At 41.1% G+C, this 142500-nt stretch overlaps 8 protein-coding genes and 1 long non-coding RNA gene across 18 annotated transcripts in view; 6 read left to right on the top strand and 3 right to left on the bottom strand.

The window, feature by feature from the left end:
* The window catches only part of lcp2a (lymphocyte cytosolic protein 2a), a 14299-nt gene extending 6057 nt beyond the window's left edge, over positions 1 to 8242 (bottom strand). The window contains exons 1-14 of the mRNA XM_036989649.2: positions 7968 to 8242; positions 7616 to 7710; positions 7412 to 7474; positions 7214 to 7260; positions 6656 to 6721; positions 6534 to 6559; positions 6384 to 6424; positions 6074 to 6272; positions 5613 to 5710; positions 5462 to 5528; positions 2076 to 2177; positions 1586 to 1611; positions 1295 to 1314; positions 319 to 438 (exon numbers count right to left, since the gene is read on the bottom strand). Coding sequence (XP_036845544.2) covers positions 319 to 438; positions 1295 to 1314; positions 1586 to 1611; positions 2076 to 2177; positions 5462 to 5528; positions 5613 to 5710; positions 6074 to 6272; positions 6384 to 6424; positions 6534 to 6559; positions 6656 to 6721; positions 7214 to 7260; positions 7412 to 7474; positions 7616 to 7693 — 953 coding nt within the window. The 5' untranslated portion in view covers positions 7694 to 7710; positions 7968 to 8242. The remainder of the gene's footprint in view (positions 1 to 318; positions 439 to 1294; positions 1315 to 1585; positions 1612 to 2075; positions 2178 to 5461; positions 5529 to 5612; positions 5711 to 6073; positions 6273 to 6383; positions 6425 to 6533; positions 6560 to 6655; positions 6722 to 7213; positions 7261 to 7411; positions 7475 to 7615; positions 7711 to 7967) is intronic.
* LOC110533396 (putative ammonium transporter 1) lies at positions 7814 to 15279 on the top strand. Of its 2 annotated transcripts, none has more exons than XM_090188912.1 (10): positions 7814 to 8065; positions 12061 to 12150; positions 12865 to 13086; positions 13203 to 13285; positions 13383 to 13508; positions 13617 to 13841; positions 13986 to 14124; positions 14223 to 14302; positions 14403 to 14529; positions 14644 to 15279. In XM_090188912.1, the coding sequence occupies exons 3-10, from the start codon at positions 12969 to 12971 to the stop codon at positions 14703 to 14705; spliced, it is 960 nt and encodes a 319-aa protein (XP_090045038.1). In that variant the 5' UTR covers positions 7814 to 8065; positions 12061 to 12150; positions 12865 to 12968; the 3' UTR covers positions 14706 to 15279. The 2 variants fall into 2 exon arrangements, with proteins under 2 accessions (XP_090045038.1, XP_021473225.3); XM_021617550.3 differs by lacking the exon at positions 7814 to 8065 and adding an exon at positions 10474 to 11011.
* Positions 14890 to 20603, bottom strand: zmat2 (zinc finger, matrin-type 2). Of its 2 annotated transcripts, XM_036989327.2 has the most exons (7): positions 19306 to 20603; positions 18859 to 19178; positions 17134 to 17245; positions 16850 to 16973; positions 16582 to 16655; positions 15908 to 16053; positions 14890 to 15741 (listed from the first exon to the last, which is right to left on the bottom strand). In XM_036989327.2, exons 1-7 carry the CDS (start codon positions 19436 to 19438, stop codon positions 15601 to 15603), a joined length of 1050 nt encoding a protein of 349 aa, XP_036845222.1. In that variant the 5' UTR covers positions 19439 to 20603; the 3' UTR covers positions 14890 to 15600.
* On the top strand, positions 20505 to 23805 carry slbp2 (stem-loop binding protein 2). Of its 2 annotated transcripts, XM_021617558.3 has the most exons (8): positions 20505 to 20618; positions 20901 to 21035; positions 21604 to 21681; positions 21870 to 21953; positions 22159 to 22305; positions 22520 to 22687; positions 22767 to 22923; positions 23007 to 23805. In XM_021617558.3, the coding sequence occupies exons 1-8, from the start codon at positions 20569 to 20571 to the stop codon at positions 23184 to 23186; spliced, it is 999 nt and encodes a 332-aa protein (XP_021473233.1). In that variant the 5' UTR covers positions 20505 to 20568; the 3' UTR covers positions 23187 to 23805. The 2 variants fall into 2 exon arrangements, with proteins under 2 accessions (XP_021473233.1, XP_021473234.1); XM_021617559.3 differs by lacking the exon at positions 21604 to 21681.
* A 1821-nt stretch (positions 23806 to 25626) lies between these two features.
* On the top strand, positions 25627 to 38403 carry fam53c (family with sequence similarity 53 member C). The gene is made up of 5 exons (XM_021617543.3): positions 25627 to 25981; positions 28916 to 29172; positions 29340 to 29394; positions 35271 to 36115; positions 37118 to 38403. The coding sequence occupies exons 2-5, from the start codon at positions 29098 to 29100 to the stop codon at positions 37391 to 37393; spliced, it is 1251 nt and encodes a 416-aa protein (XP_021473218.2). The 5' UTR covers positions 25627 to 25981; positions 28916 to 29097; the 3' UTR covers positions 37394 to 38403.
* A 490-nt stretch (positions 38404 to 38893) lies between these two features.
* On the top strand, positions 38894 to 56591 carry LOC110533392 (C-terminal-binding protein 1). Of its 5 annotated transcripts, none has more exons than XM_021617539.3 (10): positions 38894 to 39165; positions 39929 to 40101; positions 47418 to 47572; positions 51592 to 51736; positions 51981 to 52187; positions 52715 to 52929; positions 53152 to 53282; positions 53415 to 53542; positions 53763 to 53883; positions 54022 to 56591. In XM_021617539.3, exons 2-10 carry the CDS (start codon positions 40044 to 40046, stop codon positions 54209 to 54211), a joined length of 1350 nt encoding a protein of 449 aa, XP_021473214.1. In that variant the 5' UTR covers positions 38894 to 39165; positions 39929 to 40043; the 3' UTR covers positions 54212 to 56591. The 5 variants fall into 5 exon arrangements, with proteins under 5 accessions (XP_021473214.1, XP_021473217.1, XP_090045035.1 ...); XM_090188909.1 differs by having other exon boundaries at positions 39158 to 39254; XM_090188910.1 differs by having other exon boundaries at positions 39158 to 39297.
* Positions 56592 to 60567: 3976 nt separating this feature from the next.
* cngk (cyclic nucleotide-gated potassium channel) lies at positions 60568 to 89168 on the top strand. 3 transcript variants are annotated; one of them, XM_021617527.3, is made up of 42 exons: positions 60568 to 60814; positions 60944 to 61130; positions 69189 to 69468; positions 69699 to 69798; positions 69972 to 70057; positions 70428 to 70512; positions 70799 to 70976; positions 72134 to 72298; positions 72417 to 72563; positions 72823 to 72885; positions 73020 to 73134; positions 73279 to 73415; positions 75126 to 75224; positions 76687 to 76822; positions 76997 to 77110; positions 77244 to 77416; positions 77493 to 77635; positions 77736 to 77845; positions 77926 to 78058; positions 78154 to 78270; positions 78370 to 78469; positions 78755 to 78901; positions 79039 to 79101; positions 79201 to 79322; positions 80523 to 80683; positions 80776 to 80884; positions 82951 to 83606; positions 84026 to 84129; positions 84296 to 84439; positions 84539 to 84700; positions 84812 to 84904; positions 85006 to 85155; positions 85299 to 85432; positions 85530 to 85726; positions 86035 to 86267; positions 86477 to 86548; positions 86765 to 87039; positions 87209 to 87330; positions 87540 to 87766; positions 87916 to 88073; positions 88236 to 88339; positions 88590 to 89168. In XM_021617527.3, exons 2-42 carry the CDS (start codon positions 60969 to 60971, stop codon positions 88886 to 88888), a joined length of 6375 nt encoding a protein of 2124 aa, XP_021473202.3. In that variant the 5' UTR covers positions 60568 to 60814; positions 60944 to 60968; the 3' UTR covers positions 88889 to 89168. The 3 variants fall into 3 exon arrangements, with proteins under 3 accessions (XP_021473202.3, XP_021473201.3, XP_090045034.1); XM_090188908.1 differs by lacking the exons at positions 60568 to 60814; positions 60944 to 61130 and adding exons at positions 64796 to 64974; positions 65177 to 65212 and having other exon boundaries at positions 65368 to 69468; XM_021617526.3 differs by lacking the exon at positions 60568 to 60814 and having other exon boundaries at positions 60828 to 61130.
* A 1471-nt stretch (positions 89169 to 90639) lies between these two features.
* On the bottom strand, positions 90640 to 91941 carry LOC149979931 (uncharacterized). The gene is made up of 2 exons (XR_016484101.1): positions 91877 to 91941; positions 90640 to 91628 (listed from the first exon to the last, which is right to left on the bottom strand). It is a non-coding gene; the product is annotated as an uncharacterized LOC149979931 (long non-coding RNA).
* A 35591-nt stretch (positions 91942 to 127532) lies between these two features.
* LOC110533389 (early growth response protein 1) lies at positions 127533 to 130861 on the top strand. The gene is made up of 2 exons (XM_021617535.3): positions 127533 to 128191; positions 128522 to 130861. Exons 1-2 carry the CDS (start codon positions 127981 to 127983, stop codon positions 129880 to 129882), a joined length of 1572 nt encoding a protein of 523 aa, XP_021473210.2. The 5' UTR covers positions 127533 to 127980; the 3' UTR covers positions 129883 to 130861.
* Positions 130862 to 142500: the final 11639 nt, after the last annotated feature.

Raw genomic sequence — 142500 nt, 5'->3', positions numbered from 1 at the left:
ACATTAATTTTGAGTGTGACTCCAAATCCAGACCTCCATGGGTTGATTAATTTGATTTCCATTGATAATTTTTGTGTGATTTTGTTGTCAGCACATTCAACTATGTAAAGAAAAAAGTATTTAATAAGAATATTTCATTCATTCAGATCTAGGATGAGTTATTTTAGTGTTCCCTTTATTTTTTTGAGCAGTGTACCATGGCTTAACTAACCACTGAATCACAGTGTGTTTATTTAAGGATCAGTTGATGTGTAGTCTATATGTGATGTGTGTCTGGAGCGGTGCCATGTGGAGGATGGAGGGAGGAGCACTGCAGACCTGTTGTTGTTCAGCGGGGCTCTGCCGACCGACGAGCTGCTCCTGCTGACACTACTTGACACAGGGAGGGGAGGTTTGGGCATTCTGGGAGGGTCTGGGCCCCTCTCTTCTGCCTGAGGCCTGGATATAGGAGCAATGTGAAGTCAGAGGTTCCAAAACTGGACAGTGTAGTTACCAATTCAGGAAGTTATAGCTTGGTTAATTTCTTGTAGAAAAGGCACCGTTTTTAGAAACTGAATGTATGTATGTACAACAAATGTGGTGTACAGTGCCTTCAGGAAGTATTCACACCCCTTGACTTTCCCACATTGTTGTTGTCTTACAGTCTGAATTTAAAATGGATTACATTTAGATGTTGTGTCACTGGCCTACACACAATACCCCATTATGTCAAAGAAGAATTGTGTTTTTCCAAAATGTTACAAATTAATAAAAAATGAAAAGCTGAAATGTCTTGAGTCAATAAGTATTCGACCCCTTTGTTATTTCAAGCTTAAATAAGTTCAGGAGTAAAAATGTGCTTAACAAGTCACATAATAAGTTGCATGGACTCACGCTTTGTGCAATAATAGTGTTTAACATGATTTTTGAATAACTACCTAATCTCTGTAAACCACACAAAGAAATGGTCTGTAAGGTACCGCAGTCGAGCAGATCATTTCAAACACAGATTCAATCACAAAAACCAGTGAGGTTCTCCCATGCCTCGCAAAAGCGTTCTGTTTTGGGGCAAATCCACAACAACACATCACCGAGTACCACTCTTCATATTTTCAAGCAAGGTAGTGACAATTAAATCCATTTTAATCCCACTTTGTAACACAACACATTTCTGAAAAAGGTCCACGGGGTGTGAATATACTTATGTGCAGTCATCATTCAAACAGAAAACGAGGTGTCAATGACATTGTGAAATAGAATAGCGAGAAGTCACATGACTGGAAAGCAATACAGAACCAAAATAAGTATTCTGTACCTCCATGAATGTGGAGCAGGCTGTGTGTGAGAGACAAAACAAACATGTCATACACTTCATTGTGAAATCTTCATATTTCAAACTATTGGCAAAGTGTCTGGGATGGTCTTTAAACACTCATATGTCGACATTCTTATAGCTATTAGCTATACAGTTATATAGGCCAACTACAACTTTAGCAAGCACATGCAAAGATCTATAGGCATATGTTTGTTCACTTGACATTAGGATGAGAAGAACGTTGTTTGGACACACAGGACTGATCCAAACATAAGCAAAGTTCATTCTCACCATGTTAGTTGTGTTTAACTTCGTTGCTGTGTGGAATAACAGATCAGGTCAGTACGAGGGCATAAAAAAACATGATATTATTGCTTTATGGTGATGATAAATCCAATAAATGTGATTAAGTATGTAAATTGAACATAAATAGAAAGCATCCTCTCTATACTAACATTGACACATACTTATGGAAGAGGAACTGTTACATGACATGTATCTGTGGGCAGGCAGGTGTAGGAACAGACAACTGCAGTAGTAAACATTTTCTTGCTAGGTTTAGATTGGTGTGAGACACGGGAGGTTGGTGGCACCTTAATTGAGGAGAACGGGCTCGTGGTAATAACGGGAGCGGAATCAGTGGAATGGAATCAAATACATCAAACACATTGTTTCCATGGTTTCCATTGTTTCCAGGTGTTTGATGCCATTCCATTTGCTCCATTCCGGACATTATCATGAGCCGTCCTCCCCTCAGCAGCCTCCTGTGGTGTGAGAGTACCTGGTATTGGAGATTCAGCAAGTCTTGTGCGATCCAGTTTGGTGGGCTTTCTTCTGCGGTCAACTGGTGGAGCGGGGGCAACATTTGAGGAAGTAGCAGGCACTTTAAAAGACAATATGAAAAGACAGGGTACAAATCAATACAAGGGAATAAAAAGTGTTCAAATGCTATATTTAAGCAATACGACACGAGGAGATGTGGTTATGGCCAATATACCACGGCTAAGCGATGTTCTTCTAAATTGTATTTATTTATTTCGAAACATACAATATACTTGCAGTGAAGCCGCTCAACAACTACATCATACCAGTCATCCAACATATTCCCATTCAGAGAGACACACAGAAGCATCCAGGGTCAATGCCCTGCTCAAGGGCATGTTGGCCGATCTACCACCAGGCCAAAAAACGTGAACCCGAACCCTCCAAGATCCCCCCACAGTTCCCCAATAGCTGTCCCTCAACCATTCAAGACCCCTCCTACAGTCCCCCCCCCCAAGAAGAAGAAAAAATAAAATAAAAATACAATTAATTCCAGTCCCCGCCCCCAGGATGCACCCCAGTGCACCAACAACCAAGAGAATGAACCCCCACCCCCAAGAACCCCCCCAATGCACCAACAACCAAGAGAATCAACTAAAGAGAAAAAAGGAAGACAGAAGAAAACAGAAAACGACAATGCTAAAATAAATAAACAAAATAATACATTTAAAACAAAGGACATCAAGGACAACTGAAATCATAACAGCAATACCAACTGTATATGTTTGTGTGCATGTCTGGCACTACTACATGTATGTGTGTATTCTTGTATGTGTTTATTTGAATGAGAGTGTGTGTATATGCATGTGTACAAACACCTGCACGGCATCAGCCCCAGGCTGACCGGCATTAACTGTAAAAACACTGCCACTTAGTGTCATTCAAATTTACTTTTTAATAGGTTTTATTTAGACTTTTTATTTAATTTTTAACTTTTATCTTTGACCATCATTCTATCTTCCACACAGCAACTCCACTCCCACTTGTCTCCAATTCCTCAACTTCCCTCATCCCATGTATCTCTGCTGGCCACCCACTTCGGGTTTCTACGCAACACATATCTTTCAACTATGCTGTGATGTTTAACACATTGCGAGTTGAAGATAAATACTTTTACTAAGAGTATTGACTGGCCCGGTCTCTCCAAATCTCTTAACAGTATTATTTCTAGGGTCAATTTTAGATCAATGCTATGCATTTTCAGACATTCCTGAACATGAGACCAGAAACAGGCTACCTGAGGGCAATACCAAAATAAATGGTCTATTGAGTCTGTATCCTCACAACAAAATCTGCAGAGCTTCAATGATTTTATGCAACAAATATTCAACATTTTGTTGGTGGCAAGAATTCAATATAATAATTTTAGCTGAAGAGAACGAAGTCTTGAATCTTGCGTTGTTTTTATATATCAACTCATACACCCTGTACCATGGAATCGGTACATCAAAAATCTCTTCCCAACTATTTTGCAATCTGTATGGCACAGTTGTCAACATCCTGGTCCTCAAATGAAACTGGTATACTTTCCTATTTATGCTATTTTTATTCCTCCGCCAGTTTTGATTCTTTATATTGGGCAGACAGACCAGTACCATGACTCCTCCTGCTGCCACCTGCCTCCTGCATTTTTTGGGGTAATGCTGTAATCAATTGGTTGTACTCTTGGATTGAGCAGATCTTCCCATACAATTCTGTTAACTCCATGAGGGACATAACTCTACCATTCCCATTTACAACATAATTTAAGAACAAAATACCCCTTTCAAACATCTTTCCCATAAATACAGGTATTTTATCAAACAGCACATTTGAGTTCAGCCATAATATTTGTTGGAATATTTGTTCTATCTTTTCAGGGGGATGAAATTGAAATTGTAGCCAGCTCTGCAATGCTTGTTTGAAAAAGACAGATACTTTGAAAAAAGTATCCTTTTCAATTAATCGAAAATGAGACAGGGCAATCTGCACAAAGGCAAAAAGGCAATTTTTAAACAATGGATGAGCTTTTCTTATTAATCTACTTGAGAACCATTTAGGGGTCAAATAACATTTTTGAATGAGTGAGGCTAGAGAGAGAGAGAGGTTCAGTGGTTTTATATTTAATAATCTCAACCCACCCAATTCATATTCATTATATAGATAGGCACGTTTTATTTTGTCTGGTTTAACGTCCCAGATAAAGCTAAATATTTTTTTCTTGTATGATTTGAAAACTAATCATCAGGAGTAGGCAGCGTCATAAGTAAGTGAGTAAACGGAGATATGACTAAGGAGTTAATCAGGGCAATTTTTCCATAAATAGACAGGTATTTACCTCTCCATGGTTACAGGATCTTGTCTATTTTTACACGTTTTCTATTGAAATTCATTGTGGGGAGCTTACTTATATCTTTTGTGATATGAATACCAAGTATGTCTACTTCTCCATCAGCCCATTTTATAGGTAAACTACAGGATCATTTAAAAATTTTATTTTTTAAAGATCCAATACGTAATATTGTACACTTATCCTAATTAGGTGTTAGTTCAGAGTACAGAAAGAATATCTAGATCTTCAATGAGACATTGCAGGGATCTAGCTTGTGGTCCTAATGTAAAACTTGAGTCGTCGGCATACATGGACATTTTTGTTTTTAAGCCTTGTATTTCTAATCCTGTTGTTATTGGATCTGATTTTAATAGCTAGCATTTCGATGGCCATAACGAATAGATACGGTGACAGCGGACACCCTTGTTTAACTCCTCTTGACAATTCAAAACTCTCTGAGAAGTAGCCGTTATTTACTATTTTACACCTGGGGTTGGTATTCATTATTTTTACCCAAGAGAGTTACCAAAATTGAAAAAATCCAGACATTTATAAATAAAATCCAGTCTTACTTTATCAAATGCCCAAGAGCGGCAGGGTAGCCTAGTGGTTAGAGCATTTGACTAGTAACCGGAAGGTTGCAAGTTCAAATCCCCCGAGCTGACAAGGTACAAATCTGTTGTTCTGCCCCTGAACAGGCAGTTAACCCACTGTTCCTAGGCCGTCATTGAAAATAAGAATTTGTTCTTAACTGACTTGCCTAGTAAAATAAAGGTTAAAAAAAATACAGATGTTCTTTATGCACGACACAATGCAGAGTGCCTGGTTGGGGTGCCTGTAGCCGTGTTATACCACAAACCCCCAAGATGTCTTATTGCTATTATTACCAACGTAATTAGAGCAGTAATTAGAGCAGTAAAACAAATTTTTGTCATACCCGTGGTATGCGGGCTGTCAGCCAATCAGCATTCAGGGCTCGAACCCCACAGTTTATAATTATAGTTAGATAGTAACATTCCAGATTGCACACTTACACTTGCCAGTTATTCTGCCAGGGTGCTGGGGAGATTGCTCTCTTCTGGGTGGGGGAGGTTGCAGTAGCTGCAGATACAAGGAATGTAATGTTGAATGACTGTGTGGAAGGAGGGAGGGAGAGAGTGGAGGAGTCAGAGGGAAGATACTCACACTAGGGTGACTGGCAGAGGGGATTGGAGGACCAGCCCCAGGGCGTTGAGTTGTTGGAGGAGGATGGCTTCTAGCTGTACTGCGGTGCGGTGTACTATCTAAACACAGAGACAGATACAGACAGAAACACATACAGAGAGACAGACAGACAGACAGACAGACAGACAGACAGACAGACAGACAGACATACATACATACATACATACATACATACAGACAGACAGACAGACAGACAGACAGACAGACAGACAGACAGACAGACAGACAGACAGACAGACAGACAGACAGACAGACACAGACAGAGACAGACAGACAGACAGACAGACAGACAGACAGACACAAAATTGTATCAATGTGGAACAAAACAAATTAAAATGTTGTTAAAATTGAAAATCACAACATATATTCTTTGTGAGAGGAGTTGAGCACGGCAAGGCAATGTTGTATTGATGTCTCCGTACCAATGTATTCTCCGTCAGCCATGGGCTTGGCAGCACGGAGCTGATGGGGAATTTCTTCAGGCGCCTCAGACGGAGGTGACTCATAGCCGTTGTCACTGTCCTCAAGTCCAACATCCTCTGTTGGTGACTCGTAATCTCCCCCACTGCCATCATCTTCCTCAGCATCTGGATTCTCATAGTCTTCGTCACTCCCCTCATCCTGGGAGAGACAGACAACCAAGTTGAATTCTGATGGAGTGATAAATCATCTAGGGAGGAACACTTTAATGGAATAAAACAGGAAGGAATGGTATGCCAAATACAGACTTACAAATTCATCCGGTCCCCAGGGCTGATCTTCTTGTGGCATAGCTGTAGTAGGTAGCAGTACAATGGTAAAATTGGCAATTTATCATGGTCCAATTGCTTCTCTGTTGATCATAATAACTTGATCTAAAGTAAGGTCTGAAATAATCCATACCTGGTTCATATTTTGGTGCTGCAGTTCTAGAGAAAATACAGAGGAGAGCAAAATTGTGCTTGGATATTGCTTTGAATTGAATGACTACAGTTGAATAGCTAAGAATGGCAGTAAGTGCACACCTTTTAGTAAAGAATCTCCTTTTTTCTTCTTTCCTGTTGATTTCACTGCAGATTTTGGAGATGAGTCTGCAGAAAGAGCATGCAACATTGTGGCAGTAAATACGGCTACCATATTTTGGGGCAAACAATGCTTCCATCTTTTGTCACACAGTCGTGTAGCGACACAGTCAAGAACTGCCTTGCAAGTTGTGTTCTAAGCATGTGTCAGATCTTCAGTATTGTGAGCAGTGATTGGTGAGTTCTATTTGAGTCTGCCACTGTGACAGGATGTGGTATCTGAAGTATATTTAAGTTTCAATTTCAGTCTTTGTCTCCACATCTTCTTCTCTAAAATACGGCACACTGGTACACTCCTCCCTCTCTGTCTATCTCTCATGGTCTCTCTGCTTACTCAGTTTCCTGCCCTAAAAACACTAATGTAGCTCCATTTTCTTGCTGTTGAATAGTTTCCTTTCCCTGTGCAATTAGCATACTTCCCAACGTATTCATAGTTTAATGTAATTGTTGTAATGTTCAGTTTTCTTAAAATAATGAAAGAGAAAGTAATTCATCACTCACGGCGCATGGATTTTGGGGAATTTCTGATGGTCATTTTCAGTCATGTTCTACAAAATGATAGATTAAGTATTTCCATCAAGTGATACATTTACATGACAGTCAAAAGCATTGTTTGAATATGAAATTCATGATCAAAGTTGAATAATTATACAAGGAACACACGGGAAAAGGGACACACATCTGCTTCATATCACTTACCAAGAACCTTTGTCCATTTATGCTACATTTCATAATGACTTTATCGCAGCCACTTAAATTCAACTGTAAATGCATAAAACACATGAATTAATATGGATCCTGGGAAACAGCATTGAATATGATGTTGTAAGACAGAGAACTGAAATGTTACAGGTTGTGAACTGTCAACAAAAGGTTCAATAATTTATTCTGAAAATGACTTACCTTCTTCATGTAGTCTGCCAATTGGTGTGGATTCCAGTCCATTACCACTGACTTGGATGGCACTCGGTCAAAACTCATTGTTCCCTTCTCTTCTTCTGAATATAAATGAAATACAAAATCCTTTGAAAGACAATTGACTGCAACACCTCCTCTGTTACGGTGCAGTCATATCCACAGCCATGTTCGACTTCGAGGCCTGTCAGAAAATGGCTCCTTGTATCTTGCTGCTACGCCCTTGGCAATGCTCTGTCTGGCCCTTTGTCGAGGAAGTTTGCAGTCTGACCAGTATTCAGAGAAATAAAATAGGAAGATATTACTCTTTCACCACACAGAAAAGCATTACAACACTCACCACAAGTGCAATCTGAGGACTCCAGAAAGAAAGAAAAAACGTCACTATTTTGTCTCCTTCCTCTTCTGTGAAATCATGTTGGGTGTGTCAATTGTCTGGTAAGTGATGAAAGCTATTCACCAAGAGTTATGTATGATCTGAAGTCCAGACAAGAGCAACACAAACATTTAAATGTCAATATCTTAAACGGTAGGCTAGTCAGTTATCTGAGAGCTCTGAGAAAAGAAAGAAAGAAAGAAAGCAAACTTCCTCATGAGTTTCCTGTTGACGATGACAGTGGGGGCAATAGCAAAGAGAAGTTATAGCCCCTTCTAAGAACAACTGCAGTTAACATAGAAGCATAACACTATACACAATAAACCTAATAACACACACACACACACGCATACACACACACACACACACACACACACAAATCACATAAATTGTTGTTGTTACTATTTCATTTATTTATTATTACATAAGTGTCACAAACAAATGTCATAAGTTTAGAATGGGAACAGTACACAGAAACATTTAAAATGTCAGTTATTCTAAAATAATGATTTATGCGTGACATATTCAGAATGAATCTTATTTGCTTTAATTTGAACCATAAAATTAACACACATTTAATGTTATCTGACAAAGGTTTGGACAACAACAGCAACTTATTTAACTTTAATGACTTGAGACTTCAGCAAGGTCACTAACTTGTAAAAAAAAAAAGAATCCAAGACTAAGGTCAGAACTATATGTTTTGTATTTTTTCTATTCAAACAGTTTGCGATAGTTTGACTATGATTGGTGTTAAAACAATTCTAATTAAATTATTAAATTAAATCAAACTCTACCTAAACCACAATGTATTTTAAAATGCATTGGTTTGTTATGAAAAATAATGCTATTAAACATTTGCATTTAAAGTATAACTTTTTAATGTATATAAACAAAGTCCATATAAATAACCATTCAAACTAATACAATCTGAACAACATAATAATAGAATATTGCACCATATCAAAGACAAATCAATAACGATGTGCAAAAATGCACACTTAAAACATTAAACTGGTCCCTCATTTCTCTCTCTTCTTTATTGTCATGTTATAGTCAGCAGCACACAGCAATGCTGACCAGATTTTGCTTTAAGAGACATTTGCATTCAGAAATGCAAGCTGCCTCAATTTCGAGGGGCTGATGCGGTTTCTTCTCCCAGTAATTATTTATCCAGTTTTTCCGAGAAGACCCTCTCAGAGGGAACGGATGTGGCCACTATGCAGTCTCTCTGTCATGACTATAGTAAGCCGTGGGTAGACAGAGGCCTTGTTCCTCCACCAGCTCAGAGGATCTGCAGATAGGATCGGACCTCCATTATGGCATCTGCTGAGGGATTCCTTCGTGCTGCATCCCCAGTTGCTCTCTCTTCAAACAGCATCCAAACAGCAGATGTTTGTGGCACTACTGCTGGTGCTTCTGCTCCATCTGCTCCCTCTTCTTCCTGTTGCCCTGGTGCCTGAGCGAGCTGACTGCTGGGGCTGTCCCTCCCTGCTGATGAGGTTATTATTCTTTGAAGAGCCTCACCAATCACTCTGGCATCACTGAAGGATAACTTCTTAAACCTGGGGTCAAGTGCAGCGGTTTCTGATAGCACGTGATTATATTCCATTCTGTGGAACTTCCTGTCCATTGATGAACATAGGGTGTCCATCAACTCTGTCACATGTCCTGTGGTTACATTTGCTTCTCTCTGGTGTGACTGTGAGTGAGTTGGCTCGGCCCTCCCTCACAGCATCTTTGGTTCATTGATTGACACTGCGTGTCTGATTGACAGGAACAACAGGTGAGGCTGTTAGTCTGAGCAGGCAGTCAACAGTCAGAACGAATGTGTGTGCTCTTGAGCATTTAGGACTATATTATTTTATTTATTTTTTCGTTCTTTGAATTAGTTAATTCTATTCATTTAAATATTTTGATTATTTATATCTTAATTTTTAAAATATATTTTATAAATAGATTCGGCTCTTCCGATATTCGAATATCCCAACGTTCACCTCGTTCGTGAACGACCCATCACACAGGCATTTCGCGCTCTCTCCGGCATAGGTTTTTGACATGAAATATATAATATGTTACTATTGCAATGATAACAAGACAACTGAAATTATTGTAAAAAATGGTATTCTGGTTGCCAAATACTTCATAGACAAACAAAAATTCCAAAATTCTATACCAAAATTACATTTTTTTTTTTTGCACATCTTATTCAAACATTAACCCTAGTGAATAAGAACAAGAATAACATCTTCCTAAATCATTATAATACGATTTTTGTCAGAGTGAATACAATTGCACTAAAATGGTTTCTTTTTTGTATTATTTTATTTATATTATTTTTGTATGTTTGATTATTTTCTTGTTAATAACTGTGTTTGTTTTGTTAGACATGTTTGATGTAGCAATGTAAGTTGATTTTTGTATTATGAATAATAAATAAATAACTAAAATAGATGTATTATTATTAGCTAATCACACAGGTCAGGATCTGTGACGTAATAGAAGCACCCGAATTCGAGTTCGGGAAAGAAAATGCAATTTATACTTTGCTAGCTAAGTACTTATCTTCAACCTAGCCTGGATATATGTATGTATCGTGTCTGCCTCCATCACGATCAGTCACTTGCGAGCCTGATACCGTGAACCACACATAGCTAATGTGCTTTATACGTGTAACATTAGCTAGGCTACTTGTTTGTTTTGCCATTGCATAGTTAGCTAACGGCTGCGCTAACGAACCAGATTGCAAGCTAGTAGTTAGTCTATTTATGCTACCAGCTGGCTAACGGCTGCGCTAACGAACCAGATTGCAAGCTAGTAGCTAGTCTATTTATGCTACCAGCTGGCTAACGGCTAACGGCTGCGCTAACGAACCAGATTGCAAGCTAGTAGCTAGCTATTTATGCTACCAGCTGGCTAGCTGTACAGTTTTTTGTTTGACATGGCTTTCCCTGATTCGATAGCTGTCCACGATGCGTTCATTCTCCTCGCCAGCTTCTTTGCATTGTGTGAGTATTGTTCATGAATCTGTCTGTCTGACAGGCAGGCTAGGTAATGTAGCTAGCTAGCTAGAGTAGTAAAGTAAGATCTTACTGCTATCTCGTCTCAGTTCCGTGGTTACCATGGGGAAGCTTTAGTAGAGAGCTCTGTAAATGTAGATATTTTTTTGTTATTTTAAGTATTTAAAAAAAATATATATATATTTCTTGTTGTTGTGGGGGTTGATGACCTGTTGAGGGTTGGCCTAAAACATATGTTGGTGACTCATGGAGTTGCAGGACTGAATGTTGTTTACCTTGTCTTGGCTAACTATAGCTAGCTGGCTGATTTAATTTGAATAATGCATTCCAACACCTGATCAACATAGCACCGGATTTTTTTTTTATCACACCTTCCCCTGTTTCTGGAAGGACGTGGACTGTGCGAGTGGATGACAGAGGCTCGCCTCATAGGATAACTGCCGAGGTGTGGTGGTCTCTAAAGCTCTTATAGCTGCCGAAGGATGACCCAGGTGGGGGTTACACTTTCGTGGTGGATGTCCCAGCCTATACAGAGCCATAGCTGTGAACTTCAAAGACAGAAGAGCCTGGTGAAAAGCTCCTGGCCTGTCTGATTGATGTTTCTCCCTCCCTGGCTGTAACATTAACGCCACCTCAGTAAATAATGGACCTGATCGGACAGCTCAGTTTCTTCTCTTTTCTGTCCATAAAAAACAAATCTATTGGTGAAAGAGGCAGGGCAGGCCAGGAGCAAGGAAGGAGGGTGTGGTCAAGGAAGGCATCTCCCGAGGCTAAATGCCCTAAAGGTTTTTATTATCAGAACAGGCGTAAGACACCACTCAAACTACTCCCTTTATTGAACGGGATCATCATCGATCTGTGGAAGACCATCTCCAATGAACTGCCAGCTGCCTGAATTGTTTTGTTTTTATTTTTTTTAAAGCGACTTGGAGAATCTGTATGAAAAAGCGCTAACTATATAAAATAGATATATTATTATTTGATGATAAAAAAAATATATATGTATTCTAACTTTACTTTCAACTTTGATTGCACAGGCCTCAAGTTTGGGTTTGCGTTTGTGGAGGCAGGCAAAACAGATCCAAAGAACGTCTCCAATGTCATCTTTAAAAATGTAGCAGACACATGTAAGTTGACATTTTTTGGTAGTTTTTTTGCCTAGTTTGAAGATAATCTAGGAGATTATAAAAATAGAAATGTCATGAGATGCAAACACATATGCCAAATTGTTAGAATTGATAAAATTTAACTTGTTCACCCAATGCTGTTTGATGGAAGTGTAATTATTTTACCGGTTTGCTGATATTGAGCTGCACAACTGTAGTTGTAAAAACATTTTTAGGCAACTGCTCTTTTGCGATATCAAAATTATAACTTTGAAGGAGAGCATTGTGTGAGTGTTTAATCTGTGAAGAATCAGGAATCACATCTTAAAATATATATTTTTAAATGTGACTAGAATGAGAGGAGGCTGTATTCTCAGGATACTTACTGTAGCTGTCACATGCTTACAGGCCTCCACCAACACCAACCCATAAACACGTTGCAAGCTTTATGCTTGCATGTTAGTGCAAGAAGTGGCAATAGCATGCATGCTGTTTGTTTCGATAGCACAGTTTCCACTTCCTGGTGACTGATGTGGCAGAGTAGGAGTTTGAACTATAGGCCTACAGGTCAAAGAAGGAAATGAGTAGGTGACTGTTTAGTTCATGAAGATCTTTAATCTGCTGGAAAAAAGTATTCATGTTTTTATGCAATGCAACCGACTTAACAAACAGCCTAATGGGTAAACCTTAGTTCACTACTTATTTTAACCCATTCCATCCCTTGTTTGTTTTCAGTTGTCACCTTGCTGGCTTTCTTTCTCCATGGCTATGCATTTGCCTTTGGGGAGCACAACGCTGTTATCGGAACCCAATTCTTCCTCACACTGAACAAGACAAACATGGTAAACTTCTTCTTCAACTATGTTCGCTGTGCTGTAGCCACTACTCTGGCACTAGGGGCTGCCAACGAGAGGACAGAACCAATCGGCTACCTCATATCCGCATACGTTTTCTCAGGTATTCTCACTCACTGATTCTAAAACCACAATTTTTGGGCCACTTTTCCTTCACTCAATACTTTTAAGGTGAGGTTTGTTATATTGCTTGTGTTCAGAGTCTCTCTGTTTCCTCAGGAATAATCTACCCTCTGGCTTGTCACTGGGTCTGGGACCAGCAAGGCATCTTCAGTCCAACCTCCACCTCCTACCCATCACAGGTGTGAACCAGTCACATCACATCACATAATCAAATTCAGGATTTAACTATGTATTACAAGCAGAGAGATTCTCGTATTGACCCACATTTCCGTTCAGGACTATGCAGGCAGCGGTGTGATCTTCTTGCTGGGTGGTGCAGCGGCAGCTGTCTCACTGCGGGTTATAGGATCACGGGCTGGACGCTGGAGTCCCCATTTCAAACGGACAGAGCACAGCCAGCCTGTAAGTCATGGATACAAGTGCAAAGGCCATCTTGAAGACTACAAAAGTAGATGCATTCTTCTGCATCCACCAACTCCTTGTCTCCTTTGTGTGTATGACTGTTCTTAGATGGTGGTGCTGGGAGGATGCCTTCAAATGCTGGGCTTCTTGGGCCTGGTGATAGGCACTCACCCCCGTGTGTTGGATGCTGATGAGGGCCTGTTACTGGGGCTAGGCACTGTAAACTTGCTGCATGCTGCTACAAGCGGAGGACTCTACGGACTAATGATCCAACGCATCGATAAGAACTACTATGATCTCGACAGCATGCTCTCTGGGGCCATTGCTGGCATGGTAATACAGTTCGGGGCTTGGGAGATGTAGGTCCATTATGACTGCACATCATCTATGGGGCTTGTGCTGACCTGTGCATAATCAATAACTAAGCATTTGTTTTTACGCTGAGCTCAGAGTCCGGTCTTTCTGTGGTGTTTACAGGTGGCAGTGTGTGCAGGAGTAGACACCTACATGCCTGGTGTGGCAGTCATGTGTGGGGCCACTGGATCTCTCCTCTTTATTGGCTTTCGCCGCTTCCTCTGTGCTGTGAGGGTGGATGACCCCCTTAACATCATCTCCGGTTAGAATCATATTTCTGGTTGAAATACAAAAAAATTATAATTGCCTCCCATCCCCAAAACCCACATGAATCATAATGCGTCTCACTTTCTCTGTCAGGGTACTTAATTCCAGGGGCCTGGGGCTTGATGCTTGCAGGTTTATTCTCTGATCATGGGGCTCTTGGAGGACATATCCAGGTGAGGAATGAAACAGACCACCCTGGAGTGACCTCTGCTGCATAATTGCTGTAGCGCACAACATTTATGGAGTTGGTTCTCCTTTTGTTATTATTTCCAGGTGTTGGGGAACAATTGCATTGTGGCACTGGTGTTATTCTTCTGGGCAGTGGCTATTATGTACCCTCTTCTCTCCATACTCATGTGTTTTGGAGTGCTGCGAGTCCCCCGCTTTATGGAGAAACAAGGTGAGATAATACCGTTGCTCTGCAGTCATTTCAGCACTGGAAGCTAAGAGAAATGGTACATTTGGTATGCATAATGATGCATTCTCCCTGGTGTTATTTTTATTTTTTTTACAGGAATAGACAAAATCAGACACACGCTAAGACACCCTCACGGCACCAGGAAGTCACTGAACTAACCCCAGACAGAAACATCAATCCAGAGGCAATGAAGTTAAACCTGGGGATAATTTTTGAATGTTTTTTTCTAAACAATTTCTTAATGCATAACTAAAACATTTGTTAGCAAGCATATTTGTTCCAGAGTAATCCTCTTTTGTTTGCACCATAGTTTCATATTGAGAAGGATGGCAGTACAAAATATTTACAAAGTCAAACAATTTATTGTATGAATTACAGATGTCTTGAGTAAGGCAAACACTACTACACACAATTGCCCCATGTTTCTAGGTGGAATTTATTAGGGAAGCATTTAGTTGTGAGGTTGTTATTTGGGGGCCGAACAGTTGAAAAGTCAAATAAAATAAAATGCACTGTCCAATAACTGACATCTTTGATAGCAGATAAACATCCACTATATTTGCGTGAAAAAACAGGTAGTGCAACTAGTGGAATGTAGGCAAATGAACACACAAAAGAATCTTCAAGGTCAATGGGAACCTGTTGTAAGTTATTATTATTTTTTAAACATCTGTGGACATTTACCCTAAATTCAGATATAAAATTCCCAATAAATTACTAATTGTATTACTATGACATGTTATCCCATTCTATCAACCACAAACCTAGCAGTTTCAGGGACTCCTCAGACTGTATGTACAGCATGCGGTTAGTTTTTTTGGGAGGCTGGTTTGGGAATAGAATAGGGGGTTTTGGGGATGAGTCATAGAATACCGACCTGGTGGCAGAACAGTTTGCTCTATAGCCAACCCTTTTGTTGTGCTCATGACAACAAGTAGCTGGCTTTAGCACATCTGGGAACAGGCTGATAGAATACTACAGACAGCAAAGTTTACTTTGATCAGCTGAAAGGGAAAGGTTGTAGAGTGTAAAGAAATGCATAAAGTCTTTAGGTCATTTGCCTTTCTTTGATGAACCAAACCCCGAGAATCCCATCACAGCAGCCATTTCATCATCCTCCTCGAAAAGATCCTCCTCTGCTTTGCGCTTCTTTTCCTTCTGCTTCTCCTTCTTGTAAGCCTTTGCTTTCTCCTCCTTCGAAAAGTGACAGGGATACATGCTTTCACGATTTGTTTTAACATGGCTTAATGGTCATTATACTCACGTTAGACATAACAGCAATGGTATTTATTTCCTGACCTGAACTAATAACACACATTACATCCATTTGGGCTGACAGTATTCTAGCCCCATCACCTACCTCTTCTCGAAGCTCTTTCATGCGCTCTTCAAAATCATACTCAGTCTGCTTCTCCTCAATCTTCTTCTTGTTAACTTCAAATCGTTTCTTCACCTGGTCCAATGAGGATCGCTCTACGCGCATGGACATTCCCAGATTCCTCTGGTCTGTGAGGAGAAAGTAGATGAGAAAACAGATGACCAATTTAGCCATCTACGTTGCCATCTACATTTTTTTTGGTATTTTACACCCTTTTCCGATCTTGTCTCGCCACTGCAACTCCCCAACGGGCTCGGGAGGCAAAGGTCGAGTCATGCATCCTCTGAAACACGACCCGCCAAACTGCGCTTCTTAACACTGTCCGCTTCACCTGGAAGCCAGCCGCACCAATGTGTCAGAGGTTACCTGTTACCTGACAACCGAGGTCAGCTTGTAAGGTGCCCGGCCCGACACACGCGATGAGCCAAGTAAAGCACCACCCCAGCCAAACCATCCCCTAACCCAGACGACGCTGGGCTAATTGTGCACTGCCCTATGGGACTCCAGATCATGGCCGGTTGTGATACAGCCCGGGATCGAACCTGGGTTTGTAGTGACACCGCTAGCACTCCAATGCAGTGCCTTAGACCGCTGCGCCACTCGGGGAGGCCATACGTTGCACTTGTAATGTAGATGACAATGTTGTGCATACTCACGTTTCTTGCCATTGATGTGGTCCAAGAAGTTGATGGAATCCTTCACAACACAATCACACACATTGCAGTAGTACCTGAACATTAGATAGAAGAGGTTAGCACTCAATGCCTTTATCAGACACCTGTATCACTTGTCAAAAAGACAATGACATCAATTAGGGCTAATCTGTAACTATAAATAATATAATGCATACAGCTCTTAGATAAGGGAGTGACAATAACAGTGTCAACTTCATTTCAGAAGAATCTTTGGATGCCAGCCTCTTACCCGCCCATCTCAGCCTGTGGTGTGGTCTTGGTGATAACAATGGTTTTACCCAGCTTGGACTCGAGGTCCACCTTGTAGTCCCTGTGTCGCAGGAGTTCCCGCTTAACTGGGGGCGCTGGCTTGCCTGAGAGAAGGGGGCATGATAATTATGTATACGTTCATGGTGTGTTCACTCTCTATCCATTACTCACAGGAATTAATGTATTCATGGGAATCAATTTCAATTTGAAGCTTTCACTTAGTTAACTCCCATGTGTTAGTTACAGTGGCGAAAGGATAATTACCATCTTTTTTGTCTCTCTCTTCATCGAGACGTTTTTGAGCCAGTTGTTCATACTCATCTTTGTCCCACTTTCGTCGAAAATCATTCTTGCTGCTATTACCTCCACCACTGGACTTCAGGAACAAAACAAAAACAAACAAAAAAAGGGGGGGGGGGGGGGTAGTTTAAGAAATGCATGATGACGGTACATTTCAACACAGAACAATTTCTTCAAGCACAATTACTTATATTTTTTACTTTCTACCTATAGTTCCCAAACCTCCTGGGGACCAACAACCGTACCTTCTATTTGATCTATTCCGGAGCTAGCAAATCTGATTCAAATTGTAAACTAATTATCAAGCCCTTGACTAAGTGTATCAGGTGAAGTAGTTCAGGCCTACAACAAAATTGTGAAACATCTGGGGGGGGTCCAGTGGAGAGTTTTGAGAACCGGTGAGTTAGACAAACAAATAGCTATTGGTAACAGCCACAAGCTTTACTAGTTAGTTAGCACGGCTAGCGTACGTCCATAATGGCTGGTAATTTTACAAAGTTAGAATTTATTTCAAACGTTCTACTCTCACACGAATTATGACATATAAAAGTCGTGTTGATTTCACCCTAAAACCGTAAGGATTAATTAGCCTCACGATACATACCCCACTGCCGGACGCCATTTTGTTTGTAACAACGTTATGGAATACGTTACTGTCGCAATATTTGGGGGATGTGAAGTATATTGTCGTGTTTATGTCGAGCGCCTTGTTTTAAGTAGGAAAAATAAATAGCCTATTCATATCAAGTCATTGATTCATCATATAATGGGATTTCTAAACAAAAGCTGACACCTTTCTTAGATTTTTTTATGAAATGGAAAAATCGAATGCATTGCATTATAGTAAATCATTATTATTATTATCTACTGTACATCAAATAATTAGCCCCATCAAATAATTAGCTAGCTATTAAATGAAGTACTTTAAGCGTACTGGGAAGTCGGACCAAAGGGTTGTCACTAGTTACCCCACCACAGCCACAAAGTAAAAATAGGCTATATCGTCAAATTTAATTAATTTAGTTGTGAGGTTGTCATTTGGGGGCCCAATTTAAGTTTAGGGTTAGGCATAACGTCTTAATTTAAGTTTATCGTTAGGCATAAAGTTAGCAGATTTTAAAATGGGGGTAACATGGGATGAGAGACCCCCCAATTCCTAATAGCTGAAACAATAAAAGCAAAGCTTGGAGAAACATTTTTGGCCATGCTTAGGGTAGCAAACTATAAAGGAAAATAAATTACTACAGTTTAAATGTTAACATTTATTTTTTAGGAAAGGGACAGCTAATATAAGTTTATGCCATAGGGTTTCACAGAAGTGTCCCTATTAAAAAAAATAATAATAATAATCCAATTTTACCTATTTTGCACATAAATTATCTTTCTTCTTTAACCTTTATACTCCATTGTGAACAGTTAAACTAAACTCATTATCATTTGAATAAGGAAAGATTGTATATCCCAGCAGTCTTTAAAATGAATTCAAGAGCAAAAAGGTTTTCAATAGTTTGTAATATTTATATTTTTCATTTGGAATATAACTGATTAAATGTTGATTAAACACACACACATTAAGCATTTTATAACAATAACTTAACACAATGGCATTTACCCTAGATTTTTTTATTGACACAGAGGTCACAAATGAATCCCATCCCAGTTCAATTTGAGCATAGCTCTTGAGCCCACCTTTGACACTGCTGGCACCGTATCCAGTCCCCACCGGTAACAGAGAAGAGCTCGTTTAGGGTGTTTGTTGTGGTTTTGGAACCTGGAAGAACCTTTTTCAGTGGCACCACAGCTTTCTTCTGTGTCACTGGTTTCCTTTTGCTTTCTTAGTTCTCTCAAAAGTTGTTTTGCCTTGTCCTCCAGGAACCTCTTGTGGGGTGAGGCTGTCAGGACTGTAGCTGACTCAGCCTTTATTTTTCTAGGACTCGCCTCCTGTATTCTTGGCCTGGGGGACAACTCCAATATGACATCTGCCACTGTTTGTTGTTGTAGAACTGGTACTGTTAACAAAAACAAACAAACAACAACAAGAATTCATGAGTATTGGTTCAATAAACATGTATTTCTAATCACTCTATATGCTACTTTATGTTTCCTAAAATGAGTGCAAACATGTATTTTTCTTACCAACATTCAGAACAAGTTCACTGGAGACCTGTGAGTGTTGAGTAGGCTGTGGGGTGGAGGTTGCGGCGGATGTTGATGTTGTGGCAGAGGTTGCTTGTGGGATACGGATGGATAATCCTGTGTGCCGCTTCATAAAACTGTAAAACCAGTCTATCTATGCATGTTAGTCTAACCTGGCCCCTATTCTAACTCTGACCCCTAACCCTAAATAAATGGGTGAGATGCCCCACTGGAGGAGGGGCATCTTGTCCCCAACACACTAACCTAACATATTACTACTTCACTAAAAAACAATCAACATTTTTCTCTCTAAACAAGTGGGAGATTTATCTTAAGGCTTCCTTACAAGTACATTTCAAAAATAATAATGGATCTAACTTCCTTGGATTATATTTATAACTTTTTCTAAATTGCAATTGAAATTATAAACTTTCCTCAAAATCGTTTTGATGGAATTATGGAACTGAATACATTTGTAGTTGATCAAGGAAGGCTGAGGAACTGTTGATTTTTATTAATTATTGATTTATTTATTTTTTACATCATGTGTTTTTTGTGAGAATTTACAGGGGGTTGGGGGGCATCTTACCCTAGGGGGCATCTCATCCCAAATAACTCTATATTTGGACTTGTATGACATGGCAGCCTTCAATGCAGGTGTCTGCTGACTGATCTATAAAGAACCTTGCATTCTAAATAACTAGCCCTACTCATTATTATTTGTAAATCAGTCAGTCAGTCACAATTTACCAACGATACATTACAGATTTGTTCCTCTCGAACAAGGACAAATTGTAGAAATAAGGGTTTTAGCCATAATTATGGTCTTGTTCCCCTGCTCAGATGTTGCATGCGTCAAAACATTCGACTCTGTCATCGACTGACAGATTTCTATAACATATGGTGCTTTCATGACGCACCAAAGTTATAGCAAACCCCTAAAATAGCAGAACACAGGGAGCAGGGAACAAAATGTTACTCAGTCAATATTCAGTAGTTTTAAACTACACATGATAGAATGACAAAAACATACAGACCTCGGCTCCATAAATGCACCTCGAAACGGGTGTTGGTGTTTTGGGGAAACATGTCGTTCAGAACAAACCGTTATGCAACGTATCAAACGTTCAATCGAACTAAACGCACCCAAGATAGGGCAGGTGCCACACCCCTGCAGCCCCGCCCTGATGGCACCTGGCGTTAATTTAAAACCTTTCCTTGCCGCAATGGGGAATTTACTGCGTGGCTGCAGCCAAATATATCATGTCAACAAGCGTCGAATCCGCATTTCAAGGTCCATTTATGGAGTCGAGGTCTGTATTTTTTTGTTTGTCATTCTATGACGTGTAGTTTACATCGTCTCTACATGATTAGGTTATGTTTCTTATGTGTATGGCCGAAAATCCCATCACCATAAAGTGGCCGAACACCGCTAGATTATTTTTTATATTTTTTTATCTGATACTAATTACAACAAGGTCACGTAATTGATTCTGAAATTGTTTAGTCTACCCTCAAAGTTAAGTGGTATAATTGAACAAAAACGATTCACTTATATTGAATAATATTTTTCTCCCTGTGTACTGTTATTTTAGGGGTTGGTCAATGCCTCTTTTGTCTGGCGTTCCAGCGCTGCCCCCTGGCTTCAGGTCCAGACCACCTTCTTATCCAAGCAGCCCTGAACCTTGGCTTCTCCCAGGATGTAGCTCTGTGTATGACAGTCTGGTCAGGTACATTTATTTTATTGATTGAGCACGACAACAGTCAACCTAAACTTACCCAGAGAAACTGGTTTGGGCCCAAATGTCTGGTTTACTTTTAGAGAATATTTGACATGCAGAAAATGAAAGGCAGCGCACTAACCCCAACTAACTTCTATGCCTTTCCCTAATATTTAACACTTACCTGAACCTCACTAAAACTATCTTTAATCTAACCCTTGTTCCCAACCATAATTATGCCTAATATGAAATGTTTGTTCAGCTGTGCAAAAGTCCACCTATTCACTAGTTACTTATATTTGGGTAGCCTAAGGTTAGAGTGTTGGGCCAGTAACCAAAAGGTTGCTGGATCGAATCCCTGAGCTGACAAGGTAAAAAGGTTGTTCTGCCCCTGAGTAAGTCAGTTAACCCACTGTTCCCCTGGTGCTGAAGACGTGGATGTTGATTATGGCTGCCCATGCACTTCTGTTTCTGAGGGGTTGGGTTAAAATCTGAAGACACATTTCAGTTGAATACATTCAGTTGTACAACTGACTAGGTATCCCCCCCCCTTCCTTTATTTTCCTGTCCCTTTCAGTAATACAGCCCCAGCCATGCCTCCCTCCCCCATTAATGGAGAAAGAGGACCTGCCCCTGCTATGCAAAAGCTACGCAGGTATTATTCATTACTCTGGCATTCCAGCACCTGCCTTGGACTTCTGCTCTAATAACGGTTGTATTTGTTAGTGCACACTAGAGAATTTTCGCAAAGGAAAACATTTAGCTCAGTTCTTTCTTTCCTGATTTTTTTTTTTACTTTGATTACTCTAACCTGAACTTTTGTCTGATTGCTTTTCCTATCAGGTCCTCCATCCTTGAGCGATGTATCCTTAGGATGTCTACTGCAAGTGTTGCTGTTGGAACGGAAGACATGGATGGCGTCAGGAGGTAGGAATCCACTCATTTCTTTTGTCAGCCTATTGGAGCACAGTTAAGGACTCTTATATGAAGGGCCTCCGTTCCTCAATCAGTTGACTTGAACCCTTTACCAATTTGCTCTTTTGAAATGTATAACATTCTCTATTTAGATGGGGAATTCCCATGCACTATTTCAAGCAATGTTAGTAGAAATCCTGAAGGCTTGTTTTTCTAGGTCCCAGGCAGGGATGCGTTTGGCCCCACGAAACCTGGATCCAGCTCACATGGAAGGCAATGAATCTGTTCTGAAACGACGGCAGAAACAGGTTCAGTACGGCAAGAACACCGCTGGCTACCAGAATTACCTGGAGCAAGTTCCCAAGTATGACAACTGATTATTCTGTTTATTTTTTTGCTATCAGAACAAGCACAGTAACTAGGTTCTAAAGGGTAACTAATGTCCTGTGAAAAACCCTAAACACTTTTACAGAACTATTTATTGGATGAGACCTTAACTCAAAAGTTGGCTATAAATGTAAGTCCATGAGTAGGTGGAATATTTATTCATTTTTTTTCTCCCCTCTTTCTGATACAAGGCGTTTGAGAATCCCTGGGCTGCACCCATCCACTCCAAACAAATATAGAAAGTACAGCCGCCGATCTTGGGACATGCAGGTTCGCCTTTGGCGGAGAGCTCTGCATGCGTGGGACCCTCTGTCTGAAGCGCATGGAGAAGTGGAGGAACAAGACCCTCTTGACCAACTGTAGGCATTGGGTGTTTTTACATTTGTAATAGTATTTGCTTATCTTAAGTTGAACTGATCAATTCTTGATTATATGCAGGCAGGGGTTGCTTGAGCAGATGAATTGCGAGCTATATGAAGACTATAGTGGTAAAGAGAGGACCAGAGGGATGCTGTCAAACTCCAAAGCCCCCTTCTCCTCTAAGCCTCCAGTAATGTCATTCAACAGTCCCTGGATGTTTCCCCATGGATCTCAGGTGTGTCAGTTTTACTCTCTTCTTAGTAGGTGTTGTCTTGTATTTGGAGATAACTGTACAGACTGTGACTTGCCTCTCTTTAGGTGGATGTGTCGGGTCCTCAGGTGCCATCCTCCCAGCCAGGCTTGGGGTATGCCTTTAGCAGTCATCTAACGGCTGATGAGAATGTGGTGGGATGGCTAAGATTTCTCCTGGAAACTGACCACTCCCGCGATCAACAGGCGCCCCTGCAGGGCGACCGGCTACTGTGGAAGCCGTACTGATCATTGCTGTCAGTCACAGCGGTAGATCTTTTGGGTATATCCTAATAGACTTGCAGGGTTGCACTGGGTGTTGTGCTGACTATGAAAGGGATGATTGCTGTAAAATATTTACCACTTTTGGGTTCACTTTTTACACTTTGGTTATGGTTCTGTAGCGCACATTTTCAAACTGCTTCACTAATCATGTACCTACATTGATGTCTATTTTGGACCACTGTAATGCACTTTTTTTGCACCATTTACCTTTGTCACAATTACATTTAAGTTATGTTAGGTTTTCACTGCCCCATCCTCTAAAACAGGATTCTATTCTGACCTGCCTAAATTCTGTTTTCTCTCTAAAGAGTAAAAATGTATTAGCTTTATGTTGCGTTTTGCACACCAGCCACATCACCATGTTCACCAGTCTGTGACCCAACTGACTGTCAGGCTCTATACGGTCTCATGCACCATCCTCTCCTGCCTACCTAGCTGTTTTTCTAAAAACAATGTCGATGGGGAAAATGCTATCACTTTGTTTAGTAGTTTTTTTTTTATTCATTTTTTTTCTTAATTGTCTTTTTGTACAACCTGAGTACTGATGCAAAACGAAATTAATAAAGATATGTTCCAAATTGAATATGTGGAAAATTGACTGTGGGGAAATGGCTCCAGGATAGAGTTCCAGGATAGAGTTCAGTGTGTCAAATCGGAGGGTCTGTTGTCCGGACCTCTGGCAGTCTCTATGGGGGTGCCACAGGGTTCAATTCTTGGACCGACTCTCTTCTCTGTATACATCAGAGGTCGCTCTTGCTGCTGCTGAGTCTCTGATCCACCTCTACGCAGATGACACCATTCTGTATACTTCTGGCCCTTCTTTGGACACTTAACAACCCTCCAGGCAAGCTTTAATGCCATACAACTCTCCTTCCGTGGCCTCCAATTGCTCTTAAATAAAAGTAAAACTAAATGCATGCTCTTCAACCGATCGCTGCCTGTCCAGCATCACTACTCTGGACGGCTCTGACTTAGAATACGTGGACAACTACAAATACTTAGGTGTCTGGTTAGACTGTAAACTCTCCTTCCAGACCCATATCAAACATCTCCAATCCAAAGTTAAATCTAGAATTGGCTTCCTATTTCGCAACAAAGCATCCTTCACTCATGCTGCCAAACATACCCTTATAAAACTGACCATCCTACCAATCCTCGACTTCGGCGATGTCATTTATAAAATAGCACCCAATACCCTACTCAACAAATTGGATGCAGTCTATCACAGTGCAATCCGTTTTGTCACCAAAGCCTCATACTACCCACCATCGCGACCTGTACGCTCTCGTTGGCTGGCCCTCGCTTCATACTAGTCGCCAAACCCACTGGCTCCATGTCATCTACAAGACCCTGCTAGGTAAAGTTCCCCCTTATCTCAGCTCGCTGGTCACCATAGCATCTCCCACCTGTAGCACACGCTCCAGCAGGTATATCTCTCGTCACCCCCAAAACCAATTCTTTCTTTGGCCGTCTCTCCTTTCAGTTCTCTGCTGCCAATGACTGGAACGAACTACAAAAATCTCTGAAACTGGAAACACTTATCTCCCTCACTAGCTTAAAGCACCAACTGTCAGAGCAGCTCACAGATTACTGCACCTGTACATAGCCCACCTATAATTTAGCCCAAACAACTACCTCTTTCCCTACTGTATTTAATTGATTTATTTTGCTCCTTTGCACCCCATTATTTCTACTTTGCACATTCTTCCACTGCAACTCTACCATTCCAGTGTTTTACTTGCTATATTCTATTTACTTCGCCACCATGGTCTTTATTGCCTTTACCTCCCTTATCTCACCATTTGCTCACATCGTATATAGACTTGTTTATACTGTATTATTGACTGTATGTTTGTTTTACTCCATGTGTAACTCTGTCGTATGTGTCGAACTGCTTTGCTTTATCTTGGCCGGGTTTCAATTGTAAATGAGAACTTGTTCTCAACTAGCCTACCTGGTTAAATAAAGGTGAAATAAAATAAAAGGCTTCAACATACTAACTGCATTACGCCAAGCAGCCACAAGATGACACTATACGCTTAGGGTGAATCTTTAATTTTGTTTTACTTGCCACACCAATACCCGCCAATTTGACGCAAATGTATTGTGGGATGATCAATGCGTCTCAGAAAGCCTATTATCAAAAGTGATCTATTCCAATGTTGGGCCCTGGCATTATCTGTCAGGTCTTATCAATGTGTCACGTAAACAACTGATCCTGATTTAGCGAACTACAAGTCCCAAACATTTTTGTCGGTTCAGTCCAATTTTTGCAATTTCCTAGCATGAATGACATTTATTTTGCGCTTGCTTTTTATTTAAAGCATAAATTCCGAGCTATTTTAATGTTGACATATTTTGTATGCACTATTGAATACTCACTGCTTGCCCCCACCCCACCCCCAACTGTAAATGTTATTTATGAATTCCAATCGCTTACGGGCGTGTGAATGTTTTTTTTTTTTAAATGGACGACTGGATGAATTGCTTGTAGGCGATGTATTTTTCAAAGAGAGATAATATCTTTAGATATTTGGCACGCTGATCATATTACATTTTATGTTCCAGATATTGGAATCGACGAATGGTCTGTTACATGTTATGCTTTTTAATGGGTCAATACATCGGAGACCCATAGCCGAACACTAGCGCGGCTGACTAGTCGGGAACTGCACAGGCTACAAATTAGGTTTATCCTTCATGAGCAGTATTTAACCCGTGTGTGCAAGGCCTAAGGTCCGGTGGGCTTCTTGGTCAAGGTAAGAACGACATTAAATCAAGTAGCTGTTACAAAAAGTTGTTGATACCAGCTCCGTTTAATCAGAAAAATAGCTCACTGCATTATATTCTGCATGGCCGTGTTTTGCTAGCACGCGTCCTAGACTCAGCAGAGGTCCTAGGGTGTAGCAATACATGCATGCAATAGCCTCGATAGCTAGGGATTGAATCAGATGGTGGGGAGGGAGTCATTGTTATTGACTAATTTAAGGCCAAAAGCTTTGTTGATTTTAATGTTTGTGTTTGGCTGCAAATCGGCATAATCAGTTAAATGGACGTACGCTGAGCTAACGTTAGCTTGCTAGCCATAGAAATTACGATTTGCGCTTGCGTTAACTGACCGGCTAGTTAGCTACCATAGCATCAGATTGTCACAGTGCGGGCTGGTTGTGGATCTAACGTTAAATCAACAACTAGCTACCAATGTTAGCGGAATAGCTAACGTTAGTTTTTTTTTATTGATGTAGCGATGAGAATGCTTAATATCACGTGAACGGGTTTAGATCGACCTTCAAAACTACGATATAATAATTGTGAATGAATAGCTACTATTGCACACTGGATATGTTTGTAATGGGCCAGTTAATGTGTTATCTACCAGCTACACCTATGTAGCCGTCATTCTGGTCCCCCCCCCTCTCTCAAACTGGCTATATCTCAATCTGCTACATTGGCCATTTGATCATGCAGAAGAGCGTGCCAATTGATAGATTATGACAAGCTTGATAACATACGCACCATACACACACGTACATAATATATATGGCTTTTGTGTTGTCGATATGTGGTTGTAAATCAGTGGCCTTAGGGTACACACTTAAATGTGTTGTGAAATGTAATGTTTTTCATTGTGTATATAAGTTAATTACCTTCATTTCGCTGGACCGCAGGACGAGTAGCTACTGCATTGGTAGCAGCTAATGGGGATCCATAATAAATAGAAAAATAATTAGCGAGATTGGACCTCAGTATGACCCCCTTTCAAATATACATATCCATCATTAAAGGGATACTTACGGACTTTGGTAATGAGGCTCTTTGTTTATCTTCTTCTCCAGAGTCAGGTGGATACCATTTTTATGTTGGTGTCCAGTATGAAGTAAGAGTAAGTTTTGCGAGCCAATGATAACTAGCGTAAGCGCAATGTCTGGAAGTCTATGGGTATCTACTAGTGCAATGACTGGAAGTCTATGGGTATCTACTAGCGCAATGTCTGGAAGTCTATGGGTATCTACTAGTGCAATGACTGGAAGTCTATGGGTATCTACTAGTGCAATGACTGGAAGTCTATGGGTATCTACTAGCGCAATGTCTGGAAGTCTATGGGTATCTACTAGTGCAATGACTAGAAGTCTATGGGTATCTACTAGCGCAATGTCTGGAAGTCTATGGGTATCTACTAGTGCAATGACTGGAAGTCTATGGGTATCTACTAGTGCAATGACTGGAAGTCTATGGGTATCTACTAGCGCAATGTCTGGAAGTCTATGGGTATCTACTAGTGCAATGACTGGAAGTCTATGGGTATCTACTAGTGCAATGACTGGAAGTCTATGGGTATCTACTAGTGCAATGACTGGAAGTCTATGGGTATCTACTAGTGCAATGACTGGAAGTCTATGGGTATCTACTAGTGCAATGACTGGAAGTCTATGGGTATCTACTAGTGCAATGACTGGAAGTCTATGGGTATCTACTAGTGCAATGACTGGAAGTCTATGGGTATCTACTAGCGCAATGTCTGGAAGTCTATGGGTATCTACTAGCGCAATGACTGGAAGTCTATGGGTATCTACTAGCGCAATGACTGGAAGTCTATGGGTATCTACTAGTGCAATGACTGGAAGTCTATGGGTATTTACTAGCATGCTAACAGATACCATAGGCTTCCAGTTCATTGAGCTCGTCAGCTTGTAGTCCTAAATAAGGAATGATTTATCTCGGGTTTGTTCAGCCATTCCTATGGGGAAAGAATAGGGTTTTGTAATAACCTCAGACATTATTGTTGTCGTTTACCACCGGTTTATGCGATCTTGTACTGTTTTGTTCTATGAGATATTAGTCAGTTAACATAACCTTCGTGAATTATGAAGTCTTTATGAGCTTTATGTTATGCTTTATTACATACACGCTTACAAAATTCACAGAAAGGCACGTTAGCTGATGAAGATTATATCGTAGAACAAAACGTACAAGATCTCCTAAGCCTGTTTACCACAGACCTTATTTTCAGTGTTTATCAACAACAACAACAACAACAAAAAACAACAACAAAAAGTCTCCATAGACTTTGTTCAACAAACCATGGCGGATTTAGTGCCTACAAAAAGACGCCATTACTATTGCTCTCTATTGCCATATATTTCCAGTTATGGCGCTAGCTGTAGTTAACTTTCTTCAAACTGCACGCAGAGAAATAAAAAAATGGCAGCCACAAGTTTATCTGACTATGGGGAAATAGATACATTTCCTCATTGCCAAAATCCCAAAGTATCCTTTTAAGGTTACTGGTTGATATATTCGTTTTTGGTTAAATGTTCTGGTTGTTGGACATGTGCGTAGTGATAAATGCTATCTGGAATCTAGGGGACGTCCATAACCTTAACCATTTTAATTTCAAATGGGATAGGGACGTCCCAGGGATTACAGATAGCGTGGACTGTTCAAGAAACCCCGAGTGGCTTCAACAGGCAGGTCAGCCCTGAACAGCAGGCACCTTGAGGTTTCATGCTTTCCCCAGGCACCTGTCACCATTCTTTCTGCACTCACATATAGTGTGTGTCTGAACACATGTTAATGTGCATGTTTCCTAAAGGGTTGTTCAGTGGAGGTGGTGACCCTTGTATTGCCTTTTCCTGTTGAGAAGACAAAAGTGGTAACAGGGCTCCTGTTGTGTGTCTGACTTCTCCCTTCAGGTGAGCTGACTACAGTGATGAACATGCCCCAGTGAGACAGGGCAGGGCAACCTGGCCCAGAGGAGTACTGGAGGTGCAAGAATAGCTTGGATACTCACAATCAGACGGACGAACAGACAGAGGGCCACCCCTCCCCCTAACCCTCCACCTCACCCACCTCCCCTACTCCTCGCAACCATGCCATGGTCACACTGATCGCCGAGCGTCTGCGGGAACATATTCTGGACGGCAACACTCACAAAACGGCCCTCAACGTGGTAATGTTTCTTCTCTTCTGTGTTAGCCTATGACTGCTTGCGTGCCTTTGTCTTGACTGTAATATAGTCCTCGTGTTTAGGACCGTTTATTTCCCCTGCTGTCAGTTTGTTTCTGATTGGTATTTTCTGTGCTGTGGCTCCTCTAAATGAACATGTATGTCTTCCAGTCTCTGCTGGACCCCAACCTAGGAATTTGCTGGCCTGCAGATGGATTGATGCCTGGTGAGTATGTACAAGTATAGCCACTTAGCCTGTGATTCAGCATTACGCTTTGTAACTTTGGCTTTGTGCTGTGCGGTGTTGACACGAGCACAGGGTAATGGGGGTGAATTCCAAATTACAGAAGGGAATTGGTTGTTGAAAGGAGTAAATGAAACATTTTAATAGGGCAAACAACTGTTAGAAAACAACTCGACAACCACCCAGTAGCCTATTCACAACCAATAGTAATCTAATTTCACCTTGTTTAAAAAAAAATAAGACTACTTTTTATGTTAATTTGCAGAGACGTTTTGAAAAACAGTTGGTTTCTGTCAATTGCTCTGTGACAGCACTGGGGGAACCACTCGCTAAACTGGTGGCATAGAAATCAATACAACTGAGTGTACTGGCACTGCAAACATTGCGCACATGTTCAGCATTTTAGCTCATGTAGTTATCCTAGGAAATTATTTTGCACCAAAATGTTGTGACACAATAGACCAGTAGCCAAATTACATGTCACAACGTTTTTGATAATTTACAGATGTCCTTGTCCTTCAATAGAGTGGTATATGGATGACGAGGTGATTTGCAAGGTGTATGCCTATTCATCATTGAAATATGCTGATCATAACCACTGTAATATCATAATAATAACACAGTAATTTTGTAATGTAAAATATGAGACGCAGGAATGGATTGATCAGGGGATGTTCATTCATCAAACAACCCTTTAGCTGTCCTTCTCAATGCCTATCCTGGGGAGTAGCGTAGCTCCAAAAGGCTACTGAGAGTGCACAGTCATGCGGTCTGAATGCTAGCTGACATTGTCTCATCTTTAAAAAAAACACGCCATGGTCTCTGCCTAGAAAACTCCTCGGACTCGCCCATTATTCAAGCCATTATGAGAGAGAGAGGCAGCCCCACTAGGCACGGGGGCAAGAGGTGCGTTCATTTTCCACCTCTCAAAAAGTAGGCTACTGCTAATAAAGTTAAATAGACTGAACAACAAGGGTGAAGGGTTTCCTTCTCCACGACCCCTTGTTTTATATACACCCCAAACAGGAAACCACATTATGCGATCTATTGCATGCATGTACTTTAGGCGGATCATGCAAAGGAAATCTTCTAAAAACAGAAACTACAGTTGGCAGAGATGATTCCTCAAAGCCTCTACTTGTCAGCTATCACTATATACACTACATACTTGTATTTGGTATGATTGTCAATGTCATCTTCAAAGCATAGCATAGCTGTCCCCTTCATACAGTACTTTCCTTGTCAATTCATTATCTTAGAGCCTACTTTCAGGAAAGGAAGGTGTTTTAATACCTTATTTTTGGGTCTGACATACGCTGGTGACTTTGATTGGTGCATTTACGGAGGTGTATGTATGTGTGTGAGTTCGCTGATTCTCTCTATCCTATATACTCACCGGACAGTTTATTAGGAACACCATCAAGTACCTGGTCGAACCCCCCCTTTGCCTGAAGAACAGCTTGAATTATTCGGGGCATTCTACAAGGTGTCAAATGTTCCACAGGAATGTTGGTACATGCTGACACGATGGCTGCAGATTGGACGATGCTACATTCATGCTGGGAACAGCCCGTTCCATCTCATCTCAAAGATACTCTATTGGGTTGAGGTCTGGGGACTTCAAAAAAAAAATATATATATATACATATATATATTTCACCTTTATTTAACCAGGTAGGCTAGTTGAGAACACCTTTATTTAACCAGGTAGGCTAGTTGAGAACAAGTTCTCATTTACAACTGTGACTTGGCCAAGACAAAGCAAAGCAGTGCGACAAAAAACAACAACACAGAGTTACACATGGGATAAACAAACGTACAGTCAATAACACAATAGAAAAATCTGTGTACATTGTGTGCACATGAAGTAAGGAGGTAAGGCAATTTTATTGAACCTTTATTTAACCAGGTAGGCTAGTTGAGAACACCTTTATTTAACCAGGTAGGCTAGTTGAGAACAAGTTCTCATTTGCAAATGTGACCTGCAATAAATAGGCCAATAGTGGTGAAGTAATTACAATTTAGCCATTTACACTGGAGTGATAGATGTGCAGATGAGGATGTGCAAGTAGAAATACTGGTGTGCAAAAGAGCAGAAAAATAAAAACATATGGGGAGGAGGTGGTTGGGTGGATGGACTGCGCAGGCCACTCAAGTAAACTGAACTCGCTGTTATGTTCCAGGCAATGTTTTTTCACTCCTCAATTGTACAGTGATCGCGTGCCCACTAGAGCCGCTTCTTCTTGTTTTTAGCTGATAGGAGTGGAACCCGGTGTGGTCGTCTGCTGCAATAGCCCGTTCGTGACAAGGACCAGCGAGTTGTGCGTTCCGAGATGCCGTTCTGCACACCACTGTTTTCACTGCAGTGTTATTGGTCTGTTTGTCTGTTAGCTTTCCCGTTCTCCTACCACCTCATCAACAAGCTGTTTTCCCCCACAGGACTTCCGCTGACTGGATGTGTGTTTGTCACTCCGTTCTCGGTAAACCCTAGACACTGTCCTGTGTGAAAAGCCCAGGAGGCCGTCCGTTTTCTGAGATACTAGATCCGGCGCGCCTGGCACCGACGATCATAACACGCTCAATGTTGCTTAGGTCTCTAGTTTTGCCCATTCTAAGTTCAATCGAATATTAACTGAATTCCTCAAAGCCTGTCTGCCTGCTTTATATAACAAGCCACACTGTCTGTAGGACCGAACCATTTTCTTCAACGGGGTGGTGTACCTAAAAAAAGGGCTGGTATGTCCATTCAGAAAGGCTACTTCAGGAAACTGTCTGGACTCCATCTCTTTAATAAGAATGAAACGCTCCTGTCATTACGTAATCTTGTAAAAGGCGTGTTTTCAGTAGCTTAGGCTACATTACTTCTCTCAACACGGCGTTCTCTCTTTGACGGACATATGCCAATGCCATCGAATGACCGCAGCAGCTGTGTTTGTGACAAATATTTAGGGAAAAGTAAAAAACCCATCATACTTCGTTTGAATGGTTTTGTGCATCGAAATAGGTTCTGTATAAAAAAAAAATATGTACATACAGAAAAGCCAACAGACAAGAACATATCTCTTTATTTTGACTCAGTTAAATGTTGTCAATACGAAAATGCAACCAACCTGGCATTTCTTAATTTGTTGATTAATATTTATAAGTAATAACCTGAATAATAATAATAATAATAATGTAATGGCATGATAATAACGAAGTGTAATGGCTTGTTTCAAATAGGTTTTTACTAAGAAGCATATCCTTGTAAACAAGTGAACAAACAGAATTTCTGACACAAGACGAATGTCTGTGCTGCAACGAATTAGATCGCGGACAGTTCTTACTGGAGAGGGTCACTGCAGACCCAATGTGTCTGTGACAAGACCATCGAAGTTTCGTGTCACATATGGATAGAGCTGTGCTGGAGATGTTCTTCAGAACCTCCAAGAACATCTGGTGGCGGCAGCCTAGACCAGCTGGACCAGAAGGGCAAATGACAAACGAGTAAGTTGTTTTGTAGTCGGTAGCTAGCTAGCAATATAAGCTATTTTTTTCAAATGAAGCAGTGTTGTTCAGTTTGTGATCGATTCGGCCATAACGGGGCTTACTAGTACCGCTACAAGCCAAGCGAGGCAAGTTGAGCTTGTCAGCTGTGTTTGCTATACCTAAAATGTACTGTAGTCTGTTATAGCTAGCTAACCTCTTTGTATCTTTTTAGGATCAAAGTTGGAGAAATGTTTTGATGATGACGAAGAGTAAAGGAATTCATTTGGATGGAGAGTAAAAGGAATGATTCGTATTCGTTTTTGAGTAACTATACCTGTGTGTTGTAGCTAGCTAGCTGTGTGGTTGTGAGATTCTGTTATGTTCTGCATCGTGTTGCTACAGTAGGAATACAGACAGAACACAACGATTGCCCATGTAAGGCATTTTTGTTTGTCATAATCTTACAGACAATAGAGTTTGGTGGCCTACAGATTATTTTTGGAGTTCTATGTGGAGAGAAGCTAGGCACAGAACACTGAATATCTTTGCCTGCGTGTGTTGTTGGGGCCATTAAAGCAATTAATCCCTCACACGATGGACAGTATGTTGGATACAAATAAATTAATGTCTTTAGACGAGATGTGTTAAGTCCATAACAACAATCTCCCCTTGTTTCAAAGCGACTCCAAACACCTCATTGCACCCACCAAACACACCATATGCAAATATTCCCTTTTTAAAACTAGTATTTATTGTATTTTTATTCTACGGTGTATATACACTGAGTGTACAAAACTCAGTATTAGGAAGGTGTTCTTTAAAAGTTTTTTACACTCAGTGTATGTCATACAACTGTCCCTGCATACTGCTGTGTAAACTCACCTCGGTCTCCAGAACAAAATAAACTTTGTTTTGAATACAATCCAAGTCTACTTATTTTGCTACATTGACTAATCTGTGTTATTGAAACGTGTTTCCTTGCCCACAAATTAAAGTGTAAATGATACACCAACTACCTACATAATTTGTTTTCGCATTAAAGATTATTGTAGTTACTTCCAAATACATTACATGAATATCACAATAAATTCATCATGAAGTTGAAGTCAACACTTGCTTGGTTTCTGATGCAGCTGGAATTGTTTAGTCACTTGTCAGTCACACTTGTAAATAAGATTCTAAAAAAACAAAAACATGTTTTCACTCAATTATATACATATGTACAAGAGCTAGCAATATCTAGACCACAATGCAGTTGTGAGCATACTTTTCATTCTGTATTATACTACAACATCAGTCTTACTCAATATGGATGTTGTGTTTGCTGAACGTTCCAGGCAGAGTCCTGAATGTTCATTAACTGGTGAACCTTGTGTTGGGCAATAGCAGTTGGTCTGGCAGAACTTCATGAGCTCCTTGACCTTGGACTCATAGACTGTACACTTTGGCTCTTGCCAGCCCTGCGCACTCTTCTCCTCTTCTGAGTCAGATGTTGAGCTTGAGCTTGTTCCTGGCTGAAAGCTTTCACCCACTGGGTCCAATGTGTTTATTTGCTCATCATGGAGTCATGGAACAAATTTAGCAAAGGTGACTTCCACTAGGTCCTGGTGCTGAGCTTGATATCGATGCCGCTGCAGGTGTTGATGGGATCGGACTCTGTAAATGGAACACATAAGCCAGTGCCTTTAGCCTCAGCAGTAGCTCGTTAGCTAGCAAATGGTTAGATACGGTCCGATAGGCTGTAGCTAACGTAACCTAATGTAGCTAACGTTAGCTTGCAAAGTTTCAAATCACATCGCCAGATAGCAGCTGGCTAATTACATTAGTTTGCTTTGAAAAGTTTAGCCAGCGAATTATGAAACCTAGCTAGATTTTGGTTTAGATAAACAACTGTTCATTGAACAAAAATATAAACGCAACATGCAACAATTTCAAAGATTTTGCTGAGTTACAGTTCATATAAGGAAATCAGTCAATTGAAATAAATTCATTATGCCCTAGTATATGGATTTCACATGACTGGAATACAGATACCCCAGTCTGTAGTGACTCCGCAACACTGCGATGCAGTGCCTCAGACCACTGCGCCACTCGGGAGGCCTGGAAATTCTTGATTTTTAACATATTATTGGACATATACAGTGAAAGACCAGCGGTGAAATGTCCCTTTTAAAGGGCTAAGTCCACTGTGTTTAATGCATAACAGCGCCCTGTAAAAGTTGAATCATGATACCGCTTTGCATTTTTCTCTCTGTTGGTTGTTGTCAAGAGCAAACTGCAACTACATTGCATCAGGAATGAATTGCCTTCTGTCCATTTTCTCACAATTTAATTAAATTAATATTGACAGTAGTTTGTATTAATGGTATCATCTTTCTTTCTCCTCACAGAGAGCAGTTATTGGCAGTTCAGCCCTCCCTCCAAGCCTGGCCTGCAGGGTGTGCTGAGCTCCAGTTTCCCCCCTGGCCCTGTCCCTTTGGTTTCCCCCGAAACCCACCTCCCAGAGGGGGAAGCCCTGCACCGGCCCCTGGTCCCAAGCACCTCAGTAACGGACCTGTCTTTTCCCGGTGCACCCCCTCCCCCCCCGCCACCCCCCAAACGCCACTGTCGCTCACTGTCCGTGCCAGAGGACCTTTCACGCTGCCGTTACACCTGGCGGCCCAGCGCGTCGAGGGTCTGGACACCTGTGAATCGCCAATGCCACAGTGGAGGGGGAGCGGGGGGGCCTTGTCCGCTTCGTGCTCCTAGCTCGTCTCTAAACTCCTCTCTACACTCCTCTTCAAGCCCCACATTCTTTAGCCTTGCTCTCTCCCCTGACTCCCCACTGCCCTGGAATTTCCCATGGGACCCAAGTGACACTGCTGGAGGAGGCGCCTGCTGCTGTTTCTTCCCCTCTCCGTCGTCCTGCTCATCCTCTCCCTCCCCGCTCCACCCTCCCCCTCCTCCGCAGCGACGCTTCTCACTGTCCCCTGTCCTTATCAGAGAAGCTGCTGCTCAGTTCCTGCCCCCGCCTCCAGTTCCACCCCAATGTGCAGCACCCCCTCCAGTTGTGCCTGCTTCGCCCTCCTCTGCCTGCAGCACCCCGTCCTCTCTTCGCCGAGCCATCCCCCCTCAGCTCCCACGCTGCCACTCCCAGCCCTGCGACCTGCTTCTTCTCAAACCGGGCCTGAAGCGACGGCGTGACCCAGACAGACCATTTGCCCGGCCAGTACTGGATTTCACCAAGATGACTCAGGTAAACAAAAGATAACCGCGGGTCAGCAAATGAATAGAAATGGTTGCCGTATGTAGATTGGCCATCTTCTAGCCAGAGGAAGGTTAAGGCTTAAAATGCATCCTTGTTAAGCTTGTCAAACTACACAGTTTAACCGTACTGTAACAAAGAAACGTTCCAATTCATCAGTGAGATGGACCATTCATTTTATAATATCAGTAGGCATACATGAGGCAAAACTGTCACCCAGACCACACCTGCCTATAATTGTTCTTGTTACCCATTGTCCCAGGCCACAGTTGTCTCGTCTTCTACCCCCCATGCCTTAGGCTCAGCCCTTGAGTTTGGGTGATTGGCAGGGTTTCAATGGCCCTGACTGTAGGCAATGGCAGCTCACTGTTGTACTGTACACCAAGACTCATTCTGGAATTTATTTGCATATACTTTGCATGCAGCTGCTGAATGTCTTTGAGAAAGTCTGGCTTCCCTTGATAGTGCTTCCAGTCACCCCCTGACATAAAAAAAATACTAAGAATACTACACTAAGAAGTTGTTAATTTCCTGCTAAACATGTACATGTGGTATATGTAAAACAGTTGTGTTCTAGCTAAGTTTGGAATAGTCTCTTTCAAAAGCCACAGTCATTTGAAGAGTGAGTCGGGCACACGAGACTAGGCTTAGACCTCTACAGTATTTGTCAGTTCAGCCCAATATATTCAATTTGGCGATACTATCACAGTTAATTTTCAGGGATATGTGGTATCATATTACCCTTGTTTCTACAGTTTGTCACATTTTAACTGAAAAACTATCTTTGGCACCCATGTTAAAAGAATTACAGATATTATGTATGATGGTATATTTTTTCCACTTCCTAGCCAGTTATATCAACTTGGTTTCATTTGATATACCTATTTCTTTATTGTAAATAGAGTCCTGAATGTAAACTGCTCTTGTATTTCTAGAGGCATGATAAAATGTGTAAACAAGGCCTTGTTTGATCTCCTATTTGTGTCTTTCCAGACTCGCAGTACCGACCCCTTGAGTTGTATGGAGCGTGGGAGGCTGGCTTCTGGGGGGGACGTTTGCATGGGCCTTGAGCCTTTCTGGGGGGATTTCAGAGGGTCATGTTCACCAGCAGAGGGGCTGGGAAGGACGAGCATTGGACCTCTAAGCGAGAGTGATGAGGAGGGTGAAGAGGGGGAGGAAGAGGAGGACCCTGATCGAGAAGAGTGTCAGCCGAGTGTCTTTGAGAGGGATTGTACAGAACTAGATTTGAGCCTAATTGAAGAAAATTAAAATCTTGTTAATTGGAGACTGTTTTTCCCCTCTAGCCCCAGCATTCAACACTCCACCCCAGCCCTGCTCCGCTTTCATCAGCAGGGCTCTCAGGAACACGACTTCTCTCTCATGGGATGAGCTTGGGTGTATATATATAATCTCATTGACAACAGTCATGAATTGCCTACTACCAATAAGAACAATTCATGCAAGTAGCCATGGATGCGGTCTTTCCATCAGAGTACATTCCAGAACCAGTTGCTGAAACATTCTTGTGAATAATCTGAATGCTGGAGATGCCAGCTATTCCCGTAGTGTGTGTTGAATGGCTTCTTAATGCGCCCTCAAACAGACTAGGATGGAATGTTAGAAGACCAACAACCTTCTGGTCACTTGCTTTCTTTTACATGACTTTTACAATCCTCTTGATTGTCTTTTTCGGTACAGTAGTAAGAATAGACTTTCTTGAATGATGGTGATGAATTGAATATCTGTGTTTTGTTAAGTTTGATGCAGAAGGGCAGTATGTCATTGCAGTTTTATTCCTGCGGTCCTTATATTTCCTGGTAAACAATCCACATGATTCAGCATAAGCCTTAAGAACAACTTTTTTTCTGTAAACAAAAAAAAAAATACTATGAAAATGAAATGAATTGTGTAGCAGTTGATATTAGTCCTTTTGTTATTTATTTTCTGCTGTTTTCTTAATATTTCTTATCTCTAGGACTCGTCCTCTGAATATAGAGATGTATAGACATTGATAATGAATGCACTGTGTTTGACAAGTTAAACAAAAACCTGAAAATGGGAAGCAACCACTGAGGGCACATTGTAATATTGTATTATACAGCGATCATTTTGTTGAAAACAAGTTATGTGTAAAGCTGGTAGCTGACAGACCCGGGGAAGGCCATTGCTGTCTTTTAGAGATGTTTTTTATTGTATGTGTTAAAAAGATGGTGATTTCAAACTCCGTTTGTGTATAAATAAAGTTTATTGGAAATTATTTTACAAGGAAAGGAAACAAAGAGTCTGAGCTTTTTTGAAAAGAGTATGGGGAAGGGCTTTTCAACTGCATGTGATCTAGTCTTTACCATTTTACTTGTACTTATTTTAAGCACATTTATATATCATATTCCCTTTGATCTCAAGCATGTATGTCAGGTATTTGTCCTCATCCACCATAAATGAGTGGCCCCCATCCCACTCGCCACAGTACAGGGAATAGGAAGGCAGGTAGTTTAGCGGGTTGGAGCGTTGGGCTAGTAACTGAAAGGTCGCTGGTTTGAATTCCCTTGCCGACTAGGTGAAACATCTGTGCTGTATATCGTGGATAAGAGCGTATGCTAAATGACTAAAATGCATAATGCTTTAGCACTGTCCACTCGGCCTTGTCATGTGACTGTCCTCCACTCAGATCACTGGTGCTGTAGTTATTATTATTGTACAATAAAGGGAAGTAGTAGTATACCTGTGGTTAAGAATACATTATGACCTTTGCCATCTTGAAAGAAACCTCATCAAGCTCAAATGTGGTCCCTGAGAAATCGGGGGTCGGATGGTCAGTGTGCAGGTCTGGTCTGGTCTGCAATACCTCCTGTGTTACGTGAAGGCGCCACACTCCACTAACAGTGGTTTATCAAGACTTCTCATTATTTTGTGACACCGACTCGTCCGTCACCTGACTCATCTGAACAAACTGTTTGGATTCATGACGATCCGTTAAGTGGGAAGACGTAAACTCATATTGACCCCCACAAGACCGAGATTAACAGAACCTGCAGTACTTGGTAATGAACCAATAACCTTAGCTAGCCACTTTAGTAGTGCTGTGATCTGATCCAACAGCTAACGTTACTGCTCCGTAGTCGTCTTCTTGGTATTATTCTGTTGAAGCAAAAATAGTTTTACGCCGCCTAAACGTGTGTTGATTTGCTTGTAAATTACCATCAGTGGCGTTAGCTATTAGTATTAACTAGCTACAGTAGCTGTGTTAGCTTTGTAAAACAGGCCTCTTTTCGTGCAACTCTGTATCACGTTTGCGTGATTGTAGATAAGCTAACTAGCTAGCCATGTTAGCCACACGAATATTGTCTACCGACTTTGAATTGGCAGACTAGTTTTTTTTTTTTTTTTAGCTAACTAGCAACATTTAGCCAGCTAGCTAGCTAACTACTGTGCACATTGCGTGGGTAATTTAGCTAGCTAGCTATAAACTGGCGCTTCAAATGAATTGTTTATTTTTTATTATTTCTTAACTAAAGTTAACTAAAGTCAGTGCAGTGTGAAAGTTGGGAAAATAAACGAATGTTAGCTAGCTAGCGTGATAACCGGCTGTGGTGTAAACTACAATATTGTCTCTGGCCAGCGGTGCTAGCCTTCAAAGTGACGCTAGCTAGCGTTTAGCTAGATTAAAACTATATGTAATTCCAAGTCAACAACTTTATTATCCACACAACTAGTCGTGTGGCTACACTTTTAGGCATGGTAGCTAGGAAACGTTTAGTAGGTAAACCAGTCATGTAGATATTAAAACGTTAATTTTATTTACAGGTTTTCACCGGGGCATATACTTGTTCCTTGGGAGGTGTTTGACTCTGACATTTGCCTTGTGTGGCTCAGCTTTGGTCTGATTTTGTTTGTGCTTTGGCTGGGGTGAAGAACGCCGATGGCTCTCATGGATAAGCATAAAGTCAAGCGACAGAGGCTTGACCGCATTTGTGAAGGTCAGTATTAACATACTTTCCCCCGATTATCATGTTAGAGACTGACAATGCACGTGTACAAACTTTTGTAGTTAACGGCTTTGCAATCTAAGGATTCTTGGACATTTTCATATTTTCTCCAATATAGAATGGGAAATGACAAACATTGGCCCGATGGACCGTAGACATACATAGGTGATGGACACAATACATCTGTGCTTGACTTCATTATGTCAGACAGTGCCATATAGCGCCGTACGACCAAATATATTTATAACTAATCCCATTCTGTCCCTGATACAATTATGGCTGACCCTGTAAAACAACACATTTCATTGCATTTCACAGTGTATGTGACAATAACATTTCAAAGTGTTATACTCCTGTCTAATCTGTGTTGGGAAGGGTTGTCAAATAACGGAGTCAATAACAGATCTAATTCCATAAACAGCCAAAGAGGGAGGGTGCCTGTGGACCTACTTACTTCCTGTTGCCTTTGTGAAGTTATTACTGGCAGTTTAGATTACACTGATAACAAACAGCAGGCTATATCTTGTATATTTGTATGCAGTGCATTGCACTGTTTTCCTTGCATCACACACCTGCTTCTAGGACAGTCGCGCGCGCGCACACACACTGATGAACCCCTCACTTGCACCATTGGCTTGACTTTGGCTCATGCCACTGTCAAACTTTATGCCTCCATCCCTTCATAATAATAATACAAATAATAATTGATTTAACTTCTATAATGTAGTTGTTATTTCTACGGTTAATGTGCTACCTACAGAATTTCTGCTGATACACCAGTCACTTAAGGGCGCAGTTCAAATACTGCTGTATTAACACTGTATTAACACAATTTTATTCATTTCTATGGCTATCTGTTGGTGTCGGTGTTCTCTCGCCGCTGGATAGGTAGAGTGCAAATGGGCATTTAAAAAAAAGATATATTACCTGTCAGGACTGTCAGGAATGTGATTTCTGAAAGGCACATTTGTTCCAGTTGCACTCTTAGAGTCATTTGAGTTACATAGATATAATAAAATAATGACCATTTGCTTTGTCCAGTGCCCAGAGGATGCTGACAGGTCTGAAAGATCTGGCAAAGGATTACGATTTTTAGAATTTTCCCATTTAACTTAATTGAACTCTCGGTTTATAATTGCGGAACTCAATGTGAATGGCCATTCAGCTCTTCCTGACAGTGATTTGACTGCAAGTGGATGGCTAAACTTGTATTGCGCAGTGAGGTCACCTTTCTGAGATTGAACTAGTGTTTTTTTATTTATTTATTTTTATTTTTATTTAATTAGGCAAGTCAGTTAAGAACAAATTCTTATTTTCAATGAAGGCCTACTTCTTTGTTAACTTCTTTGTTCAGGGGCAGAACGATAGATTTTTACCTTGTCAGCTCGGGGATTCGATCTTGCAACCTTTCGATTACTAGTCCAACGCTCTAACCACTAGGCTGCCCAACTGTACCGGTAATGATGATGAATGCATTTGTGACGTGTTCGAACCCCAGGTCTGCTGTGGCAGGGATACAGTCTCTGTTACAGTGGTGCAGGTGACTGCTGGGTTTGCTGCGGAGGTCCCACTATAGCCTCATCTTCCATAATGAGCATCCACTGGAATAATATGCACAGAGATATTTTTGGGATAGTAGGATTTTTAGTTGACAGGGATGATTGTAATCCTGTACTCGTGTTTATTTACAATTTATAAAAATCATTCAAGGGGTTTAATTGGCTATGTTTTAAAATATTTTTTTCCCACAATAGTTTTTTGCTATTTATGCATCAGTTAATGTGAATCTAGTATCAAGTAGCAGCCTATACAGTCAGTTCCTTAGCTACTGTTGACCAGTCAAATCAATGTTGCACGTAGTGGCGTTTTGATAATTTTACAATTTCATTAATTTGTTATATTAGTGAATTAGTATGTGCTTTCTGAATTTGATATTCTAAAAATATTTTATTTGAATAGACTGGCCATAATCATTTACCTTTTTAGTTGTTTTTCCAGCGAGCAATGCACCACACTGGCTCACATTTCTCTTTAAAAAACAACATGGAAATTGCCTCTACTGCACACTACCCAACCTAGCCTCTCAATGCTAATAAGCTCAGTTTTGGTTGGCTATGGCTGAATTGTTCCTCCCTCTGATTGGAGCAAGGGGTAGGTTGAAGGAGGAGAGAGTTTGCCTGGGATTGTGCCAAGCGAAAGCATTCTGACAGTAACTGTAAGTGGAGAAGGAGAAGAAGAAAGGCTGGTCAACTGCAGCATGCAAGGTTAGGATGATGAATGTCTTCTCTTTTGTTTTCCTACAGCGCGATAGCGAGAGGGAAGGAAGGAAGGAAGGAAGGAGAGGAGGAGGAGGCGGGGTTAGATCGATAGGACAGAGGAGTACAAATCTGCTATTTTGTTTTGTATGATTTATATAGGTGATTCGCCATCCCGGTGCATTTTTGTCCTTGGTCTTCTATAGTATTGTGTGTGTGTGAGAGTGCTCTGGAGCCTGTGTGGCAGGGGGTAGGGTGGGGTACTGCAGCATTATCCCCCACCCCTCCCTGCGAGCTCGCTTATTTACACCCACAGAGTGGCAGGCGGACGGGGGAGAATGAATGAGCGCTGAATGAATAGCATTGTGTGCATGGCCCTGCTGCTGGTCGGACCAGGCGTTCTACTCACACACACACACACACACACACGGTCACACAGTCACATGGTCATACACTCTGCCAGACCATATGGTGCATGTGTGTTGCCAGCTCCGCTCTCTTTCCTTGTCGAATGTGCCTTTCTTGTCCTTCCTTAGGTTAATTTGAATTCATGTCTTCGTTCTTTTTGTCCAGAAAGATGTAGGTCATTTTTGTAGGTTTGTTGAACACTCCTTTTGCTATGCAGTGTGTTTTCTAATTCTGCTTCTATCCCCTGTGAAGATTTTTGTCATGCTAGCTCCTTGTTACTGCTATGTTTCTCATGTTCTGGATCAGATTAGAAAGAGCCAAAAAGCAATTTCTTTGTCCATAACTTGTCTTTAAAAAAAAAGATGAATGAAGGAATCTTTTGGGCGATAGAGCACTAAGCAGTACTGTGTGTGTGTGTATATAGATATCTATCTCTATCAAAGGAAGCTATTGACAGTCACAATGAGTGGTGTGGTCAGTGTGTGTAGTGCTGTTGCTTTGAGGATCGAATTCTCATGTTGATTTATTTTAAGTGCCATCAATGTCTCTAGGCTGCTCTATGACTATCCTTAGCTCTGAAGAAATCTTAGGTCCACAAGGCCCCTTGTGTGCCTTTAAAAAAAAAAAAAAAAAAAAAAAATAGTGAGGGTCATGTGACACTCTCTCGCTTTAGTTGCTACACTTTGTATTGTCCGGTTGGGCTACTGTCCATACACTGTTGCCCAATTGTTGGTGTCACTGTCAATACAACACACCATTAAGATTGAAAAAGTCCACACATCAATGTGTTAATTGCTAAACGCATGTAATCTCTCATAGTTCTTGGGGGAGGGTCAACTAACTTGTTTTTTGGGGTGGGGGGGGCTATGGTAATGTTATCTCTTATGAATGAGCTTGTTCGTTTTAGGCTATTTGTGTTTGCAGTTGTCTCTACTGGGGACTTTGGCATCAAGGTTTTAGAATTTCACTATTGGAGTGGGTTGGCATTCTCTGCCCTAATAATAATTTGGTGGGTGCTTGTATTTGTGCTATTTCACATGCAATAGTACAAGTGGCTCAGCGGTCTAAGGCACTGCATCTCAGTGCTAGAGGTGTCACTACAGACCCTGGTTTGATTTCAGGCTGAACTTATGGTGAACTTGCAAAGTCTACTCAGACTGGGCTCTTGGTTATAACAGGCGATGAAATTATACAATTGATCGACATCGCTAGCTCCTCATACGAAAAAAGACTGCAGTTAGAGTGCAGTGTAACTTCAGTATGGTGCAAATAAGTTATTTTTACTGCAGTAAGTTTGCAGAACATTGCAGTTATTCTGAAATTACAGTGTTTAAAATACCACAGTTGATTGCAGTTACTGCATTTTTTTTTACTGCAGTTTCAAACCTGCACTATTTTGTAAGGTTCTGCGCGCTGCTCCAATGTGAACATCTAACATATCTAAGGTTCCCGAGTGGCGCAGTGGTCTAAGGCACTGCATCTCAGTGCTAGAGACGTCACTACAGACTGGTTCAATCCCGGGCTGTTTTTACAACCGCCGGCCGTGATCAGGAGTCCCATAGGGTGGCACACAATTGGCCCAGGGTCGTCCGGGTTAGTAGGGGAGGGTTTGGCTGGGGTAGGCCATTGTAAAAATAAGAATTTGTTCTTAACTGACTTGCCTAGTTTAATCAATAAAATAAACAACAAAAGAGTCATCATGTTCTGCATCCCAGCTCACCATCACGGCTATATATATATATATATATATATATATATATATATATATATATATATATATATATATATATATATATATATATATATATATATATATGCGGATGAAGAGAACCAGGTGAGGGCTGATTACAACTTCCACACGTGCTATGGGCATGAAAGCGACGTGGATATCATTGGACCTGCTCATACAAGAGACTAGTGGCTGTTACTTGAATTCAACTACATCTGTAAACAAAACTGACTTTATAAAAATTGTATACTAAAATATTAAGTAGCATGACGTTTTTGTCCCATGGTACTGGTATACCGTGCTACACTACTATGTTTTTGCCTCTGCTTAGCTCTATTCAGTTTCTTTATATCCTAAAAAACGATCTAGCCCTTGCCGATGACAAGCATACCCATAACATGATGCAGCCACCACCATGCTTGATACTCAGTCATGTGTTGTTGGATTTGCCCCAAACATAACACTTTGTATTCAGGACATTAAAGTTCATTTCTTTGCCACATTTTTTTCAGTTGTGCCTAATTGCAAACAAAATGCTTGTTTTGGAATATGTTTATTCCGTACATGCTTCCTTTTCTCTCTGTCATTTAGGTTAGTATTGTGTACAATCTTGTTGATCCATCCTCTATTTTCTCCTATCACAGCCATTAAACTCTTAACTGTTTTAAAGTCACCATTGGCCACATTGTGAAATTTCATGATCGGTTTCCTTCCTCTCCGGCAACTGAGTTGGGAAGGAGGCCTGTATCTATGTAGTGACTGAGTATATTGATACACCATCCAAAGTGTAATTTAATAACTTCACCATGCCCAAAGGGATATTCTACATGAGCTTTAAAAATAAAACAGATCTACCAATGGGTGTCCTTCTTTGTGAGGCATTGGAAAACCTCCCTGATCTTTGTGTTTGAAATTCACTGCTCGAATGAGGGACCTTACAATTATCTGTATATGTGGGGTACAGAGATGAGGTAGTCATTCAAAGATCACTTTAAACACTATTGTTGCACACAGAGTGAGTCTATGCAAGTTGTGATTTGATAAGCAATTATTACTCCTGAACTTATTTAGTCTTGCCATAACAAGGGGGTTGAATACTTATTTTAAATTAATTTGTAAAAAAAAATAATCTAAAAACATAATTCCACATTGACATTATGGGATATTCTGACTCAATCTCAATGTAATTAATTTTAAATTCAGGCTGTAACAAGGGGTGTGAATACTTTCTGAAGGCACTGTATCAATATCACATACATACTGCATTGACAACAGTTAATGCAGTATGTATATCCCAACTATGAGCCATATCTATCTTTGCTTATTTAGGTTTCTCTCTAATTGATGTTTATTTATGAGATGTGTGAGCTTTATGATGATAGGGTAGACTGTGTATCGTTGCAGAAGGGCAGGGGAAATGATGGTTATAATAACTCAAAAGAAGCCTGTGCCTCCAATCCCACCCTTCTGTTGGAGGAGTCTGCCCTGTTATGGGGGTTGGAGGAGTCTGCCCTGTGGTGGGGGCTGGAGGAGTCTGCCCTGTTATGGGGGCTGGAGGAGTCTGCCCTGTTGTGGGGGTTGGAGGAGTCTGCCCTGTTGGTGGGGGGGGCTGGAGGAGTCTGCGCTGTTGGTGGGGGGGGCTGGAGGAGTCTGCCCTGTTGGTGGGGGGGGGGGGGGGGGGGGTGGAGGAGTCTGCCCTGTTGGTGGGGGGGGCTGGAGGAGTCTGCCCTGTTGGTGGGGGGGCTGGAGGAGTCTGCCCTGTAGGTGGGGGGGGCTGGAGGAGTCTGCCCTGTAGGTGGGGGGGCTGTACCTCTCATAAATACAAGAAGTGATGAAGTCTATCTCTCCTCCCACTTTGAGCCAGGAGAGATTGACATGCATATTATTGATATTAGCTCTCTGTCTACATCCAAGGGCCAGCCGTGCTGCCCTGTTCTGAGCCAATTGCAATTTTCCTAAGTCCCTCTTTGTGGCACCTGACCACACGACTGAACAGTAGTCCAGGTGTGACAAAACTAGAGCCTGTAGGACCTGCCTTGTTGATAGTAGTGTTAAGAAGGTAGAAACTAGGGCCTGTAGGACCTGCCTTGTTGATAGTGTTGTTGAGAAGACAGAGCAGTGCTTTATTATGGACAGACGTCTCCCGACTGGGGCAGCGGTGTACAGCACTGCATGTCAGTGCTAGAGGCGTCACTACAGACCCTGGTTCGATCCCGGGCTGTATCACAACCGGCCGTGATCGGGAGTCCCATAGTGCGGCGCACAATTGGCCCAGCGTCGTCCAGGTTAGGGCCGGGGTAGGCCGTCATGAGATTCCTCCAAAGGTCTCCCAGGACCAGTTGAAAAAATGTATGGAAGTATATATGGAGGCTGTTTAGTGCCAAAAATAAAGGGTTAAATAAATACAAAATAAATAAAAAATGTGTTTCCTGTTCGTTCTTATCTCTGTTTATAGGACAGACACTTCAGAACAAACTTCCTTTATTTTTTTTGGAGGGGGGACTGTTCCATGTAGTGAATCTGTTATTCAGTGTATTTGTATAGGCTGTTACCTTAGTCCACAAGAGTCTAAGCCCTGTCTGTCTTTTAATAGGCTATTTGTAATATACTTTTTTTAATGGTTTTATTTTTTATACTGGAAGTTTGATATAAATGGAATTGTGTGACAGATAGATCAATGTGATCATGTAGTAGGCCTAACTGTCATACAATTCAATCAGATAGATCAATGTGAAATGTGATCATGTAGTAGGTCTATCTGATTGAATTGTATGACAGATCAATGTGATCATATAGTAGGTCTATCTGATTGATCCGTTAGAAAGGACACAAGTGATAAACCCTGGATAAAGATCCAAAGAGTGTTTTTAAAAATTTATTTTTAAGTCTTGTCCATTTTATGTTGATCTGTATAGGCATTCGCCCCCCGATTTTGAATGGGCCGATGCACCCGCGCCCCCTAGTGGCACTGTTGGATGGTCGCGACTGCACCGTGGAGATGCCTGTCCTGAAGGACGTGGCCACGGTGGCCTTCTGTGATGCCCAGTCCACCCAGGAGATCCACGAGAAGGTAACCAACCTCTAACTATCTGGTTCTCCTCTAAGTATCCGTTTGCACTTTATAGCGAGGGAAATGTCTGCATCGTGAACACGTCTGCTATTTTTGTGGTGGGCTTTAATTCCAACTCGATAGAGTTAGAGAAAGTCTCTGCTCTTTTATTGCAATGGTAGAATAAGGATATCGATTCAATAGCTTCTTCTGAACACTCACCAGTGATTGGGGGGGGGGAGAGATCGATACAGTCACATATCGGATATTATTTTTTACGATATCGTATCGTTTTGACTATCGCAATATTATTTTTGCGCTAGTTGGCTGTACCTGCACCAACTCTCCAGTATTTTTCCTTCTGTAGCTTGTTCTCCGTCTTTTTAAATAGGGAGCCAATATGTTTTCAGCACTTTTATTTCCATGACTGATCAAAACCTGTTTTCTCATGTGTCTCTCTGGTCCCTCTGCAGCAGACGTATAGTGAGCAATATGTTTGGAACATAAAATCGCAATAAAATCACTATCGAATCACACTACATATAGAATCACATTACACATAGAATCACATTACACATAGAATCACATTACATATAGAATCACACTATACATATGGAATCACACTATACATATGGAATCACACTACATATGGAATCACACTACATATAGAATCACACTACATATAGAATCACACTACATATAATCACACTACATATAGAATCACACTATACATATAGAATCACACTATACATATAGAATCACACTACATAGAATCACACTACATAGAATCACACTACATATAGAATCACACTATACATATAGAATCACACTACATATAGAATCACACTACATAGAATCACACTACATATAGAATCACACTATACATATGGAATCACACTACATATAGAATCACACTACATATAGAATCACACTACATATAGAATCACACTACATATGGAATCACACTACATATAGAATCACACTACATATAATCACACTACATATAGAATCACACTATACATATAGAATCACACTATACATATAGAATCACACTACATAGAATCACACTACATAGAATCACACTACATATAGAATCACACTATACATATAGAATCACACTACATATAGAATCACACTACATAGACTCACACTACATATAGAATCACACTATACATATAGAATCACACTACATAGAATCACACTACATAGAATCACACTACATATAGAATCACACTATACATATAGAATCACACTACATATAGAATCACACTACATAGAATCACACTACATATAGAATCACACTATACATATAGAATCACACTACATATAGAATCACACTACATATAGAATCACACTACATAGAATCACACTACATATAGAATCACACTATACATATGGAATCACACTATACATATGGAATCACACTACATATAGAATCACACTACATATAGAATCACACTACATAGAATCACACTACATATAGAATCACACTACATATAGAATCACACTACATATAGAATCACACTACATATAGAATCACACTACATAGAATCACACTACATAGAATCACTATACATATAGAATCACACTACATATAGAATCACACTATACATATAGAATCACACTACATATAGAATCACACTACATATAGAATCACACTATACATATAGAATCACACTACATATAGAATCACACTACATATAGAATCACACTACATATAGAATCACACTACATATAGAATCACACTATACATATAGAATCACACTACATATAGAATCACACTATACATATGGAATCACACTATACATATGGAATCACTACATATAGAATCACACTATACATATGGAATCACACTACATATAGAATCACACTATACATATGGAATCACACTATACATATGGAATCACTACATATAGAATCACACTATACATATGGAATCACACTACATATAGAATCACACTACATATAGAATCACACTATACATATGGAATCACTACATATAGAATCACACTATACATATGGAATCACACTATACATATGGAATCACTACATATAGAATCACACTATACATATGGAATCACACTACATATAGAATCACACTACATATAGAATGACACTATACATATGGAATCACACTATACATATGGAATCACACTATACATATGGAATCGCACTATGCATATGGAATCACACTATGCATATGGAATCGCGCACTATACATATGGAATCACACTATGCATATGGAATCACACTATGCATATGGAATCGCGCACTATACATATGGAATCACTCTACATAAAGTTGAAGTTGGAAGTTTACATACACTACAATTCACTGTATCACAATTCCAGTGGGTTAGAAGTTTACATGCACTAAGTTGACTGTGCCTTTAAACAGCTTGGAAAATTCCAGAAAATTTTGTGATGGCTTCTTCAGAAGCTTCTAATAGGCTAATTGACATCATTTGAGTCAATTGGAGGTGTACCTGTGGATGTATTTCAAGGCCTACCTTCAAACGCAGTGCCTCATTGCTTGACATCATGGGAAAATCAAAAGATATCAGCCAAGACTTCAGAAATAAACATTGAAGACCTCAGAAATAATTCATCTTTGGGATACATTTCCAAACGCCTGAAGGTACCACGTTCATCTGTACAAACACCATGGGACCATGCAGCCGTCATACCGCCCAGGAAGGAGACTCGTTCTGTCTCCTAGAGATGAACGTATTTTGGTGAGAAAAGTGCAAATCAATCCCAGAACAACAGCAAAGGACCTTGTGAAGATGCTGGAGGAAACGGGTACAAAATTATCTATAACCACAGTAAAACGAGTTCTATATCGACATAACCTGAAAGGCCGCTCAGCAAGGAAGAAGCCACTGCTCCAAAACCACCTGAAAAAAAAAAAGCCATATGGTTTGCAACTGCACATGGGGACAAAGATGGTACTTTTTGGAGAAATGTTCTCTGGTCTGATGAAACAAAAATAGAACTGTTTGGCCATAATGACCATCGTTATGTTTGGAGGAAAAAGGGGGAGGCTTGCATGCCAAAGAACACCATCCCATCCCTGAAGCATGGTGGTGGCAGCATCATGTTGTGGGGGTGCTTTGCTGCAGGAGGGACTGGTGCACTTCACAAAATAGATGGCGTATGAGGAAGGAAAATTACGTGGATATATTGAAGCAACATCTGAAGACATCAGTCAGGAAGTTAAAACTTGGTCGCAAATGGGTCTTCCAAATGGACAATGACCCCAAGCCCACTTCCATAGTTGTGGAAAATGGCTTACGGACAACAAAGTCAAAGTATTGGAGTGCCCTGACCTCAATCCTATAGAACATTTGTGGGCAGGACTGAAAAAGCGTGTGCGAGCAAGGAGGCATACAAACCTGACTCAGTTACAGCAGCTCTGTCAGGAGGAATGGGCCAAAATTCACTCAACTTATTGTGGAAGGCTAACTGAAACGTTTGACCCAAGTTAAACAATTTAAAGGGGCGGCAGGGTAGCCTAGTGGTTAGAGCGTTGGACTAGTAACTGGAAGGTTGCAAGTTCAAACCCCCGAGCTGACAAGGTACAAATCTGTCGTTCTGCCCCTGAACAGGCAGTTAACCCACTGTTCCTAGGCCGTCATTGAAAATAAGAATTTGTTCTTAACTGACTTGCCTGGTTAAATAAAGGTTAAAAAAAAAAAATAAAAAAAAAGGCAATGCTACCAAATACTAATTGAGTATATGTAAACTTTTGACCCACTGGGAATGTGATGAAAGGAATAAAAGCTGAAATGAATCATTCTCTCTGCTATTATTCTGACATTTCACATTCTTAAAATCAAGTGGTGATCCTAACTGTAATTTTTACTAGGATTAAATGTCAGGAATTGTGGAAAAACTGAGTTTAAATGTAGTTGGCTAAGGTGTATGTAAACTTCTGACTTCAACTGTATAGAATTGCGCACTCTACATATAGAATCGGCACCAAAGTATTGTGGTAATTCCCCGCCCTACTACTCACCCATTCTCTCCCTGGTGCTTCAGGTGCTGAATGAAGCAGTGGGCGCCCTGATGTACCACACCATCACTCTCTCGCGGGACGACCTCGACAAGTTCAAGGGCCTGCGGATCATCGTGCGAATAGGCAGTGGCTTTGACAATGTGGACATCAAGGCCGCGGCTGAACTAGGTTGGCTACTGGATCATTACTTTGCTTCTCCTACCCCTCCAGTCGACCTATTACACCCCTCCAGTCGACCTATTACACCCCTCCAGTCGACCCATTACACCCCTCCCGTCGACCTATTACACCCCTCCAGTCGACCCATTACACCCCTCCAGTCGACCCATTACACCCCTCCCGTCGACCCATCCATCCACCTTAATATATATGAGAACTAACCACTGTCTCCTTTGTGCTCTGTCCCCCTCAGGTATAGCTGTGTGTAATGTGCCTGCCACGTCAGTGGAGGAGACAGCGGACACCTCCATGTGTCTGATCCTGAACCTTTACCGCCGCGTCACCTGGATGCACCAGGCTATGAGAGAGGGCACCAGGGCTTCCAGCGTGGAGCAGATCAGGGAGGTGGCCAGCGGCGCTGCCCGCATCCGGGGAGAGACGCTGGGTATCATAGGCCTGGGTGAGGACGGAAATGGGTCTTGTCTTAGCATGGGCTCTCTGCAAGTGTAGTCACAAAGGATGTGGTACATAGAAAACATTAAGGACACCTGCTCTTTCCGTGACATAGACGGACCATGTGAATCCAGGTGAAAGCTATGATCCCTTCTCGATGTCACTTGTTAAATTATTTTCAATCAGTGTAGATGAAGGGTGGAGACAGGTTAAAAAATGATTTTTAAGCCTTGAGACAATTGAGACATGGATGATGCCATTCAGATGGGGAATGGGCAAGACAAAAGATTGAAGTGCCTTTGAAAAGGGTACGGCAGTAGGTGCCAGGTGCTCCGGTTTATTTCAAGAATTGCAACGCCGCTGAGTTTTTCACGCTCAACCCTTTTTATAGTAATTATAATGGGTGGCCTCACGGGTCATTTCAGTGTATATTTAATGTAAATCATTTTAGGTTTCTCAGAGTTAGTGAGCGGTTCCTCTCTCCCCTATTCCGTCCTCCAGTCTGAGCATAGAGTGTCTGTGTTTGTTCCGCAGGGCGAGTGGGCCAGGCTGTAGCGCTGCGAGCCAAGGCCTTTGGCTTCAGTGTGATATTCTACGACCCCTACCTGCCAGACGGAGTGGAACGCTCTCTGGGCCTGCAGAGAATGGCCACCCTGCAGGACCTTCTCATTCACTCTGATTGTGTGTCACTGCACTGCAGCCTCAACGAGCACAACCATCACCTCATCAACGACTTCACCATTAAACAGGTATAAGATAGACACACATACACAGGTGTGTGCCACCCACAACACCCCCATTATCATTGATTTCACTTTCAAACTCCATGAACAAGTCACCCCTCATAACCTCGAGTCTTGAGTGTATCTCCGTTCACCCCAATAATGAGACCATGCGTTTTGGTTATTGTTGTCTGCATGGCTTGCTTTGCGATATCTATCCCATTCCCTCTGACTGTGATCTCTGTGCAGATGCGCCAGGGGGCATTTTTGGTGAACACGGCGCGAGGGGGCCTGGTGGATGAGAAGGCCCTGGCCCAGGCACTGAAAGAGGGAAGGATACGGGGTGCGGCCTTGGACGTACATGAGACGGAGCCCTTCAGGTCAGCTTCCTCCCAGCCTCCTCCGACTTATAGCCCAGCCATTTAAGACTTGAAAACAGTAACTGTTTTAAAAGTTGTGATTCTCTGTGTAAACTCCACCTTGTACACTCTCTTAAATCTGTTTCTCTCCAGCTTCTCTCAGGGCCCACTGAAGGACGCTCCCAATCTGATTTGCACCCCCCACACATCCTGGTACAGTGAGCAGGCGTCCCTTGAGGCTCGGGAGGAGGCAGCTAGAGAAGTGCGCCGGGCCATCACAGGTATAGAGTAATGCAAGCCTCAGGGTGTATGACAGAATATTTATAGGCACAAATACACCAGGCGTGCAGAGTGAACAACCGTCTAGCCATGTGATACTTGGCACAGTAGTCTTTACCATTTTAGTGCTATAGTTTGTATTACCGCACAAAGAACCTTTTCAAGAGTTGTCATTGATCATTTGATCAGTTAGCTTCACTGTTGTGATGGTTTTCCTGACAGGCCGCATCCCTGACAGTCTGAAGAACTGTGTGAACAAGGAGTATCTGATGGCAACACCCCAGTGGCCTGGTGTGGACCATGGGGCCGTGCACTCAGAACAGAACGGAGCTGCAGCTTACAGGTACGACTAGACTTAAGCACATGTAGGTTATATATACATTACAGTTAGACAACTCCAGGTATTGATTTGAATCGGGCTTGTGTTCTATGACCTTAGAAAGCTGTTGTAATTCTTCTGACTCCACCCCCTGATCCACAGGTTCCCTACTGGCCTAGTGGGAGTGACAGCAGGAGGCCTGACAGGGGCAGGTGCTGCAGTGGAGGGAATTGTTGCAGGAAACCTGGCTATGGCACATGGGATTGCCCCCATGTCCCGACCCCCCCACACCCCATCGCCGGGGCAACCCTCTAAAGCAGAAACAGACAGAGACATGCCAACGGACCAGTAGCCCCCCAACTATCCCCAATCCCCCTCTTGTCCACAACATTCCGTCGTCACCCTTCATGTTCATTCAAGCTTATAGACAGACACTGGTATTGAGGTCCATTCTGACCTGGCTTTGGTCCCGTCCTACAGAACAGAATCCTTCAGGAGGGACAGAATCCTCGACTCCCTCCACACATCCTGTTTTCTCTCATCCAGAATGCAATAAGTGGATTACTCAAGGATTTTATTTTTCTTCCAGTTTGCTTTTTAAACCCCTCTGTGTCTGACGTTCATGTGGCTCAGTGGTTTTGTAAATTAGTCCTTTGTGGGAGACCTGTTCCAATTTTTTTCCTGTGTTATTTGCTTTTGTTATCTCTTTTGCTGTTTGACATGCTATAAAGTGAGGCATAAGTCTGGAACGGTATTGAAGATGACCCCCCCCCCCCCCCCCCCCCCTCCCACTACTATTTGTTCACAAACCTTACAAAGGATTTTCTAATGTCGGACTCTACATTTTAGTCATCACAATAAAAGTGTGGCTGTGATTTATTTTTATTTTCTAGCTTTATGACATAAATTCAATAATATCACATTATATGCCTCTGCTGATAAAACACAGAAATATGCACAGTATATTTCTGTGTCAAAGACCACCACATTCAGTCGTGGCCAAAAGTTTTGAGAATGACACATTCATTTTCAAAGTTTGCTGCTTCAGTGTCTTCAGATATTTTTGTCAGATGTTACTATGGAATACTGAAGTATAATTACAAGCATTTCAAGTGTCAAAGGCTTCTATTGACAATTACATGAAGTTGATGCAAAGAGTCAATATTTGCAGTGTGGACCCTTCTTTTTCAAGACCTCTGCAATCTGCCCTGGCATTCTGTCAATTAACTTCTGGGCCACATCCTGACCGATGGCAGCCCATTCTTGCATAATCAATGCTTGGAGTTTGTCAGAATTTGTGGGGTTTTGTTTGTCCACCCGCCTCTTGAGGATTGACCACAAGTTTTCAATGGGATTAAGGTGTGGGGAGTTTCCTGGCCATGGACCCAAAATATCGATGTTTTGTTCCCCGAGCCACTTAGTTATCACTTTTGCCTTATGGCAAGGTGCTCCATCATGCTGGAAAGGGCATTGTTCGTCACCAAACTGTTCCTGGATGGTTGGGAGAAGTTGCTCTCGGAGGATGTGTTGATACCATTCTTTATTCATGGCTGTGTTCTTAGGCAAAATTGTGAGTGAGTCCACTCCCTTGGCTGAGAAGCAACCCCACACATGAATGGTATCAGGATGCTTTACTGTTGGCATTATACAGGACTGATGGTAGCTCTCACCTTGTCTTCTCCGGACAAGCTTTTTTCCGGATGCCCCAGCCAATCGGAAAGGGGATTTATCAGAGAAAATGACTTTACCCCAGTCCTCAGCAGTCCAATCCCTGTACCTTTTGCAGAATATCAAATCAAATCAGTCAGAATATCAGTCTGTCCCTGATGTTTTTCCTGGAGAGAAGTGGCTTCTTTGCTGCCCTTCTTGACACCAGGCCATCCTCCAAAAGTCTTCGCCTCACTGTGTGTGCAGATGCACTCACACCTGCCTGCTGCAATTCCTGAGCAAGCGCTGTACTGGTAGTGCCCCAATCCCACAGCTGAAGCAACTTTAAGGGACGGTCCTGGCGCTTGTTGAACTTTCTTGGGTGCCCTGAAGCTTTCTTCACAACAATTGAACCGCTCTCCTTGAAGTTCTTGATGATCCAATAAATGGTTGATTTAGGTGCAGTCTTACTGGCAGCAATATCCTTGCCTGTGAAGCCCTTTTTTTGTGCAACGCAATGATGGTGGCACGTGTTTCCTTGCAGGTAACCATGATTTACAGAGGAAGAACAATTATTCCAAGCACCACTCTCCTTTTGAAGCTTCCAGTCTGTTATTTGAACTCAATCAGCATGACAGAGTGAACTCCAGCCTTGTCCTCGTCAACACTCACACCTGTGTTAACGAGAGAATCGTTGACATGATGTCAGTTGGTCCTTTTGTGGCAGGGCTGAAATGCAGTGGAAATGTTTTTTTTGGGGGGATTCAGTTCAGTTGCATGACAAAGAGGGACTTTGCGATTAATTGCAATTCATCTGATCACTCGTCATAACATTATGGAGTATATGCAAATTGCCATCATACAAACTGAGGCAGCAGACATTGTGAAAATGTATATTTGTGTCATTCTCAACTTTCGGCCACGACTGTACACTAGTTTGCTCTTATAACCGTTTTTTTCCCCTTGATTAAATGTGTAGATGTTCTGCACATTGTGGTTGCTAAGACTAGCGTGACGACGGTCTTCGTACCTTCCTATTTATTTTTTTATGTTACCTTTTTGATATGAATAGAACATGAAAACAATATCTTTGTCAAGTCCTCAAATTACCTATCCTCTTTAGGTACTCCGGTATCACAATTATCCCCCCCCCCTCCCCCCCACCCCCCAACAGTGTTTGCTGCCATTGACACTCATTTTAGGGTTTCATCTTGTGTTATTACTGCAGGCGTTAAGTTATTTTACCCATATGGATTCCACAGTTGCTGTCAATCTCAAATAGACTAGAGTAATCAGTCTTCAAGGATTTTTTTTATGTCACTCTTAAAGGGAAATTTCTAAAATGTTCAACTTCATATTCATCTCCAGGGTTGGGGAGTAACAGATTACATGTTTTTTTTTTTTTGTAATCACTCACATGTAAACTGTGATCCATTACTAGGGAAAATATTCTAATCAGATTAGATACTTTTGAAGAACTAGATGACCTCGAGGATTACTTTTAAATTTAAAAGTATGTTTGTGATTTTATTTTTTATTTTTTTTGGGGGGGAGACACTTCTGTTGTCTCAATGACATTTAAATCAGCATTGAAAAAAAAGGTACACGTTTAAGTTTGTTCCACCTGAGCAAGTCTGACCACAAGTCAGCGGCCACTATGATGGATCACGGGAAACGAGCAGGAATATACTTTTTTTAGGCTACGGTCCAAGCAATGTCTTCCTGACTGCTGTCGGAATCCAAAGATTATCCAATTTGAGTAAACGCAACCATTCTTTTTGAAACCAGTGGACAGCCAGTGAAAAATGCTCACATGCATAGTGCGGATCCCAGCCTATGGAATAAAAGTGGGTATTTTATAGCGCCATATAATTCATGCTGATAAATTCATAGGTCTAATGGACACATGCTCAAACTCGCACGCATTTGATAGATTTCAAGGGACAATCTGTAGTTGCTACATCAGTTATTTTACTAATACATATATATAAATCTCCATTGATTCTTGAAGAATATAACTTATAAATGCCTCATGGGCTTAGTTCAAATGTCACACCCCATGAGAACCCAAAATATAAGCTGGTCTTTCTCCAATGTTTGTAAACATTGTAAATGTAAACAAACACTTTATAGCCTCATAACATGGTTAAAACAAGTTTGATATCATGGATGGTCAGTCCTTGCATCCATACCTCTGTCTATTAATCTGAGACTGGTTACAATTCTCAAAGCCCATCCCTCAGCTTTTTACCAAAACAGAGACGGGGTGGCCGTTTTGTTATTGTTTCATATGGATTTGCCCTTTAAACAGCTGCATATTGTCAAGATATCAAAATGTCACCAACTAAAAGGTAAACAATAGGCATATAGCAAATGCAGCATATGGCATTTACTTCTCACATGTAAATAACACTTTTCAGTAGTGCTGAAAGCATGCCATTCCATGAGCGCCACATTTATTTTTCAACTCGAATCAATGAGCCCAATCAGTCCTCCATGACAACAAAATCATAAACAAGAGAGTAGGGCTGGCTAATAAGTCCTATTCTTGAAGATCAAGGGGTATAACATTTATTGGAATGACTGGAATTCTGATAGACTTTGGTTTTTAATGTAAATATATAATTGAATCATATATGTAGAAAGCGATGGGTTAGAAGAAGCCTACATAACCAGCCCATAAAGTAAAATTTAACATCCATATATGGCCAGCTATGTACATTTTAACAATGATTTATCCTGCAATAGATCTTGTTTAATTGGTAACATACATTTGTGTCGTCTTCTAATGACTCCTAAGGAAAACATGAAAACAATATCTTTGTCAAGTCCTCAAATGATCTATCCTCTTTAGGTACTCCTAAGGGGAAAGTAATCTAAAAGTAACTGAATGTAATCAGATTAGGTCATCCAGATTTTCGTTACTGATGACGATTTTGGACAGGTAACCGTAACGGATTACATTTAGAAAGTAACCTAATCATCTCCAGACCCACTAAATATAGGTGAAAATTGTGTTTTTTTATGATCTGTAGTAACAAACACCATATAATGGTGGGCTGGTTATGTAGGCTTCTTCTAACCCATCGCTTTCTACATATATGATTCAATTATATATTTACATTAAAAACCAAAGTCTATCAGAATTCCAGTCATTCCAATAAATGTTATACCCCTTGATCTTCAAGAATAGGACTTATTAGCCAGCCCTACTCTCTTGTTTATGATTCCAATGACTGCATCGGTGTCCATTGTGTTATTTTTGAATAATTATGATTAGCATGATCTACTCATTTATTTAACCAGGCAAGTCAGTTAAGAACAAATTCTTATTTACAAAGACAGCCTAGGAACAGCAGGTTAACTGCCTTGTTCAGGAGCAGAACAACAGATTCTTACCTTGTCAGCTTGGGGATTCGATCCAACAACCTTTCGGGTACTGGCCCAACACTCTAACCACTAGGCTACCTGCCACCGCTAATTGGTTTATTATGTTATGGGAAACACTTATTTTACTTTTTAATTATTATTTTTTTTAACTACAAACATAGAAAAGTGCCATTTTCACATATGTTGATGTTGGGGGTGGTGCTGAAGAGGATGAATATGAAGTTGAACATTTTAAATTTAACTTTAAAACACATTTCATCCTAGCAAAACGAGGTCACAATCATAGAAATATTATTAAGATGGTAGGAGCCCAGTTGATGTTGGTTCAGTGCAAGGCCCAGACCACATGTGGAACACACTATTCTGGTTGTTTTCAGCTTTTGAGTGTGAACCTGGGGCTTGCTGCTGTGTGGTGATGTGTGTTTGCATCTGTGAGTTGGTCACATGGGTGTTCACAACCACATTCAGAACATTTGAAGACCGGAGGACAGTGGTTCATTACTAGTATATTAATTAGAAAACTGATTGATTAGATGTGGCTTAATTTCTTCATCTGACAGAATTGATCCTTGGCAGTGAATCCCTGGCAGGGATGTCCAATCTGTTTCCTGACTGTCAAGGTAAGTATAAGAACCGAGGAAGTGGAAAAATCGAGTACACTTTTGGTTGTGTATTTAGCATAGCAGTGTGATGTGGATAAGGAAGTCCCTATGTTGTATAAAGTCAGAGATTAAAATATGCTAGTGGCAAAGCCTTAACACCCCCAACAGTCATTGAAAATCAAGGGAGTTTATAGATATAACACTGAGCCAGGCACAGCTTTAGAGTTGTGCGTGTTACTGGAGAGGGGATGTGTGAGGAGAGTAGGCTACTCAAACACAGGCAATTCTGCCTAAGGTGGGCAGCCTCCTATAATTCCTACTTGTAATCGGTGCATTTACAACCGGAAAAGTAATTGGAACAGAGTTCTGCCATCTTTGGGCACAACGGCTACAGAATTTCACATCAACCCCTGCTCGTTATGGTACACTCTGGCCAAGTATAGGGAAATACCTTAGTTGATCTCAATGCTTTGTGGTGTTTAAGTTGTTGTCTGGTGGTATGTCTTGCTCCTTGTGGGAATTAATTAGTCATTAGAATCCAAAACATTTTATAGAGATGAGAATGTTACTTGCTTTGATGGAACAATAACAAAATAAATAGTTGTCCTTGCCTGTTTCATCAATCAAGTTTTATCATTGATTTACTTGTCTTATTGAGAGAGATATCAAATCTTTAGAAATGGAATCAATGTGGATCAAATGTGATGTGCTCTATGCCTGGATAATTTACATTACAACGTACACAAATGTCATTGTGTGCATTAGGTTATTTTATTTCATGTTTAGATGTCATCTCCATCAGACTGCAAAATGAGGAAAAACCCAATACATTTGTAACTAGGATTTATTCTGAACTTTTTAAATAGAAACACGTATTTGTGATGTTAGCTTCTACAATAAAGTATTTTAATAAAAAAAATCCTGTTCCTCCGAAATGTTACAGGCATGGCAATGCATTTTGATTTTATAATTTATTTTCATTGGTTTGGTTTCAGATGAATCAATGTTTAAAGCTTCACATGCAGTAATTCAAGTTGGTGTGTATCTGGTGTGTATAATTTGAAAAGCTCCTGTCACAGCCATCCTGCACGGTGCACTTGCACATTTCAAAAAGCCTTAGTCGCGCGCTCAAACGACTGTTAGGAATAGCGAGGAGAGCATCGCCAACGGATTTTTTTCGGAAACACGGATTCCGTAACATCTCATAGCTAGCTCGCTAACGTTAGCTACATTTACCCTATTTTTTTCAGAGAAACATTGAAGAAACTGTAGTTATATAGAAGATACAAACGAAAATGTCTTGAATTCAACATCTGGTACGTTTTTATGATGAAGATAGCTAACTAGTTTTCTTTAACTAATGTAATCTAACTAAATTAGCTAACTAGCTAACGTTAGTAAAAACAGATGGATAAATCTTGTTTTTTTCTGGCGGATTTTTACAGATACCATACCAACATTCCCTTGACAATGGGGTTCGAGGAAATGTACAATATCAAGGAGGAATGCCCGACAACTGTTTTGAAAAAAAATGAGGTCAACATAATTTCTCCGAAACAGAACATTGTACGAATATGGAATTTATTCATCGCCCTAACATCGTTGGTGGCTGTGACAGTGTCTTTATTTGAGGTAGGCAAACGTTAGCTATGTTCTTCCTTGTGAAATATTTATGTAGCTATGTTGTCAGTATGCAGCACCTCTGTCACTCCAATATGGTATCCTTCCGCGCGACAGGACACATTTAGAGTGAGTAAGGATTTCAGATCAGTCCAGTGTACGGGGTAGTGCTGCGGCTGACCCCCTTAAATACTTCCACCTCCTTAATTTTTACAGTTTATCCCAGAGAGTATTTGCTTAGTAAGAGCTTTATGTTAAGAGTGTACAAACGCACAAGTATGCCCGCATGGAGCAGCTTCTCCATCAGGGTGCTCTGCTGCCCCCCCCCCCCCCCTTGGCGATACTCGGCGGCGCTGAGGGGTTGTCTGTGTGACTTGTCTGTTCACTGTTCCCTTGGAAACTCACATCTCAGCTGTATTATACCAAGGGTTTGTGTGTAGCTGTGTGTACTATAGTTCTGTTGCACTACTTTACAGGACAGACAGTAACTCCTTTTCAGATATATACACTGCGGCATTGCACAGTGTGTAGCTGGATTTACTATGTTTTTTCTGTTGCTCTACTTTACAGTACAGACTTAACTATAGTAGTTTCCATTGAGAACTCACATTACAGCTCTATTACACTTCTGTTTTTCACACATTGTGTAGCTGGGTTGGTGCGCAATAGTTTTTCTGTTACACTACTTTACAGTACATACAGTGACTATGCTAGCTAGTTTCACTTGGAAACTCACAGCTCATATCTATTACACTGTTTCAGTGTATATCTGGGTTAGCTGTTATTATCTGATCCTGCTGGTCATCTATGAGAGGACTTGCCACCCCTCAGAGACTGGTTCTTCTCTAGGGTTCTTCTTAGGTTCAAGCCTTTCTAGGGAGTTGTTTTCTATCCACCATGCTTCTTTTTCTGCATTGCTTGCTGTTTGGGGTTTTAGGCTGAATTTCTGTACAGCACTTCGTGACATCGGCTGATGTAAAAATGACTATAAATACATTGATTGATTGAGCTATAGTTCTCTTACACTACTTTACAGTACAGACAGTAACTATCCTAGTTTCCTTTAGAAACTCACATAACCGCTAGATGACACTACTGGTAAATGCAGTGTGTAGCTGGGGTTGCCATATGTTTCTGTTATACTGCAGGGTATACACTACACTTTTCTTCACACAGAGAGAAATGTCAATTTCCAGTATTGCGTTTCGACGTTGAGAAATGCAAGGTGTCCCTGCCCACAGGCAGTGGACTGTGTCTAAGAAAGGTGACAGTCGGCAGTCATCCTGGGGTGCTTGTCGCTGGCATTGGCAGCTTCTCATGGGCCCAAAGGCCAAACTGAGAGCGGCAAGTGGAGTCCAAATCAAATCAAATTTTATTTGTCACATACACATGGTTACTGAGTCCCCATGGGTATTGAACACAGTAATGGAAGGCTACAAACTCTAATTCTGATGCCGGCCACGGCTATAGTTCTGGTGCCTTTTAATGTCTCAGGGTCTTCTGGTGTTGAAGCCCTCACTTCTGTAGTGAATAAGAGTTCAAAGCTCACGCTGAGGTTGGCTTCGTTCTGTAGTTGTTATCTGAACCATTCTGACATCGGACCGTCGTTCTCACATCCTCGGAACAGGAGGTTACATTTTCGTCAAGGCTTTATATAGTGGAGCGAGAAGAGTGTGTCTGAAAAGTTTTATAACCCATGTCTCTTCACAGGGGCAGGCCACTGATTGAGCAGAGCCCTAACCTTATGAAAACCCAAATCTCTCATTTGGAAGCTAAAATTACATTGCATCTCTTCACCAATAATTTTATATTCAAACATTTAAATTGAACAACAATTACATGTGACTCCGATAACTACAATGTGCAGACTTTCCGCTGTAGAGTTTATGGGGTGAACACATTGCGGAGTGTCATGGCTCCTTCTACCAATGCGTCATATCAAATTTGGTGGGGAATATTCTGTACCTGGTTGTGAGAGTCATATGTGCAAACATTCTGACGGTTTTCACAGTTACTGCTCAATGTGGGCCGAGCGGCATCCACATTGAGAGTGTATCTAGCTGCCATCTTGGCATGCCATGACGACGGCCAAGAGGGAGCCATGGGTGGCTAACCATTGCTCTCCAAATGTATAAAGGGAAATCAACGTCTCTGTCCAGCAATGGCCTGCTCGGGCCCCTCATTCTTGCCGAAGATCCTGTCTGATAGACATGTGAACCGGCCCTTACATTTGTCCGCATATGCCTTTCTGCTGTTGGTGAGCTGGGTGTTTTTCCCCAAGTGTGCTGTGCCCGGTCAGGGCCCCATTACACAGACCCAGGCAATACAGCAGTCTGATTGGCTTTTCGTTTGCTATCGATACAGAGACTCACATTGGATTGTGGAAACTATTACTACAGCATATCGGCTGGCCAACGGACTCTGACCTCTTCTGTAGGGGCGCATTCTACTAAAGGATTAGCTACATCATGGGCCCTGCTCCGAGGAGTTCCTCTCAGTAACATTTGCGCCTTGGCCAGTTGGGCATCGTCTAGCACCTTTTCTAGGTACTATCTAGTCAATGTTGCCCCTGCCAATGAGGTGGGGATGGCTGTGCTGGTTGTTGCCTCCGCTTCACTGATTGGGGACGGAGGGACACTGCAACTATGACTGCCCTGAGCTCAGCTCTACGGGACTTTGCTCTCTGTCTGACCCTTACCTAGTTCACAAATGAATCTGGTATTGTGATACCATATTGGCGTGATCCAATATAGTGCTACATAACGAAGGTTACGTATGTAACCACGGTTATGTGCACTATTGGATCAATCCAATCCTCTTTGTCTGTGATCTACGTAAAAAGACACGAGGTGGATGTAGTGCGGTGGCAGCTATTTAAGGGGGTCAGCCTCAGCACTACCCAGTACATGGGACTAATCTGAAATCCTTACTTGGAATGTATCCTGCCGCACGGAACGATACCATATTGGAGTGATCCAATAGGCAGCATAACTGTGGGTATATACGTATCCTTCATTTAAGTCTACCACAGTACGAGTCATAATAAAAACCTAGTGGTCAAACACGAAAGTGGTTCCAATCGTTTTTCGACCATTCATTTTATCCATAGTGGATTTTTAGAAACACTTCGCATAAGTGCTCTGTTTTGTGTAGGCTTACCCAGGCGTGAAGTTTTGATAAGCGTGTAAATCTCTCTCGGACAAGGTGACTTTTATTATCAATATAATTGCCTGTATTTACCCACCCAAAAAATTTAATTCTAATTAGCTGCTAATGTGGCTATCATACAGAACTACAAATGCCTGTCTCAAGCTTCACGTCACTGACCAGTGCCATGAAGATCAGGATGAGACTGCCAAATCGAGGCAAAGGTAAGAATATCTGGATTAACTATCTAATGTTAGCTACATTTTGTAATTATTAAATTGGTTCAAGTTGTTTAAATTGACAATTCTGTTAACTGTCTTGGGCAATTTTTTAATTGAAAATGCCTGTTATCTAGCTAGCTAGCTCATGGTTAGCAACATTAGCTTGGCTAGATGGCTACATAAACCGTCTATTTTTCCAGCCATTTAAATGCATGAGAAATTAATAAAAACAAGTTTAGCTTTCTTTGGCTTTTATAAACCAACATTCTAGCTTGCTAGTTATCTAGCTAGCTAACTTATATGGTGAAGCTAGGGCTAGGCATTCTTGATCATTCTTGATAATGTTTGATATATATAACGCATGCTCCACTCTCAAGTTGAACTTGTTGACTGATTCCATGGCGGCGGCTGTTAAGAAGAAGGGAGCAGCTGCGAACCAGAAGACTGCAGCCATGGCAGCACTGGTCCACACCTGCCCTGTCTGTCAGGTGAGTAGTATTGGTTGGTACTGTATGTGCCTTTAGGTTCCTCTCCATGTGTAGGCTATTGTACTGGCCTGTGTGGTACAATCTTTCATATGTGTAGTAGTTTGTTCCATCGTATTGTTTAGTTTGTCATTTTTGTCTACTTTGAATTCAAATCTAAGCCATAGATTATTTACTTCCTCCATTTTGTACTTGACCTTTATAGATGCAGACCAGAAGATATTCAAGCAGCACTTTGAGAGTAAGTAACATTCTTTCATCGTTCACACACAGTAGACATTGTAAACCACCATGTTGTCAACAAAATGCTGTCCTCAATGCTTAAGTTGCATTGTCTATGGCTCAATTTGTGGAAATGCTGTGATCAATCATACTTTTTAATGTTGTGACTCACAGACACACGATGACCACGATTTGAATGATGCAACAGACGGACTAACGTCAAGGGACACGCCTGGACCCCGAGCATGACTGGACATGGGCTGGATATTTGTGACATCGACCTAAAAGGGGTGCAGAAAGCACACCAGCACCCTATTTTATTTTGGATTCCATGACCAACCATCTCTAGCTGCCTCTTATTCCACACTATGCCTCTTATGCCCTATGGTCCCTTAACTTCGGACACTATAAACCTCTATAAACCTACCCTACCTTCACCCATTTTGCCTATGCTGCTTCCTTCACTTGTTCTTCTTCTGATTTGATAACATCTAGACTCACTAACAATTTTAAGTGTTGCGGGATACTGTTTTTGCTACCTTTTTCTCACCCGTGTAACGATGTCCTGCTTATTCTGGGGTTCAGACTGAATGCAGTGGTAACTGTGCTGCTTAGAATTGACAGCAGCAACATGGACCTGTTAAATTGACCAGAAGGGTGTTGATATAGCTGAGTTTAGGCATGGCTTCCTTGTTTTCAGTCTGTTAAATGTGTTCCTCATTCTGCTGGAGTTGACCTAGTATTTTATATAAAACATACCTCACGCAACCAGTTTTTCCATTTGTAACTCGCCCACCAAAAACACAATATGCTGTTTTACATGTTGTGTTATTTGTTCTCGTCTAATTCCTAAACTGGAAAAGCAGAAGAATCTGCGCTATTGAATAGTAATAACAGTTCATATGGTGCTCATCAATGTCACAGGTTTGTGGTATTGTTTAATAAATCATTGAATGAATACTTAAATTCAGATGTTTATATGTTATGTCTAAAAGTCATATGTATGCATTGTTTACTATTTATATTTCTTTAAAACAATGTAATTGTTGGAGTACAGGTGTTTGACTTTATTGATGGGTGACTAAGTGCATTCCTGTCAAATAAATATGCTTAATTTATTCATGATTTTGGATACATTCTGCAATGAGTTAATCTGGCTTTGAATCTGCAACAGAACATGTCAACAAGTTAGTTAGTTCTGAATTGCTTTAATACAGTGGTGTGTTCTGACACCATGAATTGAAATAGATTTCACCTGGTTCATATAGTTGCCAGAAATTATAAGGGATTAAATAACGACCTCCACCGGCTAAAGGAGAAGAGGATCTGGTAAAATAAGGGTGTCGCTAATATCATGTAGGTAGGTAGCAAGCTAGCTATATAGCTTCTTTGCAGAAAACTTACCTAGTATTCATGGCACATTTATACATATGTGTCTACCACAGTACGAGACAAGACCAAATGCCTAAAAAAAATATGGGACTGTACATTAGTGTTCAACAAATATTTCATTTTTGCCCTTCTTACATCAACTGATATCTCAAAGTGCTGTACAGAATACCCAGCCTAAAACCCCCAACAGCAAGCAATGCAATTTCAACGATTTTACTGAGTTACAGTTCATATAAGGGGCAGATCCATGGGTGGTCCTCGGAGGGCATAGGCCCACCCACTTGGGAGTCAGGCCCAGCCAATTCGTTTTTCCCCACAAAAGGGCCATATGACAGACATAAATACTCTTTAGTGTCATTAGCTGGCTGGATGTCTGGTCTCAGACGATCCCGCAGGTGAAGAAGCCGCATGTGGAGGTCCTGGGCTGGAGTGGTTACACGTGGTCTGCGGTTGTGAGGCCAGTTGGACTTATCATGTCAAATTCTCTAAAATGACGTTGGAAGCGGCTTATGATAGAGAAATTAACATTCAGTTAACTGGCAACATGTCTGGTGGACATTCCTGCAGTCGGCATGCCAATTGCACGATCCCTCAAAACTTGAGATTTCTGTGACATAGTGTTGTGTAACAAAATTGCACATTTTAGAGTGGCCTTTTATTGTCCCCAGAACAAAGTGCACCTGTGTAATGATCATGCTGTTTAATCAGCTTATTGATATTCCACTCCTATCAGGTGGATGGACTATCTTGGCAATGAAGAAATGCTCACTAACGAATGTAAACAAATGTGTGCACAAAATTTGAGAGAAATATGCTTTTTGTGCGTATGGAAAATGTCTATGATCTTTTATTTCAGCTCATGAGACATGGGACCAACACTTTACATGTTGTGTTGTGTTTATATTTTTGTTCAGTGTATATATATATATATATATATATATATACGGTAATATATACGGTAAGTCACCTTGTCCGAGAGAGATTTACACAGTTATCAAAACCTACACGAAACACTTTCTAAAATCCACAAAGGACAAAATGAATGGTGAAAAAACTATTGGAACTATTTCCGTGTTTGACCGTTAGGTTTTATGGGTATTTTATGACCCGTCCACTGTGGGGCTCAATATTACCTTGCTTTTAATGTGTGTAGCTAGCTAGAATAACGGTAGCTAGAATAACGGTAGCTAGTGATCAGGGCAAGTGCTGTGCTACAACACTACAAAGTCAAGATTTAAAGGGGAAATCTGCAGTTGCTACATCTATTTTTGGGCTTATAAATGAATGATATGTACCCATTGATTCTTGAGGACTATAACTTATGCCTCATTATCTTACTTTAACTGTCGTAACCCATCAGAACCCAAAATAGGCTATAGCTTGTTTTTTTCTCTATTTGTAAACAAAGTACCCTGTGTGGCCTCATCATGGTTAAAACTAGAATTTTGTTGTCATGGATCGTCAGTCCTTGCATTCATAGCGCTGTCTATGAATTTGAGAGTGGTTAAATTTCTCCAGCAAAATATCAATTTAATTCTTATCAAAACATTATTAGACATGTATATAATATTATAAAGAAGTACTGATATTTTAGCACAATTACAGTAAATTAGCATATTCTGTGAAACCAAAATATATTTTTCCCTTAAATAATCATCTGCAACTTTTCTTTTCAAAGGACAACCCACACTAGTACTAAAAAGCTGATTTACGATCATTTGAGTATAGTATAATTTCGTTTTTAGAAATGTTAAGTAAATATAATTGTTATTTATGTGGTAAAAACGACTGCTATTTAAAGGGCCGGTACACCCAGTATTTTAATATACGTAATTTTATCGACAAAAGTGATCCATCCATTCATCCTGAGAGACAATGACAAAAAATACGGTTTTGTTTTCTTTATTTACTTACCTCACATCCAGCATTAGCATCGCTACTAGAGAATCAATAGGTGTGTTAGGGCTTATGGTAGGATACCTAAAGTCTCTTTAAATCAAATGTTATAGCAAACCAAATACCATAATAAATTGTACATGTAGAATATTGGAGAATATAATAGGAATTCTATAATATTTCCTGTAAAATAACATTTATTTCTGAGAATACACACCAATACAGCACTATGTGTACATATAGATGGGTAGCTGGTTTCTGTATTACAGTTCTACCAAGTATTCATTCCAGTGAAATAGTTTTATGAGCTGTTTTGAATGCAACTAAGCATATATGTAAGGTAATATTGATTGTAATTTTTTTTTTTTTTTTAATGCACTGTATATAATTTCTATACTTTTATATATCATATAAGGCCGTTTTTTGCACTAGATTGCAGGAAATGGCATTTATAAGTGTTCAAAGGAGGGTGCCTCCCCACAGCCGTACTCAGAAGCACCACCTTGTTAAAACATCCATTGGCGGATTTTTATATGCGCTAAAATAAGATTATTTTGGTTTTGTACACAGCCATATGATATGTGGTATAGAAAAGTACAATCTTAGGCGAATGCATGGGGAGCTATATCTCTGCAGATGATCTGCCTATCTGGTCAAAATCACTGAGACAGGTCCCCCTCCAGTTAACCTTTTTGTTTTGTTTTTAGCTGTTCTTCAACTCCGCTATCCCTGTCGTTGTCGGGATAAGATACTGCCTGGATGTCATCTTCCTGTTGAACATCATCTCACGCTTTTACATTGGATATGAAAGTAATGGTGTAGTCATAATTGATTCTAAACCAGTGCAGAGAAAATATCTCCGAACATGGTTTATCATGGACCTGTTGGCTGTTCTTCCCTTTGAGACTCTGAGATATGCCTCGCCTGAATTGCATTTTATGCATATCAATCGATGTCTAAGAGTCTTACGGCTGTTTGACATAATATGTAAGTTTCTTGATTTCATTTGATTGTTTTATTGTACAATAGTGATGACATTAATCACTACTGTATTTGTAAACCACCTAAAGCCCTACCTTAAAAAAAATAAATAATGGTACATGTTAATGATTAACATAATGACAACAAGATAAAATTATAGAATTCTATTTGCTGTTCCAAAACTGCCAATTAATCCAATCTTAACCTGTATATACTGTCTCATTGTTTCAATTAAGCGTCCTTTGGAAAAGAACCTGACACCAACAAGATACATGTTGCAGTCCTGAATTCCTTTTCTATTGTTGTCCTCAGTGTTCAAGTCTCTGCGTGTGCCTGGTGAGTTGGTCTTTTAGTCAAAATGACATGGCCCTTCAAACCCCCCACCATTCAAAGGCCCCTTTACAAGTAATACTATGACATGTTTTTTTCCTTCAGTCTCAAGATGAAATATAAAATACTTGCATTTTAAAGTTGAATTCCGTATTATCTTCTTTATTTTTGCATACTAGGTACAATCAGGTGTGTATAGCTGCTCATGGTGGCCATCCAAGGGAGTGTCCCAAAGAGGAGAACTGGTTACAGCTGTTGCCAGAGTGTAAGTTTTAGAGTTTTCTTCTTTGCAAAATGAGGTAGTTAGCTAGGTACTGTATGTCTGTAGAGCAGGGCTCTACAGTGCAACCATTTTACTCACATATGCGCCAAAATATTTTGCTGTGCCACCTGTAATTTTCATCTAGGAGGGGGAAAAAAGAGTCAGCATAGAGCCCTGATGTAGAGCAAAACATGCTCTAATGACTGGAAACAGAGATGGGATTTGTTTCCTAAGTGTTGATCAACGATGTAATCCCATCATTGGTGTTGATAAACATGTTGACAACACTAAGATGTTAATAAATGTATCATTGTAGGTGCATGTATGAATGAGTCATTGTTATGTATTGAATTCAATGTTTTTTTCTTGGAAGTTTCAACCAATTTGACAGGAGTAACAGATTTGGAGTTGTATGCCACGTCACTATACTGGTCTGCAATAACTCTATGTTCTGTGGGGTAAGTAAGTTGCTTTTTAATGGGTTTAAATATATATATCATTTTTTACCAGTACCACTTGGATATAGTGAGCGATGTTAGACAAAGGCTATTAAACATCACAAATTAACCATCTGGGCTACCTATAACCACACGGATGCTTTGTGACGTTCTCCATACATTTGTGTTCCTCTGTATTTGCATTCGTTTGTTTTTGATGGGCACAGGTGTTTTGTATTGAATGCTTTAGAATACTGGTCATTTTTCATAAAGAACTGAAAGTATAATAATATTTAGATTTTCTTAGCTATGGAGACATACATGCTATGAAGATCCCGGAGGTTATGGTTGCCTCACTGGTAATGGTGCTTGGTTTATTTGCCTTCATTGGAGTCATCGCGACTGGAATGAGCTCCATCATTAGCAATCTGGATGCCCGGAGAGGAAGGTTCTGCCATCGAATGGAGTCCATTTGTCTTTATATGGTATATCTCAACACCCATTGACATAATTAAGTGATAATGCCCGAGAAGACGGTGTTTGGAGGATATATTGGCACGTGTGTTGTTAGGGAGAACCCTGTCAATATGTCCTCCAAACACCGGTTTTGAGGGTATTATCACTTTTATACAACAGGTTACCAAAATATTCAAATAATGATTGACATATTTTAATTAAAAATGTTATTTTGATTCATTTATTCATACTATTTTATCCTTCCACAAGATATAGTCCCGACACAAATCTAGGGTTGCTACCCAAGCCTGTTGGTCGTTCGTTCTATCGGTTCGGTCGCTAGAGACGCGACCCAGGTGTTCAGTCTTTTTGTTCTGTATCTATGGCAGTCGTTCTAAGTGTTCCATTGCCATACTGGCTGGCACCGTTCTTATCCCTTACTTGCTGGCTAGCCAACTACGTCTAACTTACAGTCACGCCAAAAAGTGCAGCCAGAATAACAGCAAAGTAGATTAATTTTAATTTGTTTAAGCTGTTTTCTAAAGACATTTATTTGGATACATCCATAACAATGAGCTAATGAGGCGTGATTTCACCTGGCATAGAAAATGTGCTCACTCATCAGGACACTGTTGTTCAGAGGAGCTAATCAACAACACAGCTACCACACTTCAAACTCAAGCTGGAATGGCTGCAAACAAGCTGCAATAGATTTTGTTTTATCTTTTTTCAATTGACATTTCTTTGCATATATCCCCCCAAAATTATGCCAGCTTATTAATGATTTCGTCTTGCTGAGAAACGCTGCCTGCTTGTCTGTCTCGTCCCGACACGTTCATTTATATGGGACAGCTGGAGATCGAATTTGGATATTGAAACAATGTTGCAAATGTCGGAGAGACAGACAGGAAGGTTTATACAAATCTCTGCTGTTAAAAACTAAATGTTAGTCTAAAAGACATGTGAGATAATGTCTAGATGCTTTTTATAGTGGAGATCAAGTTAATAAATTGCTTGGCTGGGCTGATTAGACAGTGGATAGGCATTTTAACGTCATAGATTTAGCCGATGGTAACTTGTGGAATAGACACCGGCTAGAATCCAGTTTGAACCAATCTACATTCAGGATGTATAAAAAATGAATAATCGTGATAAAAACAAACAGCTTTTCTTTGTCTTTTTCCAGAAACAAATGGGATTGCCAGAGGAAGTTCAAACATGGGTGCATAAATATTACTATTATCTGTGGACGCATCGCAAAGGCAGTGTAATCGCTGGCCTACTGGATGACCTTCCTTTTGCGCTACATTCAGAAATATCCTCTGCTTGTTACAAACCTCTGATGAAAAAGGTAAGATTTGTTTTAATGTGTACCTTGGTTTGGTCAGCCATCCTTATAGTACTAAGATAAAGTCAAAGGCTTGAACTGTTGAGACAATGAGTATTCAATGTTTTGTATTCTCTTTCAGACAACCCTGTTTCATAATACCGAAGATGGCTTCAAAAGGGCTTTGTCACTTAAATTCAACACCTACACATACAGTCCTGGACAAATTTTGGCAAAGCCTGGAGAAATCAATCAAAATGCATACTACATTGAACATGGAGTGGTGCAGGTACATTTAGTTTTATCTATGAATATCAGCAGTCATCACTTTGATGCCATCATAATGAGTAACAGTTTTTCATTCAACATGATTAAACTAGTTGGTACAAAACTTGAATCGATCATCCAAGTCTTTACAAGACTAAAGTGAAAATGTATAGTCCTATGCTGTAAACATTGAGTGTCCAACCAAATTTAGATTTCCATATTTCAAAATGAATTCGTTAGAAAATTGCTTTCGTTTACAAATTATTATGCCCTCCTTACAGGTATTAGGAGATAATCATTGTGACAAAGTTGCCCGTTTGCTACCTGGATCGTTAATTGGAGAGGTATGGCAAAGAGCATCACGTCTGTTTTGATATTTTGGAGTATTTATTAAAAATAAATAATAATAATGTGTTTGTAAGCTATTCCATGGGCTTATGCATCATGTGTGTGTAAAATATGATTATTGTCCTTCAAGGCTTATCTGATGTACAGAATTCCGAGAAACACTACGATTTGTGCAGCAACATTGTGTGAAATTTGTGTGTTGGAACGCAGTGATCTTCTTGCATTGTTTGCGGATTACCCAGAAGGTAGGTATAGTTTTTTTTAAATCACATTTTGATAGAACATATTGTTTAATGTAGTGTACATCCCTTGAAATCTGTTCTTTGAAATCTGTATTTTCTGTGACATTACAAATACTGTCATATTGCAAAATGAAATATCTTCAACAGCTGGTTTGAAGATAGCAAGAACAGCTCAAAAACGGCTGCATAATGTTAAGCATCCTATTAGGGAAGCCTTTGCTCTAGGAGTGGCATCGAACCCCCAGAATGTGGTTTTTCAGAAGGATTTAAGTGTAAATCTGTTGGTAAGTATGAGTTCTATCACAAGCCATTTCATCCAGTGTCGATGCTTCAGCGATGAACAGGACCAGTCAAAAGTTTGGACACACCTACTCATTCAAGGGTTTTTCTTTATTTTAACTATTTTCTACATTGTAGAATAAAAGTGAAGATGTCAAAACCATGAAATAACACATATGGAATCATATAGTAATGTTAGCAGTTGATGTTATTCTTTCATTTTACCTTTATTTAACTAGGCAAGTCAGTTAAGAACAAATTCTTATTTTCAATGACCGCCTAGGAACAGTGGGTTAACAGCCTTGTTCAGGGCCAGAACGACAGATTTTTGCCTTGTCAGCTCAGGGATTTAATATTGCAACCTTGCGGTTACAAGTCCAACGCTCTAACCACTAGGCTACCTGCCGCCACTTAATAACACAGACCCCAAAGCAAATCAGGGGGAGGTAAATAGGGTTATTCATAGAGGATAAATCATAGTTATGCTGAGAGGTAGATGGTCGTTCCTTCCCTGTCCTCAGTGATTCTCTCCTGTGATTCTCTCCACAGAACAAAGGGACAGAATGTAGTTTTATAACCCAGCCCTAGCCTGTGATTGACCAATTACAATTCCTTGCAATAAAACTGTGCCAATGGCCAAATAACAAGTATCCAATTTCAGGTTGGACCAATAAGCACGTGCCATATGTAGCTATAAGTTCAGGACTGACATTCCTAACAGATGTTGAACTGAAAACCCTATTGAGTGTTAGTACTCCATTGACCTCTCGTCCTCTGCGTTGTGTATTTATCGTTGAAATATTCTTACAGTAACCAAAAAAATGTTAAACAAATCAAAATACATTTGACATTTTAGATTCTTCAAAATAGCCATCCTTTGCCTTGATGACAGCTTTGTATGCTCTTGGCATTCTCTCAACCTGCTTCACCTGGAATGGTTTTCCAACGGTCCAACTCATCCCAAACCATCTCAATTGGGTTAAGGTCGGGTTATTGTGGAGGCCAGGTCATCTGATGCAGCACTCCATCACTCTCCTTCTTGGTCAAATAGCCCTTACACAGCCCGGAGGTGTGTTGGGTCATTGTCCTGTTGAAAACAAATGATAGTCCCACTAAGTGCAAACCAGATGGTATGGAGTATCGCTGCAGAATGCTGTGGCAGCCATGCTGGTTAAGTGTGCTTTGAATTCTAAATAAATCACTGACAGTGTCACCAGCAAAGCACCTCTTTGCTTGTTTTAGCTGTTCTTGCCATAATATGGACTTGCTCTTTTACCAAATAGGGCTATCTTCTGTATACCACCCCTACCTTGGCACAACACAACTGATTGGCTCAAACGCATTAAGAAGGAAATTCCACAAATTAACTTTTAACAAGGCACACCTGTTAATTGAAATGCATTCCAGGTGACTACCTCGTGAAGGTGGTTGAGAGAATGCCAAGAGTGTGCAAAGCTGTCATCAAGGCATAGGGTGGCTACTTTGAAGAATTTCAAATATAAAATATATTTAGATTTGTTTAACACTGGTTGCTACATGATTCCATATGTGTTATTTCATAGTTTTGATGTCTTCACTATTATTCTACAATGTAGAAAATTGTAAAAAATAAAGAAAAACCCTTGAATGAGTAGCTGTGGCCAAACCTTTGACTGGTACTGCATGTCTATTTGACTTGGCGTGATGTTATTGTATTTCATTATTTTCCTTTTCAGCCAAGGGATCAGAAGATTTTTACATTGTTTATGGAATATCTTGCAAACCAGTCCCACAATGTCTCTTCATCAGTTAAAACATCTACAGATGTGAAAAGGGTAAGTTAGATGAACGAAGCAAATTGCTCAGAAATAAGAGAACATTTATTTAATTGTACAGTTGAAGTCGGAAGTTTACATACACTTAGGTTGGAGTCATTAAAACTTGTTTTTTTCAACCACCACTAATTTATTGTTAACAAACTATAGTTTTGGCAAGTTTTGTGGCAAGCTTTGTGCATGACACAAGTAATTTTCCCAACAATTGTTGTATCACAATTCCAGTGGGTCAAAAGTTTACATACACTAAGTTGACTGTGCCTTTAAACAGCTTGGAGAATTCCAGAAAATGATGTCATGGCTTTAGAAGCTTCTGATAGACTAATTGACATCATTTGAGTCAATTGGAGGTGTACCTGTGGATGTATTTCAAGGCCTATCTTCAAACTCAGTGCCTCTTTGCTTGACATCATGGGAAAATCAAAATAAATCAGCCAAGACCTCAGAAATACAATTGTAGACTTCCATAAGTCTGGTTCATCCTTGGGAGAAATTTCCAAATGCCTGAAGGTACCACATTCATCTGTACAAACAATAGTATGCAAGTATAAACACCATGGGACCATGCAGCCATCATACCGCTCAGAAAGGAGACGCGTTCTGTCTCCTAGAGATGAACATACATAGTTGGTGTGAAAAGTGCAAATCAATCCCAGAACAACAGCAAAGGACCTTGTGAAGATGCTGGAGGAAACGGGTACAAAAGTATCTATATCCATAGTAAAAACGAGTTCTATATCGACATAACCTGAAAGGACGCCCAGCAAGGAAGAAGCCACTGCTCCAAAACCGCCATAAAAATGCCAGACTGTACTTTTTGGAGAAATGTCCTCTGGTCTGATGAAACAAAAATATAACTGTTTGGCCATAATCTCAACACATCAGTCAGGAAGGTCACAAATGGGTCTTCCAAATGGACAATGACCCCAAGCATACATCCTAAGTTGTGTCAAAATGTATTGAGGACAACAAAGTCAAGGTATTGGAGTGGCCATCACAAAACCCTGACATCAATCCTACAGAAAATTTGTGGGCAGAACTGAAAAAGCATGTGTGAGCAAGGAGGCCTACAAACCTGACTCAGTTACACCAGCTCTGTCAGGAGGAATGGGCCAAAATTCACCCAACTTATTGTGGGAAGCTTGTGGAAGGCTACCCAAAACGTTTTACCCAAGTTAAACAATGTAATGGCAATGCTACCAAATACTAATTGAGTGTATGCAAATTATGACCCACTGAGAATGTGATGAAAGAAATAAAAGCTGAAATAAATCATTCTCTCTAATGTTATTCTGACATTTCAAATTCTTATCTACGACAGGGAATTTTTACTAGGATTAAATGTCAGGAATTGTGAAAAACGGAGTTTAAATGTATTTGGCATAGGTGTATGTAAACTTCTGACCTCAACTGTATATCCTTCAATGAGTGCTTAATGTCTTGATTTTTGGTTTTTTCCCAGTCTGTTTGGATGACAACTATTCGACCAGATGGCATTTTTGCTCAGAAGTGGGAGGTTTTTATGTTTTGGTGTATCACCATTTCAATTTTTATTGAAACATGGGTACTTTTTTTCACCAACAACCTAGACACAAAGGGTGAGTCGTGTTGTAATTTTTCAATGGCCTGATTTTACAGACCACCACTAGAACAACTGTAAACTCTTTTGTTGAAAGAAATGCATCCACCACTAAAGGTTAGCGAGTCCTTCATCTAAAATGAATCAATTACTGAAAATGTTTTTGTGAAGTTTTTTTTTAATGGCTTTACAGGCTTTTACAATGAAGGATGGGGTGTGTTCTATCTTACAATCAGCTCATTGGTTGATGTTTTTGCCATTATCGACATATTTGTGAACCTCCGCACAGAAGTTTTTACAAAAGATGGTAATGTGTTGGTCTTCGTTGTTTTATAGAAAAGTGTACTCGCTCACTGTTATTTGACAGGTTTGATACTGATGCCATTTCAGTGAATAGAAACACGCATGTTAATTGTGGTTTATTTTTTCTGTTTACAAAGGCTATCAAGCTGACATAATGGGTATTTTCGGCAACTATCGAAAATCTTGGAATCTATATTATGACGTCCTGGCTGTTGTCCCTTTGGACTTCTTCTCTTTTACAACAAGTGGAGAAGCACATTGGAGAGTTTTAGGCTATGTCCGATGGAATCGTCTTATTTGGATTCGGAAGGTAACAAGTTTAATATCTCCTCGTTTTTTATGACCATGTAGGTCATTGTGAGGTCATTGTCATTCTTCCATTCCAGGTGTGTTTGTTTTTCGACAAAAAAGAAAATGACATGGATAAGAACCTGTTTGAACTGAGAACGGCTAAATGTCTTTTCCTCCTGATTTTCTCTGTGCACTGCTGCTCTGGAGTAATGTATCTCACAGGCTGCAAGGACTTCAGGTAATACTCCAATCTTTTAGGGAAAAAAAGACAATGGGTTGGAAGTGTTAATGACTTCTGTTTCAATTGATGTTTAGACAAATATTACATTTTTCCATAGGTGTGATGAAGAGTCATGGGCCTGGAACACAGGACTGAAAGCCAGCCATAGCAACTTGTATCATTATATGATTTCTGTTTATTGGACCACAACAAGCATGACAACCATTGGTAAGATTAAGTCCACCCCGCTCAGTTAATACAACAGTACAGTGCCTTAAACGTTTCATAACTGAATATTTCTCTCTCAGGATATGGTGACATTGTTCCCAGCACTATGAAAGAGCGACTTACTGCTGTGTTTGTTTGCTTCATTGGCTTGTTTGTCTTTAACTACATTATCAGTCAAGTCTATGCCACATTGGCCAGTCAGAATGCTGCCAGGTAAATCTTTTTTACTTTTGTATGTTTTTTTCATCTTAAGTGTGTATTGATGTGCATTGGTTTATAACTCCTAAGCAAGACTATCTTTTCTCCAGGGTTACATTTCAGAATCTCCTCTCAGCTATGACCAACTTCATGGAAAGCCATGACCTTAGTGTATCTCTTCAAACAAGGGTCACTGAGTATATGAGTCTTCTTTGGTCAAAGTACAAGTAAGTTTTTTTTATTTTTTTAAAAAAGTTTTTCAAATATATCTCAGAGGCCATTCCTTTCAATAGACCAAATATGTATTATTATTTTTTATGTTTCAGGGGTCAAGCATACCCAGGAGGCCAATTTTTAATGCATGACTTGCCCATCGAACTTCAACAGATTGTCCTGATGAAAGAGAGAGGGAGGTTCTTGTCAAAGGTATCCATATTTGTTTTGTACAGTATGTACCTGTATGCTGATAAAGACAAGTCATATCACATATTTTGTAGTTAGGAAGAAAAACACATTGCAGACTGTTTATAAAGGAAATTGATTTTTCATACAGCTTTAACTTAATTTACAATCGTAACAGGGCACTGTTATGTTTTTGAGTCATTTATGAGCTCATCAGTTATTTCTTCTTTCATCGCAACCATCATCCGTTTTATACAGCATAATCAACCTATGTTTAAATTAAGAGAACCATTTATTTTTATTCAACAGATTCCTTATTTCGAGCAAGCTGGACAAGCGTTCATTCGGGATCTGGCATCAACCTCTGTCATGTATTTCTTTCCCAGAGGGGAGATCATCCAGTACAGTGAAACTATTACCAGAGAACTATTTTGCATTCGAAGAGGGACTTGCCAGGTTTGTATGAAAGAGTTATGCTTGTATGAATGATATGTAATGTGTATTCACATTATACAGTTACCCCCCCCCCCCCCCCCCACACACACACATTTGTTTTTGTTTTTACAAGTAAATCCTTTGATTTGATTTTCAAGATTCTAAGTGATGACTTGTCTGAAATTGTTGGACTCTACGGTGAAGGAATGTATTTCGGGGAGGTAATTTTTACAAAGACATTTCCTCAAGCAAAGTTTTGATTGACTACTTTTATTCATATTTGGAATGTTACACTGAATACTCGTTGGATCTCATTTCAGGCTGGATTTTTGTTTGGAAAACAAGCTACAATGACCGTCCGTGCAAAGACTCATTGTGAGATATTAGTGATCGATTTTGACAAAATTAAATCTGTTCTGGAGAGATACCCGGTCATTGAAAGGTACATCTATTTTAACACTTGGAGCTCTCGTTTCAATTGGTGCCAGTGTCAAACGCACATTAGTTTGCAATTTTGTCATGTAAAAACTGGAGAAATGCCATTTCCAAGCCCTAAAGCCAGGTTTGGGAATTGACCCCGTCTTATATCAGCTCGCTTGCGCTCAGATGGGAGGGTAGACATATTTGAGGTTTGTCCTTAAAATCATGATCCAAAGTGCCAATTTCAGGCAGCGCTGATAGGGATTATAAAACCAACCAAAAGCTGGTTTTAGCGGTTACGCATGTGGTAATGGGATGCATTTGGAAGGCGGAAACAGCCTATCCAGCGGTGACGCACACTGACAATATTGCGCCTGGAACATGAGTAGCCTTTATACTTCGTATTTAGAAACATAAAAAAAATACATGTTTCTTCCTATTTCGTTTATTTGGTTAAAAACCAAGCATAACCTCCCCTGCTCTCAATGAAGGCTTTGTTTTGGTCCTGCACACTGCAATAGCAAAGTAGTCAAGACTCTCGATAAGGGTTTGGCTCCTGCGACCGTTTGGAAATACATCTTAATCACCTAAGCTGTATTAATATATCAAGTTTGAGAGGAGTAAAACAGTGAGCTGATATTCCCTTTTTATCTATACATTGTAGGCAGACTCACTTTATTTTAGCCATGCAGGTCCCGTTTTGGACGTGCTTATTAAAACACTCCATGATGTAGGCTAAATGTCCATAAGCCATTTAACAAACTATAACGGACTATAACATTGGAGTTGGAGTTGATTCCAAGGCAACACATAAAAGACCGTAAACACAATTTGAAGCAACCACATATTCCGCCATGGAGCATGTTCTGATTGGCCAAGCCTCGACACACCCACAACTTGTTTATTCATCTAACCCCCACAAAACCCATCAAATATTAGCTCACTGTTTTACTCCTCTCAAACTTGATAAATGTGAAAGTTAAAATAGCACAAATATTTCTGACACACCCCTGAACCTATAGCACTACCGCCTGTGCTTAGATTTACCCTTTTGTTAAAAATAGTCCATAATATTCTTTGTCATATGAATTGTCAAATGTCATAAGAGATGTCCTGTTAAAATGTGTATGCACAAACGTTATAAATGCCATATACTGGTAGAGAAACAGATTGAGTGAATTATATAATACAAATCATGATTTCTGATTTTGTTTCCTTCTAGCCAAATTACAGAATTGCAATCAACACCAGAGTATTACGATACTTTACTGCGAAGCGTTGAAGAAATTATGAAGTCTGAGGAACAGGATGATGACACACTAAAGAAGAAAGATGCCTCGTTGACATATCAAGGTCGTCGATATGCCAAGAAGTCGAAGTGTTGTAAGTTATCCCTTCACCATGTCTGCATACAATATGTGCCTCTTATTCAATTACTAGGAAAAACTAAACATACAACATACAATGGATTGTAGATATTGAGGACTTTGGAAACTTCCCAATCTATGCTGGAGCAGAGGAAGAAACTGTTGAGGAGAAACTTCTGAAACTGAGCAAAACTAAACGGATACCTCCCACAACAAGGTATGCAGACAACTGCTCAGGCTTGTAAAACTTGTCACTGTCAAACCATCCACATTTCATAATAAAAACCACAATATAACAAGCATTTACATAAACATTTACATCTAGTTAGTTTTTTTTGCTCCAAAAGACAAATTACAGTGCATTCTGAAGGTATTCAGACCCCCTGATTTTTTTCCACATTTTGTTACGTTAAAGCCTTATTCTAAAATGTATTAAATAAATAACAAATCTTCATCAATCTACACACAATACCCCATAATGAAATGGCGAAAACAGGTTTTTAGAAATGTACATAAGTATTCAAACCCTTTGCTATGAAACTCGAAATTGAGCTCAGGTGCATCCTGTTTGCATTGATCATATTTGAGATATTTCTACAACTTGATTGGAGTCCACATGTGGTAAATTCAATTGATAGGACATGATTTGGAAAGGCACACACCTGTCTATATAAGGTCCCACAGTTGACAGTGCATGTCAGAGCAAAAAACAAGCCATGAGGTCGAAGGAATTATCTGTAGAGCTCCGAGACAGGACTGTGTCGAGGCACCGATCTGGGGAATGGTACTTAAACATTTCGGCAGCATTGAAGGTCCCCAAGAACATTGTGGCCTTCTTCATTCTTAAATGGAAGAAGTTTGGAACCACCAAGGCTCTTCCTAGAGCTGGCTGCCCTGCCAAACTGGGCAATCATGGGAGAAGGGCTATGGTCAGGGATGTGACCAAGAACCCAATGATCACTCTGACAGAGCTCCAGAGTTCCTCTGTGGAGATGGGAGAATCTTACAGAACGACAACCATCTCTGCAGCACTCAACCGATCAGGCCTTTATGATAGAGTGGCCACTCCTCAGTAAAGGGCACATGACAGCACAGTTGGAGTTTGCCGAAAGGCACCTAAAGACTCTCAGACTATGATAAACAATATTCTCTGGTCTGATGAAACTAAGATTGAACACTTTGGCCTAATTGCCAAGCGTCACATCTGGAAGAAACCTGGCACCATCCTTACGGTGAAGCATGGTGGTGGCAGCATCATGCTGTGGGGATGTTTTTCAGCGGCAGGGACTGGGAGACTAGTCAGGATCGAGGGAAAGATGAACGGAGCAAAGTACAGAGAGATCCTTGATGAAAACCTGCTCTCAGACTGGGGCGAAGGTTCACCTTCCAACAGGACCACGACCCTAATCACACAGAAATGGCTTCAGGACAAATTTCTGAATGTCCATGAGTGGCCAAGCCAGAGCTCGTACTTGAAACCGATCAAACATCTCTGGAGAGACCTGAAAATAGCTGTGCAGCTACACTCCCCATCCAACCTGACAGAGCTTGAGAGGATCTGCAGAGATGAACGGGAGAAATTCCTCAAATACCCGTGTGCTAAGCTTGTTGCGTCATACCCAGGAAGACTTGAGGCTGTAATCTCTGCCAGACATACGTAAACAAAGTACTGAGTAAAGGGTCTGAATACTTATGGAGATGTTATGTTTCCGTTTTTTTTTTATACATTTGCAAAAAAAAAATTTAAAAACCTGTCTTTGCTTTGTCATTATGAGATATTGTGTGTAGATTGACGAGGGAAAAAATATTTAATACATTTTGAAGTAAGGCTATAACGTAACTAAATTTGGAAAAAGTCAAGGGGTCTAAATACTTTCCGAATGCACTGAATGTCTGTAACAAATTAATCAAATCAAACTTTATTTGTCACGTGCGCCGAATACAACACGTTTCGACTTTAACGGGAAATGCTTACTTACAAGCCCTTAACCCACAATGCAGTTCAAGAAATATAGGTAATCAAATATTTACTAAATAAACTAAAGTAAATTTTAAAAATAGTGTGAAGTTACAACCTCTTTTTTTAGAACTCGCAAGAGAGATTAGCAGAGTTTTTCTTCAGATCCTGTCCTTCAGTGTATATAATGCTTAATGTTTAATTGAGACAAACTGACAGACAGTGTGTTCTAAATGACTTGAAATAATAAATAATAGTATGTTATGGGACTTGATGACAGTGTATGACACTGCTCTGTAATGAAAATGTTTTCTTTCTTCTTCTAGATATAGGGGTGCCATTTTGCCTAGCAATCCACTGTACATCCGATGGGAATGTTTCCGATTTGTTTTGGCCATAACGGTCAGCATCAATAGCTCTCTTCTTTTTGCTTTTCTCCACTACAAAAAGGAACTCTGGATTTTGTCCTATATTCTGGGCCTTTTTTGCTGGATTGACATGTATATCCGTTTGCATGTTGCTTTTTACAAGGACAATCTCAAAGTGGACACGCTGGAAACGGCAAAACACTATGTGAAGACAAGCTTTCTAATAGATCTCATCAGCTGTTTTCCTTGGGAAGTTATTGGTTGGATGGTGGTTTCCCCTTTCGACGAGAATGGATTTTACTCCAACAGTGAAGCGCTGCACCTATATGCATATCTCAGAGCCCCTCATCTTCTCCAGTTATATCGGATTCCTCTTGCATTTTCATTCTGGCAATCAGGGATTGCAACCGAAAAGACGATTGTCACATTTGCTAAGTTCTTTCTGTATTGCGTCCTTTTTCTTCACTTCAGCACTTGCATCGTTTTTGCAATTGTATGCCCACCAGCAGACTTGTTTGGTGACACAACCAATTACTTATTGCCTATGGTAAAGCACAACTGTTCATCACAGTCCTGGGTGTATCACATGGACTACACGTTTAACGTGGTGTATGGTAGGTTCTAACTCAACTCGTTTGTTTTACTGCTGCTGTTGTTTTACTACTATCTTAACCCTATACAGTACCAGTCAAAAGTTTGGACACAGAATGCCCAGAGTGTGCAAAGCTGTCATCAAGGCCAAGGGTGGCTACTTTGAAGAATCTAAAATATATTTAGATTTGTTTAACACTTTTTTGGTTACTACCTGATTCTATATGTGTTATTTCATAGGTTTGATGTCTTCATTATTATTCTACAATGTAGAAAATAGTACAAATAAAGAAAAACCCTTGAATGAGTTGGTGTGTCCAAACTTTTGACTGGTATTGTATAATATCATTAAATGACAAAAGTTATCAAAAATATTTTTTATAGAAAGTGTGTAACTTACTTGAGAACTTTGTATTGTCATGGAAACTCTTCTTCCCCTCAGAAACGGCTACCTTCACAGAACTGTATTGCATAAGTTTATATTTTGCAACTGCAACTCTCAGTGGTGTAGGCTATGGTGATATACATCCTTATCTAACCTCTATGGTAAGGTTATTCAAATTACAGTTTTAGGATCAATGAAGTAAACAACTCAAGATCACAGCACTATATTTTTTTAAAGCTACTGTAAAAGGTTTATACGGTTGTTATTATTAAATGTACAGTATTCGAAAGGAATTGTATTGTTTGTTTTTTGTGTGTGTCTTTGCAGAAAATTACCATGGTCTTCATAATGGTGTCTGGAGCATTGTATTGTGGTTATGTGGCTGGTACATTTGCTGCTATGTTAGCCAATGCAGATGCTACAAGGGCAGCTTTTACTGAGAAAAAGGAAAGCATACAACTATTCTTGAAGGTAAGGTTTTTATTTTTGTAGATGTGATATCGTTTGTAGCTTCTGTTGCTTACCTGTTGCATGTTTTGAGGTCTCATTATGTGCAATTCTCTGCCTTAGAGTCAGAATATTACAGGGCATCTATATCACAATACTGTGAACTTCTATGCTTTCAAATGGATAAGAACGAAAGGAATAGACCAAGACACACTGTTTGAGTATTTGCCATCATCTCTACTCGGAGATATATCTACCATTATCTACTCTGACCTTATTGCAAAGGTACATTTATCAATAGATTTTTTTATCAGGTTAGAATACCTTGATTTAATGTTGTGACTAAAGTAAATATACCGGTATACACTTATTATTATTATTATTGTTTAATTTTAGGCATTTGGACTTGATATCAAGCGGAAGCAGCGAAGGAACTCAGTGGCACAACATTTATCCCCACTCGAGAGAACATTATCTGGAAAGCTTGATGTAAAAATCATTTTTACTTTTTCCAGCTCATAAATCTTCAAATCTTTTCTACATAATTAATTCTGGAAGCTAAGTTTCTTTTTGTTCTGCCAACTCTACAGGGACCCTTTTTTCACAAAATACTGAGAAAAGAGAGTGTGGACCAATTGGAAACGGATGGAGGATTCATTCGGTTACTAGCTAGACAGATTCGACCGTGCCTTTACAGAGCTAATGACCTGATATGCAAAAGAAATGACTTTGGATCTGAGGTGTGACACACGGCCCTGCTGTGTTAAGGTTTCTATGTTCTATGACAGCAGGGCTCCATCCTAATTACAGAACGGGTGTACATGAGATTGTTGCTGTTGCTCTTCACCATATTTGTTATTACTAGCACATTTTTTTTTCTTAGATGTATTTCATTGAAAAGGGAGAAGTAGAAGTCTTGTCACAGGACGAGTTGACTGTTATCATCAAACTGAATGCCGGACAATACTTTGGAGAAGGAAGCCTTCTGTTTGCAGAACCTCGTGCAACCACAATAAGGCATGATGCTTTTGATGACTTAAAGCATAATTTTCTCTCATTTAAATATAAAATTATGTGTCTCTGATCAATTATACTGTTTTCTTGTGCGTCCCAGGGCTGCCACAAATTGTGATCTGTATGTCCTCTCCAAGAAAAGCCTTGATGAAACTGTCAAATACTATCCGGACATTTGCAAACAGATCAAGAAAGCTGCAGAAACGAAACGTGAACAGCTACTGCAAAGAACAATGGACATGTCAAAAGTTCAGAAGAATGTTTCAGCAACTGACATACTTATGAATGACACCGGATGTAAGTTGGCTGGCATTACTTCAGAAATGTTGCTATATTCATGTGTTGATGAAATAGAAAGTCCGGCAAAAGCAAATCTATGTAACTTTTATAATTATTGTATTTGTACTGAGGCACCCTACCACACATTTTTAAACTGTCCACAAAAATGTTTTGGTGCCAACATTTATTTTATTTTTTTTAATCTTTCAAGGAAAAAGCTTTGCTTAGCTCTTTGGTGTAGTATTGCTGCAGCAAACATATTTATTATAATTGTAGCTTTTATGGGTTGCACCATTTATACATGAGCTATTTGTTTCGTCCATCAGATATAAAGCTTTACAGGACATGCATGGCAGAAGAGGAAAATAAAGCAAAGTTTAAAGACTTCCCATTTCATGTCCGAATTAAGACAAGCATCACTCAATTCTTGATCAGTTTTCTGTTGAACGTCATCAGAATCCACAACACAACAATCAACCCGGAAAGCACAGTACGTGTTGTGTATCAGTACACATCTTGCCTTCTGATCATCATTCTGTTTTGGGCGATAACATATATGGTAGGTGGTACACATTGTTCTCGGAATTAGAATTTGTTGTCGCATAATGGTTTGCTATATCCATTAGCGGAGTTCTGCCTATTGTATTATTGACCTCAAGGTAAAATATCAGTCAAATATAATAATACTCTTTATGAATATTCGTGTTGGGACACTTGAGATCTAAGTAGTATAAGAAAATATGAATAATTGATTTCCCTCAATTTCAGCCATCTGTGTTCAATCTTGACCGAGGCATCTTTTTGTTAACTATGATTATCGAATACATTCAAATGATTGAGGTAAGAGACGCAGCTCACGAATTTGTCAGTAATCTAAATAACCACCTTAGGGTCCTTTCACTCTGTTGAAACATTGTGTTTACATAAATTATAATGTACACTACACCCACCTTGTTGTATTAATTAAGCCTGCCTCAATATGCAAATATCCTTCAGAACGGATTTGTTTTTCAGTCTTTGCGTGTGATTACATAAAACATGTTATTTTTCTTTTAGATCATTTTGAAATTTCATATTTGCTTCTATGATGAAAGTGGATCATACATCTCAGACTACAGATCTGTGTCATTGAGCTACATGACGAGGAAAGTGGGATACATTTATGATGTCATATGCTCATTCCCATATGCATTTACAATTTTGCACCTCATGAATCAAGTGTCACCGGCAACATTTCTGCCCATAATAGTATATGTTCGCACTTTTCATCTACTCCGGATTCTGACTGTACTTGTCTTCATGCACAAGGAGGAGCAATCCATCATAACTAAGTATATGCATTATGTTTTTGTTAAATTTAGCATGTTCTCAATGCTGTTTTTACCAGTATGTGTTTTAACAGTTGTGTAATACAATTTCCCACAGTCAAGTTGTTGATTGGTGTTATCCCAAGTATTTTGCCTCTAATCTATTTTCTCTTCTCTCGTTTTACATTGACAGCTTACTTGCCATACGAATCATCAAGTACTTGGTCCATGCAATCCTGTTTGTCCACTGTACCGCAGTTTTATTTCTTTTATTTGCTTTGCATGGTGGCTTTAATTCGTGGGTTGTCAACACAGGTAAGGTCAGCTAAAATGGATAAAGCATGATGAGTGATTAAATTAGTTGTGGTAATGAAAATAAATAAATTCATATAATTCATGTATTAATTACAATACATTTATTAGACTTTTGACAGAGCTTTTAGTATGACATGCAACATTTCTTGAGTTTCTAAATATGTAGACACTAGATTTATTTGTGTTGTTTTAATGTTTTGTTTTTACAGAAGTGTTTTACCTCCCTGATATTTACACCTACTCCGTATATTGGACTTTAGCAACTTACACAACAACGGGCTATGGTGATATCCGTGCAGTGACATACAGAGAATTGTTATTCTCCGTTTTGATAATGATTCTTTCCAAGATGCAAGTCAGTTATAATATGGGACTTCTCTCATCCACGCAAACAAACAAGCAATCACTTCAAGTGGCGTATGAAGAGAAGCTGCAGGTATTATTAACAAAATACTCAGACTAGAATTTAACTTTTTCAGAGTCAACTTTTGATTTATTGCAATTCAGTTTTCAAAAGCTGAAAATGAGGTACAGTTGCGAGAGACCTATGCATTTGAGTGGCTCATTATCTTTCTTTTAATGCAGGCAGTCCAAAACTACATGATGGATGAAAACATTCCATCGGCGCTGCAAAATCGCGTAATCCGATTCTACAATTACCGATGGACACGCACCAAAGGGATAGATTCAGAAGAATTGTTCAAAGATACACCTCATTGTATGAAAGTTGAAATTTTCTCAAGGTAACTAGCAAGGCATCAATACTAATGTCTGCAACTGCTTAGTGATGAAATGTTAAACTGTTACATACTGTACCAAAACTACTGCTTCATTTGACGAATGATGTGTACAAAAGAAGACCATGTAGCATGGGATTATAAAACACTATTTTCTCACCATTTTAGAATAAGCGTGAATCTACTGAAGAAAAATCAGCTCTTCACTCACCTCTCAGAAACATTCCTGCGACACTTGGCAACGAAAATGTTGCTGAAAAGCTACACCTCTGGTAAACATGAGCATCATGGGCTAAATACTAACTTGACATTCACCTGCATAACTTCACATTTTGCGCTAGTAGTCTGCAGGGTGTAAGGTCGGCCCATTTCACTTTCTTCATTAACTAAGATTCTGCACCTAACCACTTCTGAGGAATAATCTGACAGTGTGTACATTACCACATGAGTTATTCACAACTATTTTGAGTGGGGAACAGTGTATACTTTTCGGTATACATGCTGAAATGCGATCTCTTCTAGGGGAATACATCAATAGAAGGGGAGACTCTGGCCGTGGCATGTTGCTGATCCTGATTGGTAAGGTGAAACTTTGCTCATGGAGAACTGGAAAGGAGGCCATTGAGTATCTTACAACTGGAGCCGCATTGGGAGTTGACTTGCTGCTGAAATCCAAGTTGTGTAGATACACTGCCATTGCTGATAACTATGTGGATATATTTTTCCTGTCGAAAGAGCACTTTGAAGAAGTTGGGTCGTATTACCCAGATGTCATGAATAAGCTGCTAAAGAGAGCCTCAAACGTTATCAACATGTACTAACTAACTGACTTAGGTACCCCCTTTCCCTACTAAGGTATACAGGCTGGAAAGCTCAAATGTAAACTCCTTTGTAATTCTGTTTACATTTTTTTTTTTTTGTGACCAAAGATGACTTGTTGACTGAAAATATATTGTCTCGGTAAATATACTATTATAGAATATATATTTATATCCCTTTAAGTAAATAATCTAGATGTATAGAAATAATTGACGAAATAAATGTCTCAACTGTTTTAAATATGCTTGAACCCAATGTGAATAAAGTGTACTTATTGTTTAACTGGATTGCTTCAATATATATTAATTGAAGTAAATGAATGAACAATGACTTAAGTGTTTTTACCCTTTATGTGCCTGAAAAAAACAGCACTACGAACTATGGCCCTTAGGAAAGAAGGGGATGATGGGAGCATTTGTAGTTCTCTTCTTGAACAGCAGAGGGCCCAATTGATTCATACAAGTTACACTAGCCACGTGTGCCTTTTTGTTTGTCGAGGTCATTTCAATGTTCTGCTCTTAGAACCAAAAGCCAGCACCTAGATTATCTAGTTTTTCATGCATTTTAATAGTGTGAATTCCTGCCAATAATGCCCAGATTCCATTAACATAACATTGCAGTGAATTACTCTTTTTTGGGGGATTTTTGGGCATTTTTAATTTCACATCGCTGGATGAAGTATGGACATTCGAAAATAAATACATATTCTGTACACTTACCATTTGTTTATGTATTGTCAATTATATTGTACTTAACCCATTTAATCCCGATTTTTTTCCCAGTCATGAAAATATCCAAATCAAGTGTCATTAGTAACCATTTGAAGTAATCAATCATTATGTTTTGACATTTTAATGGAAAAGTAGGTGGAAAAGTGTGTTTTATGGTCAGTCACAATTGTGACCGGTGGGATAATGTTACGTATACTGAATTAACATATTTCTCCTATGCAGTTATAAAAGTTCTTATATATCCCAACCCAGTTATTAACACATTTAAAACTCTGTCACTAGCAGTCCCCAGCCCAGTTATTAACACATTTAAAACTCTGTCACTAGCAGTCCCCAGCATTGCCACTAGAATGCCCCGTCACATTCTAGTGTGACTATTTTACACATCAAAAACCCTTATACAACACGATGTGAATACTGAGAGCAAAGACAAAAAGACAACAACCATCAACGTATTTCAACATTGTTACTTTAGTGCAACATGTACTGAAACATTAATATTGTAACTTTATTGTAACATTTGAACTTGTACTTTAGTGCAATATTCATTGTAACATTGTCATTGTGACATTTTAGTGCAACATTCACTAACAACTGTATAGCAGTCGTGTGAGTCATTCCCACTGAACATAAAGGTAACATTTAGGATAGAGGTAGCCTGTAGAATATTCATTAAATTAGAGGCCTACACTGAATAAAATACAATTATATATATTTATATTTAAAAAGCGCCACTGGACAATGAGTGCTTTTATATATATATATATATATATATATATCATAGAGTTAGGCTTCAGAACCAAGTGCAAGATTAGTTTGTGCATCACTGTTTTGAACTACGATCAGTCAGACCTACTGTCATACAGGATGTCTTGAATCAATTGACCTTCTTTTCCAACGACATTTCAGTCATTTTGATTGTCTTTTTTGTCGACTTTTCTTTTCTTCCTAGAGTCCGTTGTACTGCTTCTCCTCACCCTTTATCGACTTTTCTATTTTTATTTTATTGGCTTTTTCAGCCCTTTTTCCATTCGGTCTCATCTCCTTTTCTACTGTCCATGGTATATCTTGAAACACTCAATGTGCAGTGGCGCTTTGCATTTCTCACATGCATAGTAGTACGTTTGTCACAATGACGACTTCTGTGGAACCGGCGCATCGTGTTGATTGGCCAGTGAGAGGCTTTGTCATATCTTGCCTGATCTTCAACAGTAGCAGCCAGTAAAGATCTCCTTCCATGGCTCAGTGGTTTCGTGCCAAACGTTTGCATATTTGGGCTGTGTACTATGTGTTTTGGAATCACATCAGGCCTCTTTGATCGTTTGAACGCTCAATCTTTATTTTTGACCACCTGCAGCTTTTCCCTTGGCTCTTCTGACTGGACCCTCTGGCTTGTAGAGGCCCTTGGCTCTTCTGAGTGGACCCTATGGCTTGTAGAGGCCCTTGGCTCTTCTGACTGGACCCTCTGGCGGGTAGAGGCCCTTGGCTCTTCTGGCTGACCCCTATGGCTTGTAGAGGCCCTTGGCTCTTCTGACTGGACCCTCTGGCGGGTAGAGGCCCTTGGCTCTTCTGGCTGACCCCTATGGCGGGTAGAGGCCCTTGGCTCCTCTGGCTGACCCCTATGGCTTGTAGAGGCCCTTGGCTCTTCTGGCTGACCCCTATGGCGTGTAGAGGCCCTTGGCTCTTCTGACTGGACCCTCTGGCGGGTAGAGGCCCTTGGCTCTTCATTAACAACAATGGAGGGGAGTGGGGGAGGTTGTGGATGGGGGAGGGTGGTGAGGGGTAGGTCATCATCACTGATAACGTTGTTCCTGTCATGGTCTGTTTGCATAGGTTCAGCATATGTATTCAACAGCCTGGCTGGCAAATGGCCTGTCCATAGTCCATATCTGACCCATCGCTATCACAATCACTCAGGACAGCATCTTTCTCATTTTGAGGGATAATGTTGCATGCCTTGTCTGGGCAGTCACCTAGATCCAACATATCCAGAACTGGACTCAAAGTCAAACTAAAAGAAAGAACAGAGTAGAAAGTTAGGTAGAACAAGAACTATGTCTGTGTATCAGTATGTGTATACCAAGATGCACTGTGTTAATCCCGCTGGTCACTATTGTTGCCGTCAACATGTTTACACATTCTATGACCACACTGAACAAAGTTGAGTAATTGCAAATGCATATATCATAACTAGACACCTTAAAGATGATGTGTACCAAACATCTTTGTCCTAACTTTATTTTAACATACTTTACTAACCTTTTGTTTGGGAACTTTGATGCAGCCATCCTCTTCTCATGGTGCAACCAGGAAGTAAACAGCTCTGGTCATGTGACAATTTACACTAAATATGTGACACTGCACATCATTCATTGAGACCCTTTATTATTTAAATATTTACTGGAAATGCATTGATAGATCAGTCAGTAACATATATAGAGCCTTATAACTGGATACGTTTTTTACAGTCACTATTGTGACCGATGGGATTAAATAGGTTAATCTCCACAGGACAGTCCACAAAAATAAAGATAAACTTCATATCTTCTTACACTGAACAAAAATATAAACGCAACATGTAAGGTGTTGGTCCCATGTTTCAAGAGCTGAAATAAAAGATCCAAGAAATGTTCCATACATTTCAAAAGTTTATTTCTCTTAAATTTTGACCACAAATTAGTTTACATTCCTGTTTGTGAGCATTTCTCCTTTGCCAAAATAATCCATCCACCTGACAGGTGTGGCATATCAAGACAGTTGATTAAACAACATGATCATTACACTGGTGCACCTTGTGCTGGGGACAATAAAAGGCCCCTCTAAAATGTGCAGTTTTGTAACACAACGCCACGGATGTCTCAAGTTTTGAGTGAGTGTGCAATTGGCATGCTGACTGCAGGAATGTCAACCAGATCTATTGCCAGAGAATTGAATGTTCATTTCCCTACCATAAACTGCCTCCAACGTCGTTTTAGAGACCGGCCTCACAACCGCCAAGCATGTGCAACCACGCCAGCCCAGGACCTCCACATCCGGCTTCTTCACCTGTGGGATCGTCTGAGACCAGCCACCCCGACAGCTGAAGAAACTGGGTGTTTCCCAACTGAAGAATTTCTGCGCAAACTGTAAGAAACCGTCTCAGGGAAGCTCATCTGCGTGCTCGTCGTCCTTAACGTCTTGACAGCAGTTAGGCATTGTAACCGACTTCAGTGGGCAAATCCTCACCTTCAATGGCCACTGGAATGATAGAGAACCGTGCTCTTCACGGATTCATCCTGGTTTCAACTGTACCGGGCAGATGTCAGACAGCGTGTACAGAGTGTGAACAGAATGCTCCATGGTAAAGGTGGGGTTATGGTATGGGAAGGCATAAGCTACGGACAATGAACACAATTGCATTTTATCGATGGCAATTTGAACGCACAGATTCCGTGACGAGATCCTGTGGCCCATTGTCATGCTATTCATCTGCCACCATCACCTCATGTTTCAGCATGATAATGCATTGCCCCATGTTGCAAGGATCATTATACAATTCCTAGAAGCTGAAAATGTCCCAGTTCTTCCATGGCCTGCATACTCAACAGACTTGTCACAAATTTAGCATGTTTGGGATGCTCTGGATTGATGTGTACAACAGCGTGTTCAGTTCCCGGCAATATCCAGCATCTTGATCAACAGCTTGATCAACTCAATACGAAGGAGATTTTTCGCACTGCATGAGGCAAATGGGGCGGCAGGTAGCCTAGTGTTTAGAGCGTTGGACTAGTAACCGAAAGGTTGCAAGATTGAATCCCTGAGTTGACAAGGTGAAAATCTGTTGTTCTGCCCCTGAACAAGGCAATTAACCGACTGTTCCTAGGCTGTCATTGTAAATAAGAATGTGTTCTTAACTGAGTTGCCTAGTTAAATAAAGGTAAACAAAAAAAAAATGGTGGTCAGACCAGATACTTACGTTTTTTTTTAATCCACCCCCCTTGTTTTTTTATGGTATCTGTGACCAACAGATTTATATCTGTATTCCCAGTCATCATGTGAAATCCATAGGTTCGGGCCTAATCAATTTGATTAAATTGACTCTAACTCTGTTAAATCTGTGAAGTTGTTGCATGTTGCATTTATTTTTTTAGTTCAGTGTAAATTGATCTGTTCTCTTAACATTACTGAGGCTAGTTCTCTTCAAAGACTTTATATTTCATAATGATCCTGACTGGTAAAGGATTTCAAGGAAAGATGCTGGCTGGGAGGAAGAAAGACCACATCATCAGAGAAAGGCTACGTTGTAGTGCTGCCATTGATGTCTTGCACTCTGGTTGATCTCTTAGCTTCTGAGTTGGGGTTTCCTACTCAGTCACACACAGAACATAATAAGATGAATAAGATACATTGTTGCAGTTGCTAGGCTAGGCTAAATATTATCGCTGCAAATGGGTTGGTCAATTAATCAGGCCTATTTTTAATTGGTTTAGAATAAAAAAAAAATAGGCCATAATTGGGCCAAGGAACTGTAAACATGTTATCTGGAGTTGTAAACATGTTATCTAGAGTTGTAAACATGTTATCTAGAGTTGTAAACATGTTATCTGGAGCTGTAAACATGTTATCTGGAGTTGTAAACATGTTATCTAGAGTTGTAAACATGTTATCTGGAGTTGTAAACATGTTATCTGGAGCTGTAAACATGTTATCTGGAGTTGTAAACATGTTATATGGAGTTGTAAACATGTTATCGGGAGTTGTAAACATGTTATCTGGAGTTGTAAACATGTTATCTGGAGCTGTAAACATGTTATCTGGAGCTGTAAACATGTTATCTGGAGTTGTAGCCGCTGTAAGGTTCAGCAATAGATGGTATGCTGGCTGACCCTGCCCTCCACATTTTACCCATCAGTCACCCAACCTGACATTTCAGATCCATGTTGTTAGATCCCAACAGGGACTGGCGTACCCATTTACTATACATAATTGGCCCTGCAGGCTGATTGACGCCCTGTCACTTTCAGACAATCACCAAGACATGACTAGAGTAAACTGGGCTATATCAAAGCTTCAACTATGAGCGCCTCGGGGGTTGTTTGTGTGGGTATGTGGAATTCATTAGAGAATGAACCAGCACCTCAGTTTAATTCAGATTCTGCATCAAATGCATTGAGCAGCCAATAGCCATGCTAAAAGCCTAGGGCTGCATTTATAGGTTAAAAGGATGACAATTATTTAATACTTCATTGTGTAAAAATGTGTTTAGAGAGTGACGTGTGGCTGCCGTGTCTCATCCCGTAGCATGAACTCATTTGGAATGATTACCTAGATGTTTTATGACACACAACAAGCACTCGCCCACAGAGTGTGACAAATTTAGAAGTGATGCTGATGGAACATTTAAATGTGATCAAGTCACAATACATTGTCTAAAAGACATACAGCATATCGGGCTCCCGAGTGGCGCAGTGGTCTACAACACTGCATCTCAGTACAAGATAGGACACTGTAGTACCTGGTTTCAATCCAGGCTGCATCACATCCAGCTGTGATTGGGAGTCCCATAGGGCGGCGCACAATTGGCCCAGCTCGGCCGGGGTAGACCGCCAATCTAAATAAGAATTTGTTCTTAACTGACTTGCTTGGTTAAATTTATAAAAATATAACTTGCCACATAAGGAATGCTGCTGTGTACAGTTTAGCACATGGGGTCCTTACGTTAAGAGGTAACTTTACTTCAGCGGATGTGTAGATGGTAGAGACATTTATCATATCTTGGATCACACACACAGTTACTCTTCAAAGCCCACTGAATGCAAGGAATAGTTAGGGCTATTTATTTTGACGCTAAATTAAATTAAACCAACTTGTGTAAGTGTTTTATTTCATTCATATTTCAGGATTGGGTGCATCTACATAATAATTCAACGGAACACATAACACAGGCTACTGTTCTGCCTTGACTTTCACTATGCTGTCTGATTTCTCCCGACACACTGAGGAATGAAAACTGATCCAATTACAGGTTCATTATGGGGGGTTTGTGACAATTATTTATTTGGGAAATCTGCCATTAACAATAACACATCAGGTTTTTCTTCAGGCTTATTTCTGCTCGTTGGAGACTTGTTGGAAAATCGAATAAAGTAAGACACAAGCCTCCCGATCCATTTCACTGCTTTATTGTTTCAAGCTGATGAAAAGAAAGGATTCCTGACACACGAGGACAGATCCACATGACACAACAAACAATGAACCCAATACAGCATCACAGACAGGCGTTACAGTAGGCTCATTTTCACTGGAAGACACGAAACAGGGTGTACCATTCTGGTGAACAACACAGTAGACATGGTAATACTGCTGCTCTCACCATTCAAATTAGATCACTCAAAGGAAGCAGAGAATCTTTACACACCGAGTGTGTGTTTGTGGGGATGGGGGATGAGTCATTAGCGGCACTGTCATGATTAATCTGATCCTTCCATCCCATTTGTTCCACCTTAACCTTTCCAACTGGTTTCTCTTGTTTTCTTCTCTTCACAACAGCTCACATTGTACCAGAGTCACACAAACACATACAAGCACACACTCACATTCATCTTTGCTTTTCAACCATAGTTCTCACTGATGAAGTGTTACCCTTCTATGAACAATTCCAGGCTAGTATGAGATAACTGACAGATCACCCTGAACACATCTTCTATTGGATGCTAATGACAAACAAAATAGTTTGCTTTGTTGACCTCAACTCAAGCTTACTATCAACAGTGACAGTTCAGATGACATCACATGCTCCGAATGCAACAGGTTTAGACTTTACAGTGAAATGCTTAACCAACAATGCAGTTTAAAGAAAAATCTCCCCCATAAAAATAATAATAAAAGTCCTTAAAAGTAATTAAAGATTAGCAGTAAAAATAATATTAGCGAGGCTATATACAGGGGGTACCGGTACAGAGTCAATGAGCTGAGGCACTGGTTAGTCGAGGTAAATGAGATAATATGTACTTGTAGGTAGAGTTATTAAAGTGGCTATGCATAGATAATAAACAGAGAGTAGCAGCAGCATAAAAGAGTGGTTGGGTACTGAAAATAGTCTGGGTAGCCATTTGATTAGATGTTCAGTCTTACGGCTTGGGGATAGAAGCTGTTTAGAAGCCTCTTGGACCTAGACTTGGAGCTCCGGTACCGCTTGCCATGTGGTAGCAGAGAGAACAGTCTATGACTAGGGTGGCTGGAGTCTTTGACAATTTTTAGGGCCTTCCTCTGACACCGCCTGGTATAGAGGTCCTGGATGGCATGAAGCTTGGCCCCAGTGATATACTAAGCCGTACGCACTAACCTCTGTAGTGACTTGCGGTCGGACGGCAGAGGAGTTGCCATACCAGGCAGTGATGCAACCAGTCAGGATGTTCTCGATGATGCAGCTGTAGAACCTTTTGAGGATCTGAGGACCCATGCCAAATCTTTTCAGTCTCCTGGGGGGGAATAGGTTTTGTCATGCCCTCTTCACGACTGTCTTGGTGTGCTTGGACCATGTTAGTTTGTTGGTGATATGGACACCAAGGAACTTGAAACTCTCAACACTTAGCTTAGTGATGAGGTTTGAGGACACTATGGTTTTGAACGCTGAGCTGTAGTCAATGAATAGCATTTTCACATAGGTATTCCTTTTGTCCATGTGGGAAAGGGCAGTGTGGAGTGCAATAGAGCTTGCATCATCTGTGGATCTTTTTGGGCTGTATGCAAATTGGAGTGGGTCTAGGGTTTCTGGGATAATGATGTTGATGTGAGCGGTCGGTACGGCAGAGCAGTTGCCATACCAGGCAGTGATGCAACCAGTCAGGATGATCTCGATGGTGCAGCTGCCTTTCAAAGTACTTCATGGCTACAGACGTGAGTGCTATGGGTCGGTAGTCATTTAGGCAGGTTACCTTAGTGTTCTTGGGGTCATGGACTATGGTGGTCTTACAGACTCAGACAGGGAGAGTTTTAAAAGGTGAGTGAAGACACTTGCCAGTTGGTTAGCACATGCTCAGAGTACATGTCCTGGTAATCCGTCTGGCCCTGTGGCCTTGTGAATGTTGACCTGTTTAAAGCTCTTACTCACATCGACTACGGAGAGTGTGATCACACAGTCGTCCGGAACAGCTGATGCTCTCATGCATGTTTCAGTGTTACTTTCCTTGAAGCGAACATAGAAGTAATTTAGCTCATCTGGTAGGCTCGTGTCACTGGGCAGCTCGGGCTGTCCTTCACTTTGTAGTCTGTAATAGTTTGCAAGCCCTGCCACATCCAACGAGCATCGGAGCCTTTGTAGTACGATTCAATCTTAGTCCTGTATTGACGCTTTACCTGTTTGATGGAATGTCAGAGGGCATAGCAGGATTTCTTATAAGCTTCCGGGTTAGAGTCCCGCTCCTTTAAAGCTGCAGCTCTATACTTTAGCACAGTGCGGATGTTGCCTGTTATCCATGGCTTCAGGTTGGGGTATGTACGTGCAGTCACTGTGGGGAAGACGTTATCAAAGCACTTATTGATGAAGCCAATGACTGATGTGGTGTACTCCTCAATGCCATCGGAATAATCCTGGAACATATTTCAGTCTGTGCTAGCAAAACAGTCCTGTAGCTTAGCATCTGCTTCATCTGACCACATTTTATTGTCTGAGTCACAGGTGCTTCCTGCTTTAGTTTTTGCTTGTAAGCAGGAATCAGGAATTGTGGCCAGATTTGCCAAATGGAGGGCCAGGGAGAGCTTTTTATGCGTCTCTGTGTGTGGAGTGAAGGTGGTCTACAGTTTTTTCCCCCTCTGTTTGCACGTTTAACATGCTGGTTCAAATGAGGTAAAACTGATTTAAGTTTCCCTGCATTAAAGTCCCCTGCCACTAGGAGCATTTTCCTGTTTGTTTATGGCCGTATACAGCTCATTGAGTGTGGTCTTAGTGCCAGCATCGGTGTGTGATGGTAAATAGACAGCCACAAAAAAATATAGATGAACACTCTTTTGGATAGTGTGGTCTACAGCTTATCATGAGATACTCTACCTCAGGCGAGCAAAACCTTGAGACTTCCTTAGATATCGTGTACCAGCTGTTGTTTACAAATAAACATAGAACAGCAGATAGCTGCTGTTCTATCTTGCTGATGTAGCGTAAAACCCGCCATCTGTATGTTATTCATGTCGTCGTTCAGCCACGACTCTGTGAAACATAAGATGTTATAGTTTTCCCTCTTACGCCGGATCCTGACAAGGAAATCTGATCTCCTTCCACGATATCTCTTTTTCTCCTGCGAATGACGGGGATGAGGGCCTCGTTGGATGTCTGGAGTATATCCCTCTCGCCCGACTCATTAAAGAAAAATGATTCATCCTGTTCAAGGTGAGTAATCGCTGTTCTGATGTCCAGAAGCTCTTTTCGGTCATAAGAGACAGTAGCAGCAACATTATGTACAAAATAAGTTACAAACAATGCAAAAAAACCTAACAAAATAGCATGGTTGGTTAAGGGCCCATAAAACAGCAGCCATCCTCTCCGGCGCCATTACTGTATACAGGTGAGTATGCATTGGTGCTTGGCAGATTTCACAGGCTGCTGAACACACCACAGGACCAGATAAACACTTTCAGCCAGACTTAGGTGGATTAAAATGTGGAATGGGAACCTTAGACACCTGAAACCTTATGAGACTGTTGCTTTTTATAGTATGGCTGCAGGATTCTTCCACGGCTCTTGTGCTCCCAGCTTCCTGCCAGCAGTGTCCCTCTGACTCTATGTTAGACAAAGCCATGCTCAGATCACAGCACATGTCATCTGCAGCCTAGGCTTGGCTCATAATCAAATGGGTGTCTCTGAATTGCTCCGAAGAGGAAGAGACCAGGAATGGGTAGCACACAAGACCTCTGGGTGGCTGCGGGGGCTCGTCGCTCCTCTGTCTCCTCGCATCACTCACGTGTTGCAGCCGAGCGCCTAAGGACCGACACGTGCCACATCACATGCCGCCCCTCCTCCATCCACTCCAAAGAAGGGCCCCCCCTGACCAGAATAGAAACCATGTTTGGAGATCTGGAGGTAAAGGGGTGAGGGTGGTACTGTGACGTGGCTAAGCAGATAGTGTTTATTCTACAAACATCCCTCCACCCTTGGCCTGTATACTCCAGTCAGAAGTAACAGAGACCTCCCCTCTGCCACCTCTGGCAGTCAAGATGCTCGTAGCAAGTTGTCCTCCTTTCTTACACAGGCCTTTCCTATGCACTTCTCAGTAATTGGTATTCAGACTTACCTTATGAAGATGCGTGACGGGCTTTGCAGGCGTGGTTCCCTTGCAAGTACTGAATACATGTAATTCAACCACTGAAAACCCTACCACTTGCTGGCCAACAGATTTTCTTGTGGAGATTTTATTCAATAGGGTTTTCAGTGCATTTATCTTAGGCTGTCCCTTAGAGTACGATGTACCTTTAATCAGAATGTTGTCGACAGACTCGATAGAATATACACCTGCACATCGAACATTTCATTCCAAAATAATGGGTATTACTATAGAGTTGGTTCCCCCCTTTGCTGCTATGACAGCCACCACTCTTCTGGGAAGGATTTCCACTAGACGTTAGAGCATTGCTGCTGGGACTTGCTTCCATTGAGCCACAAGAGCATTAGTGAGATCAGGCACTGATGTCGAGCGATTAGGCCTGGCTCGCAGTCCAATTTATCCCAAAGGTGTTCGATGGGGTTAAGGTCAGCGCTCTGTGCAGGCCAGTCTCGACAAACCATTTCTGTATGGACCTTGCTTTGTGCAAGGGGGCATTACCATGCTGAAACAGCAAAGGGCCTTCCCAAAACTGTTGCCACAAAGTTGGAAGCACAGAATTGTCTAGAATGTCTAGAATTGTATGCTGTAGCATGAAGATTTCCCTTCACTGAAACTAAGGAGCCTAGCCCGAACCATGAAAAACAGCCCCAGACCATTTTTCCTACACCACCAAACTTTACAGTTGACGCTATGCATTCGGGTAGGTAGCGTTCTCCTGGCATCTGCCAGTACTGCCAGATGGTGAAGCGTGATTCATCAATCCAGATAATGCGTTTCCACTGCTCCAGAGTCCAATGGCGGTGAGCCTTACACCACTCCAGCCGATGCTTGGCATTGTGCATGGTGGTCTTAGGCTTTCATGAAATTCCCAACAAACAGTTCCTATGCTGACTTTACTTCCAGTGGCAGTTTGAAACTCAGTAGTGAGTGTTACAACTGAGGACAGACAATTTCTTTCGCACTAGACACTTCAGCGGTCCCGTTCTGTGAGCTTGTGTGGCCTACCACTTCTCGGCTGAGCCGTTGTTGCTCTTAGATGTTTCCACTTCAAAATAAGAGCCCTTACAGTTGACTGGGGCAGCTCTAGGAGGGCAGACATTTTATAAACTGACTTGTTGGAAAGGTGGCAGCATTCCTATGATGATGCCACGTTGAAAGTCAATGAGCTCTTCAGCAAGGCCATTCTACTGCCAATGTTTGTCTATGGAGATTGCATGGCTGTGTGCTCAATTTCATACACCTGTCAGAAACGGGTGTGGCTGAAATAGCCCAATCCACTCATTTGAAGGGGTGTTGACATACTTTTGGTGATGTAGTTTATCTAGAGAACGAGTTCAGAATATATGGATCAATGAAAGAATTGTATCAGTATGTATCTTCGTCTCCGTTTCAGCACCAACTGGAAGATAAAAAAATACTCTGATTTTGTATTTATGCACATTTTAGGGTTAGGAAAGTACGTGTAAATCATTTTTTTTTTAAAACTGGTTTGGAGAGCCTTCAGACACAAAATATATTGATGAATAAAGAATACAGTGGTTTGATTCATCCTGAAAGTTGTCATATTCAAGTTTTATCCCATGAAATATTGGAAGGTGGAAAAATGTTTACAATCATGGAACTGTTTGACAACGATACAGTCATTGTTAACCGCGCTCCAGGCTCCAGGTTTAACCTGCTATGTGTAGGTCCATAACTGATTAAAATAGGAAACACGTCCTGCATGATCGCACAACTGTAACGGTCGTCGTATGAAGAAGGTGTGGACCAGAGCACTGTAAGTGTTCATGTTATTTTTATTTAAACTGAACATAAACTAACAAGAGAATGAATGAAACCGAAACAGTCCTGTCAGGTGCAGAAACACAAAACAACTACCCACAACTCATAGTGGGATAACAGGCTGCCTAAGTATGGTTCTCAATCAGAGACAACGACAGACAGCTGTCCCTGATTGAGAACCATACCCGGCCAAAAACAAAGAAATACAAAAACATAGAAAAAAGAACATAGAACGCCCACCCTAGTCACACCCTGGCCTAACCAAAATAGAGAATAAAAAGCCTCTCTATGGCCAGGGCGTGACAACAACGTTACTTACATGACAGAGGAAAGAAAGGTAAACAGATTGGAATGGAATGATGCAAAATGTAGGCTACAAATTGAAGGAAACTAACACAAAAGTAGCAGTTATAAATCAATGGGTATTACTGACAGTGGCTACTGATAGTGGCTAATATTTAACACAATACACATTTTTATGTAAAATGGAGAAAAGCCAGGGCATAGGCCATAATTAAAACATTCATCAGCTTGGCAGGTTCAGCCCTAGATTGGTTGTCCAAATTTTATACACGCAAATTGCGAGGGCACACAATAACAATTCTGAATTTACGACACAGCTATTTGTAGCCTATTTCACTGTGGAAAAGGGGCCACAATACATGTCAAGATATGATTTTCAGTTTGCTTCCATATGGCCGGCTTCACATTCGTCTCCAGGGATCGTAAGGAAAAATAATCCATGTGTATTTACATCCGCTCGTATTCATGTATAAATGACAGTGCATAAAGAATGCTGTTATTTCTATTGGAAAAAATTAAGTGGATGCTTTTTCCACTTGGAAACGGCAGGTTCGCTCAACCTTATTCATGGTTTTCTGGAGTGTAAAGGTGATGGAATTACGAGGGGATTTAGGTCAAGGTCAGAATACGGCTTATCTGCACACACACCTCCACCACACCTTCATTTCTTCGATCTCTACCCTGAACGAATACGCTCGCTTAACTTGGGCTGGAATCAGGGCCTTGATGAGCACTCTCCCGAAAGCCCTTCTCTCGCTCTCTCTGCTCATGGTGTTGTTGGAATCCGACTGTTTATTTTACCTCTCACAATGTGTGCATATTTTGTGAGGTTTGTTGTCATGGAGGCTTGTGCCCCTAGCATGCAAGTTACAAAACATTGCCCACTTCTCAACTGTCCTGTAAGATGTAGCTGAGCTCCTGGAGAATAAGAAGGGCACCAACTGTCATAGAGAGAAGAGGATTTACATGATGAGTGAAACAACAGAATACTAGCTGAATTCATTCATTCCTGCATTTTGCATCGTTAATGAGTTTATACTCCTGAACCTCCTGCAAACACACACAAGCGTAACAATATGATTCAACAAGAGTATTATCTGAGACGACTCTTCTTTCTCTCAGTACCCAAATCAGTGTGTGATGTTCCATAAAGAACATTCCTTACCCCAGGATACTTCCGGGGTGGCAGGTGGCCTAGTGGTTACAGCGTTGGGCCAGTAAATGGTTGCTGGATCGAATCCCTGAGCTGACAAGGTAAAAATCTGTCATTCTGTCTTGTGAGCAAGGCAACTACAGCTTACTTACATGGGTGCTGAAGATGATTGTTGTTGATTAAGTTAGTCCCCTGCACCTCTCTGATTCAGAGGGGTTGGGTTAAATACAGAAGACACATTTCAGTTGAATGTATTCACGTGTACAACTTGTACAACTCCCCCTTTCAACTTGTGACTGTTCAGGAGAATAAAGGAGCACTCTGTTGCGGCATTAATCTGATAGATTTATTGATGGAACAAGTAAACAATTGACTTACATTTCGGTATGAATCGCCTTCATCGGAGCCTGTGTGATGCTATTTCACACTGGAAAAAGACGTTTGTTAGTGTTTACATGCATGTTGTAAACACTGTAATGTGAGTGATTGAATGGAGCTCCATGCCATCACATTGGACCAATTGTTTTCAATTGCTGGCCTTCTTGACAGAGTTGCAAAGAAAAAGCCATATCTCAGACTGGCTAATAAAAAAAGATGGGCAAAAGAACACAGACACTGGACAGAGGAACTCTGCCTAGAAGACCAGCATCCCGGAGTCGCCTCTTCACTGTTGACGTTGAGACTGGTGTTTTGCGGGTACTATTTAATGAAGCTGCCAATTGAGGACTTTTGAGATGTTTGTTTCTCAAACTAGACACTCTAATATACTTGTCCTCTTGCTTAGTTGTGCACCGGGGCCTCCCACTCCTCTTTCTATTCTGGTTAGAGACAGTTTGCCCTGTTCTGTGAAGGGAGTACGAGATCATTGTACGAGATCTTCAGTTTCTTGGCAATTTCTCACATGGAATAGTCTTATTTTCCCAGAACAAGAATAGACTGATAAGTTTCAGAAGAAAGGTCTTTGTTTCTGGCAATTTTGAGACTGTAATCGAACCCACAAATGCTGATACTCCAGATACTCAACTAGTTTAAAGAAGGCCAGTTGTATTGCTTCTTTAATCAGGACAACAGTTTTCAGCTGTGCTAACATAATTGCAAAAGGGTTTTCTAATGATCAATTAGCCTTTTAAAATGGTAAACTTGGATTAGCTAACACAACGTGCCATTGGAACACAGGAGTGATGGTTGCTGATAATGGGCCTCTGTACGCCTATGTAGATATTCCATAAAAAATCTGCAGTTTCCAGCTACAATAGTCATTTACAACATTAACAATGTCTACACTGATCAATTTGATGTTATTTTAATTGACAAAAAAATGTGATTTTCTTTCAAACATTTCAAAGTGACCCCAAACTTTTGAACAGTTCAATTGCATGGATTTTCTTAATTACTGGTTCCATTTGAGCGTGAACAGGATATAATGGAAGAGAATGTAGTTCCATGATCAGAAAGTGCCTCTAAACACTAACTTCACTAAATACTGAATGAGGTGTAGATCCATGTAGCCTCTTCTCTCTCCCTGTTTTTCAACAGGACAATGACCCAACACACCTCCAGGCTGTGTAAGGGCTATTTGCCCAAGAAGGCGAGTGATGGAGTGCTGCATCAGATGACCTGGCCTCCACGATCACCCAACCTCAACCCATTTGAGATGGTTTGGGATGAGTTGGACTGCAGAGTGAAGGAAAAGCAGCCAACAAGTGCTCAGCATATGTGGGTACTCCTTCAAAACTGTTGGAAAGCATTCAGGTGAAGCTGGTTGAGAGAATGCCAGGAGTGTGCAAAGCTGTCATAAAGGCATAGGGTGTCTACTTTAAATAATATAAAATATATTTTGATTTGTTTAACACTTTTTTGGTTACTACATGATTCCACATGTGTTATTTCCTTGAGTTGATGTCTTCACTATTATTCTACAATGTAGTAAATAGTCCAAATAAAGAAATACCCTGAATGAGTAAGTGTGTCCAGACTTTTGACTGGTACTGTATTTATATTTAAATGTGCAGTATGTAGTTCTGTCCTTGAGCTGTTCTTGTTTATTAATGTTCTGTATTATATCATGTTTTATGTTTTTTTTGTGGACCCCAGAAGAGTAGCTGCTGCTTTCACAACAGATAATAGGATCCCAATAAAATGACAATAACAAATGTCACCTTAATAACTCATTAATGAAAATGGGATTAGGGATCATTGAGCAGCTACTATTTGAAAAAGCATGGGTTGATATTTTTGCTTCATGCGGTTGATATTACAGCATCCTGCTCCATGTAAGGACAACACCATCCCTGGACATGTTACATGTCTATACAACACCATCCCTGGACATGTTACATGTAAGGACAACACCATCCCTGGACATGTTACATGTCTCTACAACACCATCCCTGGACATGTTACATGTCTCTACAACACCATCCCTGGACATGTTACATGTAAGGACAACACCATCCCTGGACATGTTACATGTCTATACAACACCATTCCTGGACATGTTACATGTCTATACAACACCATCCCTGGACATGTTACATGTAAGGACAACACATTCCCTGGACATGTTACATGTCTCTACAACACCATCCCTGGACATGTTACATGTCTCTACAACACCATCCCTGGACATGTTACATGTAAGAACAACACCATCCCTGGACATGTTACATGTCTCTACAACACCATCCCTGGACATGTTACATGTCTCTACAACACCATCCCTGGACATGTTACATGTCTCTACAACACCATCCCTGGACATGTTACATGTCTCTACAACACCATCCCTGGACATGTTACATGTCTATACAACACCATCCCTGGACATGTTACATGTAAGGACAACACCATCCCTGGACATGTTACATGTAAGGACAACACCATCCCTGGACATGTTACATGCCTCTACAACACCATCCCTGGACATGTTACATGTCTCTACAACACCATCCCTGGACATGTTACATGTAAGGACAACACCATCCCTGGACATGTTACATGTCTCTACAACACCATCCCTGGACATGTTACATGTCTCTACAACACCATCCCTGGACATGTTACATGTCTCTACAACACTATCCCTGGACATGTTACATGTAAGGACAACACCATCCCTGGACATGTTACATGTCTATACAACACCATCCTGGACATGTTACATGTCTCTACAACACCATCCCTGGACATGTTACATGTCTATACAACACCATCCCTGGACATGTTACATGTCTCTACAACACCATCCCTGGACATGTTACATGTCTCTACAACACCATCCCTGGACATGTTACATGTCTCTACAACACCATCCCTGGACATGTTACATGTAAGGACAACACCATCCCTGGACATGTTACATGTCTATACAACACCATCCCTGGACATGTTACATGTAAGGACAACACCATCCCTGGACATGTTACATGTAAGGACAACACCATCCCTGGACATGTTACATGCCTCTACAACACCATCCCTGGACATGTTACATGTCTCTACAACACCATCCCTGGACATGTTACATGTAAGGACAACACCATCCCTGGACATGTTACATGTCTCTACAACACCATCCCTGGACATGTTACATGTCTCTACAACACCATCCCTGGACATGTTACATGTCTCTACAACACTATCCCTGGACATGTTACATGTAAGGACAACACCATCCCTGGACATGTTACATGTCTATACAACACCATCCTGGACATGTTACATGTCTCTACAACACCATCCCTGGACATGTTACATGTCTATACAACACCATCCCTGGACATGTTACATGTCTCTACAACACCATCCCTGGACATGTTACATGTCTCTACAACACCATCCCTGGACATGTTACATGTCTCTACAACACCATCCCTGGACATGTTACATGTAAGGACAACACCATCCCTGGACATGTTACATGTCTATACAACACCATCCTGGACATGTTACATGTCTCTACAACACCATCCCTGGACATGTTACATGTCTATACAACACCATCCCTGGACATGTTACATGTCTCTACAACACCATCCCTGGACATGTTACATGTCTATACAACACCATCCTGGACATGTTACATGTCTCTACAACACCATCCCTGGACATGTTACATGTCTCTACAACACCATCCCTGGACATGTTACATGTCTCTACAACACCATCCCTGGACATGTTACATGTCTCTACAACACCATCCCTGGACATGTTACATTTCTATACAACACCATCCCTGGACATGTTACATGTAAGGACAACACCATCCCTGGACATGTTACATGTCTCTACAACACCATCCCTGGACATGTTACATGTAAGGACAACACCATCCCTGGACATGTTACATGTAAGGACAACACCATCCCTGGACATGTTACATGTCTCTACAACACCATCCCTGGACATGTTACATGTCTCTACAACACCATCCCTGGACATGTTACATGTCTCTACAACACCATCCCTGGACATGTTACATGTCTCTACAACACCATCCCTGGACATGTTACATGTCTATACAACACCATCCCTGGACATGTTACATGTCTATACAACACCATCCCTGGACATGTTACATGTCTATTCAACACCATCCCTGGACATGTTACATGTCTCTACAACACCATCCCTGGACATGTTACATGTAAGGACAACACCATCCCTGGACATGTTACATGTCTCTACAACACCATCCCTGGACATGTTACATGTCTCTACAACACCATCCCTGGACATGTTACATGTCTCTACAACACCATCCCTGGACATGTTACATGTCTCTACAACACCATCCCTGGACATGTTACATGTCTATACAACACCATCCCTGGACATGTTACATGTCTCTACAACACCATCCCTGGACATGTTACATGTCTATACAACACCATCCCTGGACATGTTACATGTTACATGTCTCTACAACACCATCCCTGGACATGTTACATGTCTATACAACACCATCCCTGGACATGTTACATGTCTATACAACACCATCCCTGGACATGTTACATGTCTATACAACACCATCCCTGGACATGTTACATGTCTCTACAACACCATCCCTGGACATGTTACATGTCTATACAACACCATCCCTGGACATGTTACATGTCTATACAACACCATCCCTGGACATGTTACATGTCTATACAACACCATCCCTGGACATGTTACATGTCTCTAAAACACCATCCCTGGACATGTTACATGTCTCTACAACACCATCCCTGGACATGTTACATGTCTCTACAACACCATCCCTGGACATGTTACATGTCTATACAACACCATCCTGGACATGTTACATGTCTCTACAACACCATCCCTGGACATGTTACATGTCTCTACAACACTATCCCTGGACATGTTACATGTAAGGACAACACCATCCCTGGACATGTTACATGTCTATACAACACCATCCTGGACATGTTACATGTCTCTACAACACCATCCCTGGACATGTTACATGTCTATACAACACCATCCCTGGACATGTTACATGTCTCTACAACACCATCCCTGGACATGTTACATGTCTCTACAACACCATCCCTGGACATGTTACATGTCTCTACAACACCATCCCTGGACATGTTACATGTAAGGACAACACCATCCCTGGACATGTTACATGTCTATACAACACCATCCTGGACATGTTACATGTCTCTACAACACCATCCCTGGACATGTTACATGTCTATACAACACCATCCCTGGACATGTTACATGTCTCTACAACACCATCCCTGGACATGTTACATGTCTATACAACACCATCCTGGACATGTTACATGTCTCTACAACACCATCCCTGGACATGTTACATGTCTCTACAACACCATCCCTGGACATGTTACATGTCTCTACAACACCATCCCTGGACATGTTACATGTCTCTACAACACCATCCCTGGACATGTTACATTTCTATACAACACCATCCCTGGACATGTTACATGTAAGGACAACACCATCCCTGGACATGTTACATGTCTCTACAACACCATCCCTGGACATGTTACATGTAAGGACAACACCATCCCTGGACATGTTACATGTAAGGACAACACCATCCCTGGACATGTTACATGTCTCTACAACACCATCCCTGGACATGTTACATGTCTATACAACACCATCCCTGGACATGTTACATGTCTATACAACACCATCCCTGGACATGTTACATGTCTATTCAACACCATCCCTGGACATGTTACATGTCTCTACAACACCATCCCTGGACATGTTACATGTAAGGACAACACCATCCCTGGACATGTTACATGTCTCTACAACACCATCCCTGGACATGTTACATGTCTCTACAACACCATCCCTGGACATGTTACATGTCTCTACAACACCATCCCTGGACATGTTACATGTCTCTACAACACCATCCCTGGACATGTTACATGTCTATACAACACCATCCCTGGACATGTTACATGTCTCTACAACACCATCCCTGGACATGTTACATGTCTATACAACACCATCCCTGGACATGTTACATGTCTCTACAACACCATCCCTGGACATGTTACATGTCTCTACAACACCATCCCTGGACATGTTACATGTCTCTACAACACCATCCCTGGACATGGTACATGTAAGGACAACACCATCCCTGGACATGTTACATGTCTCTACAACACCATCCCTGGACATGTTACATGTCTCTAAAACACCATCCCTGAACATGTTACATGTCTATACAACACCATCCCTGGACATGTTACATGTAAGGACAACACCATCCCTGGACATGTTACATGTCTATACAACAACATCCCTGGACATGTTACATGTCTCTACAACACCATCCCTGGACATGTTACATGTCTCTACAACACCATCCCTGGACATGTTACATGTCTCTACAACACCATCCCTGGACATGTTACATGTCTCTACAACACCATCCCTGGACATGTTACATGTCTCTACAACACCATCCCTGGACATGTTACATGTAAGGACAACACCATCCCTGGACATGTTACATGTCTCTACAACACCATCCCTGGACATGTTACATGTCTCTACAACACCATCCCTGGACATGTTACATCCTTTTGAACAAACTCCTTCAAAGTGATATTTAGCCACTCTGAATCTTCATTATTATTGAAAAGAGGAAATCCAGATAATTGGTGACACTGGTGAGTCACGGAACATTGATAGTGGAATAAAAGGTCAAAGGTTTTAGTCATTTTTTCCCCCCATTTTTTTAATAATTAATTTCTCCAGATTTCTCTCATTATTTTGCATCACGCTCTACTTCTGATTGGCTCCAGGGGCGCAGTACTGCACCTATCCGGGGTATGTGACAATAAAACATACTGTATGTAGTATATTTAAGCAATAAGGCACCAGGGGGTGTGGTATATTGGCCATATACCACAAACCCCCAAGGTGCCTTAACGCTATTATAAACTGGTTACCAACGTAATTAGAACAAGTAACAATACATGTTTTGTCATACCCGTGGTATACTGCCTGATATAACATGGCTTTCAGCCAATCAGCACTCAGAGCTCGAACCACCCAGGTAATAAACACTGACATTAACCCAAACATTAAGAACACCTTCCTATTATTGAGTAGTTCAGTTCTCTGACACGAACCGGTGCACCTGGCACCTACTACCGTACCCCGTCAAATGCACTTCAGTCTTTTGTCTTGCCCATTCACCCTCTGAATGGCACACACACACACAATCCATGTCTCAACTGTCTCAAGTCTTAAAAATCCTTCTTTAACCTGTCTCCCCCCCCCCCCTTCATCAACACTTAAAGAAGTGGATTTAACCAGTGACATCAACAAGTATCATAGCTTCACCTGGATAGTCTATGTCACGGAAAGAGCAGGTGTTCATAATGTTTTGCACACTCAGTGTACATATAAATTAATCTGCAGAAATTCTGAATCCCTCAAAAAATAAAAAAATGACTGTGTCACTGGTTTCATTTAAAGCTTTAATGATGTTACGCTCAGTAAATCAATGGTTTCCATGTGGGATTCGGTAATGTTGCACAACCCAGTAGACTTGCTACATCTGTGCATTAGCTGCTTTCAGAGATGTGGTGAACACGTGAAGTACAATACAATTTAAACACATATACAAGGGTTAAATAAAAGACAATCATCATATCGACTTCTTTCCAAGACACGAAAAACAACACGATAGAAAATACTGAGGGTGTCATTGACGTTTAGCTCAGAGATCGTTTTTTTTTTTAACATACAGTAGGTGATCCACTTCATGGGAAAAGGCCAAGTTCGGCAAGGCTATCTCACATCGTGTGAGATCATTGTCTATCTACTCCACTCCCAGCAATTATTAACCCACATTAGAATTAAGGTTACATTACGACAAGCCACACTTACTGTTAAGACACCGCTAAAGATCTGATCTGACTTGTGGAAATGTGTGGGACTTACAAGCCAGAGTTTCAGGAGAGGGGTGCTGTGGTCGGGGTCAGGCCTAACTGTACACTTCAGGCCTGGTTTGAGTGGGCAGCTGGGGAACCAGTATGTGTCAGCGTCACACCTCAGCCCCACACATGTTCCAGTGCAGGCAGATGATTAAATCTGTACTGTAGCACAGGATTAATAGAGTTGGCTGTTGGCGAGGGAAAGTCAATGTCATTTCAGACTGAACTGTTTCTTCTCACGAAAACAATGAGAGTGGGCACCACAGGGTAAACACTGTTCACTGTTATACAGTTCAGAGACCAGCACTGTTGTTCTTGGCCAAACAACGGCTACAGTTACTGTGTTGCTATGTCTAAACTCACTGATAGTTTCTACATATTACATACAGGTTGACAATCAGACTACCACAACCCTCATTGATTTCCTAATAAACCATGTGACACTCTAAATACAGATGCAGTATGTACTGTATGCACTGTAATTTGCATCTTATAGAATACATTGAATTTGGAAAGTTCTCTCTGTGTCAGTATTCTAGAGCTTTCTGTTTTTATGCTTTGTGGGCGGGGTCAACTAAGACAAGTAGTCAAGCACCGCCCACTTCTCCCTGATCACACAGAACCATGGCATCCTGTAAACAACATCTTAATGTCAACGATATGTAGGCCACATTATCTAAGGATTTAAGACTTTTATCTCAGTGTGAAACTGCGATTGATCTTGAAAACACACATGGGGTGCGAGGTTGTTCAGAGTGAGGAAGGAGGAATCATAACTATAGGCCACACATGGCAATGCCATTTAGTCCAAACACACACGCACGCACGCACACACACACACGCACGCACGCACGCACGCAGGCAGGCACACACACACACACACACACACACACACACACACACACACACACACAGATGCTGTGTGCATGTTACTGTCACAGGAGGTTGGTGGCACCTTAATTGGTTAATGACTGGAGCAGAAAAAGTGGAATGGAATCAAATACATCAAACACATTGTTTCCATGGTTTCCATTGTTTCCAGGTGTTTGATGCCATTCCATTTGCTCCGTTCCAGACATTTTTTATGAGCCGTCCTCCCCTCAGCAGCCTCCTGTGGTTACTGTATACAGAAACACAATATTTACAGTTGGTCTATTCCTGTCGTTATATGAGGAATCGTTCAAGTTAAACCACAACTTGTTTTGCCCTGAGCCGTGTCACTTCCCTTGTGTTTTTCCCCATGCAGTGCACGGTACACACAGGAAGTATCGCAGCAGAAGAGTCCCTGTCACAGTTTCCACACTCTTCAGAAAACCACAGGGGGCTAAATGTGTCAGCCAACCACACCAATAACAGGATGATAGGGTCTCAAAATACAGTATCTATTATTCAACGCTCTTTCAGATATATTTACAGAACTGCTTTGATCATGTACTTGGTTACCCTTTGGTATGTGTTTCTGTATACTGTGACATAGGATAGTAGAGGCCCTGCAGTCATGCATAGCATACACGCACGCACGCACGCACGCGCGCGCGCACGCACGCACGCACACACACACACACACACCCATGCCTGCATTTCCACTTCGCCTATTCTGATAACATCTGTCTAGATCTTAAAAAATGTGAACTACGGCCATATTACAAACAACTAAAGTATTTTCTGCTGTAAGAAAACACACCAAAAAAAGGAATACAGCCTTTATTTCTCAGCTATGATGTGAATTCTTTGTGTCATGTGAAGTGTTGGGGGGGGGTTGAGGAATAGAACAACTTTCAGACTAGACAGACAAGTCTAGGAGCTGGGCAAGATGTGCGGTCTGCATGCCAGGAATTACTGGACCAAATGCTACCTAGAATGAGCACACACACACACACACACACACACACACACACACACACACACACACACACACACACACACACACACACACACACACACACACACACACACACACACACACACACACACGCACACACACACACACGCACACACATTGTATTCTTTCATTCTCCCAGCCTCCTTTTCTTTTATCTCTGAGTTCCTATTATATCCTATTATAACTGACATATACACAGCTCAAAAAGATAAAGGGAACACTTAAACAACACATTGTATTCTTTCATTCTCCCAGCCTCCTTTTCTTTTATCTCTGAGTTCCTATTATAACTGACATATATACTGCTCAAAAAAATAAAGGGAACACTTAAACAACACACTATATACACTGCTCAAAAAAATAAAGGGAACACTTAAACAACACACTATATACACTGCTCAAAAAAATAAAGGGAACACTTAAACAACACACTATATACACTGCTCAAAAAGATAAAGGGAACACTTAAACAACACACTCTATATATATATATATATATATATATACTGCTCAAAAAAATAAAGGGAACACTTAAACAACACACTATATACACAGCTCAAAAAAAATAAAGGGAACACTTAAACAACACACTATATACACTGCTCAAAAAAATAAAGGGAACACTTAAACAACACAATGTAACTCCAAGTCAATCACACTTCTGTGAAATCAAACTGTCCACTTAGGAAGCAACACTGATTGACAATAAATTTCACCTGTTGTGCAAATGGAATAGACAACAGGTGGAAATTATAGGCAATTTGCAAGACACCCCCAATAAAGGAGTGGCTCTGCAGGTGGTGACCACAGACCACTTCTCAGTTCCTATGCTTCCTGGCTGATGTTTTGGTCACTTTTGAATGCTGGCGGTGTGGTAGCATGAGACGGACTCTACAACCCACACAAGTGGCTCAGGTAGTGCAGCTCATCCAGGATGGCACATCAATGCAAGCTGTGGCAAGAAGGTTTGCTGTGTCTTATAGCGTAGTGTCCAGAGCATGGAGGTGCTACCAGGAGACAGGCCAGTACATCAGGAGACGTGGAGGAGGCCGTAGGAGGGCAACAACCCAGCAGCAGGACCGCTACCTCCGCCTTTGTGCAAGGAGGAGCAGGAGGAGCACTGCCAGAGCCCTGCAAAATGACCTCCAGCAGGCCACAAATGTGCATGTGTCTGTTCAAACGGTCAGAAACAGACTCCATGAGGGTGGTATGAGGGCCCGACGTCCACAGGTGGTGGTTGTGCTTACACCGTGACACCGTGCAGGACGTTTGGCATTTGCCAGAGAACACCAAGATTGGTAAATATGCCACTGGCGCCCTGTGCTCTTCACAGATGAAAGCAGGTTCACACTGAGCATGTGACAGACGTGAGAGTCTGGAGACACCGTGGAGAACGTTCTGCTGCCTGCAACATCCTCCAGCATGACCGGTTTGGCGGTGGGTCATTCATGGTGTGGGGTGGCATTTCTTTGGGGGGGCCGCACAGCCCTCCATGTGCTCGCCAGAGGTAGCCTGACTGCCATTAGGTACCGAGATGAGATCCTAAGACCCCTTGTGAGACCATACGCTGGTGCGATTGGCCCTGGGTTCCTCCTAGTGCAAGACAATGCTAGACCTCATGTGGCTGGAGTGTGTCAGCAGTTCCTGCAAGAGGGAGGCATTGATGCTATGGACTGGCCCGCCCGTTCCCCAGATCTGAATCCAATTGAGCACATCTGGGACATCATGTCTCGCTCCATCCACCAACGCCACGCTGCACCACAGACTGTCCAGTAGTTGGTGGATGCTTTAGTCCAGGTCTGGGAGGAGATCCCTCAGGAGACCATCCACCACCTCATTGAGCCTCATTTTGACTTGTTTTAAGGACATTACATCAAAGTTGGATCAGCCTGTAGTGTGGTTTTCCACTTTAATTTTGAGTGTGACTCCAAATCCAGACCTCCATGGGTTGATAAATTTGATTTCCATTGATAATTTTTGTGTGATTGATTTTGTTGTCAGCACATTCAACTATGTAAAGAAAAAAGTATTTAATAAGAATATTAAGAATATTTCATTCATTCAGATCTAGGATGTGTTATTTTAGTGTTCCCTTTATTTTTTTGAGCAGTGAATATATATAGACCCAGTGACCGACGCAGAGCTGGCCCTCAGTAGTAAAGCCTGTTATAACTAAAAAAAAATATATATATATATATATATATATATATATATAGACCCAGTGACCGATACAGAGCTGGCCCTCAGTAGTAAAGCCTATTAAAAGGAAAAGGGAAGAATGGAGAGGCTGAAAATAGAAAGAGTTATATCCTTCTACGTCTGAATGGGGGTCTGTGAAAACAGCCAATTGTAGCTGGGAACTGTTGTTGACTGCCTCACCCCTTCTGTGGGCTCATTAGCATTCCTCACCACTTCTGTGGGCTCCTTACCCTTCCTCACCACTGCTGTGGGCTCCTTAGCCTTCCTCACCACTGCTGTGGGCTCCTTAGCCTTCCTCACCACTTCTGTGGGCTCATTAGCCTTTCTCACCACCTCTGTGGGCTCATTAGCCTTCCTCACCACTTCTGTGGGCTCATGAGCATTCCTCACCACTTCTGTGGGCTCATTAGCCTTTCTCACCAATTCTGTGGGCTCATTAGCCTTCCTCCGATGTGGAACGATCCACCGGGCTCTCAACTGGGCCTGACACACATGAGCACTGTAAAACTCAGACAGCTGAGCGATCACCAACTTATTAACTAACCTTATAGCTATTCGGGGGGCGGCAGGTTAGCCCAGTGGTTAGAGCGTTGGACTAGTAACCCACTGTTCCTAGATATAAAGTAAAAATATAAAATAAATAAATAAATACATTCTAAAGTCAGAACACAGACGTCCTTTGATTCAAGGGCATTGCTAAGAATAATAACACCAATTGAAATAGGATACAGATAAATATGAATGGGAGTATGCAGACACTCCCACGATATCAATAGAAATCAAGGAGATAGTGTGACAACACGCTGGACTCATAATAAATAAATAACTATGTGAAGTAGTAGCACTGTGCAGTAGACTAGTCTTTACATCTAGATTCAGAGTAGTGTTATGTTGACCATCAATCAGTCCTGGCCTGGAGGGGAACTGCTGTACAGTAGAGAGGCCCGACTGACCGCATGCCAATGGCTAACTTACTGATATACAGTAAGCCCTGGTCTGTGTGATTCACTGAGGACCGTGCACGGGCAGCTCATCTACATTATGGCCCTCTTGGAAGAGCTCCAGTACGCTGTCCCTCTCTAGCAAATCACATGGTCTTTACTAGGCCTGTTTAATGACAAACAATGGGGAGTTATTTCCTTATTGATGTGAATAGCACTTATCCAGTCAGACATCCTCTGAATAGGACCAGTAATAATCAGGAGTGATAATCAGGCTCCCTTTGTCACAAGGCTTTTCTGATCTTAACTTTGTGAATAATATGTGAATTTACATTTTGACTTTTTGGTTTCACTCTGTGTGTTCTTTCCTAGAAATAGATCAATCATTGACAACTCAGTATGAATAAAGAAAGAACACAATAGGTACAATTGTTCATCCAAGGGCATGTTGGTCCATAATTAATTAAAATCAACATAAAGCTCAAATTGATTAAGTGGAAGTCTATACATCTTATTCTCCTACAGCACAGCAACCACTCCTTCTACTCCAATAAGTGTCTGTTTGTTTCCTGGAATAGTCATTACATTAATTTCAAAAAGACTACAAAAGACAAGGCAGAAAGATCACTCGATCAGCATTGGGAGATTACATCTGTTGAGAACTATAACACTCAAGAGATGTGTAATGTGAAAGCTCAGTTGTGGGTGATAGAACGAAAGGGAAAAGGCTGTGCTCATACATTTGACTCTGGTCTGGTATTCCGCTGTGACAACACGGAGAGCAGGAAACATCATCACTTCCTGTTTTGTGAACTCTGGTACAATGTAAAACGTTAAGACGAAATGTGATGCAGATTATCTCAGATGGAACCCCTTCCCCCCGCTGCCCCGTTAGACTGTATCTTGTCACGTCTATTCTCTTTTTAGAAATGCTCCATAATGACCAATAATGTGTCATGTTTGCAATTATCCTTAATGATCATCATTGTGCAGGGAACTTATTTACGAGGGCTTATTTATGATGAGTTCAAAATAGATTTCTATTAAGAAAAATACCCTGATCATATGACGTGGATACCATGGAGACTGGTAATGCTCCCTACTTTGGTAACCATTTGGTGATTATATAGGCCTGCCGAGTTCTGTCTAAGGTCTTCGAAAGCCAAGTTAACAAACAGATCACCGACCATTTTGAATACCATCGTACCTTCTCCGCTATGCAATCTGGTTTCCGAGCTGGTCATGGGTGCACCTCAGCCACGCTCAAGGTCCTAAACAATATCATAACCGCCATTGATAAAAGACAATACTGTGCAGTCGCATTCATCGACCTGACAAGGCTTTCGACTCTGTCAATCATCACATTCTTATCGGCAGACTCAACTTGATTTCTCAAATGACTGCCTCGCCTGGTTCACCAACTACTTCTCAGACAGAGTTCAGTGTGTCAAATAGGAGGGCCTGTTGTCCGGACCTCTGGCAGTGTCTATGGGGGTGCCACAGGGTTCAATTCTCGGGCCGACTCTTCTCTCTGTATACACCAATGATGTCGCTCTTGCTGCTGGTGATTCTCTGATCCACCTCTATGCAGACGACACCATTCTGTATACCTCTGGCCCTTCTTTGGACACTGTGTTAACAAACCTCCAGATGAGCTTCAATGCCATACAACACTCCTTCAGTGGCCTCCAACTGCTCTTAAATGCAAGTAAAATTAAATGCATGCTTTTCAACCGATTGCTGCCTGCACCTGCCCACCCGTCCAGCATCACTACTCTGGATGGTTCTGACTAAGAATATGTGGACAACTACAAATATCTGGGTTTCTGGTTAGACTGTAAACTCTTGTTCCAGACTCACATTAAGCATCTCCAATCCAAAAAGTAAATCTAGAATTGGCTTCCTATTTCGCAACAAAGCATCCTTCACAAATGCTGCCAAACATACCCTTGTAAAACTGACCATCCTACCGATCCTTGACTTCGGCAATGTCATTTACAAAATAGCCTCCAACTCTCTACTCAGCAAATTGGATGCAGTCTATCACAGTGCCATCCGTTCTGTCACCAAAGCCCCATATACTAGCCACCACCGCGACCTGTATGCTCTCGTTGGCTGGCCCTCGCTTCATATTTGTTGCCAAACCCACTGGCTCCAGGTCATCTATAAGTCTTTGCTAGGTAAAGCCCCGCCTTATCTCAGCTCACTGGTCACCATAGCAGCACCCACTCGTAGCACACGCTACAGCAAGTATATTTCACTGGTAACCCCCAAAGCCTTTTCCTCCTTTGGCTGCCTTTCCTTCCAGTTCTCTGCTGCCAATGACTGGAACAAATTGCAAAAATCCCTGAAGCCAGAGACTCATATCTCCCTCACTAACTTTAAGCATCAGCTGTCAGAGCAGCTCACAGATCATTTCACCTGTACATAGCCCATCTGTAAATAGCCCATCCAACTACCTCATCCCCATATAAAATTTTGCTCCTTTGCACTCCAGTATTTCTACTTGCACATTCATCTTCTGCACATCTATCACTCCAGTGTTTAATTGCTAAATTGTAATTACTTCGCCACTACGGCCTATGTATTGCCTTACCTCCCTAATCTTACCTCATTTGTACACACTGTATATATATTTTTTCTATTGTGTTATTGACTGTACACTTGTTTATTCCATGTGTAACTCCGTGGTGTTGTTTGTGTCGCACTGCTTTGCTTTATCTTGGCCAGGTCGCAGTTGTAAATGAGACCTTGTTCTCAGCTAGTCTACCTGGTTAAATAAAGGTGAAATAAAAATAAAATAAAAAACTTGCTCAGTGAATCGACCTCAGTGCATTTTTAATATAGTACGGTTTCTGCCAACATGGTGACATCCTGTAGATGAGCCAATGCAAACACACTAGACACTTGACTAGTCTGACTGATGTTCATGTGTTTTACGTAGAGCTGCAGAAGATGGAGAGCCGAGAGTGAGCCTGCAACAGGGAGAAGTCCTGTCAGCGAGGGAAAGCTCTCCTCTCTCTCTTATCTGCTGCACTTTATGGGCCGTTGCCATGGGGACACAATGATGCTAAGGAGAGGGAGGGAAGGGTTTCCCGCCTCCGCCCAAACCAAAAGAGGAAAATACCACAACAATTTACTGGTCTTAAGCAATGATGTACCACCCCTGTATGTATTTTAAACTTGCATCTTCCCTTACTCCCATCTCTTATCTGAAATACTGGCCTGCATGATTTAACTTCACATTATATCAAATCAAAGTTTATTGGTTGCATACACAGTTTTACAGATGTTAGGTGCAGCGAAATGGTTATGTTTTTAGCTCCAACATTGCAGGAATATCTAGCAATACAATAACAATGCACACATAATCTAAAAGTTACAAAAAATAACAAGAAATTAAGACATATCAGAATTAGCCATATCAGAGTCCGGAATATACATAAATATATATGAATGTGAATGGTGTGTATTGACCAATGATGTATATAAACCCTTGCAGATTCTCTGTATTGGCCATTGAGAGGCTTTGAAGCCACCGGTCGGCCATATTGGTACTCCCCAGTAGGAGCAGTACTCCATAGTAATGAATGGAATTCTATTGTATTTCAAGTAAATGTTTCAAGGACAAAATGACATGTATTTAAAGCTGCAATATGTAACTTTTTGGGCGACTCAACCAAATTCACATAGAAATGTGTGTTATAGATCTGTCATTTTCATTGAAAGCAAGTCTAATAAGTGGTAGATTGGTTCTACTGTACGTGTGCCATTTCTATGCTTCCCATTTTGGTATTGTGGCTTTTACTTTTGGTTTTGCACACCAGCTTCAAACAGCTGAAAATACAATATTTTTGGTAATGGAAAATATATTTAGATGGTACAATGATTCTATACACTATACTATACCATACATAAACTGAAATTAGGCAAACTATTCACATTTTTGCAGCCAGGAAACGGTGGAGTGATTGGCTATAACCAATAGTGCAAAAAAGGTTATGTTTTCACCTTCTAGACGTTGAACAGGGTATGGCTCGGATGGCTGAAGTCCTTGATGATCTTCTTGGCCTTTCTGTGACACTGAGTGCTGTAGATGTCCTGGAGGGAACTTAATAGATTATTACTGTTCAGAAAACTATCAGAAACCTATTGCATCGCCAAAATGCTGTACATTTACTCACATACAAAGAATTCGGAAAGTATTCAGACCCCTTGACTTTTTTCACATTTTGTTACGTTACAGCCCTATTCGAAAATGAATAAAATAAAATGATCATCAATTTACACACAATACCCCATAATGACATCACAATACCCCATAATGACATCACAATACCCCATAATGACATCACAATACCCCATAATGACAAAGTGAAAACAGGGTTTTAGATTTTTTTTGCAAATGTATTACAAATAAAAACAGAAATACCTTATTTACATAAGTATTCAGACCCTTTACTATTAGACTTGAGCTCAGGTGCATCCTTTTTCCATTGATCACCCTTGAGATGTTTCTACAAGTTGATTGGAGTTCACCTGTTGTAAATGCAAATGATTGGACATGATTTGGAAAGGCACACACCTGTCTATAAGGTCCCACAGTTGACAGTGCATGTCAGAGCAAAAACCAAGTCATGAGGTCGAAGGAATTGTTTGTCAAGAGCTCCAAGACAGGATTGTGTCGAGACACAGATCTGGGGAAGGGTACCAAAACAGTGGCCTCCATCATTCTTAAATGGAAGAACTACCAAGAAGACTTCCTAGAGCTGGCTGCCTGGCCAAACTGAGCAATCAGGGGACAAGGGCCTTAATCAGGGAGGTGACCAAGAACCCAATGGTCAATATGACAAAGCTCCCAAAGTCCTCTGTGGAGATGGGAGAACCTTCCAGAAGGACAACCATCTCTGCAGCACTCCACCTATCAGGCCTTTATGGTAGAGTGGCCAGACGGAAGCCACTCCTCAGTAAAAGGCGCATGGCAGTCCGCTTTGAGTTTGCCAAAAGGCACCTAAAGGACTCTCAAACCATGAGAAACAATATTCTCTGGTCTGATGAAAACAAGATTGAACTCTTTGGCCTGAATGCCAAGCGTCACATCTGGAAGAAACCTGGCACCATCCCTACGGTGAAGCATGGTGGTGGCAGCATCATGCTGTGGGGATGTTTTTCAGCGGCAGGGACTGGGAGACTAGTCAGGATCAAGGGGAAAGATGAATGGAGCAAAGTACAGAGAGATCCCTGATGAAAACCTGCTCCAGAGTGCTCAGGACCTCAGACTGGGCAAAGGTTCACCTTTCATCAGGACAACGACCCTAAGCACACAGCCAAGACAACACAGAAGTGGCTGCGGGACAAGTCTCTGAATGTCCTTGAGTGGCCCAGCCAGAGCCCGGACATGAGCCCGATCGAACATCTCTGGAGAGACCTGAAAATAGCTGTGCAGCGACGCTCTCCATCCAACCTGACAGAGCCTGAGATGATCTGCAGAGAAGAATGGGAGAAACTCCCCAAATACAGGTGTGCCAACCTTGTAGTGTCATACCCAAGAAGACTTGAGGCTGTAATCACTGCCAAAGGTGCTTCAACAAAGTACTGAGGATAGGGTCTGAATATTTATGTAAATGTTATATTTCCGTTTTTTTATTTTTTTTTATACATTTGCAAAAATGTATAAAACCTGTTTTTGCTTTGTCATTATGAGGTATTGTGTGTAGATTGATGAGGGGTAAAAAAAACTATTTAATCCATTTTAGAACTCCAGAGGCTGTATAGACTAATGGCTGACAGACCGGATAGACTAATGCTTGAGAGTGAATCCCTGGACTGGACCCGAGTCAGAAAGTAGGACAGATGACATAACAACCTTTGGGTTAGGGTTATTGTGCACAGCGCATTTGGGCGGAAGTGTCTAGGAACGAGATTAGTCACGTAGCAGCCTACTGCAGAAACACTAACCTATTAGTCCAGCAGATATACCCAAATATATCCAAGATCATGCACTTCATGATAAAAGTATCAAACTTGGTACATTATTACTAGATACTTTAAGGAACATTTTAAAGATTGGAGGCAGTCTGGAAAACTTGTCAGTCAACCAGGGTGGCCATTTTAATAAAATGGCTGCCATTCAGATTTTCTTTTAGAAGAAAATAGGGTAAAATAATTTCAAACAAAATCAAAATTACTTTTTAATGTTATCTACCCACTAAATAAACATTAATTGGGGTTCATATTGAGGTCATTTTGATGATAGCCCAGCTACTAATCTAAAAAAAAAATGGCATGTCTTAAGAAGTATTTTTTGGCTATAGTGCTTCCAGAGGCAGTTTGGAACTCGGTAGCGGGTGATGCAACTGAGGACAGAAGATTTTTACACACTAAATGCTTCAGCACTCGGTGGTCCCGTTCTCTGTGCGCTTGTGCGGTCTACCACTTTGTGGCTGAGCCTAGACGTTTCCACTTCACCATAACAGCACTTACTGTTGACTGGGACAGCTTTAGCAGGGCAGAAATTTTACGAACGGACTTGTTGGAAATGTGACATCATATGATGGTGCCACGTTGAAAGTAAATGAGTTCTTAAGTAAGGCCAGTCTACTGCCAATGTTTGTCTATGGAGATTGCATGGCTGTGTGTTTAATTTTATACACCTGTTTTATACAACAACGGGTGTGGCTGAAATAGTAGAATGCGCTAATTTGAAGGGATGTCCACATACTTTTGTATATATACAGTAGTGTATGATATTCTGTTTTGTGTCAATTTTAAGAAATGTGACAGGAAACCTGCCCTGTACACTCTTAGAAAAAGGGTTCCAGGTAGAAGTATTTGTAAAGTGTTCTAGATGGAACTCAAAAAGGGTTCTACCTGGAACCAAAAGGGTTCTACCTGGAACCAAAAGGGTTCTACCTGGAACCAAAAATGGTTCTTCAAAGGGTTCTCCTGTGGGGACAGCCGAAGAACACTTTTAGATAATTTTTTTTCTAAGTGTACACATCACTTTAGGTAAAATCCCATAGGAATGCATTACGTCAAGCAGAAAGACTGGTAACCCATGATAACAAAATGTTTTTATGATGAGAACTTTCAGCCTTCACAAGTAATGAAAAGTCTAAATAAAGTTAGTTAGCTATAGCGTCATTTCAGATTTAACCTATCAGTGCTGTAGTGTTATTTTGGGGGATTCCAGAGAGCAAAATAATGAATTTCATTTCTCAATCAATGTTTGCGCTGTACCTACTGAATAATATCATTTGATATGCATAAAATGCATCATCCAAATGCAGTATCTGCATATGCCTACACATATTGACAAAGACATGTTTGTATTTTTAATTCCCTCAAACACCAAATTAGGCCTACATAATTTCAAAATATGCCATCAAGCACTTTCAATTGAAAAATTATAATTCTTCTTGTTTTACGGGTGAAACGTCCAAGCTGGATCTGAATGGCCAACCAAAACCAATTGATATCACTCAGTTTCATGGGAATATGCAATTAAATCTGCTTGAGTGATAGTAACTCCTCTTTGTGTGTGAATTTCAGAGCAGATGATGTTAACAAGCTACAGACGACCTGAATTGTTTCCAACAAAGCACATCGATCCTATGGCGCATGCCGCATCATGAGAAAAAAAACATTACCATTTAGCACAATCATCATTAAATCTCATACGAAATTATGTGGCAGACCGCTACTCCGGAGCCAATCAGATCCCTAGGGCGATATTGGGCAGGATTCACATAACCATATCTGCATAAATAATTGTTTTATTCTTTATTTAACTAGGCAAGTCAGTTAAGAACAAATTCTTATTTTCAATGACGGCCTAGGAACAGTGGCCTCTCTGATCCTATGCATGCCTGTTCAGGGGCAGAACAACAGATTTGTACCTTGTCAGCTCGGGGATATGAACTTGCAACCTTTCGGTTACTAGTCTAACGAGGGGGTCTGGAGAACACAATAAGTATGCTATATAAATTTATTTTTAAAAATATTTTGTATAAAAGTGGTGAAAAAGTGTCCCTAAATTTCATCCAAATGTTCAGTATTTTACATTTATTAACCACTTAAAACTGTGAAATTAGTTTTCTTTAAAGTCTACAGATTGCAATGATAAATGGACAAAATCTGTGATGGCACTACAGCCAAAACTACTTCTTTATACATGCCCTAGCCATGTGACATTTGGTGGGTCTATCACAAAGTCCACAGTTTGTTCGCGTAGCCACTGAAATATGGTCAAAAGAATCTCAATATGACCTTAATAGTTAAGGTCTTAAGAGTACTTTATAATCAGAATTACTGTCTATATCGTCTGTGGTGTTTATTTAGTGGGTATGTAACAGTTTAACTATCGTCCCGGGCTCGAACCAGGGACCCTCTACACACACCGACAACAGTTACCCACGAAGCATCGTTACACATCGCGCCACAAAAGCCACGGCCCTTGCAGAGCAAGGGGAACAACTACTTCAGGTCTCAGCGCGAGTGACGTCACCGATTGAAACGCTATTAGCGCGCACCACCGCTAACTAGCTAGCCATTTTACATCGGTTACAGGTACACAACATTAAAAAGTCATTTTGATATTGTTTTAAATTATTTTACTCTATTTATCCTAATAGAAAGTCTGAATGGTGAACATTTTAATAAAATGGTTGACTGAAAGGCTTTCAGGACTGCACTCAATCTTTAAAATGTTCCTTAAGGTATCAATTATTAGTGTACCAAGTTTGATACTTTTATCATAAAGTGCACGATTATTTCACCTATCCACTGGACTACATGGGAAGACTTATGCCAGACTCTAACTTCTTTCTCTTTTCATGCAGTCAAAAAACATTTGATGGCATTAGAAGAGATGTGACCGCTTTGTTTTGGCCTATTTTCCCATCGCAAACACAAAATCAAGGAAGTCTGCCAGAAACCTCTGACCCAGATAAACAGATTGAAATAGGGAGCATGCTCAGTTGAGACATCGCTGGTCGAAGGCTTTATTGCGCCCTCGGTTTGACTTCAGAGAACCGCCATAGAAAACAAAACAGAGGCAGAACAGAACAGATCTCTATCGGATCGATCACTGTTACTTGTGTTTAAAAATAAAACAATTTTACTCACATATTATCCTAAAGATTGCAGTAAAGTTATATTGAGCTCTTCATAATTCTTCCACTGTTTGAGCTACAAACGCGGGGCAATCCCCAGCACCACTTTCTCACCTAATCAGCATATTGCTGCTCCCATGCAACAGTAGATAGTATCTAATAAATGGATAGTGCCGAGTAAGGGACTCTCGTGTATTGAACAAGAAAAACCCCTCTGCAATAGAGTAGGATTTGGCACCCAATAGCGTACATAAAGAAAGCTTATGCGATCACAGGTTTAGTGATATACTGTACTGTATAATTAAATATTTTGTGCATCCTACAAATCTGCCATGAACAATTTAATGTAATACGATTTGATTTGGGGACAAAGTGCCCAAGAATAGAATAAGCCACCTGATTTGCGCAAAACATCTTGCACCACCTTGTACATCTCACAATGCATATTTCATTGAGTGAGTCTTCCTAAAAATATGTTGACATTTTGTGGAAGGAAATGTTTCTGCGGCCATTTAAATAAATTGACACATTTTACTTCTTAAAGTTTAGATTACATATCATTGACCTGTCACCGAGCCGCGTGAAATGTCTTTGTGTTGTGATCTATTGCATTACGCTGCTGCTACTCTCTGTTTATCATATATGCATAGTCACTTTACCAGTGCTCCAGCACATTGGCTAACCGGGCTGTCTGCATTGTGTCCCACCACCCGCCAACCCCTCTTTTACGCTACTGCTACGCTCTGTTCATCATATATGCATAGTCACTTTAACCATGTCTACATGTACATACTACCTCAATCAGCCTGACTAACCGGTGTCTGTATGTAGCCTCGCTACTGTTATAGCCTCGCTACTGTATATAGCCTGTCTTTTTACTGTTGTTTTATTTCTTTACCTACCTATTGTATACCTAATAATTTTTTTGCACTATTGGTTAGAGCCTGGAAGTAAACATTTCACTGTAAGGTGACCTGTTGTATTCAGTGCACATGACAAATAAACTTTGATTTGATTACAACAATTCTTTATTTTTAAAAGTAGTCTATTTACAATAATTCTCACTAGCATAGTTTTAATGGCCCCTTGGAATGTATGTGCATCAAATGCCACTCAACATTTCGAGACATTGACTGTATGTTTGTTTATTCCATGTGTAACTCTGTGTTGTTGTTTGTGTTGCACTGCTTTGCTTTATCTTGGCCAGGTCCCAGTTGTAAATGAGAACTTGTTCTCAACTAGCCTACCTGGTTAAATAAAGCTGAAATAAATAAATAAACAAATAAAATCAGCATTGCTTTGGGTGCAGACATGAGTTATTTCCTCAAAACTTGCTGGATCTGAGCAGGTCTCGCACATTTATTGCCGAGCTCTGCTCAGTTTAGTATTACCCCCCCTCCCCGGGAAAATCCTAATAAGGACAAGGAAGTGGAAACCCACCGGAACTGATCCTTGTGAAGGCAAGACCTTATATGGCATGTCGTGGCTGGGGTTTCCGGCAATGGCGGTGCGCTGCATAGATAGGACGTGTGCATTTACTCCGAAAACCACGGCAAAGCAGCAGCTACCGTCGTGTATTTCTAAATTTAAACTATTTTTGTTATAATATGCACCGTGTGAAATCTATGAATATTGCAGAATATGTTGATAAACAGTCTCCAGCTCTCCCCATTTACTCCGACAAGCCTTCGGTGTCCTCAACTGCTCTGTCTAAATATGGTCTTCCTCCTGTCCTTATTTGGACATCTACGTCACGGCAAGAGGCTTTATAAAGTGGTGGGAATCCTCAGCCTAGTGAAACAGCCCTCGGAGTTTAACAGAGCCCATGTCAGTACAGAGCAGGAAGCACCGTAGTACGTTAGCGAAATTATTCGTACCAAACACGTGAACTAAAAGCGAAAAAGTTCATCAAAAGGGAAAACACAACAACTACACATTTCTTTATTACAAATCGGGATAACTAGAAGAAGAAAAAAATGTTTTAATTCCTACCGTTATGGGAATGAATGAACCACAAGATCGTTATTGAAGACTGGGAACTTTTGCGAAATTGAATGCAGCAAAGTCTTGCAGATCTTACAGCATTGGATTCCTCAGACCATCCTCCTCAACAAGAGCAGCAGCAGCATATTCAGCTGGCTGGTAATCTCCTCTCACCTGAGACAAAAAGCTGCAGCGTCAGCTGCGTCTCCACCTCCTCTGTTTCTCCATACAGTCAGAGCACCGGCAGCACAGCACCATGGCTGCAGCCAAGACAGAGATGCTCCCCTCAGCCCTGCAGATCTCAGACCCACTGGGCTTCTCCTACTCTCCCATGGACAGCTACCCCAAGCTGGAGGAGATGATGTTGCTCCACTCAACAGGGACCCCCTTCCTGACTGCCTCTGCACCAGACGGTGTAGGCTTTGGTACCGGGGAGCCAGGAGACTCATACAACCATCTGACTGGAGGTAAGGGCTGCTCCAACTCCTAACTCTTTATGGTTTTATACATGGCAATGCGCATAATTAATGAGGTTGCATTTCAGTTCTGACATAGCCTGCAGTCTATGCAAAAACATAGGAATAAGCTAAGAGGTTTTAATAAATAATAAATAGCTTTACAAAATAATTATTACTATTATAGCGCTTAGAGCTATACTGGTATTTATTTTTTTGATGATTTAAATGATCTTGTAGTGTGTCAGCATTTGCTCCTAGTAACGTGATGTGGGGTGGGGGGGTCTGCCATCTGTAGAAAATGTCAATGTTATGTTTAACGCTCGCTGTTTGTTGTTTCAGATACATTGCATGATATCTCTATCGGCTGTGAGAAGTCTCTCATGGAGCAGACCTACTCAACCCCTCGCCTGCCTTCCGTCTCCTACACAGGGAGGTTCACCCTGGAGCCTGCAACCAGTTGCAGCAACAGCCTGTGGCCAGAGCCATTATACAGCCTGGTCAGTGGGCTAATGGGCATGTCCCAACCACCCACCTCAGCTGCCCCATGCTCATCTGCTGCTCCGGTCAGCTCCTCCTCCCACACCGTGAGCTGGCCCGTCCAAATCGGCGACACCAGCACCACCTACTGCAGCGTCAGCCCTGACCTCTTCCCTGACTCCAACCAGTCCTTTCCCAGCCCCTCAAACAGCTCAGTCCAGTACCCACCACCCGCCTACCCCAGCAGCAAGACATGCTCCCCCAACATGTCTCTGCCCATGATACCAGACTATCTATTTCCTCAGCAGCAGGGTGAGATCAGCTTGCTGCCCCCTGACCAGAAGCCTTTCCAGTGTCAGAGCATCCAGCAGCAGCTCTCCCTCACGCCCCTCTCCACCATCAAGGCTTTCGCCACACAGACTGGTTCTCAGGACCTGAAGGGCTCCTACCAGTCTCAGCTGGTGAAGCCTGGCTCTCAGGACCTGAAGGGCTCCTCCTACCAGTCTCAGCTGGTGAAGCCCAGCCGCATGCGCAAGTACCCCAACCGCCAGTGCAAGACTCCGCCTCACGAGCGGCCCTACGCCTGCCCCGTGGAAACGTGCGTCCGCCGATTCTCCCGTTCAGACGAGCTGACACGCCACATCCGCATCCACACGGGCCAGAAGCCCTTCCAGTGCCGCATCTGCATGCGCAACTTCAGCCGCAGTGACCACCTGACCACGCACATCCGCACGCACACGGGCGAGAAGCCCTTCCCCTGCGACATCTGCGGCCGCAAGTTTGCCCGCAGCGATGAACGAAAACGGCACACCAAGATCCACTTGAGGCAGAAGGACAAGAAGGTGGAGAAGGCAGGGTCCGCCCCCATGGCCATCCCTTCCCCAGTCTCAGGGTACTCCTCCCCCTCCACATCATACCCCTCTCCCAGCTCCTCATACCCCTCCCCAGTGCCGTCCTCATACCCCTCCCCAGTGCCGTCCTCATACCCCTCCCCAGTGCCGTCCTCATACCCCTCCCCAGTGCCCTCCTGCTACTCCTCCCCGGTGCACAGCTCCTATGGCTCCCCATCAGTCAACACCATGTACTCCTCAGCCTCCAGTACATTTCAAACGCACGTATCCACCTCGTACGGTTCCCCCACAAACATTTACAGCTCCCCTGTGGGCACTCCTCAGTCAGACCTGCAGTCCACCCTCTCTCCAAAGAACATTGACATCTACTAAGACTTTCATATCTTTACTTATCATTTATTTCTGTTTGAAAAGAACAAGCAAACATTGTTACCTTTTCGAAGGCACTTTTTCTCCCCCTGTGTTCATACAGCACTTAATGATCATGAAACGTATCCTATAGCGACAGAGGATGGAAAGGGAACGGTTTCTCTCTTCAACTCAACCCCAGTACTTCAACGAGCCTTCTGATATGTAGAGAGCAAAGGATATTAGGATTTTGGTGGGACTTTTTGATACTGACAGCCTGAAATTCAAAAATACGCAGACCGCACCGTGTATCAGTGTATCTGTGTCTTTTTTGACTTTGTAGATGATTGTTCTTTACATGGTATCATGGGAACTTGTTGGCACCATGTTTCTCTGAATACGTTTTCTCGTATGTAGTAACAATGGTGAAACCACATTTTATCGGAGAAGTACTCGAGCATGTTTACTGTAAGACACATTTGTTTCTATTGCTTTGTATATTACCCATTGGTACTCTCTTCCCTGTTCCTTTTTTCAACATGGATTCATGAAAAAAATAATTTTTCATTATTAACATTTTTTTGTGCCTTTTGGTGAAGCTCAGCAAACTAAACTCTGTTTTGTGATTTGGATGCGTTGCATCTGAAGTAGCCTTAGAATGGGAAGTGTATTCGTCACGGATTGTAAGGGATGATTTGGAGGGAACCGAGGTCATCGCTTACACAAGAATATAAGTGAAAAAAATATATATATTTTTATAATTGAAAGCGTAAATATGTACATATTCAGCAGTCAAAACGTTGTTACCTACTGAGTAGGCATGGGATTTTTGCATGTTATTTACATGCAGTTCATTATTTTGTGGTCAGTTGTAATTGTAAAACCAAGTGACTGTTTTTGGTTTCTAAAGACATTGAATGCGCTTTGCTGCCAAGGATATTGGTGTACATGATATCCTTTAAGAAAAGGGATATTAATAAAATATCAATATATTATGATAAAATGGAGTTTGTATTCAAATGTTCTATATCAATAGTTGCCTAATTTTAGCAGAGACGTACACTCAAATTAAACCTCCAAAAGCACACATTAATAGTATTTGTTGAAAAGAAAATAATGTAATTTAAACTGAGCAAATGCACATTAGTCCAGAATATGGTATTTTATGTCCAATACCACTAGATAATTTATAGAGCAGAAGCAGCGTAGTGGCGACCCTCTTCTCCTCCCTCGCTATCTGAGAGGAGTCCGACTGAGTGTTGTCGTGATGTGTGCTTCTTCTTCTCCTCCCTCGCTATCTGAGAGGAGTCCGACTGAGTGTTGTCGTGATGTGTGCTTCCCTGACGCTGGCTGTATCCCAAATGGCACCATATTCCCCAGGGCCCTGGTCAAAAGTAAGTAGTGTGATATACACAGTGCACAAAACATTAAGAACACCGGCTCTTTCCATGACATAGACTGACCAGGTCAATCCAGGTGAAAGCTATGATCCCTTATTGATGTCACTTGTTAAATCCACTTCAATCAGTGTAGATGAAGGGGAGGAGACGGGGTTAAAGAAGGATTTTTTTAAACCTTGAGACAATTGAGACATGGATTTTGTATGTGTGCCATTCAGATGTTGAATGGGGAAAGACAGATTTCCGTGCCTTTGAACAGAGTACGGTAGTAGGTGCCAGGTGCAACGCTGCTGGGAACTGCAACACTGCTTAGTTGAACCACCCAAAGGCCATCCAGACAACTTGACACAACTGTGGGAAGCATTGGAATCAACATGGGCCAGAATCCCTGGGGAACACTTTCGACACCTGACAAATTGAGACTGTTCCGAGGTAAAAACGTTGGGGGTGTTCAACTCAATATTAGGAACGTGTTCCTAATGTTTTCTACAGTCAGTGTATAAGGAAAAGGGTGCAATTAGGGGGACATCCGGTGTTGTAAATAGACAACAGTTTTAGGTCTCTTCCAAGCTTCTGTCAACTCTCACACACACTGTCAGCTCATAGATCCCATGTGGGATGTTGTTAGCCAATTACACTGCCTTCATAAAGTCTTCATACACCTTGACTTATTCCATATACAGCCTGAATTTAGATTTTGTGTCACTGGCTTACACACGATACCCATAATGTCAAACGTGGAATTATGTTTTTTTAGAAATGTTTACAAATGTATCAAATGTGAAAAGCTGCAATGTCTTGAGTCATTAAGTATTCAACACCTTTGTTATGGAAAGCCTAAATAAGTTTAACAAGTCACATAAGTTGCACGAACGAACTCTGTGTGAAACAATAGTGTTTAACGTGATTTTTGAACGTCTACCTCATCTCTGCACACCACACGTACAATTATCTGTAAGGTTCCTCGGTTGAGATTCTCAAACGATGATTCAACCACAAAAACCAGGGTGGTTGTGCTATACCTCACAAAGAAGGGCACCTATTGGTATATTACATTATTTAACCAGGAAAGTCAGTTAAGAACAAATTCTTATTTTACAATGACGGCCTACTGGGGAAAAGTGGTTTAACTGCTTTGTTCAGGGGCAGAACGACAGATTTGTACCTTGTCAGCTCAGGGATTCAATCTAGCAACCTTTCGGTTACTGGACCAACACTCTAACCACTAGGCTACCCTGCCGCCGCTACACTCTAACCACTAGGCTACCCTGCCGCCTCTACACTCTAACCACTAGGCTACCTGCCACCCCAGGTATAAAAAAAAAGAAAAAAAGAACACAAAATCAGACATTGAATATCTCTTTGATTATGGTGAAGTTATTAATTACACTTTGGATGGTGTATCAATATACTCAGTCACTACAAAGATACAGGCGTCCTTTCTAACTCAGTTGCCCGAGAGGAAGGAAACCGCTCAGGGATTTCATCATTAGGCCAATGGTGACTTTAAAACAATTACTGAGTTTAAATGGCTGTGATAGGAAAAATCTTAGTATGGATAAACAACATGGGAATTACTCCACAATACAAATGACAGAGTGAAAAGAAGGAAGCCTGTACAGAATAAAAATATTTAAAAAAACATGAATCCTGTTTGCAACAAGGCACTAAAGTAATACTGCAAAACATTTTGTCCTGAATACAAAGTGTTATGTTTGGGGCAAATCCAACACAACAAATTACTGAGTACCCCTCTTCATATTTTCAAGCATGGTGGTGGCTGCATCATGTTATAGGTATGCTTGTCAAAGGCAAAGAGTCTTTGACAAGAAATGGAATGGATCTAAGCACAGGCAAAAGCCTTATGGAAAGCGTTGTTCAGTCTGCTTTCCAACAGACATGGTGAGACAAATTCACCTTTCAGCAGGACAATAATCTAAAACACAAGGCCAAATCTACACTGGAGTTGCTTACCAGGATGACAGTGAATGTTCCTGAGTGGCCTAGTTTCAATGTTGACTTAAATCGGCTTGAAAATCTATAGGTAAGACTTGCAAATAGCTGTCTTGCAATGATCAACAACCAAGTTGAAAGAGCTTGAAGAATTTTAAAAAGAGAGAGAAAAAAAAAGGCTCACTGCTGTAATCACTGCCTGGGGTTATTCTAACATGTGTTGACTCAGCGGTGTGAATACTTATGCAAAAGAGATATTTCTATATTTAATTTTCAATAAATTTGCTCAACTGTATTAAAACGTGTTCACTTTATCATTATATAGGTATTGTGTGTAGATGGGTGAGGAACAAATCAATTTACTCCATTTTGAATTCGGGCTGTAACACAACAAAATGTGGAATAAGTCAAGGGGTCTGAATACCTTCTGAAGACACTGTATAAGTGTTGTTAGTGTTCTTTTAAGGATGCCTTTAATAACGCTGTGTTGCTGTCGGATCCCTTCACCAACGTTGCATTAAGGATTGTGGACAAACCTTTTGTCACCAAGGTTTTAAAGGAGCAATGGTGTAATCAAGAAAAACACATTTACGTTACACAATAATGTAGCAGAACTGCTTATTCAAATGAACCCTAAAGCTTATAGGAGCTACACGGCGGAAATAACTTAAGTTTGATACATTTTCAGTTATCACAGAGTAGAAAGAATAGACGCGATACAATTACACAAGGATAGGTGACGTAGAGGACCAAATAAACCTGGACATTTTTTTGATACCTTCCAAATGATCTAATATTACCCGCACAGTGCAGTGAAATATCTCTCTCAAACCAAATGTCAGCTAAAACAGTGGATAACAACAGGCTATAACCAAGGCAACAAAATGTAAATGAGGTGTATTACTTCCAAGTTCATAAACTAACAGTAGCGTGAAGTTATAACGACCGTGTGCTTTTGAAATAGATCCAAAAATACATTTCTGGTGTTTTCTTTCAGGTCTGCTTTCTATCAGCACTATGGCCTCATTACAGGAGAAACTCTCCGCTGGGCTCTAACTCTGATTCCTCTCCATCAAGCCACTGTAGTGATGGGAACATATGGCATGGAAGACTTGAATATGTTACGTTAGATTCAGCCTTTTTTTTTTACGTAGTCTATGTCAGAAACCATCCCATAATGTGACCAGACTAGGTAATGGATATCACAAGGGTCTCGACAAGTTTCCAATCCATTAAATAATCTGCTTGGAATTTACAACTGGAAAAGACGGAGGGTTTTACAGTAATCGATGATTTCATACTTTTCACTTGCTTATTGAATGAATGATTGCAGTAGATTTAGATCCCAGGAGCTAGAACACAGAGGGTCATTGTGGACATGGGACCACAGCCCTCTGTTGTAATAGGACGTGACATCGCATGGTGGGAAATATCTGCACTGATAAACCACAAGGCTTGTCAAATCTTCCCCATAGCCATGGAGACTTGATCGAATGACTAACATCCATGACAAATTGGTTTGGACAAGATTTTGTTTATGACACAGTTTGTGGAAATAGGTCTGATATTATAGATCTGTCTTGGCAGATTTGTGAATTTCGTCACCACCACACACCCACTTGCAAATTCACAATTTTATATTTTATTCTATTAGCTTGCCCTTATTTTCAGGAATCAGTATTAGTTCATGTCGGAGAAAAAAAAGTGTTTGTATTAAAGAGAAGAAGGGATACTCAAACTGTTCCACACCTAAAACCTCACTAGGCTTTTGCCATATTTCCCATCTGCAGTATTTGTCTGGATTCTAGAGCCGTTACATAAATGATTAAGAGGGTGAGGAGCCATGGAGGTCTTTCCACCCTCCTTTTGGCAGAGGAACAAGTGGGCCTCAAGGGCCTCTCGACCACAGGCTCTCTGGTCCGACACTGACCTGCAGTCCCGTTCAACTCACAACCAGACACGGGGAGTATTCAGCGTGTGCCTTAACTCAAGGCACGGCAAAGGCTTCGTCATGCTGGGAATTGCACAACCTATTAGAAACAGAGTTTTACAAGATTGTACATTCAAATCAAATCAAATCAAATCGTATTTGTCACGTACGCCGAATACAACAGGTGTAGATCTTACCGTGAAATGCTTACTTACAAGCCTTTAACCAACAATGCAGTTGAAGAAAGTTTAAGAAAATGTTTGCTAAATAAACTAAAGTAGAAAATTAAATAAAAAGCAGCGCCATAAGTTTACATAACAATAATGAGGCTATATACAGGGGGTACCGGTACCGAGTCAGTGTGCAGGGGGAACAGGTTAGTAATGGGGCTATATGCAGGGGGTACCGGTACCGAGTCAGTGTGCAGGGGGTACAGGTTAGTAATGGGGCTATATACAGGGGGTACCGGTACTGAGTCAGTGTGCGGTGGTACAGGTTAGTAATGGGGCTATATACAGAGGGTACCGGTACCGAGTCAGTGTGCGGGGCTACAGGTTAGTAATGGGGCTATATACAGGGGGTCCTGGTACTGAGTCAGTGTGCGGGGGTACAGGTTAGTAATGGGGCTATATACAGAGGGTACCGGTACCGAGTCAATGTGCGGGGGTACAGGTTAGTCGAGGTCATTTGTACAGGGGTAAAGTTGCACATGTAAAGTTGCACATGTGACATGCTGGTAGAAATGAGGTAAAATGGATTTAAGTTCACCTGCATTAAAGTCCCTGGCCACTAGGAGCGCCGCTTCTGAATGAGCATATTCTTGTTTGCTTATGGTTTTATACAGCTCCTTGAGTGCGGTCTTAGTGCCAGTATCGGTTTGTGGCAGATAATATATGGCTACGAATAATATAGATTAGAACTCTCTTGGTAGATAGTGTGGTCTACAGCTTATCATGAGGCCAGCATCCCAGAGTCTTACTGTTGACATTGAGACTGGTGTTTTGCGGGTACTATTTAATGAAGTTGAGTACTTGTGAGGCGTTTGTTTCTCAAACTAGACACTCTAATGTACTTGTCCTCTTGCTCAGTTGTGCACCGGGGCCTCCCACTCCTCTTTCTATTCTGGTTAGAGACAGTTTGTACGATATCTTTAGTTTCTTGGCAATTTCTTGCATGGAATAGCTTTAATTTCTCAGAACAAGAATAGACTGACAAGTTTCATAATAAAATCTTTGTTTCTGGCCATTTTGAGCCTGTAATCGAACCCACAAATGCTGATGCTCCAGGTACTCAACTAGTCTAAAGAAGGCCAGTTTTATTGCTTTTTTAATCAGGACAACAGTTTTCAGCTGTGCTAACATAATTGCAAAAGGGTTTTCTAATGATCAATTAGCCTTTTAAAATGATAAACTTGGAATAGCTAACACATCGTGCCATTGGAACACAGGAGTGATGGTTGCTGATAATGGGTCTCTGTACGCCTATGTAGATATTCCATACAAAATCAGCCGTTTCCAGCTACAATAGTCATTTACAACATTAACAATGACTACACTGTATTTATGATCAATGTGCTGTTATTTAAATGGACAAAACTGTGCTTTTCTTTCAAAATCAAGGAAATTTCGAAGTGTCCCCAAACCTTTGAACGGTAGTGTAGTTGCTCTGTCCTCCTGATGCACAGAAAACCCAGCCAGCTCTATATTATCCATTTTGAAGTTCAGCCATGACTCGGTGAAAGATTAGATAATATAGTTTGTAATGTCCCGCTTGTAGGATAGTCTTGGTTGTAGATAATCCAGTTTATTCTCCAATCATTGCATGTTGGCCAATAGAACGGATGGTCGTGGCGATTTACTCACTCACCTACGAATCCTCACAAGGCACTCCGACCTCCGCCCCTCGTATCTCTCTATTTTCTTCACGTAAATGACAGGGATTTGGGCCTGGTCTCGGGGAAGCAGTATATCCTTCACGTCGGACTCATTAAAGAAAATATCTTCATCCACTTCGAGGTGAGTAATCTCTGTTCTGATGTCCAGAAGCTCTTTTCGGTCATAAGAGACAGTTAGCAGAAACTTTATGTACAAAATAAGTTACAAACAATGGGGGGGAAAAAAAAAATAGCACAGTTGGTTAGGAGCCAGTAAAATGGCAGCCATCCTCTCCGGCGCCGGAGTCATATTGATGTGCGTGTTTAACACTTAATGTTGTGCTCCTAAATATCAAACCTATAACCCCTCTGTTTGTAGCAGTGGCTGTAGTTATCCAGATGCAGAGTACTCCTTTTACATGGATGGTTTAGTGAGGTCCTCGGATCGGCCCCGCTGAGGTCGGTCACGGCCCTGGCGGAGCGCCGAGAAGACGATCAAACTTGACTATCTAGAGGAAGTAAAAGTCGGAAAAAGACGAAACAGAAATCTAAGTCTTAGAATGGGGTAGTCTCTCACTTACCCCACCTCTCTCCCTATGAACAACAGGTATCCCTGAGCAACAGGTATCCCTGAACAACAGGTATCCCTGAGCAACAGGTATCCCTGAACAACAGGTATCCCTGAACAACAGGTATCCCTGAACAACAGGTATCCCTGAGCAACAGGTATCCCTGAACAACAGGTATCCCTGAACAACAGGTATCCCTGAACAACAGGTATCCCTGAACAACAGGTATCCCTGAGCAACAGGTATCCCTGAACAACAGGTATCCCTGAGCAACAGGTATCCCTGAACAACAGGTATCCCTGAACAACAGGTATCCCTGAACAACAGGTATCCCTCCAATCCCTGTCCATGTCTCTGGTGCATGCGGCAACAGGCCCAAAAGCAGGTCTATAGGGATGATATCAACGTTGGTGTCAGACACACAGAAAATAAAAACATTTGGGAAAACATTTTTGGACTGGACTCAATGGTGCTCCTTGATGTTGTAGAGCAGAATATGGGGTCTTCTATTCCTTAGGGTTGGTAGAGCATCCCCTTTGTCTGGCACCCAACAACTATCAAAGAGCTTGTTTGCTAAGATCGCTTTTCACACTGCTAAATATTGTATTGTACGGTTTAGCAGTGTTGCAGGCGGTGGTGAACTTTCAAACACCATCACTGTGAGTCTTACAGTATGTTACATATTCTCCCTCATCTTTAAAAGATGGGAGGCTATTCTCTTGGGTCAGAAATATGGAATACATAGAGTATACTGTAAACTCTCTTTCATACGTTTCTGCTGTGTTACAGTGTAGTATGACGTATAACCTTTAATAGACACAGCTATTAATTTACCTTTATTTTCTCTTATGCTTCTCTTCTCTGGGAATGTACACCGTGGGAGTTGAATATCATTCATTATTTGGGGTAATGAGTTCAGGCAAGTTTAATAAAGTTTAGTAAGCAACACATAGGTAATGTCTGATTAACAGTAGCATTCTCATAGAACTGGCACTCTAGGATACTTTATCAGGCACAACACTTACATGCCTACGGTTTCTTTTTTTATTATCTCAAATTATCCCTGTTACAAATATGAACCTCAGTAACTACAGTATATGATGGTCTGAATCACAGTAATGCTTCGGTTATAGAACTGTGCCTAACTGTGATTTGCAATATAATTACTTGAGAATAATTGCATATTACACCGTGAGCCAATGTAAGCATTGTGTTCTGAAGAGTGTGGATCCTGCTGCTTTGAAATGAAGGCCTGTTCACATTTTTGTATAAGACTCTGCCAATTATGACATTGTGCATCACCAATTTACAAGCTAAAAATCAGTGTGAGTGAGTATGGCTCTCTTTATGAATCTTTCGAAATATGTCACACAGGAGAAAAGCACAGATTTTCACACCGAATATTGGCAGTTACTGTATAACAAAAGTTATAAAAATGCATTGACAGCAATTAAAGCTATGTTGTGGGGAACGAGGAGTGGGTGGGCTGCAATGTACTGAACAAGTGCAAATGTCTGGCCTTCTCCCACTATCCATCTCACCTACAGCTGTCCCCATCTTGGTGAAATTTGACCAGGCTAATTTTAGACCCCAAAAAATGACAAAGTCAAAGTTGGTTTCGCGCATAGTGTTGTCACAAAGAAACGATTACAGAATCATTGGACAGATGGGAACGTCCTCTCAGCTGTCCCTACAACAGATGTTGAAATGTGGGTGCGGGACTGGGTATACAGTATGCTGCCTGGCATCTGAGATGATTCCCATAACTCTTCATAGTTCATGGTTTTATTGTCTGCACAGTGGCACTTGTTTTGTCCCCCAAGGCTGATCCCTGATGAAGAACCCCTAATTTTTTCCCATAATGAGGTTGTGTAATAGGAGCATAGAATGTTGACACCGTCTGTAGCGAAGATGAGGGTAAAGCATTGTCTTCTCTTTAAAGCTTTTATAGGGCTGTCCCCCCCCCCCCCCTCCCCCTGACGACCATATTTCTCTCTGAAAGCTGCGTTTCCATGTCAACCAACCTAAGCTCTTATGGAACAGAAGTGTGGGGGTGTGCAGGTTCTCTCTGGTCCCTGGAAAGCTTTGTATAATTTTGATATTCATGATGTCCATGAAGAACTCTTTAAGTCTCTCCATTAAATCTTTTGATGAGACTCTGGAGTGTGGAGGCCTAACCACTGTGTGTCAAACGTGTTACTCCTCCCTCCCTCCCACTGGCCACTTTCCTTCCTGTAATATTACTGAAGCCTCTGATAGTTACACTGAAGAACAGAAGAGTGGTATACCCATAATCAACACTCTTAGTAAAAAAAAAAGTGACTATCTAGAACCTAAAAAGAGTTAGTCAGCTGTCCCAGGTAGAACCCTATTGGATTAGAGAGGTGCAGGGTGCTGCCTTAATCGACGTCCATGACATCAACACCAGGTGGGCAGTTGTCGTTAACTGCCATGCTCAAAGGTAGAACAGCAGATTTTTCCTCACCTTACCGGCTCAGGGATTTCAACCAGCAACCTATCAGTTACTGTCCCAACGCTCTTAACTGCTAGGCCACCGCCATGACATGTATGCTCTGTGCTCACTAGGTCCACATTAAGTGTAATTTACGCAGTCGATTTCTCCCCACCTTGGAACCTTATAATTCTCCATTATACATTATCACCCAATCATCACCATTGCTGTTATTTTTTGTAGAAACCAGATTTAGCATGAACGTTCAGATGATATCACTGTTTCTTCCCCCCTGCCCAGTTTCATTGTTACAGTATAGTCCCTTCTTATATCAAACATTACTCTAATGATTTTTTCTTCTTCATTTTATTTACATAATAATGTATGTAGAGGTCCTCAATCAAAGGTGTTGCAAATTGTATATCCCCTGTCCCTGAGTTGCTAGTCTCTTCTCTGTAGGTTAGTGAGAGAGTGCTTGTAAATGTATTTTAATGGTTCAGTATGTGTCTCTCTCCTGTCTCTGTTACTCTGTTAAACAGCAGCTGGGTGATATATAATCCCTGACATTCTGACCATGTTCAGCACCACCACTCTAACTCTCTCTCTCTCCACTCCACACACCATTATGCCATAAATCAAAAATATGGACTTCCCCAGTTTCTCATAGATCAGTGAGAGGAGTACCAAAATCTGCCCTGGTTTAGGCTCTAAAGGCCTTCTCCAAGACACACAGTATTGGTATGCCAGATAGTTCTTAGAATGCCCCCTCTACTCAAGTTGTCATCCGGAACTGACTACTAGAGAGCTTTTTGCAATCTCCCATTTCCATCAAAGACTTTTCAATTGCTTCATTTGTTTAGGGATCACAATGGAAATAAGTCTGTGACATTTTTGTTGTTGTTGTAATATCCCTGTCATGTTTTTTAAAATGTATACTGTGTTTTTTTAAACTGGCAAACAACATCTATCGATCAGAAACCACTAGGATTGACTCATGGCAATATTGGCTAATTCCACACATAAATGATTCACACTTATTTGTGTTGCTGGGAATCCGAATCCTAAACTTTTCTATTTTTTTTACTGGAAGGCTCATTTCACAATATGGAAAGTGATAGTAACCCCAAATCATTTATACTTTTTCTCTAGAAGCAGTAATACAGAAGGTCTGTAAATAGAATTAGTTATTAGTTAACAAGTTATTTGAGAAAATGCATTCAAAGGATGATATGGTGTAAGCGTGCTGTTTAAACCTACAAAGTCAAAGTCTAATAAACCCCAGTGGAACACAGGCCTGTACACTCTCTTCCCTCACTAGACTTTAACCTGATTGTTTCTCTTGACCTTTACATTATCAAGTCTACTGTGCACATGAGGCACGAACTTGCTAAACCTCTTCTCCTTCCAAGTGTATGCTCCCTCTGCCACTTGCCCCACCCCCTGGCTCTCTGTCTCCCCAGCCCTGTCTGTGGCCTGGCTGTGCCCTCCCTGTCTCCAGGCCTGTGGAATGGGGAGTGGCTTTGGATCAGGTCAGTCCCTGCCTGCCTGCCACTGCAGCCCGCCTCCCAGCAGTCCTCAGGAGCCAATAGGCATAGGTAATGTCACCGGCTGTTCCAGCCAGCCAGGAAACCTTTCTGCCCATACAAGGCTCTTCCTGTCCCAGTGTCGGACATCCTGATGGCTATGTATGGTGCTTCCTGAGCTCCTTTGGCTGCCTGCCCTGGCAAACGGGTGCAGGCCTTATCCCCTTCTCTTTTTGTGACTGGAGAGAAAAACAACATTGTATTGTAGATAGATGATAGCTGCCGTGTAAGGGAATGACTGTTGGTAATTATTATCCAACTCAACAAATAGGGGAATGGGAGTTGGCTATGTCGTAGGAACTGGGATGACAGGGTTTTCAGGTTTTAGCCTATGGGGGGAGGAGTTTGTGTGTAAAGAGTGAGAGGGGATCTTGTAACATGATTTGTGAATGCCAGGATGTAGAACAAAGACTAGGGTTTGTCTCACAGGCTATCCCAGGATATGGAGAGAGATAGAGAGTTACTGTATGTATGTATGTATGTATTTAAAATAAAAAACTTGTATTTAACTAGGCAAGTCAGTAAATTAAGAACAAATTCTTATTTTCAATGACAGCAGGTTAACTGCCTGTTCAGGAGCAGAATGACAGATTTGTACCTTGTCACCTCAGTGATTTGAACTTGCAACCTTCCGGTTACTAGTCCAATGCTCTAACCACTAGGCTAGTAGTATGTATGTATGTACAGTGGGGCAAAAAAGTATTTAGTCAGCCACCAATTGTGCAAATAAATTCATAAAAAATCCTATAATGTGATTTTCAGGATTTTTTCCCCCTCATTTTGTCTGTCATAGTTGAAGTGTACCTATGATGAAAATTACAGGCCTCTCTCATCTTTTTAAGTGAGAGAACTTGCACAATTGGTGGCTGACTAAATCCTTTT

Source organism: Oncorhynchus mykiss, chromosome 10, assembly GCF_057628025.1.
Source record: "Oncorhynchus mykiss isolate SJ-2025 chromosome 10, ASM5762802v1, whole genome shotgun sequence".
Classification (NCBI taxonomy): domain Eukaryota; kingdom Metazoa; phylum Chordata; class Actinopteri; order Salmoniformes; family Salmonidae; genus Oncorhynchus; species Oncorhynchus mykiss.
The sequence above is the reverse complement of the archived record's forward strand: the minus strand, read 5'-3'. Positions and strand labels throughout refer to the sequence as shown.

Coding starts and splice junctions, on each gene's coding strand:
- LOC110533396 (XM_021617550.3), top strand. CDS start 10,945: ATGGCTTTCCCTGATTCGATAGCTGTCCACGATGCGTTCATTCTCCTC. Junction 13,286..13,382: donor CCACCTCCTACCCATCACAG/GTGTGAACCAGT, acceptor ATTTCCGTTCAG/GACTATGCAGGCAGCGGTGT. Junction 14,530..14,643: donor CCGCTTTATGGAGAAACAAG/GTGAGATAATAC, acceptor TTTTTTTTACAG/GAATAGACAAAATCAGACAC.
- zmat2 (XM_036989327.2), bottom strand. CDS start 19,438: ATGAAGCGGCACACAGGATTATCCATCCGTATCCCACAAGCAACCTCT. Junction 16,656..16,849: donor CCACAGGCTGAGATGGGCGG/GTAAGAGGCTGG, acceptor TCTAATGTTCAG/GTACTACTGCAATGTGTGTG. Junction 15,742..15,907: donor TGAAAGAGCTTCGAGAAGAG/GTAGGTGATGGG, acceptor CACTTTTCGAAG/GAGGAGAAAGCAAAGGCTTA.
- slbp2 (XM_021617558.3), top strand. CDS start 20,569: ATGTCAACAAGCGTCGAATCCGCATTTCAAGGTCCATTTATGGAGTCG. Junction 20,619..20,900: donor GGTCCATTTATGGAGTCGAG/GTCTGTATTTTT, acceptor CTGTTATTTTAG/GGGTTGGTCAATGCCTCTTT. Junction 22,688..22,766: donor CAAGACCCTCTTGACCAACT/GTAGGCATTGGG, acceptor GATTATATGCAG/GCAGGGGTTGCTTGAGCAGA.
- fam53c (XM_021617543.3), top strand. CDS start 29,098: ATGGTCACACTGATCGCCGAGCGTCTGCGGGAACATATTCTGGACGGC. Junction 29,173..29,339: donor ACAAAACGGCCCTCAACGTG/GTAATGTTTCTT, acceptor TATGTCTTCCAG/TCTCTGCTGGACCCCAACCT. Junction 29,395..35,270: donor TGCAGATGGATTGATGCCTG/GTGAGTATGTAC, acceptor TTCTCCTCACAG/AGAGCAGTTATTGGCAGTTC.
- LOC110533392 (XM_021617539.3), top strand. CDS start 40,044: ATGGCTCTCATGGATAAGCATAAAGTCAAGCGACAGAGGCTTGACCGC. Junction 52,188..52,714: donor GCTGGGTATCATAGGCCTGG/GTGAGGACGGAA, acceptor TTTGTTCCGCAG/GGCGAGTGGGCCAGGCTGTA. Junction 52,930..53,151: donor ACGACTTCACCATTAAACAG/GTATAAGATAGA, acceptor ATCTCTGTGCAG/ATGCGCCAGGGGGCATTTTT.
- cngk (XM_021617526.3), top strand. CDS start 60,906: ATGGATAAATCTTGTTTTTTTCTGGCGGATTTTTACAGATACCATACC. Junction 79,323..80,522: donor AGATACCCGGTCATTGAAAG/GTACATCTATTT, acceptor GTTTCCTTCTAG/CCAAATTACAGAATTGCAAT. Junction 84,701..84,811: donor ACTCTGACCTTATTGCAAAG/GTACATTTATCA, acceptor GTTTAATTTTAG/GCATTTGGACTTGATATCAA.
- LOC110533389 (XM_021617535.3), top strand. CDS start 127,981: ATGGCTGCAGCCAAGACAGAGATGCTCCCCTCAGCCCTGCAGATCTCA. Junction 128,192..128,521: donor ATACAACCATCTGACTGGAG/GTAAGGGCTGCT, acceptor TTGTTGTTTCAG/ATACATTGCATGATATCTCT.